General features: G+C 43.2%; 8 protein-coding genes, 1 long non-coding RNA gene and 1 pseudogene across 13 annotated transcripts; 5 read left to right on the top strand and 5 right to left on the bottom strand.

Annotated features, from left to right (window-relative positions):
* The first annotated feature begins 8,090 nt into the window (after positions 1-8,090).
* On the top strand, positions 8,091-9,406 carry LOC147961135 (uncharacterized). Its single transcript, XM_087536713.1, has 2 exons — positions 8,091-8,111; positions 8,222-9,406. Exons 1-2 carry the CDS (start codon positions 8,091-8,093, stop codon positions 9,404-9,406), a joined length of 1,206 nt encoding a protein of 401 aa, XP_087392839.1.
* Positions 9,407-58,908: 49,502 nt separating this feature from the next.
* On the top strand, positions 58,909-59,851 carry LOC147961136 (uncharacterized). Of its 2 annotated transcripts, none has more exons than XR_015611899.1 (2): positions 58,909-59,257; positions 59,358-59,851. It is a non-coding gene; the product is annotated as an uncharacterized LOC147961136 (long non-coding RNA). The 2 variants fall into 2 exon arrangements; XR_015611900.1 differs by having other exon boundaries at positions 58,909-59,250.
* Positions 59,852-64,343: 4,492 nt separating this feature from the next.
* Positions 64,344-70,100, bottom strand: LOC125526062 (heat shock 70 kDa protein 16). The gene is made up of 9 exons (XM_087534388.1): positions 68,810-70,100; positions 68,480-68,692; positions 67,088-67,180; positions 66,936-67,004; positions 66,259-66,459; positions 66,038-66,184; positions 65,594-65,722; positions 65,100-65,230; positions 64,344-64,989 (listed from the first exon to the last, which is right to left on the bottom strand). Exons 1-9 carry the CDS (start codon positions 69,977-69,979, stop codon positions 64,932-64,934), a joined length of 2,211 nt encoding a protein of 736 aa, XP_087390514.1. The 5' UTR covers positions 69,980-70,100; the 3' UTR covers positions 64,344-64,931.
* A 6,305-nt stretch (positions 70,101-76,405) lies between these two features.
* LOC125519262 (BTB/POZ and MATH domain-containing protein 2-like) lies at positions 76,406-77,495 on the top strand. Its single transcript, XM_048684127.2, has one exon. The coding sequence runs from the start codon at positions 76,547-76,549 to the stop codon at positions 77,414-77,416; it is 870 nt and encodes a 289-aa protein (XP_048540084.2). The 5' UTR covers positions 76,406-76,546; the 3' UTR covers positions 77,417-77,495.
* Positions 77,496-78,518: 1,023 nt separating this feature from the next.
* Positions 78,519-87,241, bottom strand: LOC125521189 (mechanosensitive ion channel protein 2, chloroplastic). Of its 4 annotated transcripts, XM_048686246.2 has the most exons (15): positions 87,085-87,241; positions 85,897-86,068; positions 85,747-85,806; positions 84,311-84,468; positions 83,629-83,749; positions 83,447-83,541; positions 83,160-83,273; positions 82,980-83,040; positions 82,081-82,230; positions 81,887-81,997; positions 81,491-81,658; positions 81,275-81,388; positions 80,530-80,586; positions 79,069-79,505; positions 78,519-78,997 (listed from the first exon to the last, which is right to left on the bottom strand). In XM_048686246.2, the coding sequence occupies exons 2-15, from the start codon at positions 85,972-85,974 to the stop codon at positions 78,991-78,993; spliced, it is 1,731 nt and encodes a 576-aa protein (XP_048542203.2). In that variant the 5' UTR covers positions 85,975-86,068; positions 87,085-87,241; the 3' UTR covers positions 78,519-78,990. The 4 variants fall into 4 exon arrangements, with proteins under 4 accessions (XP_048542203.2, XP_048542199.2, XP_048542200.2 ...); XM_048686242.2 differs by having other exon boundaries at positions 78,519-79,505; XM_048686243.2 differs by lacking the exon at positions 85,747-85,806 and having other exon boundaries at positions 78,519-79,505.
* A 5,364-nt stretch (positions 87,242-92,605) lies between these two features.
* On the bottom strand, positions 92,606-96,505 carry LOC125525094 (exosome complex component RRP45A). Its single transcript, XM_048690120.2, has 8 exons — positions 96,265-96,505; positions 95,929-96,138; positions 95,732-95,827; positions 95,518-95,632; positions 95,239-95,319; positions 94,958-95,146; positions 93,511-93,676; positions 92,606-92,952 (listed from the first exon to the last, which is right to left on the bottom strand). Exons 1-8 carry the CDS (start codon positions 96,390-96,392, stop codon positions 92,750-92,752), a joined length of 1,188 nt encoding a protein of 395 aa, XP_048546077.2. The 5' UTR covers positions 96,393-96,505; the 3' UTR covers positions 92,606-92,749.
* Positions 96,506-97,039: 534 nt separating this feature from the next.
* Positions 97,040-99,131, bottom strand: LOC125525098 (uncharacterized). Its single transcript, XM_048690125.2, has 2 exons — positions 98,890-99,131; positions 97,040-97,548 (listed from the first exon to the last, which is right to left on the bottom strand). Exons 1-2 carry the CDS (start codon positions 98,940-98,942, stop codon positions 97,311-97,313), a joined length of 291 nt encoding a protein of 96 aa, XP_048546082.1. The 5' UTR covers positions 98,943-99,131; the 3' UTR covers positions 97,040-97,310.
* A 101-nt stretch (positions 99,132-99,232) lies between these two features.
* LOC125525096 (RNI-like superfamily protein) lies at positions 99,233-102,889 on the top strand. Its single transcript, XM_048690122.2, has 6 exons — positions 99,233-99,503; positions 100,118-100,245; positions 101,049-101,218; positions 101,318-101,395; positions 102,044-102,188; positions 102,288-102,889. The coding sequence occupies exons 1-6, from the start codon at positions 99,398-99,400 to the stop codon at positions 102,693-102,695; spliced, it is 1,035 nt and encodes a 344-aa protein (XP_048546079.1). The 5' UTR covers positions 99,233-99,397; the 3' UTR covers positions 102,696-102,889.
* Positions 102,890-102,970: 81 nt separating this feature from the next.
* On the bottom strand, positions 102,971-103,768 carry LOC125525097 (uncharacterized). The gene has a single exon (XM_048690123.2). It carries the CDS (start codon positions 103,646-103,648, stop codon positions 103,271-103,273), a length of 378 nt encoding a protein of 125 aa, XP_048546080.2. The 5' UTR covers positions 103,649-103,768; the 3' UTR covers positions 102,971-103,270.
* Positions 103,769-113,290: 9,522 nt separating this feature from the next.
* LOC147961137 (uncharacterized) lies at positions 113,291-114,763 on the top strand (annotated as a pseudogene).
* The last annotated feature ends 12,344 nt before the right edge of the window (positions 114,764-127,107 follow it).

Raw genomic sequence — 127,107 nt, forward strand, 5'->3', positions numbered from 1 at the left:
TTGCTTCCACGAGAGACACGGGTGTGCTTTCGCGAGAATCACGGCCGTGCCTCCTCGGAAACGAAAAAAATGTGTTTTCTCTTTTTTTCCTTCCGCGAGAGTCACGGTTTTGCTTCTGCGAGAGGCCCGGTTGTGATTTTGTGAGAGGCACGAGCGTGCCTTTTTCGAAAAGGAAAAAACTCGTGCTCCTGAATCGCTTTTTTCGGCAGTTTTTTATGAAAAAAAGCTCGTCAAAACCTATCAACATGGGATCTAGTTTTGAAGATCTCGACGCGAGTAATCCAATAGTGAAAGCGGTTTAAAATTTGGACGCTCGGTTTGAGAGATAAAACGTTTTAAATAAACGAATCTAAAAAAAAGGAAAAATTCAGAGGTTACGACAAGTGATGCGTTACATGTGCGTCACTTGTCACAACCTGAAAAGTTGGACTGATCTTTACAACAAGTACTTCTCAACTAGTGATTTCGGGCAAATAGGAGCTCTCTGCTATCCCGGCGCCCCTATGTCTCGCTTTAAGCGAGACAGGGGATGCGCTCGCCTCGGCGTGAGCCCCAAATGGGCCAGCCCACCCACGCGGGAGCCATAACCTGTTTTTTTGTCTTTTTTCTGTTTTCTGTTCTCATTTGTTTTTATTTTTGTACTTTTTTATACTTAAAAATAATATATATGTTACAAAAAACACTCTTCAAAAATTATTGAAAAAGGATAAAAATATCAAACAAGTGTTTAAAAATGTTGAATAAGTATTAAAAATGTTGGACAGGAATTAAAAAATGTTGAATAGGTATTTAAAAATGTTGAACGAATATATGAAAAATATTTTTTTAAAATATTGAAAAAGAATTTAATAAATGTTGAAGAAGTATTAAAAAAGTTAGACAAGTATTTGAAAATGTTGATGAAGTATCAAAAAAGTTAAACAAGTATTTGAAAATGTTAGGTATGAAAAAATGTTGAACGAGTATATGAAAAATGTTGAACAAGTATTTCAAACTGTTGAATAACTATTAAAATGTTGAACAAGTATTTGAAAAATATTGAAATAGCGTTTGGAAAATTTTGAACGTGTATACAAAAAGTTTTGATCACTTGTTACAAAAATATTTTTTTACATGTACGAAAAAAGAAAAGAAAACCAAAAAAGCATTGAAAACCGAAGAAAAAATGAGAAAAAATGAAGAAAAAAGCGAAAAATCAAATAACACAAAAGAATATGAAGAAATAAAAGCAAAAAATGGGGGGAGGGGGGGTAGAAAAAACAAACTGCCTGCTGAAATAACCGGCAAAAACAGAAAAACCCGATGACGCCAGTAAAGAAAAAAAACAGGGAAAAGAATGAACCAGTATGAAGAACGGCTTTTGCTTTCTTCAAGTAGGTCGCGTCCTACATATTGGGAAAGGACTCAATGCTATTGCAGTGTGGCTATCAGCATTGCCTCCAACAAGGAGATCCAAGTTCGATTCGTCGTGCGCACAGAATTGTTTTTGTTTTTCCTGAAAATAAGCGCAGGTGGGCCGGCCTAATACTGTAGTGCCTCGAGCGAGAGGGTCGTCCGGCTCACTTAAAGCGAGAAATATCTCTCACGGCTCTAATTGGGCCTTCTGGCGCCAGGGAAGCTCTCTGGCGCCCATGCACCGACCCTGGTTGCTGCCCATCTAGAGCGCGCTCGATCGCATTTGTGAAACGCAACAAAACATCATAGAAAAGAAAAAAATCATGAATAAAAAAGGTTAACGGATTTTGTGGAAAAATCATCATTTCGAAATAATTTTACCCAATTTGAATAAAAGTTCATAGAATTTGAAAAAAAAGTTCATCTAAAATGAAAAAAATCATGGATTTTTTTAAGTTCATCGAATTTCAAAAAAAGTTCATCTATTTTTTTAAAGAATCATCTATTTGAGAAAAAAGTTCACATATTTGCAAAACTATGGTATTTGAGGAAAATATGATTCACGTTTTTTTGTATAAAGAAAAACGGTTTGCAAAACTGCTCTTAAACCGTGTTCATTTTGTAAAAAACTTTAACGTAGCTTGTGGTCCACATGTCCATAGTTTTCCAACGGTATATCTCAAGCCTCATTTGGACAATGTTTGCGGAAGTTCAACCTCTTCCTAGGACAAGTTCAACTACTACTGCTGCGACAGGACGACTAGTTATCAGAATATTATTCTCATCCCGTGATCAGAATATATGTATAACTTATTTATCTCAATATGTAAGCATGCCACATCACCATACAATTATGAATAGGATAAGTTCCGCCACCACATGCAACCATGCATGGAAAAAATTCAATATGTTATTCTACTAATATTCAATAAAATTTACCATACATAATCAAATTTACCATACGTGTTATTAATCTAAGTATTAATATTACACACAATCAAATCTCATTGGAATATATGACAAGCGACTCCCATGGCAACACGTGGGGTATCATCTTGTATTAGAAGAAACGGTTGGCAGCATGCCAATTTTTTAAAGAGAAACCTCACATTAGCCAATTGATAAATTAGGACCCTCCGAATCCCACATGGGGATGTAAATGGTTTGGCCCATTTTTGTTCTCATTAAGTCTTTTCTGGGAGCAAGTCTATGTCTCGCCTTTAGCGAGATGGAAGCTGAGTTCGTTTACAGGGAGCTGATAGTTGGCCAGCCTAGTAGTCACGTGATTTCATCAAGCTAACGTCATATGCATGTTGTTTCCTTTATTATGAAAAAAAATCATTGCACATTTGAAATACCATTCAAATAAAATGTATTTGGCTAAAGCGGGGGGGGGGGGGGGGGGGGGGCATCGGCCCCCCTAAACTCAAATAAGCTCTACTAATGTTACTACCCACTATAAAAAAAGTAACATAGCCTAGTAATAGATGCATGTTATTAGTCAGTATTACTTCCCACTATGACCAGCTTAAGATCAATTGCAAAACAAGGACAACAATTATTTTACTTTTCCATGATGAAATGCAAATCAAGACCGATTGCAAGAAGAAGTTGAAAAGTTTACGAAGGCAGACAAGATTGTCAACGTAAATTCTCAACTAGCTTAGTAGTAAGCAGTTTTGTCATATTTTAATATAACATTTTTAATTAATAGATGAACACAAGAAAATGCTAGTGGGACAATGGAAGTGAAAATGTTCATACATGCCACACGAGTTAGTCATGTATGCTTCAAAACATGTTCATGTGAATTGGTTTTTCCCCCTAAACTATTTCTTTCGGTCAAAAATAGTGCATCTATATATAATACTAATAAACATGTTGACACAGCTCCAATGAGTGTTCAACTATTCATGATTTTTTTTCTGTTTAAGATGAGACATTCATCTAGCTCGTCAGCAAGAAATGAGTTCTTTTGGTTTGTGAATACTATATATCTAAGAGAATGATCTTCGCTAACTTATTTATCTCAACATGTAAGCATGTCACATCACCATGCAATTATGAGTGGGATAAGTTCCACCACCACATGCAACCATGTATGGGAAATGGCCAACCACCACATGCATGGAAAAATATTTTTCAATCTATTGTTCTACTTATATTCAATAAACTTTTACCAGCATACATAATCAAATATTGTAAGTTGTATGCATTTTTAATTTTGGTTCATGTGTTATTAATCTAAATATTAATATTCCATGCAATCAAATCTCATTGGAACATATTATAACCGACTCCCGCAGCAACACGTGGGATATCATCTTGTTTTAGAAGAAACGGGTGGCAGCTTGCCAAATTTTTTGAGGGAAGCCTCGCGACAGCCAATTGATAAATCATGGCCCTCCCAATCACACGTGGGCGTGCAAATGGTTTGGCACATTTTTGGTCTCATTAAGTATTTTTTTTCGGAGCAAGTCTATGTCTCGCATTTAGTGAGACGGAAGCTGAGCTTGCTTACAGGGAGCCAATAGTTGGCTGGCCTAGTAGCCATGTGATTTCAGCAAGCTGACATCACATGCATGTGGTTTCCCTTTTTTATTTTTTTCATAGTTTGAAAAGTACTAAATACATATATTATGAAAAAAATATAAGTGTTCATCGCACATTTAAAAAACATTAATGCATTGTAAAAAGTTCTCAAATTTTAAAAAGTATTTGTACTATTCAAATAAAATGTATGTGGCAAACTGAGCTTAGCGCATATGGTTAGGTTCTTTGTGGTGGAACCAGCCCACCAGGGTTCCAGTCCTGGACTTAACATTGGTGATCGCATTTTCTCGGATTTATTTCAGGCTTTCTGGCGATGTTCGTTTAGTGAGAGGGGACGCTATCATCGGCTACAAGGCGCCTATGGTGACTTCGTCAATCTCAAGATGTCCTGGCAGTTCAGTTTCTCGAAGGTGCTCAAAAAAGGTAGGTGTGTGTGCATTCGTTCTTAGGGTGATTGTATATGTGTGTGTAGGCGTCATTGATTGTAATGTGTTAAAAAAGCATGTGACATATCAAAAATGTCCACGGGTTTCAAAAAATGTGTGTGGCATTTTAAAAAATGTTCGTGTAACGTAAAAGGATCTGTACAATTAAAAAATAGATTATATTTCAAAAATTCTCATGGATTTAAAAATTTATTCGTGAGATTTTAAAAATCTTTATCAATGTAAAGAACGTTGCAATGTTTTAGAAAATGATTCGTATCATTCAAAAAATGCTTTAACATCTATTTAAAAAATATTTAACATGCATTCAAGAAAATTTTCAAACGCATATTTGAAAAATAATGTTAATTTTTATTTTGAAAATTCTAAATATGTATAAAAATGTTTCTATGTATATGAAAAATGTACATTGTGTATGAAAAAATTAGACATCTGTTAAAGAAAATGACCTGGTGAAAAATGAAAAGGAGAAGAACCAGAGAAAACCAAAAAAAACGAAGCTGAAGAAAAATGAAAAGGAGAAGAACCAGAATAAACCAAAAAAACAATGAAAAACCGTGAAAAAAGATAAAACACACACGCAAAAAAAAACTTTTGCGCAGCTACATTAGTGGGCCGGTCCAGTGGCTCCGCAATGTATGCGAGCGAGACCTAACTAGCGCGCGAGAAATAGTATTTGCGCCTTTTGATATGCTTTTCAGTTTGTTCTGTCTGTTCTCTCGTGTGGTTTTGTGCCAACCGTTTTTTTATTTTACCATACAATTTTTAACTGATTTTGTCAGGTTTTTTGTGTTTTATTTTATTTTCCAGATTTAAGTTTTTCAGGAAAATGTGCATTTTTTAATAGTGTATGAACATCATGCGTGAACGCTTTGCTACAAATTTTTTTGTCTAATACATGTACATGTTATTAAAAATATTTATTACAAAATTTGGTTAGTATTTTGTGACATGTAAATATTATTTATAAACATGATTAAACTTATTTTCAATTATGTGAACATATTTTCAAACTATAACAATTGAACCCCATCCCTCCACATTACAAAACAACCTAGCCCAAGTGCACCACAAATACGTAGTGCATCTTTTGAAACATGAACAATTTTTAAAATTTGTAGTTTTTTTGTTTGTCCTGTATTCGTTCAGTTTTTTATTTTTTTTATCTTTCTTTTTCTATTTTCATTTTCTTTTATCTTTACGAATTATTTTAAATTGTGAAACATTTCTTAAATCTGTGAACTTCTAAAATTTGTGAACTTTCCAAATTCACACCCTCTTTCAACTTTTACCAACTTTTTACAAAGCCTGCGTATTTTTTTTCAAATTCCAAGGCTTGAGCATATTTTTTCTATTCTATTTTTTGCTTTCCTTTTTTTGTTAACTCATTTTCCTTCTTTTCGAACTTTATTAGTCATTTTAAAACCTGTTTTAGAATATCAATGGAAATACTCAACACTCCACCACGTGCTCCCGTAGGCTGTAGATCAATTTGATTTTCCTATCTCTTCCTTGTAACGGATAGCTTCAGTTTGTTACTTAGCTTTTCTCCAATAAATCCCAAGTCGATCTTCTTCTTTACAACGCTTTGCAACCTCCTGTACTGCACCAATAGCCTCGTGCAGTTAGACTGTTCCGCCTGGACATCATTCCCATGGCCTCTGCCAGCGGAGCTGGCCGGCGACAACACTTTTTTCCATAGAGCGTCAGCATTTAGCCTTGCCTAACCCTTGCTGCAGCCAGGGGCGGACGCATGTTGTGGCGAGTGGGGGCCCAGGACCCCACTCGATTCATCGTCCTCTTCGTACTACGTCCCGATGCTAGCGAGCAGGCCCCCAGTCGGGCTATAGCAGGTGCCCCCACTCCCTTCCAGTTCGGCCTTTCTGTAAAGCCCAATACGAAAAGCTAATCAAGGAAAAAATTCAAGGTAGAAGGCGTGCGTGTACCCTGCTGCCGCCTGCCGCTTCACTCTAGGAGCTCACAATTAATAGCGAGAAAAACGAAGAGGCAAGCCCTCGGCCGCCGCTTGGTTGGACCACTGGTGGATCGCGGCTTGGCGGGTGCCAGTCCTGTGCCATCCGGTCGCCGGCCACCGGCCGCCCGCCGCCAGCAGCAGCGGTGCCACCGTCGACGGGTGTACAGCAGCAACGGATGAACGGAACATTCTCAGCAACTCATCTCTGATCAGGTCTGTACCATCTCCTCATCTCCTTATCCCAAACTACTAAACTCCCCTTAGTTCTTTATTTTGCTTGCTATTGCCTGACTACACTCTGGTCCTTATTCTTCAGTTGATTCCATGGTTTATCTCATATCAAATCAAATGAAAACTTGCAGTTCGTACTAGTACAGTAGTACTACTCTATGTCTCTATCAGACATGTAGCCATGTACAGTTGGTTCTACCAAAAAATTATAGGATTAGTGTGACACACTACTTGTACTTGGAAAATTTCTATGGAATTCAATCTGGCATGCCATTCTACTACTAGTACTTTTGCTGGCCTGCTAGTCTGCTCCACTAGAATGTTTTGTATCTGAACTTTTACAATTTGTGCTTCCATTATTTGATAGGGAAGAGAAGGGAAGATAATGGAGAAGTATTTGATAAAGAAATCAGCAAATGCCAACACCACCACCCAGCCCCAGGGGGCTATCACCAGCAACAATTCAAGTGGCAGTAGTAATGCATCAAGACCTGCAGCAAAACATAATTCTGCTGTGCCTGAACTAGTTGATTTGAATAAGCTCCCTCGCGATCCAGCTAAAAGGAAGCGAATGGCAGATTATCACCCCAACCAATGTGACGAGATAAGAAGGAAGTATTTGATTTGGGGACTTAATCAGCCCCACAAGTTGGAATTTCCATACAGGGAGATTGGGAAGAAGAAAAAGAAGAGGAGATTCAATTCGGATTGGTATGATGATTATGCTTATTGGCTAGAGTACAGTGAGAAGGAGCACAAAGCCTATTGCTTATGCTGCTATTTGTTTAGGGACAACATTAAAGACAGCCACCATGGGCATGATGCATTTGTAGTAGAAGGTTTCAACTGTTGGAACAAGACAGAGAGATTTGTAACTCACGTCAGTGATCGTAACAGCTTTCACAACAGAGCACACAAGGATTGCGAGGATCTATTAAAGCAAGATCAATCAATCCCTGCAGCCTGGAATAGACAAAGCCAAACTGAAAAGAATGAGCATCTCATCAGGTTAAATGCCGCAATTGATGTTTGTCGATACTTGTTGCATCAGGGACAACCTTTCCGTGGCCATGATGAATCTAAAGATTCTGAAAATAAAGGAAATTACCTTGAGTTGATGGACTACACTATTAAGCAAAATGATGTTGTTGCTAAGGCATTCAAGAATGCTTCAAATAATAATCAAATGTTGTCTCCCAAAATTCAGAGAGATATTACCGAGTGCTTTGCAAAAGAAGTACTAGGCCATGTGATGAAAGAAATTGGTAATGGTGTGTTCAGCTTACTAGTTGATGAGTGTAGGGATGTTTCCGACAAAGAACAAATGGCGGTTGTTCTCTGATATCTTGATAAGTGTGGACTGGTCCAAGAGAAGTTTGTTGGTGTTGTTCATGTGGAGGAGACAACAGCTTCTTATCTCAAGTCTTGCATAGATTTATTATTTTCACAACTTGGGCTGAATCTTGAACAAGTTAGAGGCCAAGATTACGATGGAGCAAGTAATATGTCTGGTGAGTTTAATGGTTTGCAAGCTAAAATTATGAATGAGAACAAATCAGCATATTATGTACATTGTTTTGCTCATAAACTCAACTTGGTTGTTGTGGCTATTGCAAAGAAGATATTCGAGGTCGGAGATTTCTTTGATATGGTTTCAGTTTTGCTGAATGTCGTGGGCGCGTCTTGCAAGAGAAAAGACCAACTTCGTGAGCATCACCAAGAAGAAGTGAGAAAAGCAATAGGATGTGGAGAGATTGCTACGGGGACTGGACTGAATCAAGAATTATCTCTTCAAAGACCAGGTGACACTCGATGGAACTCCCATTATAAAACACTGTTGGGTTTGTCCAAGATGTTCTCATCTGTGGTCAAAGTACTAGAATATGTCGAGAAAGATGGCACAGATACCGGAAAGAGGCGGCAAGCTAGAGGTCTTCTAAAATATTTCCAGACCTTTGATTCTGCATTTTTCTTACACATGATGATGATGATATTAGCTTTAACAAATAGGCTATCAAAAACCTTACAGAGAAAGAATAAAGACATTGTAAATGCTATTTCAGATGTGGAATCAACAAAACGAGAGTTAGAAAAACTCAGAACCAATGAGGGGTGGGATTCCCTTATGAAGAAGGTATGTTGTTTTTGTGAGAAGCATGACATTCCAGTGCTTGACATGGAAGATGCCTATGTTAACCCAAAGAAGCCACGACAAAAGACTGGCATTAGCAATGAACATTATTATCGTGTTGACTGTTTCTTTTCTGTGCTCGATCTGTTAGGAGAAGAGTTTAATGACAGATTTAATGAGGTAAATTCTGAGTTGCTTCTATGCATGTCTGCTTTGAGCCCAACTGACTTATTTTGTCATTTTGACAAGGAGAAGTTACTGAAATTAGCAAAGTTTTATCCTGATGACTTCAATCACAAAGATATGGTGACTCTTGAGCATGAACTTGGACTCTATATAGATAATATACTCCATGATACAAGGTTTTCTAGCTTGGACAGAATAAGTGACTTGGCTAAACTGATGGTGGATACTAGGAAGAATCTCTCATATCCTTTGGTATATCGGCTTTTGAAGCTAGCTCTAACTCTGCCTGTTGCCACTGCCACTGTCGAGAGATGTTTTTCAGCGATGAAGATTGTGAAGAATGCTTTGCGTAACAAAATTGGTGATGATTATTTGAGCCATAGCCTAATTTGCTTCGTGGAGAAGGAGCTGCTGGACACAATTACCAATGAAGTGATTGTTGATCGTTTCCATAAGATGAAAGATTGTCGTGGGAGAAATGAAACGTAATGGTCTAATACCTTCCACCCTTTTTATATTTACCATCTCCATAGTATTCAAATGCATTGTCCTAATCTGTGTTTTCTCTTCACAGGTAATGCCATTTGTCTTGGAGACAAATATTACCTTTTGCCACCTATGAAATCATTGGGATATAAAGCCTTCTTGTAAGATTTCTTCAGTTTAGTGCCAAACCTATCATGTTACTACTAGATGATGTATCACTTGTTGGCATTTATGTCAGACAAATATTATCTTTTGCTACATATAAAAACTGGGATATAAAGTGTAAGGTTTGTTTATTTTAATGGTAAATTTGTGATGTTATTAGTGGATGAAGTATCTTCTGTTTTGAACGTGGATGAAGTATCTTATTGTTATAGGGAAAATGCTAGACTTTTTTATGCATGAAAAGTGCTATACGTTTATATGATTGTGTAAACATGTTCATGAGTTTTACATAGACGAGCGCCCCCGGTCAGTTTTTATCCTAGGTCCGCCCCTGGCTGCAGCGTGGCAGCATTTCCTATTTGGCACTGAAGACGTCGGTTAAAGACTATTTCGCCAACCGAAGCTCACACCCCGCGCGTTGGGCCAGCCTATTTGTTTTTTCTTTTTACCTTTGCTGTTAAAAACTTAAAAAAAATGGCGCGGCGCTGGTTTATGTAAAAAAGAACCACTCCGTTAGTGGTGGACAGTAGTATCCAACTTGGAAATCGCATGAGTTGTGCTACTTTTCTTCTTTTTACGTTTTTCTCTTTCCCTTAGTGCTGGAAGTCTCAGTTTTCTTTTTCACCACGGTTTCTGGGCTGGGTTCCGGTGGGTTCTTTCTACCCAGTTTCTTTCCCTGTTTTTCGTTTCTTCTTCTTTTTTCTATTTGCATTTTCTTTTTGTTTTCTTTTTTACGGTTTCCCTATTACTTTTTTAATTTTTCACATTCAACAAACTTTTTAAAAATTCAACGAAATTTTTATTCAACAACGATGATTTTTTTTCAAATTTGATGAAATTTTTCCAAAATTTATGCACTTTTTAAAAACTTTGGTGACATTTTTCTAAAATCCATGAACTGTTTTTCATATTCTTTGAACTTTTTCAAAAAATTGATGAATTTCCAAAATTGATCATCTTTGCTTCAAATTAGATGAAAAATTTAAAATTCTATGAACTTATGTTCAAATCGATGAAATTTTTCCAGAAACAATAATTTGTTTTCAAATTTGATTTAATTTTTTAAAAACTTGATGAACCTTTTTTAATTTGGATGAAAAATTCAAATTTTTTGAACTTTTTCCAAATTCTGTGAAGATTCTTGAATTCAGGAATCTCTTCCTCTTTTACAAATTTTTCTGTTAATTTTTTTTGTGTTTTTCCTTGAAAATATCAATGTTCAAATGATGAGATGATTACATTTCGTGCCATTATTACTAGTTCAGGAACAACTCACATGCGCCAAACATAGGTTGATTGGACTATCCTAATGATGAGCAAATGATCTTAATGATAAGCGGTCAGTGAGATGATGTTGCTCCTGCATCCTATGATGATTGGTGATATAGGCGTATTAGGGTTTATAGGTCATGAAACATCTATATCTCAGAGGAAAACGATGCGATTGAGCCTAATCAAAGCACTAATCAAACGGCATGACTGGACGTTGTCTGTACTAGCGTCCAGACCTGGACGCAGTTAGCAATAGAGTCCAACCTGGACGTTGTTATTCCTGGCGTCCTTCCTATTTTTACAATTTTCACCGGTCCGTTATCAGTTTCAGAATTACAGAATTATCATTTACTACTAATAAAAAAATCGGATAAAACGAGCGAGGAGGAAGGTGCGGGCGAGACGGACATCTTGTTTAATTGGGCGGGCCCAAGCGAAGCTGCTGCGTGCTCCAGTTTCTCAATCCCGCACCTGAAGCGCTGTATCAGCCCTAGGCCTTTACAATGTCTTGGGCCACGCTAGCCCTGTTGGGCTTCTGTCCTGCACGCGTGGCTGCACCAGTGCCTCTGCCAAGTGCTATCCCGGCAATTCCTATTTGCCGCCCGCGAGCAGCAAATCGAGAGCTCCTATGTGCCGCTCGCGAGCAGCAAATCGAGAGCTCCTATGTGCCGCTCGATGCGGCGAATTGTCGAGCGGACGCACAGGCGCGTCTCCAGCTAGGCCGGCCCATTATCGCAACGCAGTGAAAAAAATCCGAAAAAACTCCGCTCGAGAGAGGGATCGAACCACGGACCTCCATCTTTCCACACACGAACCTAGCCAACGCGACAGACTAGATTTCTAGGTTTGCCAGGGCGCACGAAGCTAAAGGTAATGTAGATCCAAACATTTTCTCAAATTCCTAACGCAAAAATTATTTTAAAAAAGTATTTTTTAAAAGAGAACACTTTCCAAATTTTAGAAGAAAAACTAAAAAGCTTGAACAAACTTTTGATAAATTGAACACTTTTTAAAATCCTGAACGTTTTTTTAATTTAGGGAACATAATTTTGAAATCGAGAACAAACTTTGAACATGAACATTTTTAAAGCACGAACATTTTTTTAATCGTGAGAACAAATTTTGAAACGGAGAACAAATGGTGAAGCGCAAACAATTTCTTAAAGCACGAACATTTTTTGAATATTGAAAACAAATTTTGAAACGGAGAACAAATTTGAAAAATTCCGAACAAATTTGGAAGTGCGAACATTTTCTGAAAACGTGAATAAAAAAATTGAAGTCTGGTACATTATATTAATTTCGAAAGTTTGAAATTTTTTGTGTAACGAGAACAATTTTTTAATTTTGAGAATATTTTGAAAAAAAAAGAGAAAAGGAAAAGAAAATGAAATAAGAAACCAAAGAAAGAAAACAAGCAGAAAAAACGAAAAAAGAAGAAAAGAAAAAGAAACAGAAAGAAATTTGAAAATCTAAAGAACAAAAAGGAAATAGAAAGAGAAGAAAAATGAATTTTAAAATGAAATAAAGAAACAGAAAAACAAAGAAAGAAAAAAAGAAACAGGAAAAGAAAAAAATAGTGAAAAACCGGTTCAAGAACCATCTGGAAGGTTCCCAAAACCGGTCAGGAAACCTTCCAGAAACTACCCAAAACCGAATACTGTAGCGCCTGTACTATTTCGTAGTTGGGTCCGCCCATCTTGATCGCTAGGTCGCTCGCCTCTGAGCGTCCGTTAGGATATTCCCAGCAAATCGTCGAGGAAACGCCCGCAGCGCCCGCGGGTGAGCAGGCCCAGTTGGCGTGGTGCGCGTTGCTGCTTCAGTTTTTTCTTCGCTTTTTTTTCTTTTCGGTTTTCCTTTCTGGTTCTTTTTCTCTTTTCTCTTTTCGTTTTTCTTTTTATTTTCTGTTTCTATTTTCTGTTTCTATTTCTTTTTTATATTATATTTCCGTTTTTATGATTTCTTTTCTCTTTTTACTGTTTCTTTTTCCCTATATTACAAAGTTCGTTCCGTGTTACCACAATGTCTATTGTATATTTAGGAAATGTTCATGGTATATTACGAAAAGTTCATCATGCATTATAAAATATTCATCGTATATTTAGAGATGGTTCAAGGAATGAAGGAATATAAAGTATTCCCTATGTTTTAAATATTTTGTTCAGTATCATATTACACAAATGTGCAATGTGTATTCGAAAATTTTTCAGCGTATATTACAAATGCTCAATGCATTTCCGAAAATTGTTCAACACATATATTTATATTTTTTTCCAAAATGGTCATCATATATTAAAAAATGTTCATTGTGTATAACTTAAATTATTCATTTTATATTAAGAAAATGTTCAACGGATATTTACAAAACGTTCAATGTGTACTATTTGACTTTTTTCAAAGGAAGTTTGGTACTAAAAGTTCCGCGCCGTGAATCAATCAGTTGAGCTTACTAGTTCTCTTGGCTAGTTCCACAAGATAACGAGAAGGAGGTCGCTAGATCTAGTACCGGTCGCGTAGCACTTTCTCTGAACTTTTTGCGCGCCTGAAGTTCCACAGCTCCAAATGGACCGGCCCATTCGTGGCTGGCTTCATCGAAGTCTCAACAATTTGACGCGCACGGGTGGAAAATAAGAGCTCTCTGCTATCCCGGCGCCTATATGTCTAAGCGAGACAGGGGATGCGCTCGCGTCGGCGCGAGCCCTAGATGGGCCAGCCCACCCGCGAGCTAGCCACAACTTGTTTTTTTTCTGTTTTCTGTTCCCATTTATTTTTATTTTTGTACTTTTCTTTATACTTGAAAATATTATATCTATTACAAAAAACACTCTTCAAAAAATATTGAAAAAGTATTAAAAATATCAAACAAGTGTTTAAAAATGTTGAATAAGTATTAAAAATATTTAACATGAATTAAAAAAATGTTGAATAATTATTTAAAAATGTTGAACGAATATACGAAAAAAAATTAATTTTTTTAATAATATTGTACATGAATTTAAAAAATGTTGCAGAAGTATTAAAAAAGTTGAACAAGTATTTGAAAATGTTGAAGAAGTATTGAAAAAGTTAAACAAGTATTTGAAAATGTTGAATAGGTATTAAAAAATGTTGAATGATTATATGAAAAATGTTGAACAAGTATTTAAAACTGCTGAATAACTATTAAAATGTTAAACAAATATTTGAAAAATGTTGAAATAGCATTCAGAAATTGATGAACGTGTATACAAAAAGTTTTGATCGCTTGTTACAAAAAATAATTTTGACATGTACGAAAAAAGAAAAGAAAACCAAAAAAGCATTGAAAACCGAAGAAACAAACGGAAAAAGAATGAGAAAAACAAGAAAATGAAGAAGAAAAAAAAGGAACAAAACAAGCGAAAAATCGAATAACACAAAAGAATATGAAGAAAGAAAAGCAAAAAATTGGGGGGGGGGGGGGGGGGGAAGGTAGAAAAGACAAACTGCCTACTCAAATAACCGGCGGAAACAGAAAAAGCCGACGACGCCAGTAAAGAAAGAAACAAGGAAAAGAACGAACCAATATGAAGAACGACTTTTGCTTTCTTCAAGTAGGTCACGTCCTACATATTGGGCAAGGACTCAATTCTATCGCAGTGTGGCTAGCAGCATTGCCTCCAACAAGGAGATCCAAGTTCGATTCCTCGTGTGCACATAATTTTTAGTCAGTCTTTGTTTTTCCCGAAAATAAGCGCTGGTGGGCCGGCCTAATACTGTAGTGCCTCGACGCGAGAGGGTCGTCCGGCTCACTTAAAGCAAGAAATATCTCTCACGGCTCCAATTGGGCCTTCTGGCGCCAGGGAAGCTCCCTGGCGCCCACGCACCAACCCTGGTTGGTGCCCATCTAGAGCGCGCTCGAGCGCATTTGTGAAACACAACAAAGATCATAGAAAAGAAAAAAAATCATGAATAAAAAATGTTTATGGATTTTGTGGAAAAATTCATCATTTCGAAATAATTTTATCCAATTTGAATAAAAGTTAATCGAAAATGAAAAAAATCATGTATTTTTTTAAGTTCAACTAATTTCACAAAAAATTCATCGAATTTCAAAATAAGCTCATCGATTTGAGGAAAAAGTTCACATATTTGCAAAACTATGGATATTTGAGGAAAATATGATTCATGTTTTTTTGTAATAAAGAAAAACGGTTTGCAAAACTGCTCTTAAACCATGTTCATTTTGTAAAAAACTTTAACGTAGGTTGTGATCCACATGTCCATAGCTTTCCAATGGTATATCGCAAGCCCCATTTGGACAATGTTTGCGGAAGTTCAACCTCTTCCTAGGACAAGTTCAACTACTGCTGCTGCGATAGGACAACTAGTTATTAGAATATTATTCTCATCCCGTAATCATAATATATGTATAACTTATTTATCTCAACATGTAAGCCCACCACATCACCGTACAATCATGAATAGGATAAGTTCCGCCACCACACGCAACCCTGCATGGAAAAAAATCAATTTGTTATTCTACTAATATTCAATAAAATTTACCATACATAATCAAATATAGTAAGATGTATGTATTTTAATTTTTGATTCATGTGTTATTAATCTAAGTATTAATATTACGAGCAACTCCTGTGGCAACACGTGGGATATCATCTTGTATTAGAAGAAACGGTTGGCAGCTTTCCAATTTTTTAAAGAGAAACCTCACATCAGCCAATTGATAAATTAGGACCCTCCCAATCCCACATGGGGATGTAAATGGTTCAGCCCATTTTTGTTCTGATCAAGTCTTTTCTGGGAGCAAGTCTATGTCTCGCCTTTAGCGAGACGGAAGCTGAGCTCGTTTATAGGGAGCTGATAGTTGGCCGGCCTAGTAGACGTGTGATTTCATCAAGCTAATGTCATATGCATGTTGTTTCCCTTATTATGAAAAAAAATCATTGCACATTTGAAAAATATTCATGCATTTTAAAAAATCAACTTTTAAAAAATATTTGTACCACTCAAATAAAATGTATTTGGCTAAAGCGGGGGGGGGGGGGGGCATCGGCCCCCCTAAACTCAAATAAGCTCTACTAGTGTTACTACCCACTATAAAAGCCGTAACATAGCCTAGTAATAGATGCATGTTATTAGTCAGTATTACTTCCCACTATGACCAGCTTAAGATCAATTGCAAAACAAGGACAACAATTATTTTACTTTCCATGATGAAATGCAAATCAAGACGATTGTAAGAAGAAGTTGAAAAGTTTACGAAGTCACACTGTGACACCCGGATAATCAAGCTACAGTAACCCTCTAGTAATGATGCCTTGTCACCACTGTTACTATTGTTAATCTCGCGTTAGTTCGAAACCGTCTCGAATTCAAAATTCAAAATCAGGGCAACCAATAAAAATTTTTAAACATTAAAACTAAAATGTTTAAAATGGGACAAATAAATCCTAAGTAATAATGGTGGAGAAACCACACTTGTGTAAAATGTGTAAATACTCAAAAATGAATAAAACAGCAACAAAATAAATTAATTAAATGCCTTTTGTATTTTGTAAAATATTAAACTATTTTATTTAGCTGCCCAAATTAATGTGGCAGTGGTATATTTAACATACTACATTTAGGTGTTGTTCTCACATTCTATAAAATTGAAATAAATTAAAATTTGACATAAACAAAAAAGGAATAAGTAAAAGAAAAGAGAAAGTAGGAAAACAGTAATTAGACTAAAACAAAGGAGAACCCTCCCTTTTTTTAGTGGGCCTTGGCCCAGCTATGCCACCAGGCCGGCCCCCTCACCCCACTGCTTAACCCCCCACTCCCGGAGAGCAAACCCTAACCCCTAACCACACACTCCCCTACTCCCCACGTCTCTCCCTCTCCCCCCGATCCAGATCGGATCGGGGCTGGCCCCGTGGCCGTTGCCTGGAGTCGCCTCACCGGCCCCGCCCTCGTCCTCGCGCACCTGACGACGTTGTCGGCGCCGCCGCGTCGCACGCCTCGCTCCTCCCTTGGCGATCCAGATCGGGCACGGCCCCGCCGCCCACCGCCGGCCTCCCGTCGCCAGAGCCACCACGCCGGAGCCGCCTCCCGTCTCCTCCCGCACGACGCCTGCCCCCTCGACCCATACTGGATTGGGGCTCGACCCCGCGGCGCCCTAAGCCCCGACGTCGCGCCGTCGCCGCTCGCTGTCGTCTCCGTCCTCCACCCCGCGCCCACTGCCCCGAACCCTACGAACCCCCTGTGAGCCCCCGTTCTTCTCCTCCGCCCCGCCCCGCACGTGCTCACCAAAAACGTCCCGACGCCCGCGGCGTCGCGCCCGCACGCGCTGTGCCCGCGCCGTGGCCGCCCCCTGCTCCTGGCTGTGCCAAGCGCGCGTGCGCCCGCCCTCGCTCTGCTACCTTCCAATACCACGCCCCGACCTTGCCACTGCCACTCGTGCGCGCCTGACCCCTTCCGCGCCCCCTGCTCGTGCACTCGCCGTAGCCGCGGTCAGGGCCCTGCTCCGGCCACCTCGGCCTTGGCCTCGCCCCTCTCCTGGCGTCGCCGCTGGCCGTTGGCCGCGCACGCCCCGCGGCCTGCACCGGCCGCCCGTGCGCCTGCTAGCCTCGCCCGAGGCTGCGTCCTGGCGCCCGTGCCTCGTCCCGGCCGTCTGGTTCGCCCTTTGGCCCTCGGCCTCATCTGACGGCTCACCCCTCCATAGCTGCTCGCCAGCCACCGCTCCGGCTGCCTGGCCGGCGCCCCGCATCGCTCTGTCGGGCTACGCTCGCAGCGCCCTGCACCCAGTACCCGGCGCTCGCTATGGCCCTCCGGGCCAATGACAGTGGGGGCCCATGCCCCCCAGAATGTTTACAAAAAAATAAAAATAATAAAATAAATAATAATAATAATTAACTAAAGGATTAATTAATTTAATTAATCTTGTTTAATTAACCTAATCAATTAACTAAACTAATCAAACATGTTTAGTTAGCCTCAGTCTATGATAGGTGGGTCCTACGGGACCCACATGCCAGGTTTGACTCTGGTCAGCTGGGTTTGACCTGCTGACGTCATGGTGATGTCATGCTGACATCACCTTTCACTATTCTGGATAATGTTCTATTAAAATAATTAATTAAATGCTAAAGATGATTTAAATCTTTTAAAATTAATATAAAATAAACCGTAGCTCGGATGGGAAAACTTTGTACATGAAAGTTGCTCAGAACGACGAGACGAATCGGGATACGCAGCCCGTTTGTCCGCCATGCATACCTAGCATAGCAAACACACAACTTTCCCCCTCCGATTCATCTGTTCGAAAACACGAAACACCGGGGATATTTTCCCGGATGTTTCCCCCCTCCACCGGTACCACCTCTTACCGCGTTAGGGCACCCCTAGCACCGCTGCTTGTCATGTCATGCATCGCTATGCATCTGTTTGCTTAATATTTATTGTTTCTTCCCCCCTCTTCTCTCGCTAGACACCGAGACCGACGCCGCTGCTACCCAGTACGACTACGGTGTTGACGACCCCTCTCTCTTGCCAGAGCAACCAGGCAAGCCCCCCCCTTGATCACCAGATATTGCCTACTCTTCTTTATACTGCTTGCATTAGAGTAGTGTAGCATGTTACTGCTTTCCGTTAATCCTATGCTGATGCATAACCTGTCCTTGTACTATTGTTGTTACCTTTACCTGCAATCCTAATGCTTAGTACAGGATGCTAGTTTGCCATCAGTGGCCCTACATTCTTGTCCGTCTACCATGCTATACTATCGGGCCGTGATCACTCGGGAGGTGGTCACGGGTATATACTTATATACATAATATATGATACTTGTGGTGACTAAAGACGGGTCGGCTCGTAGGAGTACCCGCGAGTGATTCATGGATTGGGTCCGAAAGGACGTTTGTCCCGATGGCCCTCTGAGTGGATCTTTATGGCAGAGCGACAGGGTAGGTTGAGACCACCTAGGAGAGAGATGGGCCTGGCCCTGGTTGGCGTTCGCGGTTACTTCAAGATAACACGTTTAACGAGATCTTGGTATTTGATCTGAGTCTGGCTACTGGCCTATACGCACTAACCAACCACGCGGGGACAGTTATGGGCACTCGATGTCGTGGTATCAGCCGAAGCCTTCGTGACGTCAGCGACTGAGCGGCGCACGCCGGGTTGGACTGGAACGCCTGCTCTTGTATAAGGGAGGCTAGGTCTGCTCACCGGCCGCGTACGCAACGTGCAGGTGTGTGATGGGCGATGGGCCCAGACCCCTGCGCCATAGGATTTAGACCGGTATGCTGACCTCTCTGTTGTGCCTAGGTAGGGCAACGTGTTGATCTTCCGAGGCCGGGCATGACCCAGAAAAGTGTGTCTGGACAAAGGGGATCGAGCGTGTTGGGAAATGTGGTGAACCCCTGCAGGGAAGTTAAACTATTCGAATAGCCGTGATCTTCGGTAATAGGATGACTTGGAGTTGTACCTTGACCTTATGACAACTAGAACCGGATACTTAATAAAATACACCCTTCCAAGTGCCAGATACAACCGGTGATCGCTCTCTCACAGGGCGACGAGGGGAGGATCATCGGTTAGGTTTATGCTATGCGATGTTACTTGGTGAACTTACCATCTACTCTTTTCTACATGCTGCAAGATGGAGGTGGCCAGAAGCGTAGTCTTCGATAGGACTAGCTATCCCCCTCTTATTCCGGCATTCTGCAGTTCAGTCCACATATGATACCCTTATTCCATTTGATACCAATGCATACATTTGTAGTGTAGCTCCTTGCTTGCGAGTACTTTGGATGAGTACTCACGGTTGCCTTGCTCCCCCTTTTCCCCCCTTTCTATACCCGATTGCTGATTGGAGTTCATGAGCCAGACGCCACTATCGATGACGACTACTACTACTCTGGAGGTGCCTACTACTACGTGCAGCCTGCTGATGACGACCAGGAGTAGTTTAGGAGGATCCCAGGCAGGAGGCCTGCGCCTCTTTCGATTTGTATCCCAGTTTGTGCTAGCGTTCTCAAGGCAAACTTGTTTAACTTATGTCTGTACTCAGATATTGTGCTTCCGCTGACTCGTCTATGATCGAGCTCTTGTATTCGAGTCCTCGAGGCCCCTGGCTTGTAATATGATGCTTATATGACTTATTTTATTTGTAGAGTTGTGTTGTGATATCTTCCTGTGAGCCCTGATCTTAATCATACATGTTTGCGTGTATGATTAGTGTACGGTCAAATCGGGGGCGTCACAAGTTGGTATCAGAGCCGACTGCCTGTAGGAATCCCCCTTCCACGCTCCTTGGCCGAAGTCGAGTCTAGTCATTGAAAAACTTTTACTAACATGGCTGTGTGGCTTACGGGCCCACGTCTCCATTGGGTGGTATTAGGATCTTTTACTCCTTGTCTATACTCTGGGACTCTGATCTCTCTTCTATTCGGGTTAAATGAATTTTGCTAAATCTAACATTAGGATCTCGTTATCACTTTCACCCGGAGAGCCCCTTATTACTGATGATCGTCTGCTGCACGTGAAGACCCTGAAGATACTCTCCGTTGTTAACCCGAGAACTTGTGTTCATCGCTTTTGCAATTCCCCTTCCACTGTCAACCCTTATGGATAACTACTTGCAGTTGTTATTCTTACATTCATCCCCAGTAGGTCTTGTTATTACAAGATACCCTGAAATACTCGTCGTTGTTTCGATAATCCTTTAAGCTTACTGCCTTGCTGTTCTTTGTCACGTGAATACCCCTATGGATAATTCTCGCACTTATCGAGTATCCGCTCATCTCCCAGTTGTTCATGTGTTTCACAATGGTCTTCGAAATACTATTCGATCCTCCAAAAATCCTTAGTATCTTATTGCTCTGCAATACTTGTCTGCTTGCATTATGGATGCTTTCCATATGTCTCGCAATATTCGTCAGTATCCTTAGACACCGTCATTTTGATCCTATTGATTCAACATGAGTGCGAATGCACGCAATCATCAGTTGAACCTTTCAAATTACCTTTCTGGCTCAGACGTCATTTTTGAACATGAGCTTGTTCTCGACCAATCTGTTTGCCGTCAATTGTATCCTTAGGTCTATTGAACTTATCCACCCTTGATCAGAGCGTCTGCTTCTGATCCTTCTATTTGGAAATCATAATTCCTTTGATATTGTTGACACCAGATTTTGGCATGGTCACGAATTCGGGTTCGTATGCAAAAGTTAGAGGCAACACTTCGCGGGCCGGCCCTGAGTGAGAAAGTATTCGGCCTTTGCCGGCTGAATGAAACCTTGCCAGGGTAAAATCTTGCCGATGTGAGGGCTTGCCAGCGTGTAAAGCTTGCCGGCGGAGAAGCTTGCCGGTGTGAAACCTTGCCGGGGAGGAAAGCTTGCCGGGGGGAAAAGCTTGCCGGGCGAAGACCTTGCTGGGGCTGAAAAGCTTGCCGGGAAAGAGCTTGTTGGGTGGAAACTGTCAAGGCCAATCCGACCAGAAGCTGAAGATGGGCTCAAATGATTATCCAGATGGACTCGGATGAAGAAGTGTTCAACATGAAAGTTATTCGTAACGTCGAAATGGTCAACTTTGCTTTTGGAGTCATCATCATCCGACGTAGTATACGACCTGCAGAGATGCTACAAGAGTCGGATGGTCCAGTCAGCTACATGACCGAGTCCGACTCGAAATTAAAGATGACCCCGTGGAGTATTCAAGATGGCCTTATTTGGAAAAGTGATCAACATACGGATTGTTGGCCTCATCAAAGCATACAAAATTGATATTTGAACCGTCTCCATCGGAAGTCATATGCATATTCCACGGCCCGCGCAAGGAGCAAGACAGAAGATTGGATCAGATTCGGGCTGAATCCAAGTGGGACCAGAACTAGGACTCTAGGTCGTGAATTGATGTAATTTTGTTGTAAGGAAAGCCTAGATGAATCCTTTGCTTGTACGGGAAGTCCAGCCGCCTCTTATATATGTTGGGGGTAACGGCCGATTGAACAACACACAATCGAACAAATCAATATACTACTTTTTCATCTATGTTTTATCTCTCCACCATTTTTCTCTCTCGTTTTTCGCTGTTCTTCGTGTTTGAGAGCTGTGAATCCCGAGGCTCTAGGGGCGAGCGAATCGACCTAGGGCAGCCCATAGCCGCCGCAATCCCTGATAGGGTCCCTCCCGGGTGCGCGGGGTTTCGGGTCTGCAAAAGCGCCCGCCGACTGTCTTGCGTATCGCGCTGTCGGTCGGGTCTCCTTCGACGTGAGCTGCGGTGCATCACCCCCGGCGTCGAGGGTACACGTGACGTGTTCGTGTGTCAACACACTTTTTGGCGACTCCGCTGGGGATCGAAGATCAATCGTCATCATCCACCATGTCTGATATTCCCAAGCCATCTGAGGTAGACGCCGATAACATCATTAAGCCCAGTCTTGATGAGATATCGGCCGATCATCGCCAAGTTTATGAGGAGTACAAGAAGGCGCGCAAGGAGAAGGACTTTCAGGAGTTCCTTGCAAAGTTCAAGAAGGATCGCCAAGGCAACATCACTCCGATTGAAGAAATCAAGTTCCCTCCTCTTCAAGCCGAGCAGGTTAAACCCTCTGTAAGTACTGCCTTTTCTCCTGAGTAGTGGGCTGAGATTGAAAGTCATATTGCTAATGGTAACAATCTAGTCTACCAAACTTTCATAGAAAATACTAATGCTCAGAAGAATACATCTCACTCGTCTAGTGGTAATGATGGTGTAGCTGCTAGTGTGCAAAACCCTAATCTGGCTTTACCTATTGCATCGGCGCCTCCCGTGCCGATGGCTTATTATCCTACCCAAACAAATTAGATTGTGACTGCACCCATCAATCCTATTATGAGCATGCCAGGTTCGGTGGCAACGCCGAACCAAACCCTACCTACAGCTACAACCACTCAGCCATTACCGAACTATAGTTCGGCATGCGTGCCACAGTTCATACCTACTGCTAGTAGTCCTACTCCTCCTATGCCGCTGCCACAAGTTGCATCGTCCACTGTGGATGATGGTCTAGCTAATCTTAGAGAGGAGATGGCTAAGATGCTTCGAGAGAATTTTGGAGTTGAGTTACCTCAGAATCGGATTTACCAAAAGCCGTACCTCGAGTACTTTGATGCCATCCAGTGCCCTCCGGGATATAAGATTCCAGATTTTGTTAAGTTTAATGGAGAGGGCACAAAAACCACATGGGAGCATGTTAGTCAATACTGAAGGAAATATGCCCTAGAGGCAATAATAAAGTTATTATTTATTTCCTTATAATCATGATAAATGTTTATTATTCATGCTAGAATTGTATTAACCGGAAACATAATACATGTGTGAATACATAGACAAACAAAGTGTCACTAGTATGCCTCTACTTGACTAGCTCGTTAATCAAAGATGGTTATGTTTCCTGACCATGAACAATGAGTTGTTATTTGATTAACGAGGTCACATCATTAGTTGAATGATCTGATTGACATGACCCATTTCATTAGCTTAGCACCCGATCGTTTAGTATGTTGCTATTGCTTTCTTCATAACTTATACATGTTCCTATGACTATGAGATTATGCAACTCCCATTTACCGGAGGAACACTTTGGGTGCTACCAAACGTCATAACGTAACTGGGTGATTATAAAGGAGCATTACAGGTGTCTCCGAAGGTAGATGTTGGGTTGGCGTATATCGAGATTAGGATTTGTCACTCCGATTGTCGGAGAGGTATCTCTGGGCCCTCTCGGTAATACACATCACATAAGCCTTGCAAGCATTACAACTAATATGTTAGTTGTGAGATGATGTATTACGGAACGAGTAAAGAGACTTGCCGATAACGAGATTGAACTAGGTATTGGATACCGACGATCGAATCTCGGGCAAGTAACATACCGATGACAAAGGGAACAACGTATGTTGTTATGCGGTCTGACCGATAAAGATCTTCGTAGAATATGTAGGAGCCAATATGGGCATCCAGGTCCCGCTATTGGTTATTGACCGGAGACGTGTCTCGGTCATGTCTACATTGTTCTCGAACCCGTAGGGTCCGCACGCTTAAGGTTACGATGACAGTTACATTATGAGTTTATGCATTTTGATGTACCGAAGGTTGTTTGGAGTCCCGGATGTGATCATGGACATGACGAGGAGTCTCGAAATGGTCGAGACGTAAATATTGATATATTGGAAGCCTATGTTTGGATATCGGATGTGTTCCGGGTGAAATCGGGATTTTACCGGAATACCGGGAGGGTTACCGGAACCCCCCGGGAGCTATATGGGCCATAGTGGGCCTTGGTGGAAAAGAGAAGAGGCTGCCCTAGATGGGCTGTGCGCCTCCCCCTTCCCCTAGTCCTATTAGGACTAGGAGAGGTGGCCGGCCCCCTCCTCCTCTTTTCCCCCTCCGCGAATCCTATTCCGACTAGGATTGGGGGGGGGGGAATCCTACTCCTAGAGGGAGTAGGACTCTCCTGCGCCCTCCTCCTTGGCCGGCCAGCCTCCCCCCCTCTACTCCTTTATATACGAAGGCAGGGGGCACCTCTAGACACACAAGTTGATCCACGTGATCTATTCCTTAGCCGTGTGCGGTGCCCCCTGCCACCATATACCTTGATAATACTGTAGCAGAGTTTAGGCGAAGCCCTGCTGCTGTAGTACATCAAGATCGTCACCACGCCGTCGTGCTGACGGAACTCTTCCCCGACACTTTGCTGGATCGGAGTCCGGGGATCGTCATCGAGCTGAACGTGTGCTCGAACTCGGAGGTGCCGTAGTTTCGGTGCTTGATCGGTTGGATCGTGAAGACGTACGACTACTTCCTCTACGTCGTGTCATCGCTTCCGCAGTCGGTCTGCGTTGGGTACGTAGACAACACTCTCCCCCTCGTTGCTATGCATCACATGATCTTGCGTGTGCATAGGATTTTTTTTTGAAATTACTACGAAACCCAACAAATACTTGGCACAATTAGGTGAAGCGGGCTCACTAAATGAGTTGAAAGTGCGGTTATTTCCTCTATCATTAACTGGTACCGCATTTTCATGGTTTTCTTCTTTACCACATGGTTCCATTCGGGTTTGGTCGCAGCTAGAGCAGAAGTTTCATGATCACTTTTATAGCGGCGACAATGAACTCAAGTTGTCACATCTAACATCAGTTAAACAGAAGCATGATGAATCGGTCTCCGATTACGTCAAGAGATTCATAGAAACAAAAAACCGGTGTTTTAGTTTGGTGATAACCAAGAGGGACTTGGCGGACCTGGTGTTGAGTGGTTTGAGAACTCCCATTAGAGAAAAACTAGAAGGCTATGAGTTCTTAAATATCAACCAAGTCTTACAAAGGGCTTTGGCTCAGGAAAGCCGAAGTAAAGACCTCAAAGAAGTGCATAGATACAAAGCCGATCGTCCAAAGATGAATATGGTGGAATATTATAGTGATCACTCGGACGATGAGAGTGATGTTTTTTCTACTGAATTTGTTTGGCCATCTAAATCCAAACCCTTTACTTGCAATGATCTGAAACCGATTCATAAGAATCGTGATGAGGAGATGAAGTTTACTTTTAACATTGCTAAGTGTGATAGAATATTGGATGCTTTGCTGCAGGCTAAGATTATTAGAATATCTCATACATTACCGTCGTTTGAAGAGCTGAAACGGCGCGCTTATTGCAAGTATCATAATTCTTTTTCTCATGCTACTAATGATTGCAATGTTTTTCGACGACAGATACAATCGGCCATTAATGACGGACGATTGAACTTTTCTGAGATGCAAGTTGATAAACAACCTTTTCCAATGAATACCATGGATTTGGAGGGGAAGAAGCTACTCATTCGGCCGGAGGTAGCCGAATCTGCTAATAAAACTAATGTCATTATTGGTGAGCCTAGGAAAGACAAGGAGGGCAACAAGGTCTTGGGGAGACATGTTGTGCTTGATAAGCAGCCCGATGGAAAGGAAGTGATCAAAGTCACCATCAAGAGTCCTACACTCGGGGGGCAACCGCAAGCGCAAGAAAATACTCGTGTTAAATTTTTCAAGCCCAAAAGTCCAGAAGTTGGCAAGTGGAAGACGAATGAAGCTAAAGTGTAGCGCAAGAAAGTCAAGCCAACTTTTGATATGTTGCTGTTCAAGTATGCCAATCATGCAGCCGGTTCTAGCTCTAACCGGTCACCAAATTTGAAGCGCTCAAGGTTACCTCATCGGGAAGAATTTCAGCATCATGCAAGGCCATATGGGTCGTGGGCGCCAAGACCATGGGTACCGCCTCTCCCCTATGTACCATATTACATGGGAGACTTCAATGGAGGATGGTGGCAGCCCCCAATGGCCCCTTATGCTTTTCATCCGGGTTGGGCAAAACAAAGGAGGCCCGTTCATGAGAGACTTTCTTATCCCACACGAGGCCGTTTGAACAATAGTGTCAATCGGCCAGTGCAAGATAATCAAAAAGGGGTCGGCAAGCAAGAATGGCGTGTTAAGTCGCCAAGTGCTGTAACGGTCGAGTCAAGCAAAGGCAAGGAAAAAAACGATGCCGACTCACTCATCTTGGGCACCGAAACATTCACCATACAACAGCCGATTATGCATAACGATCCGAATGAACCGATACTTGCTATCGTGCCAAAGTACTTGGCTAATGACCTTGAAGGAAACACCAGCCAAGTAAAGATGAGAGATCCTAAATACACTCAGCCAAAGTGGTGTCCTCCAGGGCTGACAAAAACACAAAAGAGGAAACTACAGAGGTTAAGGAGTCAAGAGATGACAAAACAAGAAGCCGAGAAGCAAAGGGATAAGTTGTTCAATGACACTCGGCCCATGGTGCCTACAAAACGAGTGTGGAGGCCTAAGCAAATACAAGATACAGTCGCTTCTACACCTATCACAGCAGCACCTGCGCCACCAAAGGAGGACGATGCGACAGCTATTACATCATCTGCGACACTTCTTACTTCTCCTTCACTTGGACAAATTTCAGAATCGGTGGATGCACTTGAAGAAGAGGATGATATGTTGGACTATGAGTCTACGCCGGTTCATGAAGGTATGGATATCAATATGGTGTATTACTTACCTGCTGAGTTTCGAGCTGTAGATGAGGAACGGGAGGTGGCTCAGCTGGATTTTGGCCCTAAAAATGCAATATTCGAGAAGCCAAAAGACCCAGTAACGCATCTGAAACCGTTGTATCTCAGAGTTCATATCAATGGATCACCGCTCACTCGGATGCTTGTTGATGGTGGTGCTGTGGTGAATCTTATGCCGTATTCGGTCTTCAAAAAATTGGTGCTGCATGATGAAGAGTTGATAAAGACCAACATGGTGCTCAATGGATTTGAAGGCAAAGAGAAAACTGAAGCCAAAGGTGTGATGTATGTGGAGCTCACGGTGGGAAGTAAAACTTTGGCTACCGCATTCTTTGTCGCTGAGGTGCAAGGTAACTACAATGTCATACTAGGCCATGATTGGATTCATGCAAACCAGTGCGTGCCATCCACTATGCACCAGTTTTTGATCCAGTGGGTTGATGATGAAGTGGAAGTCATTCATGCGGATAACTCGGCCTGTGTTGCTTTGGCCGAGACGTCAGTGGATTGGAAACACCCAAATGCTACTTGCTTGACGGGACGTGACTTGTCAGAGTTTGATTTTCTCAGCGCAACCAAGAATGGTTTCGTGCCCGTCTCTTTAAAGCCGAATGAATGCAATCAGCTCCAAGGTATGATATGCTTAAATGGATCCTAACTCAGAGTGGTTACAAAAGCGACTTGTAGAATATCGGTCCAATGAGAACGATATGTATGAGTCCATAGAAGAGTTAGATGATATGGATAAATTAGGACAAGGTTTTACATCGGCCGATCCATTAGAAGAGATAGATATAGGAGATGGTTCAACTCCTAGGCCGACATTTGTAAATGCAAATTTAAGAGCCGATCATAAAGCTAAGTTGATCGAGCTATTGAAAGAATATGTTTGTTGCTTTGCATGGGAATATCATGAGATGCCAGGTTTAAGCCAAGAGCTAGTGGAGCATCGGTTACCTATAAAGGCTAGTTTTAGACCATACAAACAATTGGCCAGAAAGTTTAATCCAAAAACATATGACTGGATCAAGGAAGAGATCGGTCGTTTGCTTAAAGCGTATTTTATTAGACCTTGCAGGTATGCCGAGTGGATTTCTAACATTGTCCCAGTGGAGAAGAAGGGATCCGGCAAGTTGAGAGTATGCATTGACTTCAGAGATTTGAATAGGGCTACACCCAAAGATGAGTATCCCATGCCAATAGCCGATATGCTTATTAATGATGCTTCTGGACATAAAGTTATTAGCTTTCTTGATGGTAATGCCGGGTATAATCAAATTTTTATGGCTGAAGAGGACATGTCCAAGACAGCTTTTCGTTGCCCTGGTTTTCTTGGTTTATTCGAGTGGACAGTGATGAAATTCAGATTAAAAAATGCTGGCGCCACATATCAAAGGACTATGAATTTGATTTTTCATGATTTACTCGGTGTCATACTTGAAGTTTATATTGATGATATTGTTGTCAAATCGGATGTTTTTGAATCCCATTTGGCCGATTTGCATTTAGCTTTTGAAAGAATGAAAAAGTATGGACTGAAGATGAATCCTTTGAAGTGTGCATGCGGTGTGTCGGCTGGTAAGTTTTTGGGTTTCATTATCCATGAAGATGGCATAGAGATTGATCCCAAAAAGATAGAGGCCATACAGAAAGTGGAAGCTCCAAGATGCAAGAGAGATATGCAAAAGTTCCTTGGCAAGGTCAATTACTTGAGGAGGTTCATAGCTAATTTTTCAGGGAAGGTTGATGCGTTTACTCCTATCCTTCGATTAAAGAATGATGCTGATTTCGCTTGGGGGCAAAACAGCAAGAAGCATTTGATATGATCAAGAATTATTTGTGCACTCCTTCGGTGATGAAAGCACCCAAGCATAGGGAACCCTTCAGGATTTACATTGCAACAGAAGAAGGAGTTATTGGTGTTGTTTTGACTCAAGAAACTGAGGGAAAAGAGCATGCTATTACATATTTGAGCAGACGCTTGTTGGACGCTGAGACAAGGTATACATTTATTGAGAAACTATGTCTATGCTTATATTATGCTTGCACAAAATTGAGACATTATTTAGTGTCGAGTGCTTGTATAGTAGCTTGTCAAACCGATGCCATTAAATACATGTTGCATAGGCCAATTCTTAGTTGTAGAATTGGCAAGTGGGCTTATGCTTTGATTGAATATGATTTGGCTTATGAATCTCTAAAATCCATGAAAGGCCAAATCGTTGCTAAATTTATTGTTGAACATCGGATTGATGACAAGTATGAAATTGATATAAACCTTGTCTCATTAGTACCGTGGAGATTATATTTTGATGGTTCAGTTTGTAGCAATGGCCAAGGTGTTGGTATTGTTTACATATCTCCTCATGGTGCTGTTTTTGAAGCCTCATGCCGCTTAGAATATTTTTGCACAAATAATCAAGCCGAATATGAAGCATTGTTATTCGGTTTAGAGATGTTGCTTGCTATAGGTGTTACACATATTGAGGCTTATGGTGATTCGTTACTAGTGGTGCAGCAAATATCCAAAGGCTTTCAGTGTTTGGACGAATCACTTAATGTTTATCTTAATAAATGTCTAGATATAATTTCTACTTTGGATTGTTTTAGCATTGCTCATATATATAGACATGACAATTGGAAAGAAAATGAGTTGGCACAACATGCATCCGGCTACCATGTTGATCATGGCGTGTTTCATATTTCTGAAAAGCCGATGTCTAGTCTTGCCGACGTAGGGGAGGCCGAACCGGAGCCCACTGTTTCGGCCACTAATGAAATATTCAACGCAGGAGAAAGTCAAGACTGGAGGAAACCCATTGTTGATTATTTGTGTGATCCTAGTAGAAGGGTGGACAGGGCTGTTTGGCGGATGGCTTTCAAGTATACAATGAGAGATGATGATCTCTATCGCCGAACGGTTGGTGATGTTCTTCTAAAGTGCTTGAACGAGGACCAAGCGAGAGTTGCTATGGGGGAGGTCCATGAAGGTCTTTGTGGCACTCATCAATCGGCTCCCAAGATGAAATGGTTGCTACGACGTGCTGGATTTTATTGGCCGACTATGATTAATGATTGCTTCAGATATTACAAAGGGTGTGAAGCTTGTCAAAAATTTGGTGATATCCAGTTCGCTCCTGCTACTATGTTACATCCCATTATCAAGCCGTGGCCTTTCAGAGGATGGGGTTTAGACTTTATTGGAAAAATTCATCCCTCTTCCTCAAAGGGGCATCAGTTCGTATTGGTGGCAACCGATTATTTCACTAAATGGTCTGAAGCAGTACCTCTCAAGAACATGACACATACGGAGGTGATTAAATTCATAACCGAGCACATTATTCATAGATTCGGCATTCCTCAAACATTGACTACAGATCAAGGCTCCTCTTTCATGTCACACCAAGTTAGAGAATTTGCCGAATCTTATAACATAAAATTGCTCAATTCCTCTCCATATTATGCCCAAGCCAATGGACAAGCTGAGTCTAGCAATAAAATTTTAATTAAGCTCATCAAGAAGAAGATTGAGGATAATCCAAGGAGATGGCATGAGTTGTTGTCTGAAGCTTTGTGGGCACATAGGATCTCAAGGCATGGTGCTACGAAGGTGACTCCATATGAGCTAGTATACGGTCAAGAGGCTGTTTTACCGGTGGAAGTGAATTTGAATGCTTTGAGAATAGCCAAACAAAATGATTTATCGGCAGCAGACTTTTATAACTTGATGATGGACAATATTGATGAGGTTGCTGATAAACGTTTGGCTTGTTTGAAGGCCATAGAGAGGGACAAGTTGAGGGTAGCAAGGGCTTACAATAAGAAGGTTAAGTTGAAGAATTTTCAAGTTGGCGATCTCGTCTGGAAAGTAATTCTCCCGATTGGTTCAAGGGACAGAAAATTCGGGAAGTGGTCTCCAAGTTGGGAAGGTCCTTTTAGAATTGCAAGAATAGTTCCCAGAAACTCTTATTTGGTGGAATCCGTACAAGGGGCACTGTTACCTCGAGCTCTCAATGGCAAGTACTTGAAGAAATACCACCCAAGTGTGTGGCAAGAAGCCTAAGTGGGCAATGGCCGATATATGACTATCGCCCTTAGCACAGACATGGCTGATACCTGATTATCGTCCTGAGGAAAATAAATGGCCGATGGAGTGTTGACATCGTCCTTAGAACAAACACAATACAAGTTATTTTTCGGCACACAAGCTTTGCCGAAAAACAGGGGGGCATGTGTTGACACCAGATTTTGGCATGGTCACGAATCCGGGTTCGTATGCAAAAGTTAGAGGCAACACTTCACGGTCCGGCCCTGAGTGAGAAAGTATTCGGCCTTTGCCGGCTGAATGAAACCTTGCCGGGGTAAAATCTTGCCGATGTGAGGGCTTGCCGGCGTGGAAAGCTTGCCGGCGGAGAAGCTTGCCGGCGTGGAAAGCTTGCCGGCGGAGAAGCTTGCCGGCGTGGAAAGCTTGCCGGTGGAGAAGCTTGCCGGTGTGAAACCTTGCCGGGGAGGAAAACTTGCCGGGGGGGAAAGCTTGCCGGGCGAAGACCTTGCTGGGGCTGAAAAGCTTGCCGGGAAAGAGCTTGCTGGGTGGAAATTGTCAAGGCCAATCCGACCAGAAGCTGAAGATGGGCTCAAATGATTATCTAGATGGACTCGGATGAAGAAGTGTTCAAAATGAAAGTTATTCGTAACGTCGAAATGGTCAACTTTTCTTTTGGAGTCATCATCATCCGACGTAGTATATGACCTGCAGAGACGCTACAAGAGTCGGATGGTCCAGTCAGCTACATGACCGAGTCCGACTCGAAATTAAAGATGACCCCATGGAGTATTCAAGATGGCCTTATTTGGAAAAGTGATCAACATACGGATTGTTGGCCTCATCGAAGCATACAAAATTGATATTTGAACCGTCTCCATCGGAAGTCATATGCATATTCCACGGCCCGCGCAAGGAGCAAGACAAAAGATTGGATCAGATTCGGGCTGAATCCAAGTGGGACCAGAACTAGGACTCTAGGTCGTGAATTGATGTAATTTTGTTGTAAGGAAAGCCTAGATGAATCCTTTGCTTGTACGGGAAGTCCATCCGCCTCTTATATATGTTGGGGGTGACGGCCGATTGAACAACACACAATCGAACAAATCAATGTACTACTTTTTCATCTATGTTTTATCTCTCCACCGTTTTTCTCTCTCGTTTTTCGCTGTTCTTCGTGTTTGAGAGCTGTGAATCCCGAGGCTCTAGGGGCGAGTGAATCGACCTAGGGCAGCCCATAGCCGCCGCAATCCCTGACGGGGTCCCTCCCGGGTGCGCGGGGTTTCGGGTCTGCAAAAGCGCCCGCCGACTGTCTTGCGTATCGCGCTGTCGGTCGGGTCTCCTTCGACGTGAGCTGCGGTGCATCACCCCCGGCGTCGAGGGTACACGTGACGTGTTCGTGTGTCAACAGATATCTAAGCATCGAATCATTCAGGTGTTCTATAATCTGATGCCCTTGCATCCTTTCTTCAACTGATTGTGTGCCGATGCTCACATCAGCTCCGCTATGGACCGTCAGATCCTTTATTGGATTATTATTTGACAGTGTCCTCCTTATTCAATAACCTCGTGAGCCTTTCCTATGATACATAATGCTTTTGGTAAATTGTATCCTCTGTTTTCTCAACCATGCTCTGTTTTCGAGCTGGTGGTATTTACGATTGAAGCTTGTGGTATATGTTTCCACGATACCCTGACGGGTTGAACCTATGCCTTTCTTAATCTGTGTGAACCCGAAAGTTTTCACGGGTCATACTCCTCTGGTAATTCACCAGGTAGGTTTTGACACTAAAATCATTTTTATCTAGAGCATTGAATGAAAGGTTATGCATTGAAGAAGTGGGAGTCGACCTTGAACTTTGTGTTCATGCCCATGGACACGATGTAGATCTTATCATTAAAGCTTCTCTTAAATTAATTTTTTCCCTTGGTATAAGTTCTTATATCTGGGATCCGGCCTTTTGCAATCGTGGTTTCGACCATATGTTCTTCTTTGACCCCATTTCACGGGCAAGTTTAAGCACTTGTCTTCTGTGGATCAATACACCAGTCCAACCTTTACTTTGATCTTCCGTCGAGTATTACACCATGGTACCTCGATAGTATCAAGTACTACATAACCTCTTATGAGTTCCTCATCAAGTACTTGAAGGAAATATGCCCTAGAGGCAATAATAAAGTTATTATTTATTTCCTTATTTCATGATAAATGTTTATTATTCATGCTAGAATTATATTAACCGGAAACATAATACATGTGAATACATAGACAAACAAAGTGTCACTAGTATGCCTCTACTTGACTAGCTCGTTAATCGAAGATGGTTATGTTTCCTAACCATAGACATGTGTTGTCATTTGATTAACGGTATCACATCATTAGGAGAATGATGTGATTGACATGACCCATTCCATTAGCTTAGCACCCGATCGTTTAGTATGTTGCTATTGCTTTCTTCATGACTTATACATGTTCCTATGACTATGAGATTATGCAACTCTCATTTGCCGAAGGAACACTTTGTGTGCTACCAAACATCACAACGTAATTGGGTGATTATAAAGGAGCTCTACAGGTGTCTCCAAAGGTACATGTTGGGTTGGCATATTTCGAGATTAGGATTTGTCACTCCGATTGTCGGAGAGGTATCTCTGGGCCCTCTCGGTAATGCACATCACTTAAGCCTTGCAAGCATTGCAACTAATGAGTTAGTTGCAGGATGATGTATTACGGAACGAGTAAAGAGACTTGCCGGTAACGAGATTGAACTAGGTATTGAGATACCGACGATCGAATCTCGGGCAAGTAACATACCGATGACAAAGGGAACAACGTATGTTGTTATGCGGTCTGACCGATAAAGATCTTCGTAGAATATGTGGGAGCCAATATGAGCATCCAGGTTCCGCTATTCGTTATTGACTGGAGACATGTCTCGGTCATGTCTACATTGTTCTCGAACCTGTAGGGTCCGCACGCTTAAGGTTTCGATGACAGTTATATTATGAGTTTATGAGTTTTGATGTACCTAAGTTAGTTCGGAGTCCCGGATGTGATCACGGACATGACAAGGAGTCTCAAAATGGTCGAGACATAAAGATTGATATATTGGACGGCTATATTCGGACACCGAAAGTGTTCCGGGTGATTTCGGAGAAAACCGGAGTGCCGGAGGGTTACCGGAACCCCCCCCCCCCGGGAGAAGTAATGGGCCTTATGGGCCCTAGTGGAGAGAGAGAGGGGCGGCCAGGGTGGGCCACATGCCCCCTCCCCCTCTGGTCCGAATTGGACTAGGAGAGGGGGGCGGCGCCCCCCTTTCCTTCTCCCTCTCCCCCTTCCTTTCCCCCTCCTAGTAGGAGTAGGAAAGAGGGGAGTCCTACTCCTACTAGGAGGAGGACTCCTCCTCCTTGGCGCGCCCTAGGGCCGGCCGGCCTCCCCCCTTGCTCCTTTATATACGGGGGCGGGGGCACCCCTAGACACGCAAGTTGATCCTCGTGATCGTTTTCTTAGCCGTGTGCGGTGCCCCCTTCCACCATACTCCTCGATAATATTGTAGTGGTGCTTAGGCGAAGCCCTGCGACAGTTGAACATCAAGATCGTCACCATGCCGTCGTGCTGATGGAACTCTTCCCCGACACTTTGCTGGATCGGAGTCCGGGGATCGTCATCGAGCTGTACGTGTGCTAGAACTCGGAGGTGCCGTAGTTTCATTGCTTGATTGGTCGGGCCATGAAGACGTACGACTACATCAAACGCATTGTGCTAACGCTTCCACTTTCGGTCTACGAGGGTACGTGGACAACACTCTCCCCTCTCGTTGCTATGCATCACCATGATCTTGCATGTGCGTAGGAATTTTTTTGAAATTACTACGTTCCCCAACAGTGGCATCCGAGCCTAGGTTTTATGTGTTGATGTTATATGCACGAGTAGAACACAAGTGAGTTGTGGGCGATATAAGTCATACTGCTTACCAGCATGTCATACTTTGGTTCGGCGGTATTGTTGGATGAAGCGGCCCGGACCGACATTACGCGTATGCTTACGCGAGACTGGTTCTACCGACGTGCTTTGCACACAGGTGGCTGGCGGGTGTCAGTTTCTCAACCTTTATTTGAACCAAGTGTGACTACGCCCGGTCCTTGCGAAGGTTAAAACAGCACCAACTTGACAAACTATCGTTGTGGTTTTGATGCGTAGGTAAGAACGGTTCTTGCTAAGCCCGTAGCAGCCACGTAAAACTTGCAACAACAAAGTAGAGGGCGTCTAACTTGTTTTTGCAGGGCATGTTGTGATGTGATATGGTCAAGACGTGATGAGATATAAGTTGTTGTATGAGATGATCATGTTTTGTTGAAGTTATCGGCAACTGGCAAAAGCCTTATGGTTGTCTCTTTATTGCATAAGATGCAAGTGCCAAATAATTGCTTTACTTTATCGCTATGCGATAGCAATAATTGCAAGAGCAATAGTTGGCGAGACGTCCACGTGACGACACATTGATATAGATCAAGATGATGAAGATCATGGTGTCATGCCGGTGACGATAGAGATCATGACAGTACTTTGGAGATGGAGATCAAAGGCGCAAGATGATGATGGCCATATCATGTCACATATTTTGATTGCATATGATGTTTATCTTTTTATACATCTTATTTTTCTTAGTTTGACAGTAGCATTTTAAGATGATCTCTCACTAATTATCAAGAAGTGTTCTCCCTGAGTATGCACCGTTGCGAAAGTTCTTCGTGCTGAGACACCACGTGATGATCGGGTGTGATAGGCTCTACGTTCAAATACAACGGGTGCAAAATAGTTGCACACGCGGAATACTCAGGTTAAACTTGACAAGCCTAGCATATACAGATATGGCCTCGGAACACGAAGACCGAAAGGTCAAACGTGAATCATATAGTAGATATGATCAACATAGTGATGTTCACCATTGAAAACTACTCCTTCTCACGTGATGATCGGACATGGTTTAGTTGATTTGGATCACATGATCACTTAGAGGATTAGAGGGATGTCTATCTAAGTGGGAGTTCTTAAGTAATATGATTAATTGAACTTTAATTTATCATGAACTTAGTCCTGGTAGTATTAGCATATCTATGTTGTAGATCAATAGCTCGCGGTGTTGCTTTCATATGTTTATTTTGATATGTTCCTAGAGAAAATTGTGTTGAAAGATGTTAGTAGCAATGATGCAGATTGGATCTGTGATCTAAGGTTTATCCTCATTGCTGCATAGAAGAATTATGTCCTTGATGCGCCGCTAGGTGACAGACCTATTGCAGGAGCAGATGTAGATGTTATGAACGTTTGGCTAGCTCAATATGATGACTACTTGATAGTTTAGTGCACCATGCTTAACGGCTTAGAATAGGGACTTCAAAGATGTTTTGAACGTCATGGACCATATGAGATGTTCCAGGAGTTGAAGTTAATATTTCACGCAAATACCTGAGTTGAGAGATATGAAGTCTCCAACAAGTTCTATAGCTAAAAGATGGAGGAGAATCGCTCAACTAGTGAGCATGTGCTCAGATTGTCTGGGTACTACAATCGCTTGAATCAAGTGGGAGTTAATCTTCCAGATAAAATAGTGATTGACAGAATTCTCTAGTCACCATCACCAAGTTAGTAGAACTTCGTGATGAACTATAGTATGCAAGGGATGACGAAAACGACTCCCGAGCTTTTCATGATGATGAAATCGATGAAGGTAGAAATCAAGAAAGAGCATCAAGTGTTGATGGTTGACAAGATCACTAGTTTCAAGAAAAGGGCAAAGGGAAAAAGGGGAACTTCAAGAAGAACAGCAAGCAAGTTGCTTCTCAAGTGAAGAAGCCCAAGTCTGGTCCTAAGCCTGAGACTAAGTGCTTCTACTGCAAAGGGACTGGTCACTGGAAGCGGAACTACCCCAAGTGATTGGCGGATAAGAAGGATGGCAAAGTGAACATAAGTATATTTGATATACATCTTATTGATGTGTGCTTTACTAGTGTTTATAGCAACCCCTCAGTATTTGATACTAGTTCAGTTGCTAAGATTAGTAACTCGAAACGGGAGTTGCAGAATAAACAGAGACTAGTTAAGGGTGAAGTGATGATGTGTGTTGGAAGTGGTTCCAAGATTGATATGATCATCATCGCACGCTCCCTATACTTTCGGGATTAGTGTTGAACCTAAATAAGTGTTATTTGGTGTTTGCGTTGAGCATGAATATGATTTGATCATGTTTATTATAATACGGTTATTCGTTTAAGTAAGAGAATAAATTGTTGTTCTGTTTACATGAATAAAACCTTATATGGTTACACACCCAATGAAAATAGTTCGTTGGATCTCGATCGTAGTGATACACATAATCATAATATTGAAACCAAAAGATGCAAAGTTAATAATGATAGTGCAACTTATTTGTGGCACTGCCGTTTAGGTCATATTGGTGTAAAGCGCATGAAGAAACTCCATGCTGATGGGTTTTTGGAATCACTTGATTATGAATCACTTGATACTTGCGAACCATGCCTCATGGGCAGGATGACTAAAACGCCGTTCTCCAGAACAATGGAGCGAGCAACTGACTTATTGGAAATAATACATACTGATGTATGCGATCCGATGAGTGTTGAGGCTCGCGGCGGGTATCGTTATTTTCTGACCTTCACAGATGATTTGAGCAGATATGAGTATATCTACTTGATGAAACATAAGTCTGAAAAGTTCAAAGTATTTCAGAGTGAAGTGGAAAATCATCGTGACAAGAAAATAAAGTTTCTACGATCTGATCGCATAGATGAATATTTGAGTTACGAGTTTGGTCTTTAATTAAAACAATGTGGAATAGTTTCACAAACTCATGCCACCTGGAACACCACAACATAATTGTGTGTCCGAACGTCATAACCGTACTTTATTGGATATAGTACAATCTATGATGTTTCTTACCGATTTACCAATATCGTTTTGGGATCATGCATTAGAGACAGCTGCATTCACGTTAAAAAGGGGCACCATCTAAGTCCGTTGAGACGACACAATCTGAACTATGGTTTGGCAAGAAACCGAAGTTGTCGTTTCTTAAAGTTTGAGGTTGCAATGCTTATGTGAAAAAGTTTCAACCTGATAAGCTCAAATCCAAATCGAAGAAGTGCGTCTTCATAGGATACCCAAAAGAAAATGTTGGGTACACCTTCTATCACAGATCCGAAGGCAAGTTATTCGTTGATGAGAATGGATCCTTTCTAGAGAAGGAGTTTCTCTCGAAAGAAGTGAGTGGGAGGAAAGTAGAACTTGATGAGGTAACTGTACCTGCTCCCTTATTGGAAAGTAGTACATCACAGAAACCGGTTTCTGTGACACCTACACCAATTAGTGAGGAAGCCAATGATGATGATCATGAAACTTCAGAACAAGATACTACTGAACCTCATAGATCAACCAGAGTAAGATCCGCACCAGAGTGGTACGGTAATCCTGTTCTGGAAGTCATGCTACTAGATCATGATGAACCTACGAACTATGGAGAAGCGATGGTGAGCCCAGATTCCGCAAAATGGCTTGAAGCCATGAAATCTGAGATGGGATCCATGTATGAGAACAAAGTGTGGACTTTGGTTGACTTGCCCAAAGATCGGAAAGCAATTGAGAATAAATGGATCTTCAAGAAGAAGACTGACGCTGACGGTAATGTTACTGTCTACAAAGCTCGACTTGTCGCAAAAGGTTTTCGACAAGTTCAAGGGATTGACTATGATGAGACCTTCTCACCCGTAGCGATGCTTAAGTCTGTCCGAATCATGTTAGCAATTGCCGCATTTTATGATTATGAAATTTGGCAGATGGATGTCAAAACTACATTCCTGAATGGATTTCTGGAATAAGAGTTGTATATGATGCAGCCGGAAGGTTTTGTCGATCCAAAGGGAGCTAACAAAGTGTGCAAGCTCCAGTGATCCATTTATGGACTGGTGCAAGCCTCTCGGAGTTGGAATAAACGCTTTGATAGTGTGATCAAAGCATTTGGTTTTGTACAGACTTTTGGAGAAGCCTGTATTTACAAGAAAGTGAGTGGGAGCTCTGTAGCATTTCTGATATTATATGTAGATGACATATTACTAATCGGAAATGATATAGAATTTCTGGATAGCATAAAGGGATACTTGAATAAGAGTTTTTCAATGAAAGACCTCGGTGAAGCTGCTTACATATTGAGCATCAAGATCTATAGAGATAGATCAAGATGCTTGATAAGTTTTCAATGAGTACATACCTTGACAAATTTTTGAAGTAGTTCAAAATGGAATAGTCAAAGAAAGAGTTCTTGCATGTGTTACAAGGTGTGAAATTGAGTAAGACTCAAAGCCCGACCACGTCAGAAGATAGAAAAGAATGAAAGTCATTCCCTATGCCTCAGCCATAGGTTCTATAAAGTATGCCATGTTGTGTACCAGACCTATTGTATACCCTGCCCTGAGTTTGGCAAGGGAGTACAATAGTGATCTAGGAGTAGATCACTGGACATCGGTCAAAATTATCCTTAGTGGAATAAGGATATGTTTCTCGATTATGGAGGTGACAAAAGGTTCGTCGTAAAAGGATTACGTCGATACAAGTTTTTGGCACTGATCCGGATGACTCTAAGTCTTCATCTGGATACATATTGAAAGTGGGAGCAATTAGCTAAAGGAGCTCCGTGCAGAGCATTGTAGACATAGAAATTTGCAAAAAAAAGGATCTGAATTTTGGCAGACTCGTTGACTAAGCTTCTCTCACAAGCAAAACATGACCACACCTTAGTACTCTTTGGGTGTTAATCACATATAGATGTGAACTAGATTACTGACTCTAGCAAACCCTTTGAGTGTTGGTCACATGACGATGTGAACTATGGGTGTTAATCACATGGTGATGTGAACTATTGATGTTAAATCACATGGCGATGTGATCTAGATTATTGACTCTAGTGCAAGTGGGAGACTGAAGGAAATATGCCCTAGAGGCAATAATAAAGTTATTATTTATTTCCTTATTTCATGATAAATGTTTATTATTCATGCTAGAATTATATTAACCGGAAACATAATACATGTGTGAATACATAGACAAACAAAGTGTCACTAGTATGCCTCTACTTGACTAGCTCGTTAATCGAAGATGGTTATGTTTCCTAACCATAGACATGTGTTGTCATTTGATTAATGGGAGCACATCATTAGGAGAATGATGTGATTGACATGACCCATTCCATTAGCTTAGCACCCGATCGTTTAGTATGTTGCTATTGCTTTCTTCATGACTTATACATGTTCCTATGACTATGAGATTATGCAACTCCCGTTTGCCGGAGGAACACTTTGTGTGCTACCAAACATCACAACGTAATTGGGTGATTATAAAGGAGCTCTACAGGTGTCTCCAAAGGTACATGTTGGGTTGGCGTATTTCGAGATTAGGATTTGTCACTCCGATTGTCGGAGAGGTATCTCTGGGCCCTCTCGGTAATGCACATCACTTAAGCCTTGCAAGCATTGCAACTAATGAGTTAGTTGCAGGATGATGTATTACGGAACGAGTAAAGAGACTTGCCGGTAACGAGATTGAACTATGTATTGAGATACCGACGATCGAATCTCGGGCAAGTAACATACCGATGACAAAGGGAACAACGTATGTTGTTATGCGGTCTGACCGATAAAGATCTTCGTAGAATATGTGGGAGCCAATATGAGCATCCAGGTTCCGCTATTGGTTATTGACAGGAGACATGTCTCGGTCATGTCTACATTGTTCTCGAACCCGTAGGGTCCGCACGCTTAAGGTTTCGATGACAGTTATATTATGAGTTTATGAGTTTTGATGTACCGAAGTTAGTTCGGAGTCCCGGATGTGATCACGGACATGACAAGGAGTCTCAAAATGGTCGAGACATAAAGATTGATATATTGGACGGCTATATTCGGACATCGAAAGTGTTCCGGGTGATTTCGGAGAAAACCGGAGTGCCGGAGGGTTACCGGAACTCCCCCCCGGGAGAAGTAATGGGCCTTATGGGCCCTAGTGGAGAGAGAGAGGGGCGGCCAGGGTGGGCCGCGCGCCCCTCCCCCTCTGGTCCAAATTGGACTAGGAGAGGGGGGCGGCGCCCCCCTTTCCTTCTCCCTCTCCCCCTTTCCTTTCCCCCTCCTAGTAGGAGTAGGAAAGAGGGGAGTCCTACTCCTACTAGGAGGAGGACTCCTACTCCTTGGCGCGCCCTAGGGCCGGCTGGCCTCCCCCCTTGCTCCTTTATATACGGGGGCAGGGGGCACCCCTAGACACGCAAGTTGATCCTCGTGATCGTTTTCTTAATCGTGTGCGGTGCCCCCTTCCACCATACTCCTCGATAATATTGTAGTGGTGCTTAGGCGAAGCCCTGCGACAGTTGAACATCAAGATCGTCACCACACCGTCGTGCTGACGGAACTCTTCCCCGACACTTTGCTGGATCGGAGTCCGGGGATCGTCATCGAGCTGTATGTGTGCTAGAACTCGGAGGTGTCGTAGTTTCGGTGCTTGATCGGTCGGGCCGTGAAGACGTACGACTACATCAACCGCATTGTGCTAACGCTTCCACTTTCGGTCTACGAGGGTACGTGGACAACACTCTCCCCTCTCGCTGCTATGCATAACCATGATCTTGCGTGTGCGTAGGAATTTTTTTGAAATTACTACGTTCCCCAACAGTACTACAGTCTCACTGATTCCAATTTTTCACAGGCTCTGAGTTATTAAACACTCAAAAACCGATAACTGAACCGAGTCCACACTACGGTTCAACAACTATTATAGATCTTCTTTGCTTACGAGTTTGTACCCGATCACATCCTTCCTACCCTATTTGGCTATATCATTACTGTGATGATTTTAACTGTACTACCTCGTCCTTATTCCTGGAGCACAACTTTAAACGATGAGCTAAGCTTACGTCGATATTCCTCATCATACCACTTTGCCTTAAACAACGAGCTTGGTTTTGAGTTTGTGTCATACCCTTGGGTTCAATAACCTTTCGCTTCATCATTCCTTTGGCTTGATGTCATCGCCGACCGATTACATCTTCATTAAATCTCTCAACAATTGTGTCGTGATCATCATCGGCATTCTGAGCTCTTCCAGGATGTCAATTGAGTTCATTATGATAAATACCATCCTTGCCCTCGATGATCTGTGTTACCATCGACCACTTTATTAACTTCCCTCCAACACAAACTTATTCGTGTTTTGTGTTATACTTTGAGATCCTTGCTATCCAGCAATTATTCTTCTTTACCTTGGAGTATTACTATCTTATATGTCAAGAAGGTCGTGAGAATTGCTCCACCTCTTTAGAATTATTGGTATAGTGATACTTCTCGCCATCACCATTCTTTCTTGGTTCCTGTGTTGATTCTAGCTGGGATACCAACAGATGAATGGTGCTGCTTGGATTCTGCACTTCTAGCAACCATATTGCTTTGAAGTTAATGGTCAACATTTCATTCTTAGACCATTGGTTATGGAATCACCATTCTTACATCGGTCATGCTACCTAAGCCCATATTTCGGGTGCACCTTTCAACCAATGTTTAATTGGGTCTGTTTTCCTCAAGCATACCTCATTATATCATTTGATCTGACAAATGTTATCTCCCTGTTCACATAATTGTGGAAATCCATCTTTTGGAAATCTCAATGAATTGTCGCTAAATTCATCAGCTGCCTCCTCACCCTCTCCTTGTTTAAATGATGAACCCTTGTTTTGGAATTCGCTTCCATAGTTCATTTTCCCGAGAATCTTACAATGTCATCTCGTCAAATTGTGCCACACCTTTTCTTCTCAGGCATCCTAAGTCTGAGGTACCGTGACACCAATCAGATCTAAATCTCGATCAAATATGATGGTTAGAACATTTTTCCAAGAGTCATGACATTGGTCCTTACATGGCCCGGTAAGGTGATGTCATCCTAGTACACTTGGCCGGAGGACCTATTGTTATAGTTTCCATTTTAGCAAGGTTAACCATTCTTCCATGAGGAAATTGTAAGACTTATTCTATAAGTTGTTCCTGATGAATCCTTTGTATATCCAAGTCCAACCTTTGCTTCAAGACCATGTCAATGATATCTCGAAGCATGCTTGCGGTACTCAGATTTTTTTAACAAGAACATTTGAAGCCCAATGCTAAATGATTCTTGCTCAATCATCCAAACACCGTTGTATGGGTAATGTCATGAAATTTCTCTCCCCTTTCCTGAAGGGTTTTCTACTTCATATCCTGCCATGGATATCATGCTCTGCTTGTCCTTGGGAAGGGTATACCCCTGGTATATGTGTCAAACACATTTTCCTTTCCATTGTTTGGTTTGATCTGATGATCACATTTTCCTTTCCATTGATTTGTTCAACCTTCCTTGTGATCCTTATGATCTAAGCACCAATATTCTCCTACTTATGTAAACCCCTCGGTGTACAGTTCTGTCAGCAAGACCCTGTTACTATTGTTGATGACATTCCGTTAGCCATCGATGGACGAGAACTTTGCCTATTGGTCCGCCTCGTTCAACGAGCAGGAAAATGGTTCTCTTCGTCCCTCGCCCTTGGTACCGACGTTGCCGACATAATTGATAGGCTATCCTCTGACATGCCTTGTTATCATGACTGTGCAAAATATCACCGTCCTTCCTACTTTTTGAACCACATGGTGGGCCCATAACCCACAGTTCCACAGGATCGAAACCTGACTCTCCTGTAATCTCGGTTTCCAAGGTTATTCCTCGCGCTTGACTCCGTAAGCATCCACAGGTCACCTTCCTAGAGATGACCTATTCTAGTATCAGACGCAATATTTATTCGCGTTGCCTTGAAACCCTTTCACCTTCTGGCTAGGCATTGAACGATTGTCTGGCTGCTTGAAACTTCTTATTGTACCTTCAAACTTTACTCTCGATGTGTTTATTTGTTGAACTTGAGAGGTACTTGTATGATCATTCATGGGTAAATCCCAGATTATTACCCTTATAGCATTCTGTCGATGCCAATCTGCCCCGTTACCTATTCGTAAGAACGATGGAACCCCCGAAGAAAGAATGAAGACTTCATAATGATGACCTGAAGCAGTGGAATGAAGGCATCAATGTAATGGATTGACCACTTCAAGAACAGCAACCAAGACCGAGGAGATCCGTTAGAATTTCGTAACCAGACTTTCCCCCCTTAAACACCTCTTAAATCTCGGGACGAGATTTCTTGTAGTGGAGGAGAATTGTGACGCCCGGATAATCAAGCTACAGCAACCCTCTATTATGATGCCTTGTCACCACTGTTACTATTGTTAATCTCGCGTTAGTTCGAAACCGGTTCGAATTCAAAATTCAAAATCAGGGCAAACAATAAAAAAATTCAAACATTAAAACTAAAATGTTCAAAATGGGACAAATAAATCCTAAGTAATAATGGTGGAGAAACCACACTTGTGTAAAATGTGTAAATACTCAAAAATGAATAAAACAGCAGCAAAATAAATTAATTAAATGCCTTTTGTATTTTGTAAAATATTAAACTATTTTATTAGCTGTCCAAATTAATGTGGCAGTGGTATATTAACATACTACATTTAGGTGTTGTTCTCACATTCTATAAAATTGAAATAAATTAAAATTTAACATAAACAGAAAAGGAATAAGTAAAAGAAAAGAGAAAGTAGGAAAACAGTAACTAGACTAAAACAAAGGAGAACCCCCCCCCCCCCCCCCCCCCCCCCCTTTTCGCTGGGCCTTGGCCCAACTATGCCACCAGGCAGGCCCCCTCACCCCACTGCTTAACCCCCCACTCCCGGAGAGCAAACCCTAACCCCTAACCACACACTCCCCCACTTCCCATGTCTCTCCCTCTCCCCCCGATCCAGATCGGATCGGGGCTGGCCCCGTGGCCGTCGCCTGGAGTCGCCTCGCCAGCCCCGCCCTCGTCCTCGCGCACCTGACGACGTCGCTGGTGCCGCCGCGTCGCACGCCTCGCTCCTCCCTTGGCGATCCAGATCGGGCACGGCCCCGCCGCCCACCGCCGGCCTCCCGTCGCTGGAGCCACCACGTCGGACCCGCCTCCCGTCTCCTCCCGCACGACGCCTGCCCCCTCGACCCGTACTGGATTGGGGCTCGACCCCGCGGCGCCCCAAGCCCCGACGTCGCGCCGTCGCCGCTCGTCGCTCGCCGTCGTCTCCGTCCTCCACCCCGCGCCCACTGCCCCGAACCCTACGACCCCCCTGTGAGCCCCCGGTCTTCTCCTCCGCCTCGCCCCGCACGCGCTCACCAATGCCGTCCCGACGCCCGCGGCGTCGCGCCCGCACGCGTTGTGCCCGCGCCGTGGCCGCCCCCTGCTCCTGGCCGTGCCAAGCGCGCGTGCGCCCGCCCTCGCTCCGCTGCCTTCCAATACCGCACCCCGACCTCGCCACTGCCACTCGTCCACGCGCGCCCGGCCCCTTCCACGCCCGCCTGCTCGTGCACTCGCCGTAGCCGCGGTCAGGGCCCTGCTCCGGCCACCTCGGCCTTGGCCTCGCCCCTCTCCTGGCGTCGCCACCGGCTGTTGGCCGCGCGCGCCCCACGGCCTGCACCGACCACCCGTGCGCCTGCTAGCCTCGCCCGGGGCCGCGTCCTGGCGCCCGTGCCTCGTCTCGGCCATCTGGTTCGCCCTTTGGCCCTCGGCCTAGTCTGACGGCTCACCCCTCCATAGCTGCTCGCCGGCCACCGCTCCGGCCGCCTGGCCGGCGCCCCGCATCACTCTGTTGGGCTACGGTTGCAGCGCCCACGCCCGTTCGGGCGGCGCCTGCGCCCTGCACCTAGTACCCGGCGCCCGCTATAGCCCTCCGGGCCAATGACAGTGGGGGCCCATGCCCCCCCAGAACGTTTACAAAAAAAATAAAATAAAATAATAATAAAATAAATAAATAAATAATAATAATTAAAGGATCAATTAACTTAATTAATCTTGTTTAATTAACCTAATCAATTAACTAAATTAATCAAACTTGTTTAGTTAGCCTGAGTCTGTGACAGGTGGGTCCCACGGGACCCACAGGCCAGGTTTGACTCTGGTCAGCTGGGTTTGACCTGCTGACATCATGGTGATGTCATGCTGACATCACCTTTCACTGTTCTGGATAATGTTTTATTAAAATAATTAATTAAATGCTAAAGATGGTTTAAATCTTTTAAAATCAATATAAAATAAACCGTAGGTCGGATGGGAAAACTTTGTACATGAAAGTTGCTCAGAACGACGAGACGAATCTGGATACGCAGCCCGTTCGTCCGCCACGCATTCCTAGCATAGCAAACACGCAACTTTCCCCTTCCGATTCATCTGTCTGAAAACGCGAAACAAAGGGGATATTTTTCCGGATGTTTCCCCCCTTCACCGGTACCACCTCTTACCGCGTTAGGGCACCCCTAGCACCGCTGCTTGTCATGTCATGCATCGCTATGCATCTGTTTGCTTAATATTTATTGTTTCTTCCCTCCTCTTCTCTCGCTAGACACCGAGACCGACGCCGCTGCTACCCAGTACGACTACGGTGTTGACGACCCCTCTCTGTTGCCAGAGCAACCAGACAAGCCCCCCCTGATCACCAGATATCGCCTACTCTTCTCTATACTGCTTGCATTAGAGTAGTGTAGCATGTTACTGCTTTCCGTTAATCCTATCCTGATGCATAGCCTGTCCTTGCTACTATTGTTGTTACCTTTACCTGCAATCCTAATGCTTAGTATAGGATGCTAGTTTGCCATCAGTGGCCCTACATTCTTGTCCGTCTGCCATGCTATACTATCGGGCCGTGATCACTCGGGAGGTGGTCACGGGTATATACTTATATACATAATATATGATACTTGTGGTGACTAAAGACGGGTTGGCTCGTAGGAGTACCCGCGAGTGATTCACGGATTGGGTTCGAAAGGACGTTTGTCCCGACGGCCCTCTGAGTGGATCTTTGTGGCAGAGCGACAGGGTAGGTTGAGACTACCTAGGAGAGAGGTGGGCCTGGCCCTAGTCGGCGTTTGCGGTTACTTCAAGATAACATGTTTAACGAGATCTTGGTATTTGATCTGAGTCTGGCTACTGGCCTATACGCACTAACCAACCACGCGAGGACGGTTATGGGCACTAGACGTCGTGGTATTAGCCGAAGCCTTCGTGACGTCAGCGACTGAGCGGCGCGCGCCGGGTTGGACTGGAACGCCTGCTCTTGTATAAGGGAGGCTAGGTCTGCTCACCGGCCGCGTACGCAACGTGCAGGTGTGTGATGGACGATGGGCCCAGACCCCTGCGCCATAGGATTTAGACCGGCGTGCTGACCTCTCTGTTGTGCCTAGGTAGGGTTGCGACGTGTTGATCTTCCGAGGCCGGGCATGACCCAGAAAAGTGTGTTCGGACAAAGGGGATTGAGCGTGTTGGGAAATGTGGTGCACCCCTGCAGGGAAGTTAAACTATTCGAATAGTCGTGATCTTCGGTAACAGGACGACTTGGAGTTGTACCTTGACCTTATGACAACTAGAACCGGATACTTAATAAAACACACCCTTCCAAGTGCCAGATACAACCCGGTGATCGCTCTCCAACAGGGTGACAAGGGAAGGATCACCGGGTAGGATTATGCTACACGTTGCTACTTGGTGAACTTACCATCTACTCTCTTCTACATGCTGCAAGATGGAGGTGGCCAGAAACGTAGTCTTCGAAAGGACTAGCTATCCCCCTCTTATTCCGGCATTCTGCAGTTTAGTCCACATATGATAGCCTTATTCCATTTGATACCAATGCATACATTTGTAGTGTAGCTCCTTGCTTGCGAGTACTTTGGATGAGTACTCACGGTTGCCTTGCCCCCCCCCCCTTTCCCCCTTTCTATACCCGATTGCTGCGACCAGACGTTGAAGCTCAGGAGCCAGACGCCACTATCGATGACGACTACTACTACTACTCTGGAGGTGCCTACTACTATGTGCAGCCTGCTGACGATGACCAGGAGTAGTTTAGGAAGATCCCAGGCAGGAGGCATGCGCCTCTTTCGATTTGTATCCCAGTTTGTGCTAGCCTTCTTAAGGCAAACTTGTTTAACTTATGTCTGTACTCAGATATTGTGCTTCCGCTGACTCGTCTATGATCGAGCTCTTGTATTCGAGCCCTCTAGGCCCCTGGCTTGTAATATGATGCTTGTATGACTTATTTTATTTATAGAGTTGTGTTGTGATATCTTCCCGTGAGTCCCTGATCTTGATCGTACATGTTTGCGTGTATGATTAGTGTACGGTCAAATCGGGGACGTCACACAGACGAGATTGTCAATGTAAATTCTCAACTAGCTTAGTAGTAAGCAGTTTTGTCATATTTTAATATAGCATTTTTAATTAATAGATGAACACAAGAAAATGCTAGTGGGACAATGGAAGTGAAAATGTTCATATATGCCACACAAGTTAGTCATGTATGCTTCAAAAATTGTTTCATGTGAATTGCCCCCCCCCCCCCACCCCCCCCCCACTAAACTATTTCTTTCAGTCAAAAATAGTGCATCTATATATAGTACTAATAAACATGTTGACACAGCTCCAATGAGTGTTCAACTATTCATGATTTTTTTTCCTGTATAAGATGAGACATTCATCTAGCTCGTCAGCAAGAAATGAGTTCTTTTAGTTTGCGAATACTATATATCTAAAAGAGTGATCTTCGCTAACTTATTTATCTCAACATGTAAGCATGTCACATCACCATGCAATTATGTGTGGGATAAGTTCCACCACCACATGCAACCATGCATGGGAAATGGCCAACCACCACATGCATGGAAAAATATTTTTCAATCTACTGTTCTACTTATATTCAATAAAATTTTACCAGCATACATAATCAAATATAGTAAGTTGTATGTATTTTAAATTTTGGTTCATGTGTTATTAATCTAAATATTAATATTCCACGCAATCAAATCTCATTGAAACATATTACAACCGACTCCAGCAGCAACACATGGGATATCATCTTGTTTTAGAAGAAACGGGTGGCAGCTTGCCAATTTTTTTGAGGGAAGCCTCACAGCAGCCAATTGATAAATCATGACCCTCCCAATCACACGTGGGCGTGCAAATGGTTTGGCACATTTTTGGTCTCATTAAGTATTTTTTTTGGAGCATGTCTATGCCTCGCATTTAGCGAGACAGAAGCTGAGCTCGCTTACAGGGAGTCAATAGTTGGCCGGCCTAGTAGACATGTGATTTCAGCAAGCTGACGTCACATGCATGTGGTTTCCCTTTTTATTTTGTTCGTAGTTTGAAAAATGCTAAATACATATAATATGAAAAAAATATAAGTGTTCATTGCACATTTAAAAAACATTCAGGCATTGTAAAAAGTTCTCAACTTTTAGAAAGTGTTTGTACCATTCAAATAAAATGTATGTGGCAAACTGAGCTTAGCTCATATGGTTAGGTTCTTTGTGGTGGAACCAGCCCACCAGGGTTCCAGTCATAAACTTAACATTGGTGGTCGCACTTTCTCGGATTTATTTCAGGCTTTCCGGCGATGTTCGTTCAGTGAGAGGAGACGCTACCATCGGCTACAAGGCGTCTATGGTGACTTCGTCAATCTCAAGATGTCCTGACAGTTCAGTTTCTCGAAGGTGCTCAAAAAATGTAGGGTGTGTGTGTGCGTTCGTTCTTAGGGTGATTGTATATGTGTGTGTGGGCGTCTTTGATTGTAATGTGTTAAAAAAAGCATGTGACATATCAAAAATATCCACGGGTTTCAAAAAATGTGTGTAGCATTTCAAAAAATGTTTGTGTAACTTAAAGATGATCTGTATAATTAAAAAGTACATTGTGTTTCAAAAATTGTCATGGATTTCAAAAATTATTCGTGAGATTTAAAAAAATCTTTATCAATGGAAAGATTGTTGCAATGTTTTAGAAAATGATTCGTATCATTCAAAAAATGATTTAACATCTATTTAAAAAATATTTAACATGCATTCAAGAAAATGTTCAAACGCATATATGAACAATAATGTTAATAATTAATTTAGAAAATGTTAAATGTGTATAAAAAAGTTTTCTATGTATATGAAAAATGTACATTGTGTACGAAAAAATTAGACATGTGTTGAAGAAAATGACCCGGTGAAAAATGAAAAGGAGAAGAACCAGAGAAAACCAAAAAAAACAATGAAAAACAGTGAAAACCGATAAAACACACACGCAAAGAAAAAACTTTTGCGCAGCTACATTATTGGGCCGGCCCAGTGGCTCCGCAATGTAGGCGAGCGAGACCTATCTAGCGCGCGAGAAATAGTATTTGCGCCTTTTTTTTATGCTTTTCACTTTGTTCTGTCTGTTCTCTCGTGTGGTTTTGTGCTGGTTTTTAAGTTCCAACCGTTTTTGATTTTACCATCCAATTTTTAACTGATTTCGTCAGGTTTAATGTGTTTTATTTTATTTTCCAGATTTATGTTTTTCGGGAAAATGTGCATTTTTTAATACTGTATGAACATCATGCGGGAACGCTTTGCTACAAATATTTTTGTCTAATACATGTACATGTTATTAAAAATATTTATTACAAAATTTGGTTAGTATTTTGTGACATGTAAATATTATTTATTAGCACGATTAAACTTATTTTCAATTATGTGAGCATATTTTCAAACTATAACAATTGAACCCCATCCCTCCACATTACAAAACAACCTAGCCCAAGTGCACCACAAATACGTACTGCATCTTTTGAAAAATGAACAATTTCTTAACATCTTTTGAAACATGAACAATTTTTAAAATTTGTTGTTTTTTTTTGTTTGTCCTGTATTCCTTCAGTTTTTTTATTTTTTATCTTTATTTTTCTATTTTCATTTTCTTTTCTTTTTAAAAAGTCATGAATTATTTTAAATCGTGAAACTTTTTTAAAATCTGTGAACTTCTAAAATTTGTGAACGTTCCAAATTCACACCCTCTTTCAACTTTTACGAGCTTTTTATAAAGCCTGCGTATTTTTTTTTTCAAATTACAAAGCCTGCGTGTAACAGAAAAATGTGTTTTCTGTTTTCTTTTCCTTCCGCGGAAGGCACGGTTGCGCTTTCGCGAGAGGCACGCTCTGAAACGGAAAAAACACATTTTCTCTTTTTTTTCCGCGACAACCATGCCTCCTTCGCAAAGGAAAAAAACCATGCTCCTGGTTCGGTTTTTTTGTCTGTTTTTTTCGTGAAAAAAAATCATTAAAACCTATCAACATGGGATCTAGTTTTGAAGATCTCGACGCAAGGAGTCCAATGGTGAAAACGGTTCAAGATTTGGACGCACGGTTAAAGAGATAAAACGTTTTGAATAAACGAATCTACAAAAAAGGAAAAACTCCCAGGTTGCGACAAGTGGCGCACATGCAGCGCACATATTGTCGCAACCTGGGGAGGTGGGAGTGATCTTTGTAAGGAGTACTCCTCAATTAGTGATTTCGTACAACGGTATGCCTATCCTCGAGGAACTTGATGGTCCCACCAAGGATAGAAGCGCATATTGAAAATGCTTTTACAAGGTGGATATCATTACATCGTACCATGCACAATACAAATGGGGATACATATAAAGGCATACAATCGCCACATGAATACATCAAGCATCATACAGAAGAGGAGGATCCGACTACGGATGAAATCAAAAGAAAAACACGAACAATGTTCACCCTGCTAGCCCAGGCTGCCGACCAAGAACCCATCTCAAGATCGACGAAAAAGAAGAAGCAGAAGGGGAACTCCAAAAGTAGGTAAGCATCGCTCTCATGTCATGACATCGCATTACCTGTACCTGCATCTGTTGTTGTAGTATCTGTGAGCCACGAGGACTCGGCAATCTCATTACCATGGGTATCAAGACTAGCAAAGCTTAATGGACATGGAATGGTTAAGTGATGAGGTTGCAGTAAGCACTAAGCATTGTATGGTGGCTAACTTACGAGTACCAGAAATAAGAATAAACTACACATAACGGTTGCAAACTAGTAATGATCAATAAGTGATCCTGAACTATTTACGAGTCAAACATAACCCCATCGTGTTCTCTTCCCGAACTCCCTCGAAAAGAGACATTCATGGTTACGCACGTGGTTCATGTATTTTATTTCGGATTTAGTGTCAAGTTTTCTACAACTGGATATTATAAATTTTCAAGTCGTCACATAACCGTGGGCACGGCTCTCGAAAAGATTTAACCCTCTAGGGGTGTCCCAACATAGTCCATCATAAACTCTCACGATCAGCGGAGGAAGAACCTCCATCTCGGGACAACCCGATCAAGCTCCGAATCCTGGTGCACAAGACATTTCGACAATGGTAGAACAAGTCCGGCAAGACCTCCCGTCGTGTCGACGATCCTGATAGGAGCCGCACGTATCTCGTTCTCAGGACACTACTAGATGGGACAAGCTACGAGCAAAACCAATCCTCGAGTTTCCTCGCAGTGGCCCCGCGGGCCGCCCATTTTGGACCAACACCATCAGCACTGGCCCACATGTATTATGTGGAATTAAGAATCTTCGGGTAGTGCTAACTCCCTATGACAATTATTTATTTATTAGTATTATTATGTTGGAAAAATTTAAACCAATTAGGGCCTTGCTGGAGGAGTTTTAGCATAAGCAAACGGTCAGGGTGTTCCCATACACCCACATGCGTTAGAAGGGCTCATCAAGGAACATAACACCGATATGACGGAAACTAGGACGGCAAGAGTGGAACAAAACACCAGGCAAAAGACCGAGTCCTCCACCCATTACCAAGTATATAGATGCATTAATTAAATAAGAGATATTATGATATCCTAAGATATACATGTCTCAACATGGAACAACCTGCACTGCACCTGCAACTAGCAACGTTATAAAAGGGGCTAAGCAAAGCGGTAACATAGCCACACAATGGTTTGTTGGGATGGTGAAAAAGGTTAGAGGCTCATCATGGCAATTTGAGAGGCTTGACAAACAAATGGTAGGTAGCGCGATATAACGATAGCATCGAGACGACTAGCAAAGCAAAGATAGTAGTGATATCCAAGGTAATGGTCATCTTGCTTGAAATACCGTTTGCAAGAAGATAGAGTCCATGGAGTAGATGAGCCAACATAGTCGAATGCATCCTCACGATCGCAATGTAATCGAAAACTAACGAGAAGAAGCACAACCGGAAAGAAGCAAACAACACAATAAACACACAAGCATAAACATGGCATGGTGCACATTCAAGCATGATGCATGACAAGATCAAATGTTGTTACTCATGGCAAAAGATGATGCATGAAAGAACCCCACATCAAAGCAAGTTTAAATGAAACCGGAAACAACACATAACAATTCCAAAAACTCCCCATATGCAAATTTCGAATTTGGTAGTGGTCTGAATTAAACACGGTGTTAAATTTGTTAAACAACAAGTTAAAATGCACCATGATGATCTACACATTTTTCTAATCAAGTTACATATGTAGATCATTTAATTCCGAGCTACGGTCTAAAAATATGAGCTAAACAAGTTTAACATGACAAAGATGCAAAATGCATGCAAACATCAACCACAAACACTCAAATCAAGGATGCAACAAGACATTATGAAATTACATGCAATTCTAAGCAAGTTTCATATTGGACATGATCAAAACAGAGCAAGGGTTCAACACATACACACAAGGCAAGTTATAACAACAATCTGCCAAAAATAGCAACTAGGCATATTGCAAGCAACAAATCAACATGCTACAGAAACTATATAGGACAAAATTAATATGCACTTAAAATAGAAATAACATAATTCAATTCATCTTTAAGATTCAGGTTCATAAGCATCATGGTTAATTTACTATGATCCATGCAAAATGCAATGTTCTGCTACAGATTCATGACGGTGGAAAACTAGAGTTGCAAAACAGTAACATTATGATGCTGTCTTGGCATGCACATAATAACAAGCATAGACATTTTAACATTTATGAAATGGATATGAGCATGTAGTATACATGGCAATCTCCAACTTACTCCGTAGGCACAAATTCATATGATGCATAAATTATTTACTATGATTTTTACGAAATGAAACATTCTGTTAACAGATTGACAGTTTTATCATGATGGCAAATTTAGAACATGAAAGAGACATGCTAAAGCAACTTTACATGACAACCAAGGGCATGGCATCAAAGTAAACATTGTATAGACCAAATCACAAGAAGGAATCACATGCATATGAGCTAAGGATTAGTGGCGACCGAGTGCGGCGAATCTGCACCCGGGCTCAGCTGCACCCACGCTCACGGAAAAAATCAAAACAAATACAAAAAAATTCAAACAATTCTAATTTCTTTTGTGTGGTAGATAATTAGATGCGTGAGGTTCGCTGCAAAATTCAACTCGTTTGGACATTTGAGCAAGTCTGTGCAAAAAAGACAAAATCGGGGTCTGTAAAAAAGTTTACCATTCACGAACTGTTTTGGCCTGATTTGTCTTTTTTGCTGAGACCTACTCAGCTATCCAAATGAGTTGAAATTTGGAGCGGACCTGATGCATCAAATTATCTACCACACAAAAAAAATTGGAATTTTTTGAATTTTTCTAGTATTTGTTTTGAATTTTTTGCTGACCGGGAGGAGCTAAGCCCGGGCTCCAAGATGAATTATCGCAACCATAAAGCAAACATTGAAAGTAATAACAGTTTTCTGCAGTTAACATCAGGATGCACTTCTACAATGAATATTAGCACATGAAGATGCCTCCTAACATGCATGCAACAACCACCATCATGTAGAGGACAGAGAGTAAATCAATTTATATAACTGGAGCATCTCCAACGAAGCACACACAAAGATAGGGCCATCACAGTATGCATATATCTTTATCTTTACCTACTAATAAAGCGGCTATCGCTTCTGGTCATCCGTCATTAAAATTACCCTTCGAGTTGATAAAAATTACTCACCAATGCCATTGGTAAGTGGAAAAACGATTCAAGATTTTGGACAAAAATCACCGCCTCCTTCGTTGGTTTATAGGGACGCAACGTACAATAGCCATAGAACGAAGAGCAGTAGAGTGGTCGGCCTATCCCTCCTCAAGCGACGAGACTTGAGTTCGATCCCCACCGTCCACAATTTTTAGCTTTCCTTTCATGTCGTACCCATGTATGTGTTGGCTTCACTCCCCTGTTTCTTTTTTCGTTTTACTTTTTTTGTCTTTTCTTTTCTCATTCTTTTTTCTTTATTCTTTATTCTTTAAATTACTTGGGGATTTTAATATTCTAAAAGTTGCGAGTTCAAAAAAATGTTCGAGAAATCTAAAAATACGTGAATACAAAATTGTTTAGAAAATCATAAAAATTTTGCAGATTCAAAAATGTTGGTGGTTTTGTAAAACTGTTCGCAAAATTATAAAAAAACCACAATGTGGGAAAAATGGTCGGGAAATAAAATCATGTTCATGTTCATATTTGGGAATCTGAAAAGAAATTTCCATGACATTTTCGAATATGTTCACAAAAATAAAAATAAATATTTGTTTTTTAAATTTGTTCCCTAATTTTTTTAAAAGTTCATCGATTCAAATTTTTTTTGTTGAGACAAAAAATATAATGAATTCGAAACTGGTTCATACATTTAAAAAGATTGTAAACAAAACTAATGTTCATGATTTTTTTGAGAAAATCAATTTTTTTTAAAAAAAATTGTTTGTCGATTTGAAAAACTGTTCACTGGTTTATGTCTAGGATTTGATTAGTTTTTCGAAAGTCTTTATATGTCTTGGCGTTGGGAGTAGTTCGTGCTCAATGAGATTTGTTTTTAAAGTTTTAAACGTTCCCCTGTGCAACATAATTAAAAGTGTGACATGCGCTGGCAAACTCATAGCCTTGGGATTTACCGCGTCGAATGCATTGTGATCACGTGGACATCACGACCATCATCGGCTAGGGTGAGAAAGAAAATAAATGACAACATGGTGAGCCACTGTGTTAAAATAGAGTATGCACATATATCAGGATATTTAGTTATACTTATTTGGTTAGCTATAATTTTTTGTCTCCCGTTGCAACGCACAGGCATATTTGCTAGTGATATAGAAAAGTGAGGGACTGGCGTTTTTAAGTGCTGTATCTGCCCTAGGCCTTTACAATGTTTTGGTCCACCCTAGCCCTGCTGGGCTTCGGCCCTGCACACATGGCCCACGCACCAACCCTAGTTGGCCGGCCCATGTAGAGCACGCTCGATCGCATTTGAAAAACAGAACAAAAAATCATAGAAAAGACAAAAAAAATTGTGAATAATTTTTTTCATGGATTTTGAGGAAAAATTCATCAATTTCAAAAAAGATCATCGAAATTGACAAAAGGTTCATCAAATTTGAAAAGGTTCATTGAATTTCAAAATAAGCTCATCGGTTTGAGGAAAAAGTTCATATATTTGCAAACAATTCATCGAACTAGGAAGAACAAAAAAACAAAAAAGAAAAAAGGAAAAAGAAAAAAAAGCAAGAATAAAGTGGGAAAAGTTGTAACTTATCAGATCTCGTTGGGTGGCGGGATGGGTTGCTGGTTCAATTCACAACCCACGCACATTTTTTCTCGGATTAAAAACACAGAAAAAAAGCTATATGGACCGGCCCAGCACGGGGCGCTTCAGGTGCCCGTTTGCAAAATACATAGTAATGGGCGCCTGAAGCACGAACTGCATCCTCTGCCTGCCCCTAGCGCTTTGCCCGACGCCGTTGCTTGCACGCTGTTTTGGACCGGATCGATCTGATCTACCGCGGCGGTCGCCGATCTCCCTGAGACTGCCTCGTACATGTTGCACGCTGCTCTGCCTACCGATTGCTTCAATTTTCCATGCTGCTGCGATAACACACCACGCCGATACGAAATAGTTGCAGACCAGCCGCACGATCAAACAACAACGAAGCTTTCTGACTGCTTCATCCGATCTTCTTATGTAACTAAACTTTTTTCTGGTATGTGCTTGCAATTTATGGATCGATACGGGTGGGGATGAGGCCGGTTGGTTACTGTGTATTCATATAAAATGGGTTCATTCGCAAAAAGTACTTCTAGAGTATATACTCTTATCTTGGTCAGACGGACAGTGGTATCCTCAGCCTACCAGGGTTTTCGGTACTCACATTATTTCTGAATTTACTTTAAGATTTCCAGCGATATACTTTCAGTGGGCGAAGACGTTTCTGTCGACGACGAGGCGCCTACGACGACTTCGTAAATCTCAAAATGATATGCCGGCTCAGTCTCTCAAAAATACTCATAGGGATAAGGTGTACGTGTGTGTGTTTATTTTTTTTAGAAAAGGAGGATGACCCCCGTCCTCTGCATCTGGACGACGATGCATACGGCCACTTTATTAATTATTCTCACAAGACCTTACAAAGAAATACAACAGGAATACTAAAGCCGCCGTCTAAGCAACAAATTGTCACTACACCTATCCAGTTGATAAAGGGGCGCAGATAGTCTGTGCCTAATACCAAACAGACATCGCGGCCAAACCTAACATCTAAGACCTGGGGTCCCATCCAGGACGCCTGCTGGGCATGGATCTCACCGGTCCGACGTGCACTCAGAGGCCGCCGCCGCCAACTGCCACCGCTCCATCTTCAGGACTGTACTGATGCATCAACCTTGATCGGTCCAGCTATCGTCGATGCCACCACGGCGCCCAACAGCACCTCCTCCCTGCGCGCAAACAGCTGAGCACGTCGCTGTCGCCACTGATACACCCCAGCACCATGCTGCCAAGTACCACTAGCCGACACAACTTGAAGTCTATGAAAGATTTGTCGTGCGTAGCACCTGCCGACCAGGCATGACAAAGTGTAGCATCTGTCGGTCAGGCATGACTTGACATCTCCACCGAAGCTCCGTGCAAGACGAAGCCGCTCCACCTCCAGCCTCTCTGAATGGGAGCACCCTAGGAAGACACGACAAAGAGTTGAGCACCACAATCACCACGAGAGCCGGACCAGCCGACCGCCATGGCGAAGCGACACCACTAAAGAGAGAACCGCCGCCATCAGGAACACCAAGAACGCGCTGCAGCTGTCCCACCTCCCGGCGGACCCAAAGCGGCGCCTTCAAGAAGGTGACGGAGCCGGGCACCGCCGCCGCCCAACCAAAGTTGTGGGTTTTCACCCGGGTGCAGGGGAGGATGAGGGGAGGGAGCTGGATCTCGAAGCCGCCTTCAAGAAGAAAACAGCGCCCGGAGCGCTGCCGGCGTCGTGGCCGCCGCAGCCGGCCAAGAAATTACTCCAATCCAGAGCTCGCAACCCCACATCCGCGCAATCAGCCACCGGATCCGGCGGGACTGGCGAGGAGGAAGCAGCAACACGGGGGCGCCGTCTTCAGATCTGACGAAGGAGAGCAGCAGGGGATCCCTCCAACGCGGTGCCCGCATCCACTGCCAACTCGCCGCCCGCGCGACCGAGTAGATGCCGCCCTCAACACCGGCGAGTGCCACCCGCCCAGGACGACGCCGCCCTCACCAGCAGAGGCCGCCACCTCAAACCCTAGGCCCGAGCCCGAGCGGTGTCACGGCTGAGGGCCTCGCCGCCACCCTCATCGGCGATCGCGTGGGGGACCCGGCGCCCGTCTCTGGCGGCGGTGAAGGAAGGGATCGAGAAGAGGGGAGGTGGACGGGGAGATCGGTCGCCCCCGAGTCGCCCTCGAGAGGGCGTGTGTGCGTTCATAGAGGTAAGTGTATGCGCGTATGTATGAGCGCTTGCTACTGTGTTTAAAAATAAACTTCACGCACACACGTCCTAGCGGGTAACAAACGAGTGCCGGTTTAGTCTTTGGTTAATTATTTAATCTTATTATTAAACAATTAGATACCGACTCAATTATCTCCCTGACTCGAACAACTCCCGTGACAGTACGGATTCAATCACTTGTGATCTCCGATGGATTCAATCCGCAAGACAAAGAAGCGTGCGGCTCATCTGGTGGCCATCGAAGCACATCCCATTGGGAGGCGAGCTGATCGCATCCGGCAGCGGCAGCGGCAGCAATGAGCTGATCGTTTCCTTCACATGCATCTAGCACCTCATGCCGCTAGTCTAATCCTTGATCTTGATGTTCCTAGTTTTCTCCAGGCGATCCAAATCCTAGCTGCCGCCGGCCGATGGATCAGAGATCGATCGAGCACGACACGACCGACTTGATGTTGATTGGAATCAGAGGTCAACGGTTTGTTCTTCAACTTTCTGTGCATGCCGATTCCATGGCTACACCTACATCTGTAGCATCTTCCTGTCCATTGATCACAGTCCTCTTGCTTTGCTTCCAGATCCTTTCCAGGAGATGGGCCTCATCGTTTGCCGGCGTACGTGAATTCCGTGAACGAAGAACATTTATGTGCTCCGTGGTTGTTACCAGAGGCTTGCGGATGAGGGCGTCTAGAATGGAAGAATCGATTCAGTGGCTTCTGGTGGTCGATGGCGGCAACAGCTAGCACACGTCGTGTGCTTGTCGATCTCCAACGAATTCTCATGGCCATACGGCGCGGCGCCCAGCTAGCCGTAAACCTGATTAGCATACGTACTTCATAGTTACTTCTGTTAGTGGATAAGTGATCAAATGTATAGTTTTGTCTACAACTGTTGTTTCGCCTTGGGAAATTGGTATCCCCAGCAAAAGGAACAGTAGCTCCGGTTGCTAATCTATTGTGTAGAAAACTACTCCCTCCGTCCTAAAATAAGTGAGTACTGATTTGACTGAAGCTAGAGCCTAGAGGATCCTACCTGTTTAGTTGTCGAAGAGTGCACTACCTTGCTTCCTTTATGTTAGTATCGGTTTTCTTAAATTGCTGCTTTAATTTTCTATTTGTAAAAGGGTACATGCATTTCCCGGCTTCAACGAGTGCTTCATTTTGCTTCGCGGAAGCCTTGTGTGCTTGGCGTCATATAAAAAAAATTAACACCCCCATTGTTTTCATATGGTTTCTTACTCTTTTATTCATGCTATTGTTTGCTCAGTGCGATACAAATTACACCTGTTTTTGCTCAATCTTCTTTTCGAATGGAGTATACCTTTTTTTTTGGTATCTTCATTCTGAATACTCCTTAGTTTGTACTTATTTATATTTCCAAGTGGATTATACTTCATTCTAAGTAAACTATATTGTGAAGTATATTGATGTAAATAGCATATGTTCCTTTACCCAAAAAAAGAGTCGCAATATGCGGTATATATATACCCCCATTGAAAAAAAAGAGTGTATATTCAACAAAAGGTATATGTTTCCAGACTAACATAGTAGTAATATATACTACAATATAAAACATGTGCATACTCATACAAAAAGTAGCATATAGCCCTTATAAAAAAAAGAGTAGTATATATTTGTCTCGCACAAATAGTACATACTTGTATGCAGAAAAAACTATAAATTACAATGCAAATAGCAGTATATATACTCTGTCAAAAAATAAAAAAATTATGTTCTTCCATAAGAAGTGGTATATATATACTCGCATAAAAAAGTATATACATCACGGAAATTGCCCCAAAGTTGCAAAATATTACCCACCTATGTCACTTATCAGTGATAAAAAAACGTTTCACACAGGGGAATCTCCCGCCTGGGCCGACCCATGCAGTAAGGACCTCGTATACCGTGCTTTGCGCGCTGGGAGAAGATGCAGCACACCTGTTTTGGCTGGCCCATGTCCGGACGGCCTGTTTTTTAAATTTCATCTTTTTCTTTTCCGTTTACATTTTTTTCTACTTTAAATAACTTGGGACTACAAAAAAGTTCATTGTGCCCTAGGCCATAGCAAAAGGAGCATTGGGCGAAGAGGAGAGGAGAGCTAGCTTAGCGGTGGCATGCCTGCCGGGAATGGAAATCCTCCTGCTTGCGGTCTCTCTCTCTCTCTCTCCCTCCCTCTCCCTCTCCCTCTCTCTCTCTCTTCGACGGGAAGATACGCAACATAGTTTTTTTTATAACGTAAAACTTTATTTCTCATATGATAGCCAAGTCATTTACAATAAGGTGAGAAACAAAGTCAGGTATAGAACTTTTCCAAAAATCGGAAAATCTATTTTTGAAAGAGAATTTTGCTAAGCTATCTGCTACTTCATTGGCCTCTTGGAAGCAGTGGATACATTCCACATTTGTAAGATCTGCTGTTAATTGTTTGCATTCTAGTACTATGGCAACATCTGGTCCAAAGAACTCATCGCCTTGGTTGAAAATCTGAACTGCATTTGTACTATCAGACTCAATAACCACTGAGCTACAACCAATCCGGAGTGCAAGGATTATACCGTTGCATACTGCATGAATTTCTGCTGAGTCCACACTGCTAACATGGAGAATGAACCAGCAAGCAGCAACAACAACATCACCTTTATCGCCTCGAGCAATAGCTCCCGTAGCCCCTGACATGTTTTCAGAACAAAAGGATGCATCCACATTTATCTTGACCGTTCCCGCTGCTGGTTTCCACCACATATGCTCCCTCTTACGCACCGGAAATTTGGGCGATGATGCTCGGATAAAATTAGTACATAGTACTTTGATCGATGTGGCTGTACGATCAGGGGATTGTATGCTTACCCCCCTCACAAACTGACGGCGTTGCCACCAAATATACCATGCTGAAACCGCAATCAACTCTGCCTTTGGGAGCTCGTTCGAAACACCTTGAGCCCTGCATAGAATCTCCATGGTTACAGGTCCTGACCGATCTTCAGAAATAGTTCGACAAATGTCGTCTTCAAGGCCAAGTTCTGACCAAACTTCCATCGCTCGAGGACACGCAAAGAGACAATGTTGGATATCTTTCATACCAATCCTACAATGTGGACACTGTGCACTTAACGGAATATGGCGATTAGCTAAGGTTCCAAAGCAGGGGAGGACTCCTTTTAATGTTTTCCAGGTGAAATGCTTCACTTTCCCGGGTAAAACAAGGGCCCAAATGGTCTTCCAGATATCATTCAACTGAGAACCACCCTGACCATCTCCCCAACGCCACTAGTGTCCGAACTGGTGTTCAAATTCAACATGGTAAGCGGACCTAACTGAGAAAGTACCAGACCGCGTAGCATTCCAAGCTACAAAATCATCGAACACCTCAACCCTCAGTGGTATTTGTAAAATTCTTTGTGCATCCACAACTGAAAAAACTGAACGAACAAGTTCTTCATCCCACAAACCTGAGTGTGGATCTATTAGTTCTTCCACTTTATTCAACATTATCCCTCCTCTAGGCGTAATCACTTTCCTGGATTCACTAGAGGGTATCCAAGGATCTTGCCAAATGTCAATTCTTGAGCCAGTTCCAACATGCCATATACAGCCCTTTTGAATGTTTGAATGCCCGCAACAATGTTCTGCCATGTAAACGAGGAACCCTTCTTGGGGCCCGCACTGAGAATATCATCATCTGAATAGTACTTAGCTTTCAGAACACGTGCACACAAGGAATCTGGATTCTGGAGAAGTCGCCAACACTGTTTTGCTAATAAAGCAAGGTTAAAACTATGAAGGTCTCTAAACCCCATACCACCCTTTCTATTTGGGATGCACATCTTCCACCATGCAAACCAATGCAATTTCTTTTTCTCCTCATTATCTCTCCACCAAAACCCCGCAATCTCATCAGTAATATTTTTGCAAGTCCCTTTTGGGAGTTTAAACACAGGCATGGCATAAGTAGGGATCGCCTGTGCAACTGATTTTAATAAGATCTCTTTCCCTTGTATAGATAGAGTCTTCTCCTTCCACCCTTTCAATCTCTGACAAATTCTATCAATGAGATGCTGGAAGCAGTCACTTCGATCCAGTCCAACCATCGTAGGCAAACCTAAATACTTGTTAGAAAGGGCTTCTGTTAAGATATCCAGTTCCCTGCAAATCTCTTCTCTGACGTGGACATTGGTGTTTGGACTGAAAAAAAACACTTGATTTAGCAGTGCTAACCTGCTGCCCAGAGCTACTGCAGTATGTGGTAAGTATTCTCTTCAAGGTGTGTGCATTATGGGCATTGGCCCTCATCAATATCAAGGAATCATCAGCAAACAAGAGATGGGATATAGATGGAGCATTTCTACATACGAGAATACCTTCAATTCCGCCAATATCTTCCTCATGGGCTAACAAGCAAGATAAGCCCTCCGAGCACAACAAAAATAGATAAGGGGACAGAGGATCCCCCTGTCTCAGTCCCCTAGTAGGTATAAATTCTTCAGTCTCGGTGTCACTAAATCTCACTTTGTAACTTACTGAGGTCACACATTCCATGATTAACTCCTCCCAAAAAGAGTGGAACCCCAACTTCAGCATCATTTGTTTCAAAAATTCCCATTCTACTCTGTCATAAGCTTTCAACATATCAAGTTTCACTGCACAAACCCCGTTTGAGCCGTGGGTCTTTTTCTTAATTGCATGGAAACACTCATAGGCAACCAACACATTGTCCGTAATTAGCCGACCTGAAACAAAAGCACTTTAGGTTGGTGAAATAACATCCGGTAGGATTTTCTTCAACCTATTTGCCAGCATTTTGGAGATGATTTTGTACACAACATTGCACAGGCTAATAGGTCTGTATTGAGTGATTACCTCCGGGTTCTCAACCTTTGGGATCAGGACAATGTTTGTTTGGTTTCAACCATTAGGAATTTTTTTTATTGTTAATCGCATCAAGAACCTCGTTTGTTAGTTCCTCTACAAGAATATGCCAAAATCTCTTGAAAAATAGAGCATGCAGGCCGTCCGGACCAGGGGCCTTCATGTCTCCAATCTGAAACAACGCCTTCCGCACGTCCTCTCTTGAGAATAGTTTATCTCTTCAGTTTATCAAACAAATATGTTCTCTCAAAAGCGTCTCTCTCTCACGGTTTCCCTCTCCCGTTGTCTTCTTAGGGGGCAGCCCGTCTCCTCATATACCTTTTTTATAAAGAAAGCACCCTCTCCATGTCCTGTAGGGGATTCGAAGGCATAGCGGCAATAAAACCCCATATTTCCAACCAAGTCAATTTTTCTGATTTCACTCGTGATGTTTAGGGTTTCCCCTTTTTTATCTTCACTGGCATCTGCCACAAATTAGAAATTGTGCACTCCCTTTTCATTTAAGTTCTAACGTTTTATCCAAGTTAGAACTTGCACTTTCCCACAAAAATAGCACAATATGATTGTAAGCACATAAAGAAAAAAATGCCATGATATATTCAAAGAATTGCTTCTCATCTAACATTAAACAAACATGCAAATTTAATACTAAGAGAGTGAAACCACAATAAAATCAACTCATTCAAAAGTAAAATCTCACTGCAACAAAACATTCAAGCATGAAGATCTATGGTCATTGATCATATCTTCCATACATGAATACAGCAAGTTATAACCATGCGGTCCTTGGTAAGTAGATACATTGCACACAAATTTGCTTCCATTTCTCATCTTGTTCGTTCACATGAAACTAAAGCAGACGACTCCTTGGTAAGTAGATACATTGCACACAAATTTGCTTCCATTTCTCATCTTGTTCGTTCACATGAAACTAAAGCAGACGACTCCTTGGTAAGTAGATACATTGCACACAAATTTGCTTCCATTTCTCATCTTGTTCGTTCACATCAAACTAAAGCAGACGACAACCTTTATCTGATTACGAAGAAAAAGAATTCACATGTATCAACAATCATGGCTAGTGAAAACTGCACGTCAGTGTACTGAGATGCAGGCACCCAATGGCGGGCAGTGTGGTACAGAGTTGATCGTATGGCAAGGTTAGAAGATATCCGTACGTCCGTATATTTCTACAAAATGTCAAACCTGGCCATGGCCATTCTGCAGGGAATCCTCAGCAAGGTCTAATATCTCTATCTGATTTATGCATTTGATCTGAACCTGCTAGCATCCATCATCGTTGTCATGCCCCCGTGCCCTAGTTACTATTTTGCTACATGACCTGCAAATGGAATCAGCCAAATCTAAGATATCGTGGAATGGAACACCAAACATTTTTTCAAAAGAGCACAAAATGCCAAATTTTGGATTCAAGGAAGAAAGGTCAAATACATGTCCAGCTCCTCTTCCTTTTTCTTGATTTCATGAGACCAAACTACAGGGTCAACATTCTTGGGCAAGGACTCCTGTAGTTGCGAGCTCTCCCTCAGCCACAGCTCAACTTTAGTGCACTCATTGTCAATCTGGCAGATAAACCGGTCATCAGAAGTGCAAGTAGCAACAGAATTCTATATAGCATGATACTATGCAGTATGCAGACAGAAAGACTAAGTTAAAACAAACTACTGTCAACACTTCGTGTGTTCATTATTAAGTAACCTAGGTTTATTTCAAAAGCTTCATCCCTTTTCTCTTTTGGCATTTGATTATTGTAATTCAAGGAATTACTATAATACACATATTGCAAGGAACATGAACAGTTTCACTTTACAACTTAGATCAACTTATCGCCGTGTTGAGTTAGTACAAACTAGCAGACCACACATAGATATGCAATGACTCAAGTGTCAATAAGGGCACACACAAAAAATGGTTAAATAACTTACAGCATCTCGTTCAGGCGCAGATAATGACTTGGCAGCCATTCTATGGTCAACAATGCACTTCAGAAGCTCCCTTGTAGCTTCAGCTCTGGCTTCCTCATCTTTACAACGATATTCAATGGGATCTACAAGCTTTAAATATAAAGAGAAACATAAGGAAATAGTCCAACAAAGAGGTGCATAGTCCAAAAATAGGAAGAACACATTGGAATCATCCGTGCATTAACATGGAATGTGCGATAGGATACGATGGACAACAAAGAACAGGTATAAAAACTATACAACTTGAATGTCAGTTAAGCCCAAAGGTGAAGTGATAAATCATGAAATACTATTAATACCGAGGACAAGAAAATACATTGACAAACATATATCAGAAAATATGTATAAGGTGTATAAGGGGCCATGGATGCAGATAAAAAAAACATCAAAAGGTACCATTTGTACCTTTTTTAGCTCCTCGAGTTTACTAGTGTAAACTGCTTCAGTCTCATCATCACCTTCTTCATAAAGCCAATCTTCTGTCTGCTGTAGATTAACTGAGATTTCTTCCCTTTCAGAATCAGTAGCAAAGCTCCGATACCTCTCAGAAAGCTAGAAAACAATTTATCAGCGAACAGAACTTTTAGGTTGGGAAAGGAATTGGGAAAACACTCTCAGACTGCCACCTTATTACGGGTGTCGTACACGTAGGATTCCAATGCGTTCTTCCTCTCTTTCGTTCGCTCGACAAGTTTATCCTGATAGGCCAGTTGTTGTTCTTGCTCTTGAGCTTCCAGCAATTCCTGCTTGCTCATTACGCCATAAATAGACTCAACAATTTGCAAGTCCTGCCGGTGCATTGGCGGTTCATTTCTCGACTTGTGATCCTGCACATAATAACAGTTGTCACACCTAGTTAGTTGGGCAATAATTGAAAGATGACAGTTGCATCATTTCTCGACTTTTAACATTTTATGCATCTGGTAGGGTATTCCCTCCCCCATTTCAAATACTCAACATACAAGGTATAAATAATCTTACGGTACCTTATCCCAACCAGCTAAGGATTAACAAGATTATCACAAAATTTAGCACCTTAAATAGTTAAAGTATCATATATATGCCAGTGGATTTGCATATAGTACCCACAAAAGGAGTATGCTTGCAAGTTAGTGCAGCACGTTTATTACCAACTTCAACACAGAACGCCAGCTGGCAATTATACTCATATAGAAACTCATGTACTACAATAGTTGTGAAAGTCTGCTGAAGTTGCATGCCTTTGGTCATCATACTGCAATTTAGTTAGAGGAACACATGTAGCATAGATCTAGGACCAGGGAGGGCTGGCATAATTCCTTACCATGTTATCATTGGAATCGAGTTCCATAGAGTCAGCAGAATTTGCATCCCTTTGATCATCGTCAATCAACTGAGGCAGTTTAAAGGTTAGAAAGACAATATTGAACAACTTATAACTAAAATCTGGCAGTGACTATGAAAGTTGACACTTACAACAGCTGATTCCACTGAAATAAGTCCATGGAGATTTAACCGGATTTTTACTTTCACTTTAGATTTTTCACTATGTGCTTCGAAAGGTCCAATCTGCAATAAGGAAATTACAACACTAGAATGATTAGAAGTAATCATGGAAGACATCAACATTTAACAGTAAGCGTAACTTCGTTCAATGCATGTGAGCATATTTCTTGTGCCACGATTCAACTGGCATACATGTTTCATAGCTTTTGGAAGAGGTTCGACATACAAATTATGAGGTCACCGCAGTAGGTAAATGTGCATGTTACATCCTCCTCTCCCAGCCCCTAAAACCCCTAACCCACCCACCCCAAAAAAAAAGTTTGTCCCGAACCATGACCTAATATGTATGGAGCTACCACCGGTCCATCCGAAATTAAGGATTCAAACTGTGGATCCCAGAGTTTCAGGGATAAATAAATAAACTGCGAGAGAGCACAACACTGATCTTTGAGTGCATTAAGGTCAGCTAGAGTTAGGAACACAAAAGTTATCTAAAATGTTTTTCAAAATGATGATCACTTGATCAGAAACTAAACAACCTGATACTTTGCGGTACAATAAAGGCACCACATGAGCTCTTACAAGACGAAATTTTATGATTTGTTAAGACAGCATGTTAGTGTTTCATGGTCAACTGAAGAGAGGCAGCATTGTGAATATGATGACTTCAATGATGACAGGAAAACATAACAATACTTTTTTGTTGAAAATATGTGTTGCAATCTCTTTAGAGAATGAAGTTGCAAGGTAGTTTCTGAAGAGAATCATTTCGTGATCTATAATATAAATCCTACAGTTCCAATTGTCTTGTTCTAGCACTAATGTTTACAATGGTTCACACTTACCAGGCATACACATTGAAGATATGCACTTCCAAATAAGAGATACTACAAATTGATTACCATCTTTATACTCATGTGTTATGATTGACAAGATTGTTTATCCATTCTAGGAGTATTGTCCATTGCCTACTAAAGCACCAATTAAGTGAACACAACAAGGCGTCTAGATGATAAGGCAGCAGAAGACATGAAAAAAGGTATCTTCTGATTATTGTAATTAACTTGTAAGCAAGGAGTGAAAGCATCAAAGGTTCTACAGAAACAGTGGTGCCATGAAATGAAACAGAAGACATGAAAAAAGTATCTTCTGGTTATTGTAATTAACTTGTAAGCAAGGAGTGAAAGCATCAAAGGTTCTACAGAAACAGTGGTGCCATGAAATGAAACACTGTTGTCTTGGAAGCTATTGTATTCACATGGAGATAACAGAGTCTTAGAGCTAAATAAAACAAAAGAGACATCTGGATCAAAAGGCTAAAACATGATCACATTTTATCAGTCAAGAGAGTTAATTGCATACCTCAAAACTACCGATTTGTGTTGAGGTGCCAGGGGGCAGTTCATTCTCATCCACGTAAAAAGCATCCAAAGTAAAACCACTGGTCCTATGCAAAGTAATTATCTTAACACTAGGAAGGGGCTGGCCTCTCCGGAACAATGCGTTGCTTGTCAATGCTGATATTGGGCCTTCATTTGTGCAAAATCCTATTGAGGCAGGGATTACATCTTGCACCTGAAATACACCAAATGCAACATTTCTCAGTAAACAGCCAGCAATACAGCATGCTTCAAGTACCACACTAAGCTTATATAACAAGAGACTATACAAGATAAAAGCTGGCATGCATACCTCATACTCCCGAACACGGAATGTGGGACTAAGCATTGCACACTGCAACGCGCAACCACGAGCCACGCACTCACTGACATTGATTGTGCGACTAGGCTCCCTTCTAAAGAATCCGGCCAGAACTCTAGCAATAGCAGGTACCCGAGACCCTGACCCAACGAGCTCCACAGACTGCAGCTTATCCAATCCAATACCTGAATCTGCCATCGCCCGCCTGCACGGCCCAACAACTCTCTCCAGCAACTCAGCACAGAGCTTCTCAAAGTCTTCCCTCCGGATCATCCCCCTCACGTCCTTCTCCTCCATGAGGCACTCTATGTTGACCACGGCCTCGGCGTTCGCGCTCAACACCTTCTTCGCCTTCTCACAGGCGGCCCTCAGCCTCATGCTCGCCTTCACATTACCCACGACATCGATCTTATACCTGTCCCTGAACTCCTCAGCGAAATGCTCGAACAGCACCTCGTCAAAGTCCCGGCCGCCCAGGTCCGCATCGAAGCCGTGCGACAGCACCTTCATCCCGGACGCGTCGAAGGCGACGACCCCGGCCTGGGTGTCGGAGTGGCCGACGTCGACGAAGGCGACGAAGGTGGGGCCCCCGGCGACGCCGAGGTCGGAGCGGTAGAGGCCGTAGCCGAGGGCGGTGGCGGCGAGGTCGTGCATGAGGCGGAGCGGGCGGAGCCCCGCGACGGCCGCGGCGTCGACGTAGGCGCGGCGCTGCGCCTGCGTGAGGTAGCAGGGGACGGAGATCACGCAGTCGGCGACGGGGGCCCCGAGGTCGTCCTCGGCGAGCTGGCGCAGGTAGGCGAGCAACATGGCGAGGATGTGGGTCGGGGAGAGCGCGATGCGGCGGCCGAGGTGGTCGACGTGGACGCGGGCGCCCCCGCCGGCGCCGGAGCGGGCGACGTCGACGGGGAAGGGGAGGCGCGGGAGGTCGCGGGGGGCGGGGCGGGAGGCGAGGAGGAGGAGGCGCTTGGGGCTGGAGAAGGGGGCGTGGGAGGATGCGGCGCCGGACGCGTGCGCGCCCAGCAGGCGCGCGCTGTGGGAGAAGGCGACGGCGGCCGGCGACTCGCGCTTGGACTCGGCGTTGAGCAGCACGTCGATCCCACGCTGCCGCGCCGCCGCCGCCACCAGGGTGTCGTTGCCCACGTCGAGCCCCACCACGCTCATCGCGGCGGCGGCGGCGACGGCGGCTGGCCGGGGATTGGGATTCGGGATTCGATCGACGCGGCGAGGGGGTCGGGACTCGGGAGGGAGTGGGATTTTGGGGGGTGGGTGCGGGTGCGGGTGTGGGCGTGGGGGGTGGTGCGCCGGACCGGAGGGGAGGGGTACGGGCCGCGGGCGCCGGTGTGGGCGAGGACTAGTCTGGACTCTGGAGAGCAGGTGGTGCGGTCGGGTCGGGTCGGTTTTGCTGGCCCTGTCACTGCTCTGCTGGGACATGACTGACTGGTCCAATGAAGTTGCTAATCAGTAATCGCCATAATCATCGATTAACGATTAATCAATAATCCATCACATGTTAGTGTTGGCAGTGTTCTGATGCCATTCATTCAGATAGATGCCTTTGGTTTTGTTCGGGCTAGTTTTGATCTACACTTCCAAGTGCATTCCATCGATCGATCTCTTCATGTCTCTTATCCATCAGCCTCCCAATATTTTTTTTGTTCAGCAATTTAAGACTGCAGAATGGGTGGGTCAGATGGTTAATTAAGTTCAGGAAGGGCATCCCAGATTACACCCTTCACGATTGGAGCCCTTGCCACATAATTATAACCTTTGCGTTTGAGCGCTGTTTACTGGTATTGATGTACTCCCTTCGTTCTGATTTACTCGTCGTGGTTTTAGTTCAAGAGTACTAGGTAAGGTAACATGTCAAAGTTGAAACAGACACATGAGTCCTGGAACAACAGATTAAAGAAGTACTGTTGTGAATTATTTTTTCATAATTCTAGAAGATGAACCCTGTGGTAATATGTGTATCTATCCTTTTTTTTGTGGAAAGTATGTGTATCTGTCCAACCCATAAGTATTAGGCATGGACAAACCTAAAATGTAATTTGTCTTGATGCCAAATGAAACAGATCACCTTAGGTTTGAAAGATAATTGTCCTGGATGCTCATAATATTTGTTGTGTCATGAGATACTTAGTCATTTGTAGCTGCCCTGTATCAAAACCATGGTCATGGGTCATGCAGTCTAGGCCCCAACAGATTCCATTTATTCTTTTCTCGTTCATGGTTATCAATGTAGTACTCCCTCCATTCTAAAATATAATGCATCCGCGCTTTCCGAGGTCCAACTTTGACCATAAATTTAACCAACGAAACCGACTGCGACAGGAGAAAAAATTATATAATTGAAAACTTCTTTTGAATACGAATTCATTGGTATAACTTTTGCTCCAGCCGCAGTCAGTCTCGTTGGTTAAATTTATGATCAAAGTTGAAGCACGGGAATAGAGGAAGCACTATATTTTAAAACGGAGGGAGTAGTTCATAGAGGGTAGGGTGCCCAAAAGTATATGTATAGTTAGCTTACGTGTGACCACGTACCAATTTTTTGATAGATACAAATGGAATCTGTAATATTATATCCTATTTTTACCAGTTTGCTTATTAATGCGTTTCTATCATGTAAATTCTGCAGGGAAGTTCTACTCTGCAGTGCTCTTTGCCATTCGTGGCTTCCTATGAAAAATCTGTCACTTAACTGAAAGTATGTCAAGGGAATACCTTATATAATTATAGGTTAGTTGCTTCCATGTGATTGTTGTTTTTAGTTACATGGACAATGTCGATCTCGGAGCTTATATATGTAAAAGTTATCATGCTCTTTTCAGACAATTGCTTTTAGACAAAAGGAATTGATATTTGTGTTAGCAGGAAGAAGGGGAGGAGAAATTGTTACTCTTTTGTTCAGATAATCTTCAAAGGTTTTATTATTCTAATATTGGAGCTTCATCACTCACTGTCAAGTGTAGCAAGTTACTACAATGGCCATGTTTCGGGAAAGTGCTCATGTGAGCCCGAGCACACCTAAGCTCGCTATCTACGCCATCAGCTGGCTTCGGGATGCTCGACCGAACAGGTATAGGCCCAGGTATACTCCCTGTATTGTTATTTTATTCAGGGCCCATGGCCTACATCTGAAAAGTGGCCGACGTTACCCCGTTATTGACGCCCAAACCGGCTCGGATGGGAGACGACGGTATGGGCCGTCATCTATCGGATTCTGGACCAACATCGTCCCCATTTCATCCTTCTCTGCCGCGACGCAGGTGCAGCCACCGGCGGCAGGATCGTGGTCGCCGTATCCCTGAAGAGTGTCAGCGCCGGCAACTCCTGTGGCCTTCCACCATCACAGCGTTTCGTCCAGATCAGTATCATCAGCACCTAGCCCCCTGCAAAATACAGGCGTTAGTCTTCAGACATTCGTAAGATCATGCAGGTGTTCATTCCTGAATATCAACTAGATTATAGATGCTTGCATCCTCCGAGACAGCAGAAAGAGCTGAAGACAAATTTATGGCACCTCAGATCCTTCTCCTTCACGGACGCCCTCCGAAGCTACATCGACCTGAAAATGTCATTCATACCAAACTGACGAACATCCCCAAAACATAGAAAAGAGCCACATACAACACGAATGCAAAGTACCTCCACCAAAAGCACATCTCGCTCGGAGTATGCATCTGATCGTGTAATTGCTGATCCGCCGTCCGAGAAGACAGGGGGAGCCATCTCCTCTCTTTGCCAAGAGCTGCACAACAGTATTGCTATATCTACATGAACCAATGACAAACGCAGGGGACAACTCATCTCAGTCTCACCTGGTAAATATGTATACAGTCTCCACAGTGCTCATGTAGTTCAAAATTTGAACGCATGGAACTACCATATGTACATGAGCATTACCATAGCTTCGCTTGTCTGAAGCCTGTCAGTTACTGAAAGCTTCATTAACTTGCTGGAGCATTCAGCAAGCAGAAACTAAGCAGGTGGCCATCTATTTGATCTACAAAGATCAATCAACACATATAACCCTTTCTGAATATAAAACACAGTATATGATCTGTTCCACGTCTATGATAACAACTTTCTGAATATACAACAGTATATGATCGGTTCCACTCTGAAAGATAACAATTGCATGCAAAAAATTAAGACCACCACTGTTTTATTCAGGAAACTGCCTGTCAATAATATGGAACTAATGTAATGTCACAACACATCTCCGATTCGAAACATGCAGAAACAATTTTGTCTGAACAATTTACAGGCATAGTCAAAGTAATAGTACAACATAACTGAAGATTTTCCAAACACGCAACATTCAAACTACACGAGCACATTTCAACACTATTTTTTTTCAAATCAGCCTTCATTCATTCTTAGCTCCGGTGTTTTGTTCTAGTTGTTTCGACCGTGACCTTCTACCCCACAATTCTTGCAGTGCGCAGGTTTCCGAGCTTGGTTTGGAACATCTCCACAATCTGGGCATGTCGTCCGCTTGTGCTCTGCCGCCAATAAATGATTCAAAATCTTGTTTTCTTGATGAAACCTTTGTATGGCACCTTTTATCTGCTATGTACCAACCGTTGTCCATGGAATTGGAACGCTGCAGCCTTATCAGAGCAGGGCACTCACAACGACAAGACTTAGTGTTCTCCACGAACGCCTTCCCCTGATGCCCATTTGTACACAATGAGAAATAAGTTTAGTAATGAACAATTCAGTAGCTAGCAGTGTTCAGCAATACCAAAGCATTTTTTACATACAGCGCGGCCACAGACTATTTTTTGCATGCATTTCTTGCATGCATTTCTCCCAAGAGTATATGTTGTGAAGATCATAGGCTTCATCCGAAGTATCAAAACTTGTCCCCAATTTTGGCACAATTACATTATCTGCAAGATTTTTAGCAGAACCACGGATTGCTTTCTCCAGTGTAAAAATACCAGACACTGTGTCCTGCCTACCGCGGCAGCATAAATCCTAACTCTGCGAGCAAATAACACTATTTTTTGATAAAATTGCAAATGCAAGGCAGTTTCATAAGTATCCCAGAAACCGGCCAGAACACTTTCACTTAGTTTCCCCATTTTCTCCAGTGCAAAAATCATCCTATTAGGGCATGGCGCCCTGCCTGGCTCGGCAACCCCAATTGTGACTCTGGGTGTAAATCACGGTGTTCAGACAGAAACGGATAACGAACAAATGCAAATTACTCTCCTCATCCAAATGTAAATCACAGTGTTCAGACAAAAATAGTCGATGCAAACATAAAGCCAGAAAAAACTAGATTGCCGAGCTATCACATACAACAAAGACTCTAAATTACTCCCTGATTAAAAATTCAGCCTGGCTCAAGCAGCACGCAGGCACAAACACCATACAGGAAATCAACTATTTGCCCACAGCGCACCAGCCATAGTGCAAAAATAACCGTTAAGTGTTTCAACTCTTGGTCATTCAAACACACACCACGAACTATGTCACACAGAATCTAAATCGTCACAAAGCCATACCTTTGCGTTCACCTAGCAGCTTTGAGGTCGATCTGCTCTACAGATTGCTCAGATGCTTGAGCGGAATCTTCAATCCCTGTCCCCGCCGCCATTTGTGCGGCACAGATCTGGCCGTCCGCACTTGCTGCCATCATGGGCAGCAGCCCAACCGCCTCCATGGGGAGGTCTGCCGTCTGCACACCACAAATCGCGAAATACAGTTTAGATCTTTAGAAATCGCCACCACAAATTATAATTCAATACATACACAACGACTCAGATTCGTACCTCTTAATGGGCTGCATAAAAAAACTCCATCTTCGCGGGTTGCCGCAGGCATCTTCTCGCACGCCGTAGGTCGCCAAGATCGCCGACAAAGGAAGGATCCAATCTCATGAGGTAGAAGACAACTGCTCCTAGCGACCCCTTTGCATTTACTCGGCTACTGTCGGTTCTCGCAGTTACTGGGAAAGCAGAAAACCTGAGCCACGGATCAGGACGACATTGACGTCTCGAGCCACGGCTGTGTTCCCACTCTTGGACGGCGTTCATCATCTGTGCGAGACATGGCCCACTGCTCAGGTCTGCATGTGTACGTATATCTCATTTTTCTCTATTTTTGGCAGAACCCGAGCCTGTCGCGCGCATTAAATGCGGCGAATCGCGAGGCTATACCCAACCACTCAGATAACGAGGGCCTGTGTGCTCGAGTTCACAAACTCCGCGTCCCATGTTTCGTTTCTAGTTTTCATGATTTGTTGAGGTCTCTCAGTAACTATGTAGATACGAAGATTGATTTACCCAAGTGGGTCACCAGCGGTTCGAGCTGTTGTCATGGGAGAGCCATCCGCATGGAAGGGATCTTGGTTAGCCGAGCTCCTCGCCGATGCCTTGTCATGCAATATGTTATGCAGATTGATAGACGGGGAAGACGATTCCGACAACCACAACGAATCAGAGATGTGAGGAGAACCAGGTCCCATCAAGGGTGCCAATTTGTTTGACATGAGAAAAAAAATTAGAGTACCCCCAACACCCATCGCACGAGGTTGCCAAGGTTATTTAGTCTAGACAAAACAAACGGCAACACGGTTGCACGTGCACACAATCCTTCAGCAAGACGGAAATGACAAGGTGCCGACGGTGGTGGATGAAGAGGCCGGGCATCACGGCGGCATGCCCGAGAGGAAAGGGGGAGGTGCCGATGTGCGAGAGGATGCCAACCACGTTGTGAGAAGGGACGAGACCAACAGAAAATATCTTCTGTGTCAAAGAAAAATGAGGCGATGATCAACCGGGAGTTCCTATAATTAAAGAGTTGGAAATAATTTGATTGAATTAAAAAAACTTATTTTTATGGTAAAATTTGCAGCCAAATCTTATTTAAAATTCCATAAGCAAATTCGAATATCATATAGCAGCACTAATCGTTTGACTGGAAAACCTTTTTTTAGATTTTTTTTTACCCTGAGCGATGGGCCTTCAAGCCCAGCCACGTGGTAACCCTCCCTCCTAGCTCGCTCGCTCGCCCGCCCTAGGCAGGCCCAGTCCGCGCGCACAGAAAGACGACGAGCCGCCGCCGCCGCCGCAAACTCTGTCTTCGTGCAGCTTCCCCTTCCCCGGTTCTTCGTGGAGCTGCGACAAGTTCGTCAGGAGAGACGCCCTCGAATCAAGATGGCAATGGAGCCCCGAAACTCGTATCCCCGCGGGTTTTTACCCTATTAGAGAACGGGGATGGGCGACTTCCTATCCCCGCGGGGCTCCTCGTGAGTACATTATTAAACCCGGCATGTTTCACGGGTTTAAACCCGTTTGAGTACTACCCGAACCCGAAACCCGACAAAACCCGTCAAAATACATTATTTAGCACGCAACGATCCATCTTGACTCAAGTGGCCCAAAGCCACAGTGCCCGAGGAGCCGAGCCCCACAGCATCGAGGCCCTGGAGTACAAACCAACCTCTCACTCGGTCGCTGCAGTGTTGCTCGCTCTTTAGGACTCTCTCTCCCGCACAACACGACACCTAAACCTAAACCTAGGTCCCCCAGCCGTCGCCTGCTGCTGTAATATGCTCCTGTTTTTCTTCCAACTGTTGATGTTTTCATTGACTTCTTGTGGGGACGGGTTCCCCGTGGGTTTTGAAAACCCGATGGGTTTAAGGGACGGGCAAAAATTTAACCCCACGCATGTTGACGGAGACGGGGACGGGTTTACGATTTTCTCGTGAGGATGGGTTTGGGCAAGCAAAACCCGGTGGGTTTCGTCCTCGTTGCCATCTTGACCCTTGAACGATCGGCGAACCTAAGGGGTGACTGCTTCACCATCCGGTGCGACATCATGGTTGTCCACGACACCAAGGGCGGCGGCGGCGAGGCGCTCCTGCCCGACATACACCGGCATTTCGGCGATCTCTTTCAAACCAATGTGGGTGCTGATGTGACGTTCGAGGTCGGTGGCGAGACGATCGCTGCACACAGATGCGTGCTTGCAGCCCGATCTAACGTCTTCAGGGCACAGCTCTTTGACCCCATGAAGGAGGGCAGTACTGCTACTACATCCAGTGTCATACGGATCGAAGACATGGAAGCAAGCATATTCAGAGCCTTGCTTAGCTTTGTCTACACAGACTCATTCCCTGCGATGCACGAGGATAGCATGGAGGAGGACAAAATGTCACACGTTGTGGAGCATGGACAAGGAGAGGAAGCTGCAGAAGACAAAATGCCAGAAGCTGCGGAACAAGGACTAGGAGAGGAAGCAGTAGAGGATGAAACGCGCGTGCAATGGCTGCAGGACTTGTTTGTAGCGGCAGACAGATATGATCTCCAACGGCTCAAGTTCATCTGTGAAAAACAGCTATCTGAGCTCATAGGTGTCAGCTCGGTGACGTCCACCCTTGCTATGGCTGAGCGGCACCACTGCCGCGGATTGAAAGAGGCGTGCATTAAGTTTATCCTGGTCCAGTCTCCCTCATGTTTGCAAACAATAATGGCGACCGATGGCTGGGAGCATATAATCGCGACCTATCCCTCTGTTTTGAACGAGCTCATCGCCGAGGTTATCGATTTGAACCAGCAGACTCTATCACTCTTTAGTTAGATCTGAAGTGACACTGCTATGCATATGTGGGATCCTCTAGACTATAGAGGTCGTAGTCCATGTCTCTTGTTTTTTTTTATCTTGTCATCTATATAATTTGCCTGTATGCCGAATCAGAAAAATCCCAACATATAGGCAAATTGTCCCTTCATGGAATGGATGGTCTGTAAATTCAAATGCCGAGTGCAAATTGATTTGGCATTGCAGCAGTGTGAAACTTTAGTAGCTACTAGTTGTTTTATCCGCATATATCTATCTTCATTACTGTGTTGCATATTGTTGCTTTCGTAGCAGTTGTTAAGAAGAATAATGTTGATGTTTCTGGTTAGGCATTTTATGAAGCTAGATTTAGGCGAAAGAATTTGCAAGATAAGATAGATCACCCAAGAATACCGGTTATGTGACAGCGATAGTGTGAAATCTTGGTCCAGTGCCTAGTAACCTTCTCCTGGGTGCTTAGTGTTCTCCTCGGCCGGCCCATTCCCATTTGAGAGGAAGGTCGGTGCTTGGAATTTTGCAGAGCCAAATGTTGTAGCTGTGCCCTGTACCCAAAAGGATGACTCCATCTGGTGTATTTTGAAACACCAGAGATCCATTGCTGCCAATTTCGGCGACGAAAAGATGGGGCAAACTTTGAGTGCATGGACATGGGCTATATTTTCTTTTCTGTATATACTCATAACAAATATCTTTTGTTCAAATTACTTGAAGCTTTGCTTGTGTTAACACAGGTACGCAATTAATTCCAAGGCAATGAGCATGTTGGTGTCTGTGTAGTTTACAGGAAACCAGAGGATATGAATCATCACCCTATCTGCTTGCATGTTCGTGAAGACTCAGTATAACTGCTCTTGATCCTTTATCCCTTCCTGCCCTATTTTCACATCTCAAATCAGACACATAGGCATAAACTTCACCAGAGGAACGAGGATATGATGGAGCACATGACCGATCATCGACACCCCCCATGATCCGGCCAAGCAATCACCCACTTATGCCAAACAAAACCAAGCACTGCACTGCACTCTACAGCACTCAGAACACAATGCTGGTGTGCGAGCACCATTTCGAACATGCCTAAGATTGTTCCGCAAAGCCAGAATGAAGCAGCACAGATAATATGCAACAGCCGACGCGTGTCAGCTCAATTTATGTTTGATACGCTTCACCATACGTACAAGATATCCATACGCAGGGAGCACAGTCAATGACTAGGCTACATTTTATGAACTAACAGGTTCCTTGCCAAACAGGGAGGCATCAGCGAAGATTTACAAAAAGAAAAAGAAAAGGAAAAAGAAAGGGCGCGACAGATAGCATTTGCACCAGCACACAAAAAAGGTAGGCATGGTGACGAATCCCTGGCAAGGACCCTGCTTGAGCTTGTATCGCCTGTCAAGAATCAAAGTTCATGTGGCCGGCCTTCTCTAGATGACTTGATTGACCCCCCTCATGGCTTATGGCTTTGACCTTTCTTATCCTTCGGCAATGAACCAACCTCAACTGTGCCTTGCTCGCTTTCGGATGCATGAGGATCTGTTTCTTGTTCGATGGGGAGTGTCCTCTTGGAGCCCTCAAGTGCTACACCCAGAACAATGTTATCTTCCAGGCCAGGTCTAGATTCTTTCTTAGGATTAGGAAGAGAAACTGACCCATCTCCTTGTCGCTCTGTGGCCTCGGATCCTCGAGACTCCCCTTTACCAGCCAGAGATGCTTGTGTTGACATCCCATGATCATTCTTGCTATTCTTCGTTGGACCATCTTCTGACACCATCTTTTTCTGTTCCTTCTTGTCTGAGTTGCTTACACTAGCACTATCTGGTGAACCTACCCTGGTCTCAGCCGATGCGCTTGTCTTGACTCTCTGATCTTCACGTGAGGTTGATCTAGATTTAGGCTTGCCTTCACTGACCTTTGCAGAGGTGTCAATCAGAAGTGGACGGCCACGTACACGAGTGTACATCTCCTCTCCAAAAGGAATGTTATCTATGTCTGCGTTGCCATACGATTTCTGGACCGTTCGAGTTTGGGTGGCAAGCCTTGCCCTGTGATGGCCAATTATTCTAAGAAAGTCCAACAAAACTTCCTCCTGTTGTGTATTGGAACATCAAAAACATTGTATAAGTGTTCCGAGTGATATCTACTCCCTCCGTTCCAAAATAGATGACTCAACTTTGTATTGGAACGGAGGGAGTAAATGCTGATAAAATAAACACACATGGTGCAAAAATGGCTTCTATGCTTCTCCTGTCAAACTCCATCTACAAACAAAATGAAAGAACTCCTATGTAGTCTTCCCTATTAATATCAGAGAGGAAATGATAAATGAAGTAGTACCACATAGTGAACAGATGAGGGGTTCAGAACTCATTTGGAGTAATCACTGATGCTATGCATAGATTCATGCAAATATCATGTGGGTGTTTCAAATTTAAGGCTCAGGGTTGAAGTCTTCACAAAGCAGGATGACAGGTGAACAACTGCAACGTCCCCATAGCAACCAAACTTTACAGGGAGGACGAGAACCAAACAGATCAGCAAGGTTTGGCGATTGGCTCGCAATATTATGTGCAATAATCATGCTGCATGTCTCCATGATTTTTATCCCATTTTTACCAAGTTTACGCACATATCCAGTTCAAAAATAATAATTACGCACCATATCACTTCTATGTGATATTTGTTTAGATTTTTTAGTAGCACATGGCTCACGACACTAGTTGATGCTATGAATTTTAGTGTACATCGGAAAAAGTAGAGCCAGCTGCAGTTTTTATACTCCGCTCATTATCAACTTGTCATCCTGATTGGTGTTTCAAGGCAGTTATATGTATTTTTGTTTCATGATTAGGAAAAATGATTCCATGTCGTTTATCACTGGTTTCCATAAGTAACTGGTCAAAATCCAGTTCTCGCCAACTGGTGAGAATCAGACTCAATGGATCAGAATATTTTGTACAGCTGATTCTATTTTTACGAACACTACCGAGCTAGAAAATAATGTTCTTGACAGAACTTGTACATTTTAGCACAAAACATGCATATGCCAAACAAAATATGTGCCCGTTATCTATTGCGAGCAGAATATATAGCATACTATACAGATATGTTACCTGGACATTCAGATACTCCTCAAGATGTGAAGTCTTCACAAAGCAGGATACGTAAATCTACAGGACAAACACAACAAAATGATACCAACCTTAGATATTTAGGAGTTCAGGACTAATGTAAAATTGGAAGTAATAGAATAGAAGAATATGTAATATTTCAAAGAATTAAAAAAATAGATGCATGGGCATGAAATGAAAAATCTTGACACCAGTTAAACGCAAATGCAAGAAAGTAGATGTGAAAATAGAAAGGAAAAGAAACAACTACCCACTAACATACATTTTTTTTACTACCTACATCCATCTTCCATAAAACTGGACAACTTACATGTTAGGAGTTTAATGATTTTCATGCTGAAGTGTTGCCGGTGTAAAATTGATCGGTCTGTTCTAGATTTTGCACTAAAACTATAGCTGCAAATTTTGAGGAGAGCTGAATGAAATTGAATAATAGCCTATTATCACAGGGTTTTGATCAGTTTCTAGCTTTAGTAATACTACCTCTACCAAAATATAAGACATTTTTGTAGGTTAAACTAGCCTACAAGAACGTCTTATATTTTGATACGGTGGGAGTAGTAGGGAGACACCTACTGAGCATATTTTAAACAAGGTAAACAACAAGGACGCTCTGGCCAGTGGCCAACCAAGGTGTCCCACACTCATGATACAATGTTTCAAAACGGGTGATCATGCACTAGCATTTACATTTTAAAAACCGAATTACTTATAATAAATAAAGTACCATGAGAGCTTGGGTCGTTTCATCAATTTTCTCAAAAAATACTCTTCTGTGTAGCCTCTGTTGTTCTATATTCTGATTTTTAGCCAAGACTTTCCTCATGTCCGCAACAATTATCTGCCAAAGGAAAACAGATAGACCGGTTAAAGTTAGGTTACCATATAATGAAAGAAGTAGAAGAGAGAGGTGTAATGTGCGAGACTGATTCAAAGCTGTTACACTAATTTTTCCAGCATCCATGTGGCTTATCGCAAGATAGCTCTTAATACGCCAGTGGCTCCTTCGACTGTTATTTCTCACTATGGACACTGTGAACTTATGGTTAGGAATGTATATAGCTTCTTTGTCGTCACCTCTAAGAACTGTTGGAGACCACATACCAACACGCTGAAAATCAAATTAGTTTAAGTTAGTGTGATGACAAGATGAAGCATCAACAAAATTTGGTATGAGCGTGCAACTAGTATCAGACTATCAGTACATAAAAACAAAACCATGTATCGTGGAAGGAATAACTACATACTCAGATGACTATTGTTTAAATACACATATAAAATGAAACAAACAGAACAGCATATCCACAGTAAATGAGAAATAGTTCAAGAAGACATCGACCTCAACAACGCCAGCGATCTCAACACCATCTATGTTTGCACTGATCCATTCATTCACAATAAATGGGCGTGAGGCGTTGATCATAACACTCGAGATGAAGTTAGTCAAAATCTGCAACGAATTGGGATAGCTATTAGCCCTATTTTAGCGCTATCGCACAAGATTATACTATCAATACAAAAGTTCTGTAGTACCTCACGACCAGCAAGCGTAAGCAATACTGTCCCAAAACCTCCAGCAGTTATCCACTTCTTGGTATTGACACCCAGCAACTCCATAAAGAGAGAAACAGCAGCAATCCAAATGCCAGTATAGATAGCTTTCACGGTAAAATCCAAACCCATCTGCAAGAAACAAAGTTCGATAAGTGCTACTACAACACGGAGAAAATTAAGGGGGAAAACAAAGTTATAAGAAGCAAAATAAAAATAGAGGATATCTTGATTGTACAACTGAGAAGTTTAAATTCCAATCACATTAACAGAGTTCAATTCAAGCTAACAAGTACATGCTGTTGCCATCAGATTTATTTCACAAGAAATATATGCTTGGAATAAAGAGACCATGGAAAACCTTGAAATAATAAATTCTACACTATTTCACGATCATAACACAGCTTCTTTGAGCAAACTACCACATAATCTCCGGCCCACCTGTTTAATTATTTATGTATGGTATACCTAATAAAAGATTTTGATGAGACATGAAAACTGAGAGAAGGGATGCATACATGCATATAAGATGCATGTGTGCTGCATATACAGACATCGGGATGAGTGTGTGCTTGTGTATGCATAATTCTAGTGTACAGAGTACCTAATCAAGTTGCATACCTGCGCTCAGGTCATGCATGCTTGCTTACATGCACCAAGCTGACCGAACATCAGTGGATTCCCTAAAGGCTAAAGGTTGTCCGTTTGCACCCCCTAGTTGGGGTACCTATTGCTTGCTCATGAAAAATAAAATGTATTTCCTACACGTTCCTTAAAAAATGGCTTATATCAGTAAGATCGAAATCAAGTTGATAGAACTATAGCAGGTACTCGAATAATGTAAAGAGGTTCTAGCTATATTATAAGAAAAATGATCTTACTTTTTTTGTGTCATTGGGGTTACGTACGTCCACTAGGAATTTATGTACCTGCTGAATCAAGCTAAAAGAAGATAAACCATGTTAGTACTTCCCAGGCTTTTTCATTTAACTCTAGTGAAATGCTGATTCATTAAACTAACTATCAAACAATCAGCAAGCTTGAGAATGTATCATGTGCACCTTGTAAGAACATATGCAATAGCCAGGACGGTAGATAAAGATCTCACAAAAGTTACAAGACGCGTTTTAACAGCTTGGCTTGCTGATGAACGTAGCACAACTGGATCCAAACCCCTGTAAGGCCGTGTGTGAGCAAAGAACAGAAATAAAAAGGAAAATCTGCAACTGATACACAGCTAAAAATTCTGAGGCTGCAACATCGATCAGCTAAAAATTCTGAGGCTGCAATATCGATCAGATAGGAGTACACTGCAAGAGAACATCACTAAACACTGTTGTGGTTATACCTGCAGATTAGCGTTGCTCCTGTCCAAAGAAGCAAAGGTTGAAGGTACGACCTAGAAATTAGGTATGTGGGGCTCTGTTTCCAGTTTCCTCCGTGCTGCAAGGTATTACAGAATGTTCAGTTATTTTTAGCTCGTCATAATTAAGTAAAATATAAATATGGTCGCATATAACGGAAGCATACATCAATACGGTTTCTAATGTCCTTCACTAGAGGCAAAAAGCCCCATAGGGCAAAGACAATTATTCCAACTGCAGGTGTCACAAGGGCAGTGACAGGATTTGCAAGTAAACTGTCACACGACCTGTCAAGGGGGGAAAGGGGCTATTAAAATAGGAAGTCGAGCATAAATTGATTAGCATTTGCATATAAGATGGTATAGGAATAACCTAATAAGAGTCCATTGAATTGGCTACAGAATTTATCCAGTTGGTGACTACCGTCATCAATCATAAAGGTAAGTTCCATTTAAGATTACTAACCAAACTATCTTGGCTAACATGTATGCAGCTTAATTCATAAATTTTTTTTATGTCCCGCCATATCGATGCTGCCATATCGAAAGGCAGCAAATCAGTAACCTGTAATACTGAGTTGAAGAAGTTACTGAAAGGCTTAGCAAGTGCAATAAGAGTAGCTAGTGAGCAACCACTGAACAAATCATCTGATTGGCATAGTGTTACTAAGATACTTCAGTACCATAATACCCACCAGCAGTATATAGTGTAGATAAGATGTTAGATATTCTGGTTTACAAAAACTGAAAGGTCCAGATTGGTGCTGCTGGCAGTATGTGTAGTCATCAATGCGAACTATCTAAGAATTCAACAAACTTCATAAGTAAATGATGCCACAGGGGGGCTACCTAGCCAATGCTGACGACGTGCTCTTGACCAGCGGAATTTCCTTCCAAGACACTGGCAAAGCAAAAGATTTAGCACCCGAGGCCCTATATCTACAAGGCACATAAAGCATGGGCCTGTAGCTCCTACCCAACACGTTCTGAACCAATAAATCCTGCCCCTGCAAGGGATATTCTGAAGATTTACAATACTAGGGGATATTGCTTAAGGTATACAGTACCGGCACAAAATATATATAAAAAAAGTTTATTATGATAGAGCAACAAAAGGAGGTTGCATGATTGAAATGATCTACCATGTATTACTGATCGATTATCTAGAAGTTCGAACAAATGGCAATCATCAAATTAGGAAAGAGATTTGTTTAGTAAGGAATTTCAAGATAGGGATAAGCAGACAGCACACTCGAAATAGTTTGACTCTTATGGGATAAAAGTCGAGTCGACAGATTGATGAGGGTGAATGCCCTATCCACGGTGTGCGTTATCCTACACCCAGGCTATGCCATTGTGAAAGGTTCACAACAAACATTATGGAAGTGTGACACTGTGTGTATAGTAAGCATCACTTTCATGCAGTCAAGCAGAGTACTGTTTCAGATATAGTGGTACATATGTTTTGTACCCAAAAGATACGCCCGCTTCAGTAAAACTGTTGGTAATGCAAATTTTGGAAAAAAAATTACTCCATATCCCCCTGAAATGATGTTTAAATACCAATGGAGTACGATGTATTAGAAGAACATCATCAGGTAATCAACCAACGCAACCGATGTCTTCATTGGCGCATACTTGCCCGTTGTCGGTAGTTCAACAGTTAGATCTCATTTCTCAAATTATCAGCAGATATGATAAAACATGGTACAAGACCTACTGGTTAAAATACATGTTGCTGAACTTTCAGTGTCCAAAAGCATAGTTCCATTCAAATGGAGTGGCATAATTTTTGTGGGCCATTTCCATAGAGGATCTACGGTCTATGGAACCATGTGTATGATGTTGCCCAAAGACATTCCTCAAAAAAAATGTTGCCCAAAGACAACTCGAACAGAATATATTAATTTTAAATGTGATTCAGTTCTGCATTATTTGTGCTGAGAACATGCAGCAAAATAAATACCCTTGAGGTATTTGGAGTTGTACCTAACCTTGTCTGGTGTGTCTATGGGGGAAAAAAAAGACAGGGATGGCTAATTCTGTCTGACATACATTTGTACAGCTTCAAACATATGTTTGCTTCTGCTAAATTAACAAGTACTAGCTTACACTAGGCACAGAGATAGAAGGATACTTCACATATCCAAAATAAACAACACACCGTCAGTTAAACGTCTTCCAGTGATGTAAGACAAAAGCATCACAACACCCATTCTATAAACTATACTATAATAATTAGAATACGTTGTTAGCTTAGCAAGACTGAAAGGAAGGAACCATACATAAGCAAGAAAAGGAAGCGAAGTGGATGGCAAGGAGAGAGGACAACGCTTCTCTGGGCTCTGTAGGGGGGAGGGGGAGGAGAGCAAACACTGATGAAACAGAAAATAAAGAAACTATTGACTACCAAGTAAAGAATGAGCAAGTTGTACTCTAAATTTGTTGATTTGGCTAAATCTGCTGGTAGTAGCCCCTCCCTGGAAGAGGTGGGATGTCATCCCAACTGCCATCTCAAGCAGAACTTAAATGGGATGCAGAATATTCACATCCACTGATTGAGCTGCTATCAGGCCCTCCTAAGCTGGTGGTGCTAGTTTATTAACCCTGAAACAGAAAAATATGCATATGAGTGAGTTTTGTGGCAGGCTAACTCTTACAAGATATAAATAGAAAATGTAGCATGGGACTAATGTTTCCTTTTCTTGGAATGTACAGAAATACCACAAGAGTATATGAACATTTAACTGGCAGCAAGGTATGGCCGAAACGCAAGCCCCACCCGAGTCCTGCCCACAAAATCAAACCATAGCCCAAGCGCAACCCCTAGCCCTACCCACAGCCAACTCAACAAATGCCAAGCACAGTCATAAATAACCATCTTGCCAGTAATAATAGGAGTGATCTGTTAATAAGATGCTATTATGAATTGGATGTTGTATTGATACAGGGGATCCTTCTGCACCCGGCATTAAAACAAGCATGGGCATCATGAGTGAAGGAGAAGAAAGGCTGCAACCTATTCCGCAATATTAAGGGGCTGCTCACCTATTTACAGCTATATTGAAACAATGGAAACCATTGTGATACCATTAGTCCGTTACAAATATGTTACTTTGGTGGAAATGGATAGCCCGCCCTCGCCCCTCATATCGTCTAATTCAAGAGCCTTCTAGCACTGCTACCGCAATGTTCGAACCAGTTTCCCCATTTCCCCATTACAAACTGAGGCAATATACTTGGCTCGTTGTCACCAGCCCTAGTAATGCCCTGGCCATTCGGCTCCATTCGCCTGCGAGGGGTGGCATTTGATCCGCTCACGCCCCACATAATCACGCCACGAATTTCGGCGAACAAATGCTTCGATGGCTATCAGTTTCATAACAGGGGAGGATCTAGCCGCAAAATGAATAACAGCCTGCCACCAGCACCCCACGGGGCGGGGATTTGGATCGCGGCGAGGGAAATTCCAGAACAGAACCCCCGGCACGGCTCAATCGACCTAGGGTTCGTCGCCGACAGGGGCGGTCAATCGAGGCCCGCAGAGAGAGAGAAGGATCGCCACCCCTTGGCTGCCCGGCAGAGCAGACGAGGAGGGACGGGGGCGGGAGGGGAATACCTACCTTCGAGGTGGCGGGGCGTCCGTGCTTCGGCGGGGGCAGGGCTCGCGGGGGAGGGCTCGCCGGCGGGGAGCGGTGGCGGTGGCGGTTTGAGAATGGCGTTTGGGAGGCGGAGGCGGATCACGGTTGCTACGGCTACACTTTTGTCTCTTTTTTTCTTTTCGCTTCCGATGAAACTCTGCGGCTTTGACACGTGTACTCGCGCCGGGGTCCGCTCGGTTGGCGGGGCCCTCCTCGCCGGGCATCTGGTCTGGGTACTCACGCCGCACCAATAGAAAAGCCCCGATGCAACGCATTTGGTGCAATATTGCTGTAAATTTGTTTTCAAGGCTGTGTAATTTTTTGTGGCAAAACACTTGCAATATGTGTAATATTTTTCAAAAAAATGTGATATGGAAAATCAATGTATGCAGTAAATTGTAAGGCATTGCCCAAATCATTAACCTTTCGGCATCATCATTTTTGCCTGACCTAGATCGACATGGACACATCCGTTGCAAACAACCCAATTGGTCATATTTAATGAGCTTGGTGGGCACCGTGGTTGCTTGGACTCATACCGCGCAGGTAGAAGAGTTCAAGACGAGGAAGAAGGGAAGTTCAGGAAGTAAATGTCGTGCTCTAGTGGAGCGACTAATAAAGAAGAGGATTGGTTCGTTAATCGCCTCCTGTGTCTAACTCGTCCGCAACAGGAAACGGTGGTTGTTAGGATTTCTCTTTGCCTCTCGTGTCTATGGCTACTAAGGCGCTTATCTTTTCCAAGCTTCGCCGGTGAGCCTATGGATCCACCTGCATGCAATTCAACCACTCAAGTGCCCGTGGCGGCTAGGGGGATCCTGTTCTCTCGGCTTTGGCCAGTAGTTTAGCTTCGGCGTTTTTTTATAGTAGGCGATGTTCCATTGAATGGCGACGCTTCATCTTCGAGATGGTATTTCGGGCTTCCATCCTCCTCGAATTCGTCCATCGGGATGGAGTCGACAGAGCTCTAGTATAGATTATTGCCTTCTCTTTAGGGAGCTGAATTAGGGTTTCTTGTCGTGCATTCGTGCTAGCGAGATTTAGTGGCAGACGCTTCAGATGGACTCAAGGGACCAATGGAGACGAGTGCAGCTCTAGGGCGTTTACCTTTAGGAGCACGTGCACGAAGACTTACACAACTGTCATCGACAACGTCAAGTTGATTCCGATAGGGAAGCAACGAAAGTGGTGTGTTAGCGACTCGTTCTGGCAGTGGTAGTGGCCATCGGGGGTGCAAGGTCCTCGATGTAATTTTATTATGTTTGTGGTGCTATGTAATTTTTGTGAACCTTTATAATATATGTGGATCCATTTTCAAATAAAAACAAAGACTGATGAAGAAGAGATGGACGTTTGGAACATGGTGTAATATTGAGCTAAGAAAAACGTCGTGGGGAGGCGGGGACAGGTGATAGAGGAACTTCACATACGTCGATAAGGTCTCCTCCTATGATGTTTCCACGTAGTTGGATTGAGTCTGTGATGGTCAATCCTCTATGTGGCCGATGCGAGAGTCTAGCCAATCAATTGAGCAAGACGCTTTTTATGTTTCCCTCTTTTCCCGTTAGGATCATAAATCTTGCATTTTTCATATCCATATGACCGAGTCCTTAGGTTTCGACTTCTATCTCGGCAGGGGCAGAGCCAGGCTAGCATCGGGCCTCGGGCCTGCTTCATTGCCACATTGCTACAATGATTAATAGTGATCAACATTGGCCAAGCCCCCCCCCCCCCCCCCGCCTCGCGGCCTGGGTCCTGTCTTCACCACTGTATCTCGGCCTTCCTATTTTAAAATTAAATTAAGGTGATGGCTAACGACTTCCTTGACAGTAGCTTCCAGAGATTAAGGTTGAATCTCCTCTTTGAAGTTCTCTAATGGTGAGGATCTATTTGACCACTCTGAACAAATTGGTTCCATTGATTATTGGGTCATGGCAGCATTTTGCATGGTATATAAATTTGCTCGCATGACATGTATTATTGCTTATCCATGTGGTTGGTAGCCTTGCTACTTTTTTTAGAAAAGGAGGATGACCCCCGGCCTCTGCATCTGGGAGATGCATACGGCCACTTTATTGATTATTCTCGAGGACCTTACAAAGTATAACAACAGTGTGCCTGAATCCATCATCTTGGCAACATATGCCGCTACTTCTATCCAAAATGATGAAGGGGTGCTAGCTGGGCCACTACCCAGACCACTCACCTAAGCCTAACATCAAAAGTCGGAAGCCGAAACACATTCGGAAGCCCCAGCCGAGCCACATACCGGGTCTGGGGCACAATCCGGTACTCGTGTCGTCGCCGCCATCTTCCACAGGTCCTTCTTCAGATCAAATTGAGGCTTCTACCTTGTCTGGCCACTCAGCCATCGACGTCACCACGACACCAGACAGCTTCGTCCTCCTGCGCGAGTCCATCGCCACACATCGGACGCCGAATTTCCACTGTGTCACGCCACCGAGATACACCACCATCAATGAGTAGGATGAAGCACCGCTCCGCCGAGACCGGCAGGGCTGCTGAAGACCAATCCACCGCCAAGCAACCAAAGCATCACATCCACCCCAAGCTCACCACGAACGACACCCCCAAGAGGGTGACGATGCCCGGAGCGCCGCTGTCGCTCGATCCGGCAAGGATTTAGGCTTTCGCCCGACATACGAGCTGGGTGGAAGGAAGAGGGGAAGGAGGCAACCTGGACGGCACCTACAAGAAGGGTACGGCGCCCTCGGGCGTCGCCGCTGTCGTGACCAACACTGCTGGCCTCGGATTTCTCCGGAGCCACCTCCCACCTCCAGCCGCCATACAGGTACAACTCCGGCGACAAAGGCCGCCCAAAGCAGGACCATCGGAAGCAGCCCTGGTTGAAGTAGACGGAGGCCTTCAGATCTGGATCGAGCGCCATACGTGTACATAAGAGTAAAATATAGAGATTCGATAAAACAAGCATATCTTAGTTTGGCATTTTAATATGTTCGTCATGTCTCAAAATGAAAGCCAAAAAATAGTTAATTTCATCCTTGTAGAGGGCAGCAAACTTATCGTTTTTTTCCTAAAATTTAGCATTTGCTTATAGAATCAAGCATTCACATATACTCCATCCATTTCAGAAAATATATATGGCATCTTTTACCAAAAATCACATGGAAATATAATGTCTTTGTCATACAAAATCAAATCAAAAGTAAACACTTTTGGAACGAATCTATTACACCATTTCATGTCACATAAAACATGTATTACCAAAAGAATGATCGTAATTTTATCTAGGGAAAATCTTATCTTGTTGAACAAATTACGACAAATATTTCAAAATGGAAATAATATATCTTTTGTCGAAAAAAGTTAACTTCAAATGTCACTGAAAAAAAAGTTAACTTCAAATGTCACTGCCTCAAAGTTCGTAGCGGCCAAAGTGGCTGCGAGACCACTTGTCCCCCCCCCCCCCCCCCCCCCCAAGCGCGCGCCCAAAGTGGATGTGTTGCAATCAAAGTTCTTTTCAATAAGTGACTAGAATTATGTGCCGGCAAGTCATAGTGATTAGTGAGTTATTTCATACCATTTTTACGGTGAATATGATACGTTCTTAACATATTTGTAACTTCTTTAGTTTTCAGGCTATAATATTATTAAATATGTATTGTTGTATCGTTTATCTAGACTAACATATTAACAAAGTGTGGGTCCAATTTGAGGCCCTCTTTGATTTGCAGGATTTTCAGAACGTAGGAATAGGGAAAACACATGATTTGAGTGGCATGTCCATTTGAATCCTATAGGATTAGCATAGAGTGTTTGATGCCACAGGAAAAACAAAGGAATTATAAAAAGAGATTGGAGTGGATGCTTGATTTCCATTGAAATGTAGTACACTTGATTCCATAGGAAAAAAATCCTATAGGATTCAATCCTTTGAATCAAAGAACAACCAGAGGAAAAAATCCTAAGGATTCTAGCCCTCCAAAAATCCTATGTAATTCCTTTGAATTAAAGGAGCCCTGAATGTTTTTGGTTATAGGAAAATCTTATCTCTAGACTTCTAAAAATTTCGAGCAAATTGAGATGAAGTCTTTCCACTGAAAGAAAACCAGTGCAGGAAGGCCATCCAAGAGGAGCCCCACAAGGCCCATACACCTTGCAGATGCTGGCATGTGGGCCCCACATGGATCCTCTCCTCTGGGGTCTCGTGCCTGTGACTTAACCCCGTGGGGGTGGGGGGGGGGGGGAGTCGCCTTCATCAACATCGATCTCCACTGCTTCGGTGGAAAGCACTGGGGGAAAAGCATTAGTTGTATTATCTGAAAATGTATTCTCGGAAAGCGAGTCAAAGGGTGAAGCGATCTGGAGGATCCTAGATAAGATTTACCATGTGTTCTTTCGGGAGAGTAGCACCTAGACAATTCTCATGGAAAGGACCTATTTATATTACCTACTCCCTCCGTTTCTAAACATAAGGTGTATTGTTTTTTCCAAAAAGTCAAACTTCTCTAAATTTGACCAAGTTTATAGACAAAAATATCGATATCTAGAATACCGAATCATTATCACTAGATTCACCATGAAATATATTTTATATATTACTATTGCAAATACTTATATATTTTGCTGTAAAGTTGGTCAAATGTGGACAACGTTTGACTTAAAAAAATCAATACACCTTGTATTTATTAAGAACCGAGGGAGTATATGCTATCGTATGGTTCTATCTTCCAATTTTTAAGATATGTCATCTACCTATTCTTTGAACTATCGTATGTTCTCGTGGTACTTCACATTTTCAATTTATTTGAAAAAGAATGCATGTTGTAATGTATTAAATTAATCATTACTCCCTACGTTCCTAAATATAAGTCTTTGTAGAGATTCCATTATGAACCACATACGGATGTATATAGATGCATTTTAAGTGTAGATTCATTTATTTTGTTCCGAATGTAGTCCATTTAATGAAATCTCTAGAAAGACTTATATTTAGAAACGGAGGGAGTACATCTTTGCATGGTTGCTCTTGTACTGTCATCATGATTTTCTACTAAACAGGAACATTTGGTATGCTATCTTTGATGGTCTTCTTCCGAAGAGGAAGAATTGGGAAATAATGCCAGAGTCCCATTGCATTTTTTAAAAATAAATGGGAACAACTATCATGGACAAAATGTTAATTTTTTCCTTTCATTTTTCCAATTCAAGTGTTGGATTTTTTTGGCTTCCCTATGTTTTCAACGAATAATTGGAACAGTTGAGACTTTCTACAATACGGTTATGCAATTTTGGGACCCAAAATGTTAAAACCTTTTCAAATATCCATTCAAATATGTAAAAAAAAAAGCAATCGGGTTATGCATGGAATTTAGTTTTTTGTCTGACCACTGAATATTTGTGGATCCAAAACTCAGTTCACCAAAAATACAGGGCAAAAAAGCCAAGCAAGAAACGCAGGACAAGAAAAAGATGACGAAGAGAAGACGGCACGAGGAGGCGCAATCAGAAACTATAGGAATGATGGCATAGCAAAGGATAGCACTATTACTCGTTGCTTAAAATTTAATAATGTACCACTGTAGCATGTGCACATCAAGAGAATAAGAAAGCTAACTAACTGTGTCTGCAACCATCATGCAGTTAAGACTTTAAGGCTACAGTCAATCTAACTCTTGCCATGTTGTTTCTTCTTCCTTTTATGTTTTGGTTTGACAGCATCTACTAGACTCTCCGGTGATCTGCTTTCCTTGACCTCATCTGACTCTCCAGCACTTCCAGAATTTGACACACTTTTCACCTCTGGATTAGATTCAATCAACACTGGCTCGACATCCTCATGCTTTTTGTCATTTGCTACAGCTGGTGAATCTGCATATTGCAAGGAGAATTTCCAGAATTCAGAAACATGTGTATGCATGTCATAACAAAGAATCGTTCTTGTCCAGTTAAGAGATATTTTTTCCAGAATTAGTTAACTCAGCCGAAGCATGCTTAACATATGGAACACATGTTTCAGCACTTTTACTATTATCATATTTCATGGCTAGTGAGGACTAGAATTGAAAACTGAAGCTTGAACCCGATGTTCGGGAAATTCATTATAGGTAGTAAGCACTCAGAAAATGCAACTAGACAAAAAAATGAAAATATAACAGGCAAACACAATTCATGGTACCAGGCAACCGAGAGATTCTGAGGGAGCTTAATGAAACTCCTTTGGAGTATGGATCCCTACATTGCAGAAATCAGGGTGGTTGGCAAAACTTATATCAAGCGACTATTCAATGCTCGGATTTAGAGAAGTGCAGCACTCCAGTAGCTACTAATTTGATGGGCCACCAACGAACGTGGATGTTTGTTTGTGTTTAACAATTCGGTCTGCAGTCAAGGTTGAAATCATTTTTGTATTTTGATGATTGTCATCACCTTCACTTATCTGCTGATCATCATTGGGTGCCTTCGAGGTTTGGTTTTCCATTGCACTATGCATGCTCTCCTTCATAGCGACATCAGGAACGTTAACTTCTTTAGCAACTATTGCTGGAGTACGCTTTACTTTCTGCAGTGCCTTATCAGTAGTGTACTTATCAACCTGAACACAAAAGAATAGCATGGGTTTTGATCCTTAGAATGACATGCATATCTGATCATGAAAACAGAACAAAGTTCAGAAACACATGATTTCTATGCACCAGGCTCATTCAAAGAGCCGTTGAACACACATGCCGATGGATTGATCCAGGGGTTTGATTTGCTACTTTGAGATGAACCAGCAAGAAGCCAAAATAGGGTAAATTTGGTAGCAGATGGGTGTGTTAACCAGGGCCGTGGCAGAGATGGCACGGCCACGCTAAGAAGCACAGATACAGATAATCGGATATACAGACACTGGGATACGTCCAAGTATATAAATATTTAGCTTGATTGTATAACAAAGATTAAATGATAATTTTTCAAGAGATATTTTAAGTTGAGTACTAAAGATACGTTGTGACAATTTCATTAATGAAGGACTTTGAGCAGTGCATACGTAATACAGCCCAATTTCAGAAACTCTAGACTAAGTCAGCTCCTCCATCCTTTCCCATTCTCAATCTGCCTCCCCTTGCTCCAGCTGCCCGAGCGCTGCAGAGCAGGAGAAAACGACTGCACCGCCGCATGTACCTTCTTGCTCGTCGGTCGCTTCTGTCCCCATCTTCCTCTCCGCTTGAATCTTCTTCGCTGGTGGCCCAGCCCCCATCTTTCTCCCTGCCCAGAGCTTCTTCTTTGTTGGCAGCCGCCTTCACAACTTCATCCCCGCCTGGATCTTCTTCGTCACCAGCGGCCACCGTTCCCATCTCCCTCCTGCCCATATCACAGCCGTATCTGCCCAGTGTCCCAGCCTATCGCTATTTATTTTATTTCTTTTAAATCGGAAAAAGGCATAGGCGCTAGCAAAACGCCTAGCGCTTAATGCGGTTAATGTGCGCTTTGGTCAGAAAGGTGGCAAAAGACACAATTAACGCCTAGGACTTTTTATAACCCTCAAAAAGGATACTTGGGGATACACGTATGCCGGCGTATCCCTGCATTACGTATGTACTGCACGGGGACATGACTGATGCTACCATATCGGTGCTTTCTAGTGTCCATGTGCCTGACCAGCACAATGTCAACTTTCTATCATTGTTTTGTTTCCCTTTTTATGTTACATAGGGGTTTCAGTATGGAACTTTGTGGGTGGCTTAAACACTTTACATGTCAGAGTGGTTAACCACACAGAGTTCATGAACCACATTCCCAATTGGCAACCCCTGCTATAGTTTCATATTTCATAGAACATTAAAGCAGATATCCAAATTATAATGCCATATAGTGATGCAGCTTGCCTCACCTTGGTCTTTATTTTGCTTGTGATATCAGCAGCTTTAACCGAAGCAATCCTTAAACACTGCATGATAACACTTGACATGACACCCTCTCCACCAGCTTTCTGAATGGCACAGACATCACCATTCGAGTTAACCGTAGCTGTCATCCTTCCTCCCATAACAGCTTCTTCCTTGTATGTTGGATCGATAACCTACACACAAAAAATCAGCCAAAGACTGTCATGAGAAGATGAGAGCAACAAGATGATTGGTAACAACACGCCCTTCATGTTTCGAAATATACCATGATATTACCGTCACCAAAATATGCAAAGGTTACAGCTATGGGGAGATGATGAATTGTTAGGGGAAGTGGATCCATGACCTGTAAAATACATTAAAGATAAATACATAAGACAAATTTCATGGCAGTGTAAACGACAGGACCAGCATGTGATAGTTAATAACAGGGTTGTGTTTGTGATAATGTATAACAGGAAGCTCTGTAAGTCATACAAATTTGCTACTTCTCGTTATAGCGACACGACAAACTGGAGCATATACAATAACCTTATATAGGTACCTCAGGGTCATGTACTGTGACTTGCTGACCATCATCCCCACCAACCGTGCATTCAGGCCTCCGGAATGTAGACAAAGCTGCCAATGCAGTGATGTTAGCTGCATCGATGAGATTCCTGAGAGATACATCCATATCATTCCACGCGGTTAGCACTCTACCCAGAAGCATTCACTCATTAATTACATTACATCAGTAGGCAATATACAACCCATACCCCCCATTGTCCAGAATGTGAAGGTCAACGCGCACCGCCCAGACATGCTTCCCCGCAACAACACACAAGGATTCCATATCCACGGCTCTGCTCTCCCTGCAACAACGCACCGACCAGAAGTGAATCCGAATTAAACTCCACACTTCAACTCTCTGACAAAAAGAAATACTACTACCAAACAACCATCCGGAGACCACCTTAGGCCACGATCGATGACACGACCCAGCTCAATCGCCGCTTCCCCGGGCCGCCCCGGCTCAAAGGCGGGATCAGCCATGGGCGAGAACTCGGTGAATATGGCGAGCGTGCCCTCGTTCGGCCTGTCCTTGTACGGCGGGACCAATTGGGCGGTCACATAGCCCATCACGCACGTCTCGCCGAGCAGCACCTCCGCGGAGCCGTCCTCCCTGCAGATTCCAACGGCGACCTCAGCCACACATTGATGCGCGCGCGAGCCGAGAAGCCACCTGAGCTCAAACAGTCGGCCGCGGAAGGAGAAGGGGGAGGGGGAGGAGGGGATCGAGTCGAGGTACCTGCCGAAGGAGATTGTGAGCTTGCGGAAGTCGAAGGGGCGGCGGCCGTCGACGCGGAGGTCCGACTGGAGGGCCTGCTCGATGAACTCCCGCTCGTTCACCGTCGGGCGCCACCGCTGGTCCATCATCTCGTCGCTCGCCGGCGGCGGGGGCTAGGGTTTTAGACGCGGCCGAGGCGGGGTGTGAGAGCTGTGTTTTTTCCTTTCTTCTTTTCGACGGGAGCTTGATTTTTTCTTTTGAGAGAAAATTTGTCACATTCGTTGTGTTTTTGAGCGGCCTGGGCTTGGGTCGGTGCGGGTTAGCTGTCCCCACGTGGGCTGGATTCTGGCACGGCCCGAACACCACAATATTCATATTTTTTTACGGACACAATATTCATAATTTTATTTTCATAGATAGAAAAAACTTAAAACATTTCGGGAATATATTCTTAAAAAAATTTAGGGATTCTTAAAAATAATCTTGAAGCAAGTTTAAATACTGAAATGTTTGCGCGCGGAAAATATTATAGATGAAAATAAAATATTCATTGTGTATTAAAAAAAATGTTCATCATGAATTTCAAATTATTCATTGTGTATTTTTAAGAAGTGTTCATGAGCGAAAAATGTTGTATAGATGAAAAGAAAAAAGAAAGAAAGAAAAAACTTGGAAGAACCGAAAGACAAAGAAAAAACCCGAAAGAAAACTGAAAATAAAAAGAAAACCCTAGAAGAAAAACCAGATAAAACACACCCTTAAAACCTGGAAAGGACAAAAAAGAAAGAAAATTGGATTAACAAGCGATGATGGGCCCTGACCCATTGGACTAAATATTTGCATAATATTCTCAATTAAATCGTTAGTCCAACATAATCACATGCCATCGACCCCAAGAACACATTAGGGACTCACATGGCCATTGTCATCTTGACTAACACTGACTCACACTGATCATTGCTTCAGTACACATTATTTGGAAATAGGAAGAACAACAATGTTTCCAAAGGATCATGACATTTAAACTCAGGAGTTGTGAACAAAAAAAACTCACACCAGGACACATTTCACTTATCAGTCAAGCTTTCACCATCTACTGAAGCATTCATTGCAAGGTTTTGCGCTTCTAAAAGCTTCATCTGCCGCTCAGCATGCTCCCTCTCACACTGGCTAATGCCCATGATGATGTCAAGCATAGTTCCAGTAGTGCCGAAGAACACCAGCGGAGCGAAGGACTTCCTCTTTATGCCCACAGGAATGGCAAGGAGAGCACCAGCAACAGAGAAGACCCAAGTTCCGAGGGCACTGCATGCACGTGCGGAACTGTATCAGCATAACATGTTCCAAGCAAAGTGCTGCCTAAAGAACTGCTCTTTTTCTAGACATATATATCTGCAAAGTTTACAATTCTACACATATCATTTATTGGTGCTAACTTTAGTACACGGTAACTTTGTCATCTCACATATTCGAAGCAAAGTGTACAAATCTACAGCGCATGTTCACTGGACTTTTAACTGCGCCCTGTTTACACAATTCATTATTCTAACATGGCCGTGCACACCCCAATAGCATATGACCATATGCCAGTGCACATCTCGCAGAAAGAATGTAACAGGAAATTTCAGCTATGGTTAAGAAATATGACACTAGAGTAACCGGAGGCATGGTTTGCTTAATGCCCAAAACTCATAGTAACCGGAGTATGAGTTACTATGGGAAAAAAGTTACAACATGCCATGTCCATAAGTTCATGTTTCATGAATCCGATACCATTTTTAATTGTACATATTTTGGGACCTTATAGCATGTATCAAGAAATACTATCCCAGCAGCAGGGAACTAGACATAATGCAACTGCTAAATCCCCGCCACTCGGCAAAAGGTGTGAAGTGGGTTTGTGCCATTCCGTCTCTGTCTATCAAAGGATCAAAGGAAAAACGTAAAAGAGTGGGGAATTCCTGGCGTTCAAGGATTTCAACAAACCCTTAGCGGTTATAGCCTATCCTTTTCTAGACATACATCTGCAAAGTGTACGAATCTAAACATGCCATTTATTGGTGCTAACTTTAGTATACGGTAAGTTCATCATCTCACATATTCCAAGCAAAAGTCTACAAATCCAAAGCCCATGTTCAAGGGACTTTCAATTGCACACTGTTTACACAATTCATTATTTTAATATGGCCTGCACATCTCACAGGATTGTACCAAAAAAAAGGGTGATGGTTGAGGAACATGACAGTAGAGCAACTGAAGGCCTAGTGTGCTTAATGCCCAAATCACATTCACATCTATGAGTTACTATGGGGGAAAAGTTACATCATACCATGTCCATAAGCTCAGGTTTCGTGAATGTGACACCATTTCTGATTTTACAGTACTTTGTGGCCTCATAGCATGGATCAAGAAATACCATATCAACAGGCAACGACATAGGTCTGTGCCATTCTGACGTCTCTGCCCCTCAATCAAACAGAAAAACAGAAACGAGTGGGGAATTCCTGGCGTTCGAGCATTTCAACGAACACCTAGCGGGCGCCCGCGAAGCCCAGACCTAGATAAGCACTACTACATCGACCGCGACCGAAGCGGCAGCGAGAATCACAAGGTTGGACGCAGGGGAGGGAGAGCCGAGTGACTAACTTGGCGACGGTGCAGTCCTCGAGGTGCTTCTCGCCGCTGCCGACTCGGTCCATTGCTCGTTTGCGGCGGGGCCCGTTGTCGTGACGCGGCGGTGGATCAGCCTGTGGACGAACTGGCGTCGGATCTCGGGCAGAGCTGGATGTCACCGAGGACGGAGGAGGCCGGATCTCGGAGGCGGGCGGGGGCCGGGGGCGGCCGCGGCGGAGGGGGGAGAAGGGGTCGGGGCTCGAGGAAGGGAGGAAGGAGGAGGAGGCCGAACCGTTTTCTTTCTGGTCTCGGTCTCATCCCTGGCCCCTGGGAGAGCCGCCTCCCTAGCTCCCGATTCCCCGCCCCGCCCCCGCCCCCGCCGGCTTCCTCTCGCGCCGCCCCGCCGCCTCTCCCCGTCGGCTCCCCCGTGCTCCTCCCCCGACGGCCGCAGCGCCGCGCGAGCGCCCACCCCACCCCGCACCGCCTCCGCCCCGGCTACCCTCGCCCTAGCCCTCCCCGGGTACCAAGGGTTTGACAGGCGATGGAGAAGGGGAAGTCGGTGGTCGCGGAGCTCGCGGCGTCGTTCAGCGGCGTCCAGGTCACGCCGCGCCGGAAGCCCGCGAGCACGCCGCCAGCGGCCAGCTTCTGTGAGCTCCCTGTTCCTCTTCCCTGTAATCCATGGTTTCCTTAAATCATGTGTTCTATGTGCTGTCAGTCATGGTTGCATATCATTCATTGGTTTATAATAAAAAGCGCGCTTAGGGTCTGCATAATCAGAGTCCGTGCTATCTTCTTTTTTAAAACTGCGCTATCTTTTTTGTAGAGATGGGATGTTTCTGCTTTCTAGCTGTGAACATGGGATGTTTGTGTTAATTGCTCAGCCTGGGATAGGAAAATAGATCGTCAACTTTCTGAGATGGTAAAACAGACGAGGGCATTGTTCTCAAGGGAAGGTGCAATGGATGTGGTTGAAGATTCAGTTCGATTGTTCCATTAGTGGCTAGGCGGAACGCTTAATAAGTTTCATCTTGCAGCAACCAACAAGAACTGCGGGATTCCCCTGTTGCTAGGGTAGTAGAGTACATGCGCTTGCAAGTTCCAACTAGTTGCTTCAGGGATTGAGTTAATTCATTGACGTTGACCTTAATCCAGTCGCATATGGATTGGAACAACTGAGTTCTGTTTCTTGTTATTTTAGGTTGTACTGTGAATTTGATTTATTATCTGCAAAGTGATAAATTTTGAATTTGAACTAATTCAGATTCTCCCATGAAGAAGGCCAGGCCTAGGAAATTGGTTAGTTTGTGCATTGGCGTCCTCGGTCAGCATCTTGAAGATATTATCAATGATATTTCTGAATTTACTGCCTTCTTCCCACCACACATAAAGGTACCTATTTGGATCTGTGGTCAGCGTTCTTGCCTTAATGCCGAATGCACTCTGTACTCAGATTTGTAATTACTTAATTAGCTAGTTCATTTTACTATTAGTTGAAACCCAGTAAATTTAGAAAGTAAGCCATTGGGGAAAATGTTCTGTTCGTCTAGGTAGTATTAGACTTATAATCAAACAAAAACTATGGAAAGTAGGAGGAACAATGTATGTATTCTTGAAGGAGATCATCAGAATGGGGGCTTGAACCCATGATGTCAACCACAAGAACCTTGTGCCTGCCAGTACTATTAGGTTACACTCTCCCCCCTGTTATTCCTTTTAGACGGTGGGTTGAAATGCCGATTTCTTCTGCTACATAGTACAGTCTCTTTCTGCTTTATTTGTAATACTTCAGACATGGAAATGTATTCAAGCAACACTTAAATCTATATTTTGCTTTCTTTCCATGATGTGGAATCGTGAATCTTGATGAGGTAAATAGCACAGAAGACATAGACCTTGAAATTAGGAACTTTAGAAGCGAACGCAGCAAGATTCGAGTATTGGCCAACAGTTAGGGAAAGATTGTTTGACATGAGATTATTATTACTATTTGATGTCTTGCTTATAGAATAGTAGCTAATAGCAAATCCAATATGTTCTGTCTGATGTTCAGTTCAAGTGCCAGTTTCGGTATTAGTGAAATATTGATGGTGTATTTACTGCATATCCTCAACACACTGCTATTATCTAGTTATCTGCTCATACCTATACATGTAAGATGTAACAGTAATAAGTGAGTTAATTCTATGATACAGTTGGCAATTATGTCTGTCGCAAGGAGGAGAAGATTACTGAATGATGATGTTCTGGTTTCTCTTGTTGATAGCTCCTGGAAGATCCTAGATATATCTGGGTCTGAGGTTACTGATGTTGGCCTGGCTACTGTGGCACATACTTGTAGTAACTTATGGGCAGTTGATATTAGGTAAGCTTCGGTGCTCTATGTCAGCTATTATTTTGTGAAAGCTAAACAGACAGTCTAGTTCATGGTTGCATTATATTTATGACATATCTTCCTTTGCAGTCGATGTGAAAAAATAAGTGCTGCTGCCGTTTCAGAAATTATATGCCACTGCCCATCCCTGGAGATATTAAGATGCGGGTATGACCCCCCAATTAAATGCATCTGCAAGCTTTGGGTTACTTTATAGTTTATTTATTATAGCGATGTTTTACTTCTCTGGTCCTTAGGCTTGAGGGTAACTTATATCATCTGGTTGCCTGTGATTGCCATGTTTTTGCATCTATTCTTTCTGGATAAGTCAAGTATGTGGGTGCAGTGCACTGGTCAATTCCTACCTGTAAGGCTGTAACATGGTTGAATTCAGTCCCATGAAACTTGCAAATGCAGGGCTTTAAATTTCGAGTGTTGGAGTTGCTGAAATCAAACGTATGCAATTTGGAACTTAAAATTAGCTTGTTCTTCATGTGTAACTGACAATTAGCAAAAGAGAAAAATGATTCATTGGATTTGATGTCAATTGTCAATATGTAATTACGTTGTCATGCACCGTGTGTGTTCTCTGTAAACATTAAGTTGCTAAAATGAAATGTATGCAGTTTGGAATTGAAAAATAGATTGTCCTACATGCGTAACTAGTTCAAACCTTGGTAGGTAGTTGTTATTTGCTCTCTCTCTCTCTCTCTCTCTCTCTCTCTCTCCCTGCTAACGGTTATTGTAGCTTTCAATTTGACTGCATAATATTCCGCGTAGCAGGATATGAAAAAGGCTTAAATCCCATTATTGCAGAGGCTGTCCAAGAAGCGAATTCACTGCCCGTGGGTGTGTCAATCTCCTGAAACCCAAACTGAATACCCTTGAAGAGGACTCATGGGAGGAGCTTGAAGCAGTAGATTTTGGCAGTGGCGCACAGTCTTTAAGATGGCTAGTTTGGGTAAGCATGCAAGTTCTCTCGTCTCTGAATGATGATATTTGCATTTCACAATCAATTAATGTACCCCTTATGTTTCATCTTTTGTGTGTCTTGTTATAGCCCAAGATAGATGATAACTCGAAGGAAATTCTCGCCTTAGAATGTCCTCGTGTTATCGTCAACCCGAAGCCATCACTTCTTGACCTCGGTGGATCCAAGACCCCAAGTGAAGCATTGGCAAGCATACCACTAGACCATTCCGTGGTGGAAGATATTGATCCAAAAACATGGGCGGTTTCTGCTGCCCCTCGAAGAGCTGCTGCTGCTCCACCTCACCCAAACGCTCCGCCTGAAATACCGATCGCGGAGAGGTTTAGGCTAGCGTATGTGGAGAGGGACGCGAGGCTGGCGCCGAAGAGGGCCAGGAGGGAGAGGCAGCACCGACGCCGTGCTGAAAGGGATTACTTGATGAATGATATCGACGCCAAGTCTATTGCGCTTGCGAGTAAATACCTAAGCAAGGGCTAGCGATGATGGTCCTTGTGTTGTTTTGGGGTGTTGTATGTATCAGTGGTTGTCTAAACACAAGGGAAGAAATTCCACAGAAAGAAAAACAAGGGAAGGAATTTTGTGTTGTGTAACAAATGAACAGCTGCATCATATCAGGAGCACGGTGGCGGCATCGATGTATCCAACTAAATGAAAACTGAAGCAGTTTTGTAGAGCTTTGTGCTTGCGATGTTTAATTATGTGTACATTGGTACATATGCTTGATGGAGCAATTTTGGTAGAGCAATCAGAGATGAGGATCCAAGCATTACACAAGATTATTCAGAGATCAAGACCACAGATTTCTTTGTTTTTTTACATAAAAGATTACACAGATATTTTCTACTAGTACTCCCAAGGTTGCACTTCCTACATCTTGAAAAAAGTTGCAGCTCCTAAAAGGAAAAGAAAGAAGCATCTACACAGATCTACCGAAGCCGAGCGGCACAGCAGTTGGTCTTCAGTGGGCGGCAGCATCCAGCTCCGACTGCGCCGCCGCGAAAGCATCCCGCAGCAGCAGTGGCCAGCGGCACAGGAGTCGACCGGCCGGCCTATCAGTGCGCGGCGAGGAGCTCGGGCGGCGCGGCGGCGAAGGCGCCGAGGAAGGCCTCCAGGGCGCCCGGCGACACGGGCGGGGGGGGCAGGAACACGACGCCGCGGGCGGCGGCGAGCTTCTTCCGGAGCGGGTACCGCATGCCGCCCCGCGCGCCCCCGAAGAAGTGCGGCAAGGCGCCCGCGGCCGGCGCGGGCGACGGGGGAGAGGGCGAGGAGGGCGGGAGGAGGCGCGCGGAGGCGGCGGAGCGGAGGGAGCGGGCGACGATCTTGGAGTCGCGGAGCCTGGCGAGCGCGCCGGGGCGGAGGAAGCGGCCGTGGTGCTCGTGGTCGCAGCGCTGCGGTGAGCGGAGGCGGCGGTCCGCGGCCGGGTGCGCCATGCGCGAGGGCGGGGCGGATCCGGAGGGCGGCTGGACGGGGGCGCGGGAGGATCTCGGAGGTAGTGGATTTGGGCGCGCGTTCTTGGTGCGGGGGGAGGTTGAGGGAGAGGGGAGCGGGGTGGGGATATATTGGGGTTTGGTGGAGGGAAAACGGGGCGGGAAGGGGAGGGGAGGGAAATTGGAAAGGGTGGGAGGGAAGGAGGGAGGTGTCACGCGGTGGCAGCTGACAAGCGGGCGGGCGGGCGGACACTTGGCCAGTGCTGTCCATCGTGCCAACTCACGCACGGGCACGGGCATGGGCACGCCATCGTGCAATCAGACCACGGACGTGTACGCCTGAAATTAGGGACGGCTGAGAGCAACTCTAGCGGAGTAGTCATACATAAGTGATCGTGGTAAGAGCAACTCCAACGCACCGTCCGTTTGGGTCGGCCGCCCGCCCGCCCGGCTTCCGCCCAGTTTTGCATTTGGGTCGGCAGTGCGCCCAACGCGCCGACCCATTTCATGTCCACACCATGTCAACACCGACATACATTGCAGCTTTAAAAAAAATCACCGCAGTTCATTTCATGTTGGCGCACTCGCAGCGGCCGGCACACATGCCAGCCACAAAAAGGGGTGGGACCCGAACAAAGGCTTCACTTCGATGCCGCACTCGTCCTCTTTCTCTTGTCTGTAGTCGTCCGGAAACTCGTGGTCAAGTGAAGCCGTCCAGGTCCAGGCCGACCTGATCACGCATGAAAGCCGCCTGATCGTGATCATAGCCAGCGGTCGGCGTGAATGCCCCGCGGCCGTCCTGGCTTTGTGTCTCGTCGGGATCGTAGCCAGCGGCCGGCGCACCGCCCTCGAAGATGAGGTTCTGCATGTATTCCTCGTCGCCGGCGGCCGGCATTCCCTCGAACAGGTTGCGGGTGTCCGGTAGCACGTCGGACGACATCTGCCTCGCGCGTTCCCTCGCGCCTCCCGATGACGAGCCACTGGTCACCGGTGTGACGTTGAGGTCGATGGGCGCGGGCGCAGACGTGGAAGGCGCCACCACGCTCACGTCGGGCGAGCACTCCCCGGAGACGCGGGAGGCCTACGGGTACACGTGGAAGCCGGGCATCGGGTTGCAAGCCGACGCGCGGGGCGAGTCGGGCAGCACCATCCGAGGGAACGCGGATGAGCCGGTGCTGGCCACGGCGGCGTTGACGAGGCCGTGCTGGCTAGGGTTTAACCCTAGCATATAGAGCGCCTCCCTCGTTGTCGCCGCGACACGGGCGTTGGTGACCTCCTGCTACGCGGCAGCGGCGGCGTCGGCAGCAGCCGCGACGGCTTCATTCCTCGCGTACGTGGCGTGCCTCTGGCCCTTCCTCTTGGCCGACTCCCTTGCCCGTTGTTCGGGTGTCAGCGCCTTCTTTGGCTTGGGCGCGGCGGTGGTCTTGCGCGGGGCACGAGGCTTGCCTTTGCCGGAGGGGGCGGTCGTCATGTCGGACGAGGCGAGGGAGTGATACGTCCCCAACGTATCTATAATTTTTGATTGCTCCATGCTATATTATCTACTGTTTTGGACTATACTGGGCTTTATTTTCCACTTTTATATTATTTTTGGGACTAACCTATTAACCGGAGGCCCAGCCCAGAATTGTTGTTTTTTGCCTATTTCAGTGTTTCGAAGAAACAGAATATCAAACGGAGTCCAAACAGAATAAAACCTTCGGGAACGTGATTTTCTTACCGAACGTGATCCAGGAGACTTGGACCCTACTCCAAGGAGTCAAAGACCTTGTGGGCCCCTCGGTGCTCCACCGACGTACTCCTTCCTCCTATATATACCTACGTACCCCCAAACGATCAGAACATGAGCCAAAAACCTAATTCCACCGCCGCAACTTTCTGTATCCACGAGATCCCATCTTGGGGCCTGTTACGGAGCTCCGCCGGAGAGGGCCGTCATCACGGAGGGCTTCTACATCATCATAGCCTCTGCGATGAAGTGTGAGTAGTTTACCTCAGACCTTCGGGTCCATAGTTAGTAGCTAGATGGCTTCTTATCTCTTTTTGGATCTCAATACAAAGTTCTCCCCCTCTCTTGTGGAGATCTATTCGATGTAATCTTGTTTTTGCGGTGTGTTTGTTGAGACCGATGAATTGTGGGTTTATGATCAAGTCTATCTATGAATAATATTTGAATCTTCTCTGAATTCTTTTATGTATGATTGGTTATCTTTGCAAGTCTCTTCAAATTATCCGTTTGGTTTGGCCAACTAGATTGGTAGTTCTTGCCATAGGAGAAGTGCTTAGCTTTGAGTTCGATCTTGCGGTGTCCTTTCTCAGTGACAGAAGGGGCAGCAAGGCACGTATTGTATCATTGCCATCGAGGATAACAAGATGGGGTTTATTTCATATTGCATGAATTTATCTCTCTACATCATGTCATCTTGCTTAAGGCATTACTCTGTTTTTAACTTAATACTCTAGATGCATGCTGGATAGCGGTCGATGAGTGGAGTAATAGTAGTAGATGCAGAATCGTTTCAGTCTACTTGTCACGGACGTGATGCCTATATACATGATCATGCCTAGATATTTTCATAACTATGCTCAATTCTGTCAATTGCTCAACAGTAATTTGTTCACCCAGCGTAGAATACTTATGCTCTTGAGAGAAGCCACTAGTGAAACCTATGGCCCCCGGGTCTATTCTCATCATATCAATCTCCATCACTTTAATCTTGCTTTGCTTTTTTACTTTGCCTTTACTTTTTACTTTGCATCTTTATACCAAAAGTACCAAAAATATTATATCTATCAGATCTCACTCTCGTAAGTGACCGTGAAGGGATTGACAACCCCTAATCGCGTTGGTTGCGAGTAGCTATCGTTTTGTGCAGGTACGAGGGACTTGAGCGTGGCCTCCTACTGGATTGATACCTTGGTTCTCAAAAACTGAGGGAAATACTTATGCTACTTTGTTGCATCATCCCTTCCTCTTCGGGGAAAATCAACGCAAGCTCAAGAGGTAGTAAGAAGGATTTTTGGCGCCGTTGCCGGGGAGTCTACGCAAAAAGTCAACATACCAAGTACCCATTGATACATCTCTGTCGTATCTACTTTTCCAAACACTTTTGCCCTTGTTTTGGACTTTATATTGTATGATTTGAATGGAACTAACCCGGACTGACGCTGTTTTCAGCAGAATTACCATGATGTTATTTTATATGCAAAAAACAAATATTCTCGGAATGACCTGAAACTCCACGGGAGGTCTTAGAAAAAATAATAAAAAATCATCGCCAAATATGAAGACCAGGGGCCCCACACCCTTTCCACGAGGGTGGGGGGCGCCCCCCAGGGCGCGCCCCTACCCCATGGGCCCCCTGTTGACCCTTCGACGCCAACTCCAACTCTATATATTTGCTTTCGGAGAGAAAAAAATCAGAGAGAAGAAATCATCACGTTTTACGATACGAAGCCGCCGCCAAGCCCTAAAACCTCTCGGGAGGGCTGATCTGGAGTCCGTTCGGGGCTCCGAAGAGGGGGATTAGTCGCCGTCGTCATCATCAACCATCCTCCATCACCATTTTCATGATGCTCACCGCCGTGCGTGAGTAATTGCATCGTAGGCTTGCTGGACGGTGATGGGTTGGATGAGATTTATCATGTAATCGAGTTAGTTTTGTTAGGGTTTGATCCCTAGTATCCATTATGTTCTGAGATTGATGTTGCTATGCTTAATGCTTGTCACTAGGGCCCGAGTGCCATGATTTCAGATCTGAACCTATTATGTTTTCATGAATATATGTGAGTTCTTGATCCTATCTTGCAAGTCTATAGTCACCTACTATGTGTTATGATCCGACAACCCCGAAGTGACAATAATCGGGACCACTCCCGGTGATGACCATAGTTTGAAGAGTTCATGTATTCACTATGTGCTAATGCTTTGTTCCGGTTCTCTATTAAAAGGAGGCCTTAATATCCCTTAGTTTCCAATGGGACCCCGCTGCGACGGGAGGGTAGGACAAAAGATGGCATGCAAGTTCTTTTTCATAAGCATGTATGACTATATACAGAATACATGCCTACATTACATTGACGAACTGGAGCTAATTCTGTGTCACCCTATGTTATGACTGTTACATGATGAACCGCATCCGGCATAATTATCCATCACTGATCTGGTGCCTACGAAATTTCCATATACTGGTTTACGCTTATTTACTTTCCCGCTGCTACTGTTACAATCACTACAAAATACCAAAAACATTACTTTTGCTATCTTTACTTTTGTTGCTGCTACCACCACTATCATATTACTTTGCTACTAAACACTTTGCTGCAGATACTAAGTTTTCAGGTGTGGTTGAATTGACAAGTCAGCTGCTAATACTTGAGAATATTCTTTGGCTCCCCTTGTGTCGAATCAATAAATTTGGGTTGAATACTCTACCCTCGAAAGCTGTTGCGATCCCCTATACTTGTGGGTTATCAAGACCTTTTTCTGGCGCCGTTGCCGGGGAGCATAGCTCTATTCTTTGAGTCACTTGGGATTTATATCTGCTGGACACTATGAAGAACTTGAGAGATCCAAAAACCAAGATCTATCCCTCAACTACGAGGGGAGGTAAGGAACTGTCATCTAGCTCTGCACTTGATTCACCTTCTGTTATGAGTAAGTTTGCGACACCTACACCTGTTTCTGTTATTCGTTCTGATATGTCGCATGTTATTGATGATGCCACTTCTGTTATGCATGATGCTTATGATGAAACTGCTTCTATGACTGATATTATTGTGCCCCTTAGTGAATTTTTTGATGAACAAATTGCTAGGGCTAGAGAAAGAGAAATTATTGAATCTGAATACGATGATGATAGTGATAATGAAAATATGCCTATTATTCCTGAGGGTTATTTATTTGATCAAGATGCTTCTTTAGCTATTTTAGCTTGCAGAGATAGATATGAGCTTAAGAGGTTATTAATTAAATGGAAGAAAGAATCACTTAGAGATAAAATGAAACCCGATCCTGCTTTTGCTACTTCACCTATATGTGTTCCTGATAAGGATTATGAATTCTCTGTTGATCCTGATATAATTACTTTGGTTGAATCTGATCCGTTTTATGACTATGAATCTGAAACTGTTGTGGCACATCTTACTAAATTAAATGATATAGCTGCCCTGTTCACTAATGACGAGAGATCGCGTTACTTCTATATACTCAAAATATTTCCGTTCTCATTAAAGGGTGATGCTAAGATATGGTTTAATTCTCTTGATCCTGGTTGTGTGCGTAGTCCTCAGGATATGATTTATTACTTCTCTGCTAAATATTTCCCTGCTCATAAGAAACAAGCTGCTTTGAGGGAAATATACAACTTTATGCAAATTAAAGAAGAGAGTCTCCCACAAGCTTGGGGGAGGCTTCTCAAGTTACTTAATGATTTTCCTGATCATCCTCTTAAGAAACCTGAAATACTTGATATCTTTTATAATGGACTAACCGATGCTTCCAGAGATTACCTGGATAGTTGTGCTGGTTCTCTTTTCAGGGAAAGAACACCGGATGAAGATGAAATTCTATTGAATAATATGTTGACAAATGAAAATAATTGGGCACCTCCTGAGCCAGCTCCTGAGCCAACTCCTGCTCCAATTACTGAGCCTATTCGTAAACCAACTCCGAAGAAGAGAGGTGTTCTATTTCTCAGTCCCGAAGATATGCAAGAGGCAAAGAAATCTATGGAAGAAAAAGGTATTAAAGCTGAAGACGTTAAGCATTTACCTCCTATTCAAGAAATACATGGTCTTAATTCACCACCTGTTGAAGAAACTTATGATCTCAATCATTTATTTACTAAAGAACCTCCTGATCCCGATGTCCCGACACAGGTAGTAAAGGTAAATTCTCTCTATAGATATGATAAAGCTGAAGTCCCTCCTACTAAAATTGCTAGTCAATGCCTGGATGAGTTTGATAACTTTATGTATAAGCAAGATGACTTCAATGCTTATTTTGATAGACAATTAAAAGAAAATGCTTATATGATTAGACGCTTGGGTGATTATATGGCTGATATTAAAGGTGAACTTAAACTTATTAGCAAACATGCTTCTATGGTTACCACCCAAGTAGAACAAGTACTTAAAGCTCAAAAAGAAGTGCTTAATGAAATGAATAGTAAGAAAAATGATTATGCTGTTAGAGTGGCTACTAGAACTGGTAGAATGACCCAGGAACCTTTGTATCCTGAAGGCCACCCTAAGAGAATCGAGCAAGATTCTCAAAGAAATAATATTGATGTTCCTAGTTCTTCTAAAAAGAAGAAGAAGAAAAATGATAGAACTTTGCAAACTTCTAGTGAACCTATTGTTGAGCCACCTGATAATCCAAATGATATACATATGTCTGATGCTGAAACACAATCTGGTAATGAACATGAACCTAGTAAAAATATTAATGATAATCATGATGATGCTCAACCTAGTAATGGCAATGATGTAGAAATTGAACCTGCTGTTGATCTTGATAACCCACAATCAAATAATCAACGTTATGATAAAAGAGACTTTGTCGCTAAGAAACATGGTAAAGAAAGGGAACCATGGGTTCAGAAACCCATGCCTTTTCCTCCGAAACCATCCAAGAAAAAGGATGATGAGGATTTTGAGCGCTTTGCTGATATGATTAGGCCTATCTTTTTGCGTATGCGATTAACTGATGTGCTCAAAACAAATCCTTATGCTGAATATATGAAGGATATCATTACTAATAAAAGAAAGATACCGGAAGCTGAAATTTCCACCATGCTTGCTAATTATACTTTTAAGGGTGGAATACCAAAGAAACTTGGAGATCCCGGAGTACCTACTATACCTTGCTCCATTAAAAGAAATTATATTAAAACTGCTTTATGTGACCTTGGAGCCGGTGTTAGTGTTATGCATCTCTCTTTATATCGTAGACTTGACTTGAATAAGTTGACACCTACTGAAATATCTTTGCAAATGGCTGATAAATCAACTGCTATACCTGTCGGTATTTGTGAGGATGTGCCTCTTGTGGTTGCAGACGTTACTATTTTAACGGACTTTGTTATTCTTGATATTCCCGAGGATGATAGTATGTCTATTATTCTTGGAAGACCTTTTCTTAATACTGCAGGGGTTGTTATTGATTGCAAAGGCAATGTCACTTTTCATGTTAATGGTAATGAGCATACGGTACATTTTCTGAGGAAACAACCTCAAGTTCATAGTATCAACTCTATTGGAAAAATTCCATCGATTATATTTGGAAGTTTTGAATTTCCTCTTCCTGCTGTCAAGAAGAAATATGATATTCTTATTATTGGGGATGTGCATATCCCCGTTGAGGTAACTTAGTGTTATTCAAAATTTCTCCGGTTTCATGATTATTGGAATGAGTTTGTTAACAAGACTTGATCAACCTTGTTAGTGGATTCTTTTTGATGAGCATGAGATGGATGAAACTAGAAGCACAAACTTCTGTACCCTATTTGTATTTTCTATTATTTACATTAAATAAAGTAAAAATAGTATTTTTCTGTCTGTTTCCTGACTTATCCGTGCAATATAAAAATATCCCGAAAATAGAAGTCCTCAGAATGCCATGCCAATTTAATATGATTTTTTTAGGAATATTTGAGGATTTACTGTGCAAAAATTACCGCGGGAGGAGCTGCCACCTGGTCACGAGGGTGGTGGGCGCCCCCCTATAGGGCGCGCCCCCCTACCTCGTGGGCCCACGGTGGCCCTCCTCCACTTATCCCAGCACCCATCTTCTTCCTCTATCTCACACAAACCCGAAAAACCAACTCAAGCACGAGTTCCAGCCACTTTTGCTGCGATTTTCAATCTCCTTGCTCAAAGCACCTCTCGCAAAACTGCTTGGGGAGATTGTTCCTTGGTATGTGACTCCTCCATTGGTCTAATTAGTTTTTGTTCTAGTGCTTTATTCTTTGCAAATTTGTGCTGCATAGGCAGGGACGAAGCTCTAGTATGGCCGCTGGGGTCAATTGACCCCAATGCTTTTGAGTATTTGAAGCTAACTAGGTCCATCCAAACTGCGTTTGACCCCAGCCCAAAATATGTGTTGACCCCAGCCCAGTAGCTACTGTCCAATTATTCATAGTCTCAGCCCATAACATTCGTAAATTCTAGTAAAAGATAAAAAAGAATGTGGTGTACAGCTCCACACAGCGGTAGCACACAAGGCCCAATGCATAATACACGTACACGTTTGACGTTTCGTGAACAGCCCAGGTCGCCTCTTCGTCTCTTCCACCATCGTCAGGTCGCCTCTCCGTCTCATCGCCTTCCCCTAATCTTTTCCTCACCTCAACTCTCAATCCCTAATCCCTAATTTGCATCGGCGACGAACAACGGCGATTCCTAATCTCCAAGGGTGATTCCGGCTGGCCGGCCGCCGCCGTAGAGTGTTGGTTGCCCACTTGGCACTTGCCCTCCTCGTAGGCTGTTCTCACGCAGGTACGCCAATCTCTTTCTTAGTTTCTCTTGGTCTCACGCACTAACAACTCTGTCTCTCACTCTCTCCGGATGGCTAATTACTAAATTTGCGTTTATGTTTTTTTGCTGCATCTAGGAGGCTAGGGCTAGAAGGATATGGACAGATTTCTGCTGAAACGAACGGCACCGGAGACTGATCTGGCAGGGACTTCAAGGCCAGTTAGACTAAGGCAAGATCATGCATCAAATATTGGTACTACTACTATAGCAGATATTAATTTGGATGAACTTCCTTTTGATCCGGCCAATCGAAAAAGAATATCACAGTACACTAAGAATCCAAAGAAGCAAGATGAGATCAGAAGAATATATTTAACTAGAGGACCTTATAGGCCAAAAGAAGGATTTGTGTATCCGCAGAAGACCATCGGAGGATTCGAAAGAAGATTCAAGCCAGAATGGTTTAAATATTATCATTGGCTAGAGTACAGTGATAAAGTGCATAAGGCATTTTGCCAATGTTGCTATTTGTTCAGAGATTGCATCGACGGTCAAGGTGGGAATGATGCATTTGTTGTCAATGGTTTCTCTAGTTGGAATAAGAAATACAAATTGGATACTCATGTGGGTGAGGTTAATAGCTATCACAATGTAGCTGCTAAAAGGTGTGATGCCTTGATGAATCAAGATCAGTCCATTAAAGTTGCCCTCAACAAGCAAACTGATATCACAAAAAGGCAAAATCGTATTCGGTTGAATACTTCCGTCGAATCTGTTAGATACTTATTACATCAAGGTTTAGCTTTCCGTGGCAATGATGAATCAGAGGAATCCAAAAATAAGGGGAATTTTCGAGAGTTGGTACAAACATTAGCAAATCAGAATGAGGATGTGAGGAATGTAGTTCTTAAGAATGCTCCAAAAAATTGCAAATGGGTGTCTCCAGATATTCAAAAGGAACTTGCAAATTATTTTGCAAAGGTAAATTACTACTTTCTAGCATCTCTATTCTTTATTTATTTCATATGATTTATCTCTCCGAGCACCTAAAAATATATTTTATCTGGTTTGTTACAGATAACATTGAATTCTATTCTTGAAGAAATTGGTGGTGACGTTTTCAGTTTGTTGATTGATGAGGCTTCCGATGTGTTAGACAAAGAACAAATGGCTGTTGTGTTGAGGTATGTTGATAAGCTTGGGTTAATCCTAGAATGACTAGTTGGGGTAGTACATGTGAAGGAAACATCGACAACGTGTCTCAAGTCAGCCCTCGAGAAATCGCTTGTTGATATTGGATTAAGCTTCAAACAAGTTAGAGGGCAATGCTATGACGGGGCGAGCAATATGAGGGGTGAGTTCAATGGTTTGAAAGCTAAAATTCTGGAAGATAATAAGTCAGCATATTACGTGCATTGTTTTGCTCACCAACTCCAATTGGTTATCGTAGCGATTTCAAAGAAGAATGAAGATATTGCAGATTTCTTTTACATGATTTCTCTTCTGTTTAATGTGGTTGGAGCTTCTTGCAAAAGAAAAGACATGATCAGAGAGACTAATAGAGAGAATGTGAAAAAAGCCATAAGTAGTGGGCAAATTAGTACCGGCACAGGGTTGAATCAAGATCAATCACTTCAAAGGGCGGGAGAGACCCGTTGGGGTTCTCACTATAGAACCCTCTCAAGCCTAATTCAGTTGTTCCCATCAATTGTCAGTGTCCTCAAGTATGTATCAAAAGAAGGCAAGAAAGATTCCAAGAAAAGTGAAGCACGTGGTCTTCTATCATATTTTGGAACCTTTGATTTTGTGTTCTATTTGCACATGATGTTCCATATATTAGGGAGTGCCAAAAATCTGTCACAAGCATTGCAACAAAAGGATCAAGATATCTTGAATGCAATGTCATGTGTGAAGTCAACAAGGAATGATCTACAACAACTAAGAGATAATGGGTGGGAATCACTTTTGGAGAAGGTATATGCATTCTGTGAAGAACATGACATTCCAAAGCTAAGCATGCAAGATGAATATGTCAATCGACATAATACACGAAAAAGAACCAATATAACAAACCTGCATCATTATCAAATAGAGTGTCTTAACACTGTTATTGATTGGCAACTTCGAGAGTTTGATGACAGATTCAATGAAGTAAATTCTGCACTGCTTATTCACATGGCTTCTTTCAACCCAAAAAACTCTTTCGCTGCTTTTAACTTGGAGAGTTTGTTGAAGCTAGCTGAGTTTTATCCTGAGGATTTCGATTCATCAAAATTGATGGATCTTGGACATGAACTTCGGATTTACATTGACAATGTCCGAGCAGACCAAAGATTTGCCAATTTGGATGGCATTGCGGATCTTGCTAAAAAGTTGGTGGATACTAAGAAGCATCTTCCTTTCCCTTTGGTGTATCAACTTCTAAAGCTAGTGCTAATTTTGCCGGTTGCCACAACGTCAGTGGAGAGATGCTTTGCAGCAATGAATATTGTGAAGAGTGTTTTACGCAACAAAATGGGTGACCAGTTCATGAGTGATTGCTTGATTTGCTATGTGGAGAAAGATATATTTGCTACCATTACGAATGACGCCGTAGTTGATCTATTTAAGAAGATGGGAGATCGAGAAGGCAAGTTATAAAATGTGAGTCTAACATCACTCTAACTTTTTGTTTATGCTATTTATTCTCTATATTATTTATTACACACCATTGTTGTGAATATAATATATTACTTTTGTTCATCCTTTTCAGGAAGTCATCGTTTTTGCTTATTTTCCCTGAATATGTAAACAAATGATTTTATGACTTTGCGGAACCAGTACTTGGTATGACAATCTTATTATTATGATACTAGTTTATCATTGGCTCATTGCATATTTTCGCTCTTCATGTCGCCCTTGGATGATATTTCTATTTGTGTTATAGTGGGCATATTTTTGGTTTTTGCTCTTTATATTACTCTCAGCGTGAGTCACACCATAGCATGTGCTGTAGTAGGCATTGTACATTGGTTGACCCCAATGACAATTTTTTCTAGCTTCGTCCCTGTGCATAGGCGACCATGTTCTTGAGCTTGCATGTCAAATTTATATGGTTCCATGTAGTTCTAATGCTTGATGTAGGCTCTAGGCACTTGTAGGAGTAGTTGAAGGAAATATGCCCTAGAGGCAGTAATAAAGTTATTATTTATTTCCTTATAATCATGATAAATGTTTATTATTCATGCTAAAATTGTATTAACCGGAAACATAATACATGTGTGAATACATAGACAAACAAAGTGTCACTAGTATGCCTCTACTTGACTAGCTCGTTAATCAAAGATGGTTATGTTTCCTAACCATAAACAATGAGTTGTTATTTGATTAATGAGGTCACATCATCAGTTGAATGATCTGATTGACATGACCCATTCCATTAGCTTAGCACCCGATCGTTTAGTATGTTGCTATTGCTTTTCTTCATGACTTATACATGTTCCTATGACTGAGATTATGCAACTCTCGTTTGCCGGAGGAACACTTTGGGTGCTACCAAACGTCACAACGTAACTGGGTGATTATAAAGGAGCATTACAGGTGTCTCCAAAGGTAGATGTTGGGTTGGCGTATTTCGAGATTAGGATTTGTCACTCCGATTGTCGGAGAGGTATCTCTGGGCCCTCTCGATAATACACATCACATAAGCCTTGCAAGCATTACAACTAATATGTTAGTTGTGAGATGATGTATTACGGAACGAGTAAAGAGACTTGCCAGTAACGAGATTGAACTAGGTATTGGATACCGACGATCGAATCTCGGGCAAGTAACATACCAATGACAAAGGGAACAACGTATGTTGTTATGCGGTCTGACCGATAAAGATCTTCGTAGAATATGTAGGAGCCAATATGGGCATCCAGGTCCCGCTATTGGTTATTGACCGGAGACATGTCTCGGTCATGTCTACATTGTTCTCGAACCCGTAGGGTCCGCACGCTTAAGGTTACGATGACAGTTATATTATGAGTTTATGCATTTTGATGTACCGAAGGTTGTTCGGAGTCCCGGATGTGATCACGGACATGACGAGGAGTCTCGAAATGGTCGAGACATAAAGATTGATATATTGGAAGCCTATGTTTGGACATCGGAAGTGTTCCGGGTGAAATCAGGATTTTACCGGAGTACCGGGAGGGTTACCGGAACCCCCCGGGAGCTATATGGGCCATAGTGGGCCTTGGTGGAAAAGAGAAGGGGCTGCCCTAGATGGGCTGCGTGCCTCCCCCTTCCCCTATTAGGACTAGGAGAGGTGGCCGGCCCCCTCCTCCTCTTTTCCCCCTCCGCGAATCCTATTCCAACTAGGATTGGGGGGGGGGGGGGGGGAATCCTACTCCCAGAGGGAGTAGGACTCTCCTGGCGCACCAAGCTTGGCCGGCCAGCCTCCCCCCTCTACTCCTTTATATACGGAGGCAGGGGACACCCTAGAACACACAAGTTGATCCACGTGATCTATTCCTTAGCCGTGTGCGGTGCCCCCTGCCACCATATTCCTCGATAATACTGTAGCGGAGTTTAGGCGAAGCCCTGCTGCTGTAGTACATCAAGATCGTCACCACGCCGTCGTGCTGACGGAACTCTTCCCCGACACTTTGCTGGATCGGAGTCCGGGGATCGTCATCGAGCTGAACGTGTGCTCGAACTCGGAGGTGTCGTAGTTTCGGTACTTGATCGGTTGGATCGTGAAGACGTACGACTACTTCCTCTACGTCGCGTCATCGCTTCCGCAGTCGGTCTGCGTTGGGTACGTAGACAACACTCTCCCCCTCGTTGCTATGCATCACATGATCTTGCGTGTGCGTAGGAAAATTTTGAAATTACTACGAAACCCAACAGTGGCATCCGAGCCTAGGTTATTTATGTTGATGTTATATGCACGAGTAGAACACAAGTGAGTTGTGGACGATACAAGTCATACTGCCTACCAGCATGTCATACTTTGGTTCGGTGGCATTGTTGGATGAGACGACCCGGACCAACATTACGCGTACGCTTACGCGAGACCGGTTCCCCCGACGTGCTTTGCACATAGGTGGCTTGCGGGCGACTGTCTCTCCAACTTTAGTTGAACCAAGTATGGCTACGCCCGGTCCTTGCGAAGGTTAAAACGGAGTCTATTTGACAAACTATCGTTGTGGTTTTGATGCGTAGGTGAGATTGGTTCTTACTTAAGCCCGTAGCAGCCACGTAAAACATGCAACAACAAAGTAGAGGACGTCTAACTTGTTTTTGCAGGGCATGTTGTGATGTGATATGGTCAAGGCATGATGCTGAATTTTATTGTAAGAGATGATCATGTTTTGTAACCGAGTTATCGGCAACTGGCAGGAGCCATATGGTTGTCGCTTTATTGTATGCAATGCAATCGCAATGTAATGCTTTACTTTATTACTAAACGGTAGTAATAGTCGTGGAAGCATAAGATTGGCGAGACGACAACGATGCTACGATGGAGATCAAGGTGTCGCGCCGGTGACAATGGTGGTCATGACGATGCTTCGGAGATGGAGATCACAAGCACAAGATGATGATGGCCATATCATATCACTTATATTGATTGCATGTGATGTTTATCTTTTTATGCATCTTATCTTGCTTTGATTGACGGTAGCATTATAAGATGATCTCTCACTAAATTATCAAGAAGTGTTCTCCCTGAGTATGCACCGTTGCGAAAGTTCTTCGTGCTGAGACACCATGTGATGATCGGGTGTGATAGGCTCTACGTTCAAATACAACGGGTGCAAAACAGTTGCGCACGCGGAATACTCAGGTTATACTTGACGAGCCAAGCATATACAGATATGGCCTCGGAACACGGAGACCGAAAGGTCGAGCGTGAATCATATAGTAGATATGATCAACATAATGATGTTCACCGATGAAACTACTCCATCTCACATGATGATCGGACATGGTTTAGTTGATTTGGATCACGTGATCACTTAGAGGATTAGAGGGATGTCTATCTAAGTGGGAGTTCTTAAGTAATATGATTAATTGAACTTAAATTTATCATGAACTTAGTACCTGATAGTATCTTGCTTATTTATGTTGATTGTAGATAGATGGCTCGTGCTGTTGTTCCGTTGAATTTTAATGCATTCCTTGAGAAAGCAAAGTTGAAAGATGATGGTAGCAATTACACAGACTGGGTCCATAACTTGAGGATTATCCTCATTGCTGCTCAGAAGAATTACGTGCTGGAAGCACCGCTGGGTGCCAGGCCTGCTGCTGGAGCAACACCAGATGTTATGAACGTCTGGCAGAGCAAAGCTGATGACTACTCGATAGTTCAGTGTGCCATGCTTTACGGCTTAGAATCAGGACTTCAACGACGTTTTGAACGTCATGGAGCATATGAGATGTTCCAGGAGTTGAAGTTGATATTTCAAGCAAATGCCCGGATTGAGAGATATGAAGTCTCCAATAAATTCTATAGCTGCAAGATGGAGGAGAACAGTTCTGTCAGTGAGCATATACTCAAAATGTCTGGGTATAATAATCACTTGATTCAATTGGGAGTTAATCTTCCAGATGATTGCGTCATTGACAGAATTCTCCAATCACTGCCACCAAGCTACAAGAGCTTCGTGATGAACTATAATATGCAAGGGATGAACAAGACTATTCCCGAGCTCTTCGCAATGCTGAAAGCTGCGGAGGTAGAAATCAAGAAAGAGCATCAAGTGTTGATGGTCAACAAGACCACTAGTTTCAAGAAAAAGGGCAAAGGAAAGAAGAAGGGGAACTTCAAGAAGAACGGCAAGCCAGTTGCTGCTCAAGAGAAGAAACCCAAGTCTGGACCTAAGCCTGAAACTGAGTGCTTCTACTGCAAGCAGACTGGTCACTGGAAGCGGAACTGCCCCAAGTATTTGGCGGATAAGAAGGATGGCAAGGTGAACAAAGGTATATGTGATATACATGTTATTGATGTGTACCTTACTAATGCTCGCAGTAGCACCTGGGTATTTGATACTGGTTCTGTTGCTAATATTTGCAACTCAAAACAGGGGCTACGGATTAAGCGAAGATTGGCAAAGGACGAGGTGACGATGCGCGTGGGAAACGGTTCCAAAGTCGATGTGATCGCGGTCGGCACGCTACCTCTACATCTACCTTCGGGATTAATATTAGACCTAAATAATTGTTATTTGGTGCCAGCGTTGAGCATGAACATTATATCTGGATCTTGTTTAATGCGAGACGGTTATTCATTTAAATCAGAGAATAATGGTTGTTCTATTTATATGAGTAATATCTTTTATGGTCATGCACCCTTGAAGAGTGGTCTATTTTTATTGAATCTCGATAGTAGTAATACACATATTCATAATGTTGAAGCCAAAAGATGCAGAGTTGATAATGAAAGTGCAACTTATTTGTGGCACTGTCGTTTAAGTCATATCGATGTAAAGCGCATGAAGAAACTCCATACTGATGGACTTTTGGAACCACTTGATTATGAATCACTTGGTACTTGCGAACCATGCCTCATGGGCAAGATGACTAAAACACCGTTCTCTGGTACTATGGAGAGAGCAACAGATTTGTTGGAAATCATACATACCGATGTATGTGGTCCGATGAATATTGAGGCTCGTGGCGGATATCGTTATTTTCTCACCTTCACAGATGATTTAAGCAGATATGGATATATCTACTTAATGAAACATAAGTCTGAAACATTTGAAAAGTTCAAAGAATTTCAGAGTGAAGTTGAAAATCATCGTAACAAGAAAATAAAGTTTCTACGATCTGATCGTGGAGGAGAATATTTGAGTTACGAGTTTGGTGTACATTTGAAAAACTGTGGAATAGTTTCGCAACTCACGCCACCCGGAACACCACAGCGTAATGGTGTGTCCGAACGTCGTAATCGTACTTTACTCGATATGGTGCGATCTATGATGTCTCTTACTGATTTACCGCTATCGTTTTGGGGTTATGCTCTAGAGACGGCTGCATTCACGTTAAATAGGGCACCATCAAAATCCGTTGAGACGACGCCTTATGAACTGTGGTTTGGCAAGAAACCAAAGTTGTCGTTTCTTAAAGTTTGGGGCTGCGATGCTTATGTGAAAAAGCTTCAACCTGATAAGCTCGAACCCAAATCGGAGAAATGTGTCTTCATAGGATATCCAAAGGAAACTATTGGATACACCTTCTATCACAGATCCGAAGGCAAGACTTTTGTTGCTAAATTCGGAAACTTTCTTGAGAAGGAGTTTCTCTCGAAAGAAGTGAGTGGGAGGAAAGTAGAACTTGACGAGGTAACTGTACCTGCTCCCTTACTGGAAAGTAGTACATCACAGAAAACTGTTTCAGTGACACCTACACCAGTTAGTGAGGAAGCCAATGATAATGATCATGAAACTTCAGATCAAGATACTACTGAACCTCGTAGATCAACCAGAGTAAGATCCGCACCAGAGTGGTACGGTAATCCTGTTCTGCAAGTCATGCTACTAGATCGTGATGAACCTACGAACTATGAAGAAGCGATGGTGAGCCCAGATTCCGCAAAGTGGCTTGAAGCCATGAAATCTGAGATGGGATCCATGTATGAGAACAAAGTATGGACTTTGGTTGACTTTCCCGATGATCGGCAAGCAATTGAGAATAAATGGATCTTTAAGAAGAAGACTGACGCTGATGGTAATGTTACTGTCTACAAAGCTCGACTTGTCGCAAAAGGTTTTCGGCAAGTTCAAGGGATTGACTACGATGAGACCTTCTCACCCGTAGCGATGCTTAAGTCCGTCCGAATCATGTTAGCGATTGCCGCATTTTATGATTATGAAATTTGGCAGATGGATGTCAAAACTGCATTCCTGAATGGATTTCTGGAAGAAGAGTTGTATATGATGCAACCGGAAGGTTTTGTCGATCCAAAGGGAGCTAACAAAGTGTGCAAGCTCCAGCGATCCATTTATGGACTGGTGCAAGCCTCTCGGAGTTGGAATAAACGTTTTGATAGTGTGATCAAAGCATTTGGTTTTATACAGACTTTCGGAGAAGCCTATATTTACAAGAAAGTGAGTGGGAGCTCTGTAGCATTTCTGATATTATATGTGGATGACATATTGCTGATTGGAAATGATATAGAATTTCTGGATAGCATAAAGGGATACTTGAATAAAAGTTTTTCAATGAAAGACCTCGGTGAAGCTTCTTACATATTAGGCATTAAGATCTATAGAGATAGATCAAGACGCTTAATTGGACTTTCACAAAGCACATACCTTGACAAGATTTTGAAGAAATTCAAAATGGATCAAGCAAAGAAAGGATTCTTGCCTGTGTTACAAGGTGTGAAGTTGAGTAAAACTCAATGCCCAACCACTGCAGAAGATAGAGAGAATATGAAAGATGTTCCCTATGCATCAGCCATAGGCTCTATCATGTATGCAATGCTGTGTACCAGACCTGATGTGTGCCTTGCTATAAGTTTAGCAGGGAGGTACCAAAGTAATCCAGGAATGGATCACTGGACAGCGGTCAAGAACATCCTGAAATACCTGAAAAGGACTAAGGATATGTTTCTCGTATATGGAGGTGACAAAGAGCTCACCGTAAAAGGTTACGTTGATGCAAGCTTTGACACTGATCCGGACGATTCTAAATCGCAAACCGGATACGTGTTTACATTAAACGGTGGAGCTGTCAGTTGGTGCAGTTCTAAACAAAGCGTCGTAGCGGGATCTACATGTGAAGCGGAGTACATAGCTGCTTCGGAAGCAGCGAACGAAGGAGTCTGGATGAAGGAATTCATATCCGATCTGGGTGTCATACCTAGTGCATCAGGTCCAATGAAAATCTTTTGTGACAATACTGGTGCAATTGCCTTGGCAAAGGAATCCAGATTTCACAAAAGGACCAAACACATCAAGAGACGCTTCAATTCCATCAGGGATCTAGTCGAGGTGGGAGACATAGAGATTTGCAAGATACATACGGATCTGAATATTGCAGACCCGTTGACTAAGCCTCTTCCACGAGCAAAACATGATCAGCACCAAGGCTCCATGGGTGTTAGAATCATTACAGTGTAATCTAGATTATTGACTCTAGTGCAAGTGGGAGACTGAAGGAAATATGCCCTAGAGGCAATAATAAAGTTATTATTTATTTCCTTATAATCATGATAAATGTTTATTATTCATGCTAAAATTGTATTAACCGGAAACATAATACATGTGTGAATACATAGACAAACAAAGTGTCACTAGTATGCCTCTACTTGACTAGCTCGTTAATCAAAGATGGTTATGTTTCCTAACCATAAACAATGAGTTGTTATTTGATTAACGAGGTCACATCATTAGTTGAATGATCTGATTGACATGACCCATTCCATTAGCTTAGCACCCGATCGTTTAGTATGTTGCTATTGCTTTTCTTCATGACTTATACATGTTCCTATGACTATGAGATTATGCAACTCCCATTTGCCGGAGGAACACTTTGGGTGCTACCAAACGTCACAACATAACTGGGTGATTATAAAGGAGCATTACAGGTGTCTCCAAAGGTAGATGTTGGGTTGGCGTATTTCGAGATTAGGATTTGTCACTCCGATTGTCGGAGAGGTATCTCTGGGCCCTCTCGGTAATACACATCACATAAGCCTTGCAAGCATTACAACTAATATGTTAGTTGTGAGATGATGTATTACGGAACGAATAAAGAGACTTGCCGGTAACGAGATTGAACTAGGTATTGGATACCGACGATCGAATCTCGGGCAAGTAACATACCGATGACAAAGGGAACAACGTATGTTGTTATGCGGTCTGAACGATAAAGATCTTCGTAGAATATGTAGGAGCCAATATGGGCATCCAGGTCCCGCTATTGGTTATTGACCGGAGACATGTCTCGGTCATGTCTACATTGTTCTCGAACCCGTAGGGTCCGCACGCTTAAGGTTACGATGACAGTTATATTATGAGTTTATGCATTTTGATGTACCGAAGGTTGTTCGGAGTCCCGGATGTGATCACGGACATGACGAGGAGTCTCGAAATGGTCGAGACGTAAAGATTGATATATTGGAAGCCTATGTTTGGACATCGGAAGTGTTCCAGGTGAAATCGGGATTTTACCGGAGTACCGGGAGGGTTACCGGAACCCCCCAGGAGCTATATGGGCCATAGTGGGCCTTGGTGGAAAAGAGAAGGGGCTGCCCTAGATGGGCTGCACGCCTCCCCCTTCCCCTAGTCCTATTAGGACTAGGAGAGGTGTCCGGCCCCCTCCTCCTCTTTTCCCCCTCCGTGAATCCTATTCCAACTAGGATTGGGGGGGGGGGAATCCTACTCCCAGAGGGAGTAGGACTCTCCTGGCGCACCAAGCTTGGCCGGCCAGCCTCCCCCCTCTACTCCTTTATATACGGAGGCAGGGGACACCCTAGAACACACAAGTTGATCCACGTGATCTATTCCTTAGCCGTGTGTGGTGCCCCCTGCCACCATATTCCTCGATAATACTGTAGCGGAGTTTAGGCGAAGCCCTGCTGCTGTAGTACATCAAGATCGTCACCACGCCGTCGTGCTGACGGAACTCTTCCCCGACACTTTGCTGGATCGGAGTCCGGGGATCGTCATCGAGCTGAACGTGTGCTCGAACTCGGAGGTGCCGTAGTTTCGGTACTTGATCGGTTGGATCGTGAAGACGTACGACTACTTCCTCTACGTCGCGTCATCGCTTCCGCAGTCGGTCTGCGTTGGGTACGTAGACAACACTCTCGCCCTCGTTGCTATGCATCACATGATCTTGCGTGTGCGTAGGAAAATTTTGAAATTACTACGAAACCCAACAGTAGTTACTATCAGTTTTATTGAGTTTGGTTTACTTTTATTTTGAAGTTACTAAAAATTTCAGATTGTTTCAGAAAAATGATGAGGAGATTATTGAGGGGCTCATCAAGCCAAAACTCAAAGGAAAAGGCACCTAAGCCTAAGTATAATTTGCCACGCACCGCGGAGATTCGGGCGTGTGAATGGCCTTCTGAAGATTTCTTGAGAGCAGCCGGTATCTATGAAGATTTTTATGAATTAGCTCACAATGCAGGCCTCACCACTTTCCTCCACGACCAATGCGATCAGTATCTCTTACTCACAAATACCTTTGTGCAAAACTTTTATTTTCATCCTAGGAACTCACCACCTACGGTGGAATTTCATTTATATGATGAGCCTAATGAGATGTCACTTTATGATTTCTGTCGGATTTGTTTAGTCCCTTTTGAGGGAAAGACAGAAGAACCACATCATGATGATGTGGCTGGGTTTATTGATAATATCACTGTAGGAGAAACCAGGAAGGTTTCCAATGCACGAATCACTAGCATACATTTTCCTGTTTTGCATTACTTTGCATTATTTGCTAGTCGTTGTTTAATTGGACGCGGAAATTCTGGAAACCTTAGTATCCCTGATTTAATTATTCTGCTCCAAGGTTTATATAGTGATAACACTTTTAGTTTGGGCGGTATTATTGCTAGATGGTTAAATATGAACCGTACTAAGGGCCCCATCTTTGGAGGCATTTATGCCACACGCCTAGCCGCACATTTTAACATACCTATTAGGCATGCTGAGAAGGAAGAAGAAGTGCTACCCCGTGTTTATCTAGATCATAAAAGTATGGTGGCACATGATTTTATTGTTAAGAATGAAGGAAATATGCCCTAGAGGCAATAATAAAGTTATTATTTATTTCCTTATATCATGATAAATGTTTATTATTCATGCTAGAATTGTATTAACCGGAAACATAATACTTGTGTGAATACATAGACAAACAAAATGTCACTAGTATGCCTCTACTTGACTAGCTCGTTAATCGAAGATGGTTATGTTTCCTAACCATAAACAAAAGAGTTGTTATTTGATTAACGGGATCACATCATTAGGAGAATGATGTGATTGACATAACCCATTCCATTAGCTTAGCACCCGATCGTTTAGTATGCTGCTATTGCTTTCTTCATGACTTATACATGTTCCTATGACTATGAGATTATGCAACTCCCGTTTGCCGGAGGAACACTTTGTGTGCTACCAAATGCCACAACGTAACTGGGTGATTATAAAGGAGCTCTACAGGTGTCTCCAAAGGTACATGTTGGGTTGGCGTATTTTGAGATTAGGATTTGTCACTCCGATTGTCGGAGAGGTATCTCTGGGCCCTCTCGGTAATGCACATCACATAAGCTTTGCAAGCATTGCAACTAATGAGTTAGTTGTGAGATGATGTATTACGGAACGAGTAAAGAGACTTGCCGGTAACGAGATTGAACTAGGTATTAAGATATCGACGATCGAATCTCGGGCAAGTAACATACCGATGACAAAGGGAACAACGTATGTTATTATGCGGTCTGACCGATAAAGATCTTCGTAGAATATGTGGGAGCCAATATGAGCATCCAGGTTCTGCTATTGTTTATTGACTGGAGACGTGTCTCGGTCATGTCTACATTGTTCTCGAACCCGTAGGGTCCGCACGCTTAAGGTTTCAATGACAGTTATATTATGAGTTTATGAGTTTTGATGTACCGAAGGAGTTCGGAGTCCCGGATGAGATCGGGGACATGACGAGGAGTCTCAAAATGGTCGAGACGTAAAGATCGATATATTGGACGACTATATTCGGACATCGGAAAGGTTCCGAGTGATTCGGGTATTTTTTGGAGTACCAGAGAGTTACGGGAATAGGTATTGGGCCTTATTGGGCCATACGGGGAAGAAGAAAAAGGGCCTCAAGGGTGGCCGCACCCCTCCCCTTGGTCTGGTTCGAATTGGACTAGGGAAGGGGGGCGCCCCCTTCCTTCTTTCTCCTTTTCCCTTCCTCTTTTCCTATTCCATATGGGAGGTGGAATCCTACTAGGACTAGGGAGTCCTAGTAGGACTCCACACTTGGCGCGCCCCCTCCTAGGGCCGGCCTCCTCCTCCCTTGCTCCTTTATATACGGGGGCAAGGGGGCACCTCTAGACACAAGTTGATCCACGTGATCATATTCTTAGCCGTGTGCGGTGCCCCCTTCCACCATAATCCTCGATAATATTGTAGCGGTGCTTAGGCGAAGCCCTGCGACGGTAGAACATCAAGATCGTCACCACGCCGTCGTGCTGACGGAACTCTTCCCCGACACTTTGCTGGATCGGAGTTCGGGGATCGTCATCGAGTTGAACGTGTGCTAAAACTCGGAGGTGCTGTAGTTTCGGTGCTTGATCGGTCGGGCCGTGAAGACGTACGACTACATCAACCGCGTTGTGCTAACGCTTCCGCTGTCGGTCTACAAGGGTACGTAGATCACACTCTCCCCTCTCGTTGCTATGCATCACCATGATCTTGCGTGTGCGTAGGAAATTTTTTGATATTACTACGTTCCCCAACAAAGAATAGGGCAGGGGAGCTTAGATATCAATTGTTCTTTAATAAACATCATCCTGAGACTATTACCTTGCCTGCTCCTTCTTTGTTTGATTTGACTGCAGGCACGTACCTTGTTCCATTGGCAGCTATTCACGCCTACCGAAACCCTGCACCAGCCGAGGAGCCAGAACTGGAACCACAATTTGATCCTTCACGACAGTCTAACTATCAGTGGGATCCGGAGATGATTGCCAGCCAATGGCAATCGGAGCCTTCTTCTTCTTCATCACAGTACGACCCCAACAACTATTATTATGGATATCCGCCAGGCCAGCCGTGGCCATAGACCAACTTAGGCCAAAAGCCTAAGCTTGGGGGAGTATGTATTTCTCACCGACATTACATTTATGTTCACACACACTCATTGCTAGATGTCGGTGCTCATACTTTTTCACTGTAATATCCATGCTAGTTTATTTTCTTTTTCCTGTTTTCTTCTTGTGTGTTTAATAAACCTTAAGAAAAACCAAAAAAAGTAGTAGTAGTTTATATTTCTACTGT

The sequence above is a fragment of the Triticum urartu genome, chromosome 7A (genome assembly GCF_056163025.1).
Source record: "Triticum urartu cultivar PI428250 chromosome 7A, HENAU_Tu73, whole genome shotgun sequence".
In the NCBI taxonomy this organism is placed as follows: Eukaryota; Viridiplantae; Streptophyta; class Magnoliopsida; order Poales; family Poaceae; genus Triticum; species Triticum urartu.

Excerpts from the sequence above, each read along its gene's own strand:
- LOC147961135 (XM_087536713.1), top strand. The coding sequence starts at position 8,091 with ATGGAGCAAGTAATATGTCTG. Across the intron at positions 8,112-8,221 it reads TGGAGCAAGTAATATGTCTG|ATATTCGAGGTCGGAGATTT; the intron begins GTGAGTTTAATG and ends ATTGCAAAGAAG.
- LOC125526062 (XM_087534388.1), bottom strand. The coding sequence starts at position 69,979 with ATGAGCGTGGTGGGGCTCGACGTGGGCAACGACACCCTGGTGGCGGCG. Across the intron at positions 65,723-66,037 it reads AACTCGAGGAGCTAAAAAAG|CTTGTAGATCCCATTGAATA; the intron begins GTACAAATGGTA and ends TTATATTTAAAG. Across the intron at positions 64,990-65,099 it reads AAGGAAGAGGAGCTGGACAT|GTCATGTAGCAAAATAGTAA; the intron begins GTATTTGACCTT and ends TTCCATTTGCAG.
- LOC125519262 (XM_048684127.2), top strand. The coding sequence starts at position 76,547 with ATGGGTTTGGGCAAGCAAAACCCGGTGGGTTTCGTCCTCGTTGCCATC.
- LOC125521189 (XM_048686242.2), bottom strand. The coding sequence starts at position 85,974 with ATGGCAGTTGGGATGACATCCCACCTCTTCCAGGGAGGGGCTACTACC. Across the intron at positions 83,274-83,446 it reads GGAGCAACGCTAATCTGCAG|GGGTTTGGATCCAGTTGTGC; the intron begins GTATAACCACAA and ends ACGGCCTTACAG. Across the intron at positions 81,998-82,080 it reads TTACGCTTGCTGGTCGTGAG|ATTTTGACTAACTTCATCTC; the intron begins GTACTACAGAAC and ends AATTCGTTGCAG.
- LOC125525094 (XM_048690120.2), bottom strand. The coding sequence starts at position 96,392 with ATGATGGACCAGCGGTGGCGCCCGACGGTGAACGAGCGGGAGTTCATC. Across the intron at positions 95,147-95,238 it reads TTGGTGACGGTAATATCATG|GTTATCGATCCAACATACAA; the intron begins GTATATTTCGAA and ends TTTTGTGTGTAG. Across the intron at positions 92,953-93,510 it reads TGATCAGCAGATAAGTGAAG|ATTCACCAGCTGTAGCAAAT; the intron begins GTGATGACAATC and ends TGCAATATGCAG.
- LOC125525098 (XM_048690125.2), bottom strand. The coding sequence starts at position 98,942 with ATGGACCGAGTCGGCAGCGGCGAGAAGCACCTCGAGGACTGCACCGTC. Across the intron at positions 97,549-98,889 it reads GAGGACTGCACCGTCGCCAA|TGCCCTCGGAACTTGGGTCT; the intron begins GTTAGTCACTCG and ends ACGTGCATGCAG.
- LOC125525096 (XM_048690122.2), top strand. The coding sequence starts at position 99,398 with ATGGAGAAGGGGAAGTCGGTGGTCGCGGAGCTCGCGGCGTCGTTCAGC. Across the intron at positions 99,504-100,117 it reads GCCGCCAGCGGCCAGCTTCT|ATTCTCCCATGAAGAAGGCC; the intron begins GTGAGCTCCCTG and ends GAACTAATTCAG. Across the intron at positions 100,246-101,048 it reads TCTTCCCACCACACATAAAG|TTGGCAATTATGTCTGTCGC; the intron begins GTACCTATTTGG and ends TCTATGATACAG.
- LOC125525097 (XM_048690123.2), bottom strand. The coding sequence starts at position 103,648 with ATGGCGCACCCGGCCGCGGACCGCCGCCTCCGCTCACCGCAGCGCTGC.